Below are 144,179 nucleotides of genomic sequence, written 5' to 3' on the forward strand. Positions count from 1 at the left end.
CGTAGCTATCAATTGTCTCTTATAGCTTAGGAGATATTCGCATTTGAAAATTCAATTTTCAAAATTTTTACCCAACCTACTCCAGTTTTTTGATAACAACGTATCCAAATATTTCCCGATTTTCTCCAATGTGTCAAATAAGAAAAGAACTGTTTAAAAATAATGACTGAGTCCAAAGTTATATGCATTTGAATTTAAAAAATTTGAAAAGCCGATTTTTCGCTAATTTTTTGGGAAAAAATAACTTTTTTTCTTTTTAAGTTATCTCAAAAAATTTCTAAGAGGATGTATAAGGAATTTATATTTTCTGAAAGCTAAGTTTTCATTAAATATTTTGAATGAAAAATAAATTAAAACTTTTTGTTACCGAGGGGACCAGGTCCATTCAAAAAACACCTATTTTTATGTAAAATTAAACTTTAGGCCAACAATTCTCAAATCACATATTCGATATCAAAATATAATAACCGATGTTACATGGCCCAATATGCTTTTAATTATTTTGTAAAGAATTCCGATAACCCCGACCATGGTATGGATAATGTAGCCAAAAAAACTAAAAATTACCATTTTTGGAATTTTTCACTTTTTTGTGAATTGCGGGATTGCTGATAATAAATTTCAAATTTCGTTTTTATTTTTCCATTTTAAATATAAAAATCTACATAACTGTGAAATTTCATTAAAAACTATTTATAAATAAAAATTTAATTTCAATTCGAAAAATTTTTATCTATGCAAAAATTCAATAAAAAACATTTTTTGTCATATTTTTCTATAAAGTATTCCATGAATTTTTAAAAGTTATCAATATTTTTGAAAAATAGACAAATAGCTTGAACGAAATTATATTATATCGCATCATAACATTTTTAATTCTATGTATAAATTTCAAAATAATCAAATAAAACCTTCTCCTGTAAAATTTGTGTTTTGTCGCTTACGATAATTTGGCGCTAAGGGCTCGATATGCTGATTTTCCCGAATTTAAAAAGCAACAGAACCATGACTATAGCGGATATATTAATATATCAATCATGTATGCAAGTTATTTTGGGGCTTCGGAAAGTTGATTTCAACATACAGAGGATCAGAATATACATATGTACTTATATGAAAATATGGAAATTACAAATGGAATAACTCTTATATGGTGAAGGGTACAAAAATAGATACTACTTTACGTACTACTTTACAAGGAAAAAACTTAACATTTTACTTTATTTAAACAAATTTAAATTATTCGAATAATTGGATTAATTTTAAAGAAGTACTCGAATTATTCGAACAAAATAAAAAACTAATAATTTGCATACCATACAATTTAACGAATTATTTAAAAAACGTTTTACATATTTTGAAAATATTTTCAGAGTTTCATAATTTGCTCAACGTATTTTAACAGCATTGATTAATTACTTATGTTTCCAATTTCAAACTACAATATTGATGTACACAAAAATATTTGTATCAAAATGAAACAAATCATTTTTCAAATGCTAAAATATTTAAATCTAGGTACCAATAAATTAGTTATCCCTTTTCCAATGCTCGACATATAAAATAACTCCCTATAGATAATCAAACATTTCCACAAACTCCACTTTATAAAGTTTCTATGTTGATTTTAATTTTATTTTATATTTTATTTTTTCCCATAACTTTCCTTGATTTCCTTTTTAAAGTTTTAAGATCCCCCGTGTAAACTAGTTAAATTTGTAACATGTAGCCACAATGAATTTTTATATAATAGAGTTTTGAGATTTTACTGTCCAACTAGCAGATGACAACAAAATATAAATGTATATTCAGGTAATATATTATGGCATGTCCTTGTTATGTCTCCTGTGTGTAGACATTAGGTAGGTAGTCAATTTTATTATTGTATAGAAAGAAATAAGTTATTACAAGTGATTTTCACATGTTAATTAGAGATTTTACCCTAATAGATTTTGTCATTCTGTATCATTTGCACAAATATTTTGTTATTTACATAAATATGAGAAAATATTTGTAGATTTTTTATATTTGTTTGCAAAGTGACAAAGTAGAAATTTCAAAAGAAAGTTAAATCTGTATGAATGGAGTTTTTATATCCTACACTAAAAATCAGTTTCTGAGTCGATTTAACTTCCGTCCGGATGGCATAAAGTACAGGTAGCAATTTCAAAGATAATTCGATAAAAATGTATTATCAACACCCCAAAGAAGAAGCCTATTGAAATTGGTAAAAATGGGTCCATTATTTCCTCCCGAAACAAGACCTTTTGGACCATAATTTTCCCGGAATAAAGCACTTCTAAAAATAAGTTTAATAGCAAATCATGCAACCAAATTTCATGACGATCGGTCCATAATTGTTCACACTTTCACGACGACCGGTACATAATAGATCATAGCTCCTATATTAGGCTCACTTCCGGAAATTACTCATGAAAATGAATTACATATTGAAATTTTAAGAGAAAATAATTTTTGTTTATTTACTCAGACTAAGGTATCATATTGACCGATTTGCTTAGTTTACTTGTATTATACAAATTCTATGTGATGGTGGAGTAGGACAAAAGTTAATATTTGTAGTTATTTTTAATATATTCATAAGTACATAAATAATTACAATTTATTGTAAATTCATACATTTGTCCTTAAATTAGTATAAAAATTTATTTTTGCGAGAAAAGAATATTTTAGCATTAAACTAAAATATCGATTAAATAGTCGTAATTACATTTTTATGTGTATGCAAACCTTTACACTGAAAGCATTTGTGCCAAATATGTAATTTTGGTTTTCTTAGCCACTACAACTTGCCACAAATAATCAATTTAGTCTGCATATTATTATTAGTTGGCTGAAAGCCAACCAAATACCAAGCAGCAGCAACCCAGCAGTTCAGCAAGTAGTCACTGTTTCCCTTACAGACAGTAATTTTAACTAATGTCTGACCACTTCACTGACTCCAATTTTAATATTTTGTGCCATTTGATACGTATGTGCTCTTTGTAGTGCATAAGGAAGTCAATTGGTTACTTTATACAACCCAAATAATCTAGCATGAAGTCAATATTCACTTAAGTGTCTTCAAGTAATCTAGAGTGTAGTCACTTTAAAAGATTATTTTGAACTGCAATTTTTTTAAGTGATTCGTAAAAACTGTTTTTTTTACAAATTGTGTTGATATAATTCCCATAGAGTTTATTTTATTTTTGCTTAAGTATTTGGGATCCCATGTAACCTAGTCAATTGCCACTTAAGTGTCTCCAAGTAATCTAGAGTGTAGTCACTTTAAAAGTTTATTTTGAACTGAACTTTTCAGTGAGTAATTCGTGCAAACTGGTTTTTTACAAATTGTATTGATATAATTCTCATACAGTTTATTTTCATTTTGCTTAAGTATTTGAGATCCCATGTAACCTAGTCAATTGCCACTTTAGTGTCTCTAAGTAATCTAGATTGTAGTTATTTTAAACGTTTATATTGTTCTGATTTTTATAAAGAAGTTATTTTACACACCAGAAGTAATCTATTGGAGAATTGTTGGAGGAAGGTTTCTTTACAAGATGCACAATGTAGCTGATCAAGTAAACAGTTTGTTGGCTAGTAAGCTAACTCTATGTAACCGGTATATGAATCCAATGCGTTGACTACTTGGGACCATTTATCAGACAGTCTCATTGTAATCCCTGCTTAGGACATGCACATGCTAAAATAATTAGTTACATAGATAGTTAAGTAACTAGTTCTCACCCTAAATCAGGCGCGGATCCTGGTCAAGAATTTGGGGGGGGGGTGTGGTTTATTAAAATTAGTTCTACATTTTTCTTTTTATTCCTTTTTATATGAAAACTTTTCGGTTTTGGGGGGAGGGGAATTTCCTCTGGATCCGCGCCTGCCCTAAATGAGAGTTAAAATCACTAGTTCGCGACAGTCTCCTAGAACTACTGGGAATTCATAAAAAAAACTACAAATAAATATAGCCGCATTAAAAACACATTCATTTAAATGTCCATACTTCAGTTAAAGTGTGTGATTATCGTGGAAAAAAACCAAAAAAAAAATTTCTTATTTAATTATGGACAAGTATTACGACGATATGGATGGGTAGATGGTTGACTGACATTAAGTAGCTCTAGATACTTGTAGTAAGCCAAAGAAAATACTAGTACTAGTCCAAGTGTAGCGTTCCTATATGGCAATTGTTGGTGGCTTTGGAATGCATGAAGTAATTTGCCTTAGAAGGCAGCATAAGGTGTTATTTAACCAAAAATTCAAAGTTGTTCGTAGGAAATGCTTTTTGCCACTGTGGCCATAGTGTAAAGTAATGAATGTGTGTGTGGAAAATGCAGATTATGTAAATGTTACACTTTTAGCATGAACATGATGGACAGTGGGTGATAAGTTTGATTTGAATTTTGTTGTAGGCTGAAAACCATAAAAAATCGTTTATATTTCCAACTAAAAGGGTAATTTACATCAATTTAAGATACTGTTTCTTAAATGGTTTATTTCTAGAAGAACGCAAAATGCTAAACTAATTTAATATCCGAAAATTCAAACAAATTTTTAAAAATTTAAACATTTTTGGAACATTTTTTTTTGGCAATTTTGTGATTCTTTTTCCTTAAAATGATTTAATTTTTATCAATTAACTATTTATAATAATACAGTCAAATATCGATGTATCCAATAATAAATAACCTATTATAAGTATGACTTCACTTCTTTAATTGGTCAAAAAAAGTGCCGCTGAAGTAAAGCGGATGATCACCAAAGCTTATGGTGAATGTGTTCCTTCGGTTTCAGTGTGCGAGAGATGTTTCGTGCGTTTCCAAAGAGGTGATTTTTTCACGGAAGACAAAGATCGCCCAGGCCAGCCAAATATTCATGGAGTTTTACAACTCCATGAAAAACTAATTGTTTCGATCGATGCAGAATTTCGTGTGTCCATTAAGCGGTCAAACCAAGGCAAAGCCTGATAAATACTATAGGAACTCTGCACCATCAATTTCAATGGTTAAAAAGTGGTTTACTGAATTTCGTTGTGGCAGTAGAAGCACGGAAGATGGCGAATATGGGCGCCCCGATAGACCAGTCAATAGTGTGCTGGATTATTAATCTGAGGGTTGCAGGTTCGATTCCAGTCAGAGACTCTGGGTATATCTGCAGACAAGCAAAACGCTTCGCAGTTTGTGTTTTTTTGTGACCAGTTGATATCTCTAAATCCGAAACAATATGGAATTGGCCGATCGGAAATTGAAAGTGGGAGAGATTGTGGAAGCTATAGGCATCTAATGTGGTTCAGTGGTTTCAATTTTGAATGATCACTTGGAAATGAGAAAGCTTTCCACGTTTGCGCACAATCGAACACAAACGCAATCGTGTACACATGTGCAGTTTACATGGCAATAATTCATGAATTAGGCTACGAAATGATCCCACTTCCACACTATTCTCCGGATTTAGCCGCGAGTGATTATGAGACTCCAACAAATAAGTGAGTGAGATTTGACTCCAGTGAGATTTGATTCCAATAAATAAATCATCTTACAAAAAATACCTATTTTGATGACCTCGACAAATCTTTTTTTTTGGAAGGGATAAACAAAAGGCACGGACTTTTCGACATAGCCTTATTGTTTAATGTCACAGTGTATTACTTTCAATTAGGCTTTTCGACGATATATCGTGCTTAATTGCTTTGCCATAAATGTTATTTGCTGGCAACGGACATTTCTCAAACATCATTAAATTCGATGTATAAATTACTAACAGCTGTATAATTTGTTACATTTATTTCTGCTATCGTTCCACTGTACGTACATTTACCTTAAGCTTTAGTCCACAAAAAAATACAATGTGTTTTTGTATTTCTCATATAAAGCGTAAAATAAAAATAACTTTATAAAAAATTAAAGAAAAGTCTCTAGGGTGTTTAGCTTTCCTTAAACAATTGTTATGACAGAGTTTATTGTAGCTCTTTTTCACTCAATTTAGGATTTGAATAGGATTATGGCAAATTAATCACTAGTGTAAATTGAGAAGTTTAATATTATTTTGCACACTTTGCATTTTTTCTGAAGCAAAACAGCTACACTGCATTTTTCGTACAACCAACAGACCCCATATGGACTTCCTACTTGGGAAAAATGTAAAATATGTATATTCAAGCAGCAGCAGGGTTATTTGAAATTGAAAAATAAAAATAACTTGAACATTTTTACTTTTGCCAAATGTTTTTCTTATTTCTTGTTATTATTTTTAATATGTCAACAATAAATATCGACAACATATGTATGCTGATTGTTTTTTTTCGTTACTCCTTGGATTTTGTTTAAGTTTATGAAAATGTTGTCTTTTGTTGCGCCTAAATCGCTTTCCCTCCCTGGTTACCAAAAAAATATCTATATAAGTTATAAAGTTTTGTTACATTTTCAGCACTTTCTGGACCCATCATTAGTTTTATTGTTGCCCATTTCTTTTGTTTTTCATTTTCACATTTTCATCGAGTAACTAACTGATGATAAAGAGACGAAAAATTGTGGAAAACTATCAATATACCGACATTCTGTGTTAAATTTATCATATTTTTTATGTTCAACTTTTGACCTTTATTGATGGAAAAAATTAATACAGCTTTGTAAATGATTTATTATTATTATTTTTTACTATTTAGATTTTATTTCGTATAATCATTGACTGTGATTTTTATGTTTTTCTCTATTTGTAAAGTATGTAAAAAGAAGACAAACAAAAAATAAAAAATAGTAAAAAAAAATTCGACAAATTCCATGAGGAGAATAAAGTAGAATGTTGTTTAGTTACGTGAAATTGTTTGTTTGGTTTAATATTTTTTTATGGATCCTAGATAAAAAATATCATAAACAATTGTGGGTTGAATAATTAATGAGAAAACAGGAGCGTTCAGAAGGAGAGAGTGTTCGGGATATTTTACAATTTTCATTTGAGAAGAAAAGTTTCTGAAGGTCTCAAATATCAATTCAATATTTCGAATATATGTTATAGAATTTTGGTATTGAATATCAGCAAAGTCGGGATTACTAAGTCATTATGTATATCTTATGGATATCTAATGTTCTTTGTAACGACCTATATAATGCCATAGTAAGTTGGACTTACAATTGGTCAAAATCGGGAAATATATTTTTTAATCCGAATTTTTTTTCACAAAAAAAATTTTTTTTTGTCATAAATTTGTTTTCATTAATTAATTTAAAAAATTTTAAAAATAAAAAAAATAGCTTTAAAATTTTTTTTTTATAAAAATTACAAAAAAAAATAATTTTGTTTACCTCTCGTTTTACAAAATTTTTTGAAGACCACTCAAGGCCATTTTTCCATTGTGGCAAGCTGCCAAATCGAGCCAGAAATATGGAGGCTCTCTGTGCTGTTTTAAGAAAGATAAAAGTCTCATATATATTTCTGTGTTTATCGTACGTGGTGTCACAAATTATTGCAAATGCAAATGGCTTGCCACACAAGAAACTTCTTGGGGAATTTTGTTTTCCTTTTTATCCATCAGTCACATACAAATTTTGTCCCGGAAGTAGTGAAAAGTCTACCAGTACATAAGTTTCATCATCCATCACACATGTATGGGTTAAAAATAAAAAATCTGCAACAACATCAAGCAACAGAATGAAATATTTGTATTATTACGCTCTATTGTTTACAACTAAATGAGTTATTTGTATTTTTTACGCTCTTACTGTGTGTTTTGCTTACTTTCGGGTTGTATACGTGTAAATACACGAAAATGTTCGTAATATCAACAATATGAACGCCTACCAATGATTTATACTTTACAGTACCATAGTGGGGAGGGTATTATGCGTTTGTGCAGAGGTTTGTAACGCCCAAAAATATTAGTCTAACACCCAACATAAAGTATACCGATCGACTTAGAATCACTTTCTGAGTCGATTAAACGATGTCCGTCAGTCTGGTTGGCAAGGTCCATGTAAACCTTGTGCGCAGAGTACAGGTCGCAATTTTGAAGATATTTCACCTAGTCCCCATACAAATGTCCTTCCGAAATTGGACTTTATCGGTCATAAATGTTTAATTTATATATGTATCTACGCAAATTCCGCTCCAAATTAGTCTTATATATACAAAATTCATGTCACCAAATTTTTTACGACCCGCTTCCGAAAATCACTTTATCGTGCATAAGTCTCTTAAAAATGTTGGTATACACACAAAATTCAACATAAATAACTTTCATATAGACATAAATCACACGACCTAATTTCATGGTGATCGGTCCATAATTGGTCATAGCTCCCATATAAGCCCCACTTCCGAAAAGCACTCAAAAATATAAATTATTGAAATTTTAAAAGAAAAATGTTTTTGCTCTTTTACTTAGTGTAGGGTATTATATGGTCGGGCTTGACCGACCATACTTTCTTACTTGTTTTTTTATATATTTGATTCTAAGTTATATACCGCACTACGATTTGGAACCATCTGAACTTTATACGACTTTGGATATGAGCACAAAATAATCATAGCATTTAATTTTTCGACCGAATTATTCGACTTCTTTTGTCTTACCAATATCTGTTAGACCTTTTTTTCTTCCTGATCCAGGTTTTCTTTAAATATTCAAGTCTTTCTTATACTGTTTGCCGAATTATAGCCAGGTTTAAGTTTCAGTTCATTTTACATTTTACTACTATTCGGTGGAGAAGAGCACTGCATTAGCCAGTTCTTAATTTAAATTTTGAAAAAAATTCAAATCATAGCTCAAAATTTTTTAGCAACTTTAAATCTTGTATGGACATAAAGAACCTGTGTACAAATTTGGAATTGTCGCAAATTTTTTGTCCTCCCTAAAACATTTTTTTCCTTGGCCAAATATTAAAAACATAAAACATTTGTCTGCACTTGAGACTAATCAAAAGCACAATTTGGTTTAACCTTAAATGCAAGTACAAATAAAATATTTTCTGTGAAAATTTTGAATATTTTTGCTAAAATTTATCGCTATAACAATTCAACTGAACAGCAGTAAACTGATCTAGTGGAGGCTGTATACTAGGGTATTCAATTAATCGGGTTTCTTGTTAAATCGGTTAATCGAAAAATTAATTAATCAGGATTTTGATTTAATCGGTTAATAGTCGGTTAATTTTAAATTATTCGATTAACCGAAAAATTTCTATTTTAATTTTAAATTTAAAAGAAAATCACGAATTTTGTGTATGTACTAGGGTATTCAATTAATCGGGTTTCTGGTTTAATCGGTTAATCGAGCAAATAATTAATCGGGGTTTAGATTTATTCGGTTAATAATCGGTTAATTTAAAATTATTCGATTAACCGAATAATTTCTATTTTAATTTTAAATTGAAAATGCAACAACGAATTTTGTGTACAAAAACATAAAAAACAGCAAATAAGGTTTTTGAGATCATTTTTGTAAACATTTGCTGCAACAACGTCATAACTCAAAATCCATGTTTTTTGAACTGAGTAATATAAACTTTCATATACATATTTTTATCAGTTTTCAAAAAAGTCAATTTTTTTTTGTGTGAGAGTGTTTTTTGTTGTAAACATCAAAATGAAAATTCATGTTTTCTCGTATATTTGATAAGTAAAAATTTGGGTTAAATACAGATTAGAAAGATATTAACATATACTATTTATATTTCTGAAATCGCATGGTTTGTTGAAAATTTATTTAAGAAATAGTCATAAAACATTCAAAGACGTTTTTCTCGAAACGACTTTTTTTGAATTATGAAGTTGTTGCAGCAAATGAGCGAATGAGTTATTTAGGATTTAGTGAGATCTTCTGAAATAATTTTTTTATAAAAAGAATATAATTTAAACGATCTTTTTCTTTAGATTTAATAAAACTTTTCTTGGAAAAAAAACTCTTTCGCTGATTGTACATATATGTTGGAGAAATCAAAAGCATGATAAAGCATATTCCTTTTCGGATTGTTTTAGATTTTGATTAATTTAATAGTTTCGTTTAGTTATGATAAAATACTCATTTCAAAAAAAAGTTTCGTCTATACATGTAAATATAAACAAAGTTTCAAATACATGTAAATTAAATATGTCAGTTGTTGTACATACTCACTAATCATGTTTATTGGATGTTCAAAAAATATCTAATTTTAATTTGAAATTTGTATTTGAATTTAAAGGGAAAAATAAATACAAAACAATTTTTAAAGTCCAAAAAAAAAGAATTTCGGTTAATCGACACAAATTAATCGGTTCATTTGTTATTTGAAAATCGGCAATTTTAAATTATTCGAACAGTTAACCGTACAAAATTAATCGGTTAACCGATTAACGGATTAGTATGTAATTATTTAACAATTTTATTAATAAAAATAATATACATAATTTAAATATTTTCCGTTTAAAATTTTTTTTATGATGTTGGAGAAATCGAATATAATCGAATTCTTTTTTTAATTTTTTATAAGCTACTAGCTGTCCCGGCAAACTTTGTTCTGCTATAGCTCACACAAAGTTTGAAGACTCCCAATATACTAGTACTCCAGATATGCAATAATACATTTTTACTTTGTATGGGAGGTACCATGCCCATTGTACATATATAGGTCAATTGTGAATCTAAACCATTCAGGGACCCACTCAAACACACACAAAAAATTTCATCGGCCCAGCCGTTAAGGAGGAGTTCAGTTACTAACACACGTACAGAAGAATTATATACATATATAAAGAAGATAAAATCCTCCATTGGAGTCCTTTTTAGATTGTTTTTAGATTGTGAATACTTTAAATAATTTCGTTAAGTTCTGACAAAAGACTCGTTTTAGTATGTCTTCAGTTTCAGCATGTCGTCCTCCGACTCATTAGGACAAAGGACATCATAGAAAATTTTAGAAAAAAGGTCATTTCCAAATTCCTTAACTTTAGTTTTCGTGCTATACTTCAAAAAGCTATTGCTAGAAGGGAATGTTCATGAGTTATGAATTAAAATTTGTGTGTTTAAAACTATATTTCTATATAGAGTTCAAAAATATAAGAAATTGCAGTTAATCGGTTAATTTTGTTATTTGAAAATCGGCAATTTTAAATTATTCGAACAGTTAACCGACCAAAATTAATCGGTTAACCGATTAACGGTTAATCGATTGAATACACTACTGTATACTCTACTTTTATTTGGTTTCTCCGGAAGTTATTTTGTTTTTGCTAGATAGCTTATTATAATGTTACAATTCCACAAAACAATCTATCTCATCTGTTATTATAACTTCTGTTCATAAAATGTTTAACAAACTTTTAATTAGATTTCTATATTTAATTTTAAATATTCAACATATTTGTTTATATCATTTTTTTTATTAATTTGCATAAAACAAAATTAAATTACCATATAAATTGTGTTTGTGTCGTATGATGAGTATTATTATAAATAATTATTTAATTTTATTGTGCATAAAAATGATTTATTGCAATTTATTTAATTGGGATTGTTTATAATTCTAGATAAATTTGGCATTAAAAATAGTATGTAATCATTAAATCAAATTTATTTTATGTTATCAATATGTAATTAAATCAATAATAAAGTGAGATAAAACAAATGCAAGGAAAATTATATGTGGTTTTAATTAAATAGAAAATATTTCTGATGTTTTTCTAAAGAACATTTGAATTTTAAAATAGTAATTATTGCCTAATTTACTTGAATACATTTTTTGTAGAATTTATTTAAAAATATCAGGGTTTCATTAATTGACTTATTTCTGTTACTACTTTCAAAACTAATAAATTTTATCTAAGACTACAAAATGTTTGTTAAATTTCCACTAATCATTGTTACAATACAAAAGTGTACAATATTGTTGGGTCAATTTCCTTTAATGCCGGCTATCTTTAGAATTAATCTCCATTTCCTGCTTTAGCATCTGTGACTAATTTTGTTTAATGCTCGTGTATAAAATAAATAGTTGTTACTTTTACGACTCAAGACTGCTTGAAAATATGTTAAAGATGGTTATTTAAGATTGGGCCATCAAATATTTCTGCCATAAACATGAAATGTTTAATCATAAACTTCCTGGTTGTTTATGGCCAGCTGGTTGTAGCTGTCCGTCCATCCATCCGCCTGTCTGTCTATCTAGCTATCTGTCAAAATGAATCTCTTGTAAAAGTGTTACAATGAAGTATTAAAATCCTTCATTTACCATTAACCAGGCATCCTGTCGTTATTTTGTTTGTTTTAAACATAATTGGACTATAAAACTTGTTTCTTATTTTTTGCCTTCTTTACAGATTTAACATTTTCTTTGGAAGATGTTTTTTCTTGTTAAATGGGGGTATTATTAAGTAAACGGGATAAGAGTTATAACTTGGGTTAAAATCCTAATAAAAAAGTACATGCTGCTTTACGTTTTTCATCCTAAATTATAAAATATATGTAAATTATATTTACACGAGAATTTGAGTGTATAGCTTATTTATTTTGAAATTATGGCTTTAAATTAAAAAAAAAATGGGTAATTTGATTTACCAGGAAAATGTTTTATAATATACTTAATTGTGTAGTCTAAATAAAGGGTATTTATTTAAGCGCTTAAGAAAACCCCAGAATAAAATGTCTAACGGGGTCAAATCCCACCATATCGATGGCCAGTTCTCATCAAATGCACGTGAGATTACCATGCCATCAAATTGCTAGTGAAGAATGTATAATGTGGAGGGGTGTGTCATGTAGCGCCGCCACATGTCGTTGGAACATAATCAAATTGAGGCGAAAAGAAGTTGGAAATCATTGACCTATAATGCTCGCTGTTGACGGTAACATCGTTCTCCAAGCAATATGAGCCGATGACAACAGCCAAATTACAAGCAATTCTACAACATGGTCGCTAAAAACTGTCAAAGTTCGGAAGCTCCTATTGAAAGACGCTTTATAATTAATTTCTAAGTTTCCATGTTTTTTATTACCTATGTATATGTTTTTTAAGGAGCATTCTATGCTTTCAGGTTGTTGTTTTAATTTTAATAAATATTTTATTTTTCAAATAATTACAAGTATTCAAAAGATCGTTTTATAGATTATATTCTCCCTGTCACAGGTTTTCATTCCGATCGAAAGTTGAGTTAATTCCGTAATATGTTCTTCAGAAAAAGTATAACGAAATTTTTGTTTGAATTGATAATTGCTTATTTTATTAAATTTTTAACCCATTTCTTTCTTAAAAACTTTATTACAGTCTATGATTTATACAGCCCAATTATAAACAAAAATTCCCCGGGAGTTTTTTGCCTTTTCTAATTTTTTCCTATTCATTTTCAATGGAAAAAAGCTCCCGGGGAACAAACTCCCGGGGAATTTGTTATTCATAATTGGGATGATAGACTCGAACACACCCTTATCTATAGGCTCATCCACAATCTCGCCTATTGTCTCTTCCACAATTTGGCTTATAGTGTCTTCCACAATCTCGTCTATAGACTCTACTATTACTTCACAGTCTATTACTTCACAGTCTTGTCTATTAGTTCACACTCTCGTCTGTAGACTAGTCCAAAATCTCGTCTATAGCTTTTGTCCAGAATCCCGTCTATAGACTCGTCCACAATCTGATTTATAGACTTCTCCATAATCTGGTCTATAGGCTCGTCCATAATCAGGTCTATAGACTCGTCCACAATCAGGTCTATAGACTCGTCCACAATCTCGTCTATAGACTCGTCCACAATCTCGTCTATAGACTCGTCCACAATCACGACTATAGACTCGATATCAGTGTCATTTATAGATTAGTCCACACAGTCTCCATTATATACTGTCTACGTAGCCGCTAGGTAAATCAAAAACACACGACATTATATTTATAATTCTTTTTAATAAACTACTGAATTGTAAGAATATTATGTGCTGCAAAAATATATTATTATCAACATTTTATCATAAGTATTATTTCTTATTAATGTTTGTACAAGAAGTAGAATATAAACATCTTTTATCAGTTGGAAACACACATTTAGACACGTGAAAATCCCAGCAATAAATATTGGTGAATTGGATCTCAAAAATGAGTTAACATTTTGTAAATGTTTGCTCTTTTAAAATATCTGTTATAGATAAATTAGAAACCTTTGTTGTATTTGCACCTACTTCTGCTATATACTTCCAAACCATAATTTTTGCTGGGTTGTATTCAGTGAGAAAATTTATAATTTTCATATAATACTTTAGCCCGTAATGTATGTTTATTTTCCTAGATTAAATTAATTTGTTTTCATATTTTCTGTAATGATTACTAATGTGTTTACAGCCTAAATCCTAAATTTATTTTTTTTATTTCTGTTTATTACTCATATGAGAGTCGAATGAGAGTTTACAACCCATGAATGTTCCATGACTCTACAATGTTTTCTCATTGTTTAGATAGTTGAAGCTAACACTGGCACTTCTAATTTGTGGATTTTGGCTAATGTTTAGTTTGTGTAATCTAGTAATATTTTTCAAATTTCTTTTAAGTAAAAATAGTTGAATTATTTTTGAAAACAATTAGCAGTAAGTGAATTATGAGTTTAAAGCCAGCTTCATTACTATTGTATTTGTGATCGCCCACTGCCACGCCTACTTTATGAATATTTCTTATGTTTAGCTTAGACATTTTTAGTTTCTGGATTTGTGGAAGAAGTTAGATTCTTGTTTTCCAATATTATTGCCTATCCTATTCTCTATCATCTGATTAAGTTCCATTAAAATCATTGATTTGCCAACTAAGAAATTCTCTGGCTTGCGAAAGTGTTTCATAGCTAATTTCCATACGAAATTTGTTTTATAAACCTTTGATAAATTTAAAAACATTTTATGACATTTTCTCTTTCTGGCAACATGTGGATTCCTAGCCAAAAAAAACTTATCATCTTTTGAGGCCAAGAATGAATCAAGCCAATATCGCATATTCTGTTCCAAAGTGAAGCATATCCCCAGAGAGCGTTCTGCATCGATCAAAGAAAATAGTATTTGAGCGGGGCAAGGTCTACTACTACATTCTAAATAGTTTTTGACAGGTATTGCATAATGTGAACGAGTGTTGTCATGCTGGAATATTACGGTTTCATGTCAGAGTATTACCTCAGCGCCATAGATATTTGGCTTTGGTGTCGATTCGGATGGTTCCGGGCTTCACATAGGATGTCTTTCCCTTCGAGTTATCATAAAGGATCCATTTTTCATTGCAAGAAAAGATTCAGCATCATTTCGGACATGCAAAATCGTCTTTCAAGGTCTCTCGGCTTCAATTCGTATGGCAGCCAATTTCCCTCCTTTTGAATGAATCCTGCTACACGCAAACGTTTTGAAATTGCTGCTTGAGTAGCTCCCAATGATTTTGCAAGCTCTTGTTGAGTTTGGCAACAATCTTCATAGAGTAATGCCTCCAATTCTTGGTCTTCAAACTTTTTTGGCTGACCTGGGCGATATTTGTCTTCCGTGTAAAAATCACCACTTCTGAACCGCACGTTGAAACCGTAAACACATTCACCATAAGCTTCGGTGTGTTTCAGCGGCACTTTTTCTCAAATTAAACAGAGTTTTACTAATTTTGTTATAATGTCGAGACGATAAGAGATAACGAAGATATTAAATATTAAAATAATAACGTTAAAAAAAACAAGTAAGAGAGCTATATTCGGCTGTGCCGAATCTTATATACCCTTCACCAAATTATACTTAAAAATATATATTTTTTTAAATATTTTTTTAAACAAAATCAAAATTTTTTTTAATGTTTTAAAATTTTTAAAAAAAATTTTTTTTTTCCACATTGTTTTTCAATATTTTAAAAAAAAGTTTTTTCAAAATTTTTTGTTTTAAATTTCTTTAATTAATTTTTTTGGAAAAAGAATTTATGACAAAAAAAAATTTTTGATGAAAAAAAAATCGGGTTAAAAAATATTTTTTTCTTCTTATATACGTCGTTGCAAAGGTCTTTGAAATATCTATCGTTAGATATTCATATTGTCTATATTAATGACTTAGTAATCCAGATATAGGTTAAAAATAGGTCAAAAATCGAGGTTGACCTAGTTTTTTCCTTATATCTCAGCCATTTGTGGACCGATTTTCTCGATTTTAAATAGCGACCGAGCCGGAAGAATTTCGGAGATATGGATGTATGAATCGTGTATGTAAGTTATTTGGGGGCTTTGGAAAGTTGATTTCAACACACAGACGGACAGACGGACATGGCTATATCGATTCCGCTATCTATAACGATCCAGAATATATATACTTTATGGGGTCGCAAATGAAAAATGTGGAAATTACAAACGGAATGACAAACTTATATATACCCTTGCCACTCATGGTGGACGGTATAATTAAGCAGTAGATGTGAGATTGTACTTTTTAATTTGCAATTGCAGGAAATTAATGTTCTCACTCTACAATATTCCTTAAATAATTTATTGCAATATTTTTTAATATTTCTGAGATATAGTGATTAAAAATAGTTTTTCCAAAAATATTTTATTTTATTTATCTCAAATTTTCATATTATTACTGTTAAATAAAATCAATAATTTGTATTTCTTTTTATTTTTATTATTATTTATTCAACATTTAATAAATTTTTTTGTTATTCATTTTATACAGATTTATTTAAATAGTTATACAATATATATATATATAGAGTTATTAATAAATTACATACAATATTTACTTAATTTCTTTATTTACACTATTTACAACTCATACACAATGGCTTTAACTATGAATTTCACAAAAACATTTAACAATTTTAAAAATAGCAAAAATAATAATGAAATATACAAAATATAAAGTAATTTCAGCAACATGTTCTTTTTAATTATATAAAAAAAATCAACGAAATATTTATGCTGAGGAAATGAAATTCTTTAGCATGAAATTTATTGCTGTTGCAATAAACTTGACTTTAATTACATTTCTTTATTTATTTCATGTTATTTGATTTGTGGATTAAAAGTGGTTTGCAATTTTAAACATAAAATCATACCGAGAACTGAGTTGAATCACAATTAATCACAATTATTTATTTTTTGAATTTGTTAGTTGTTACTTATTAAATAATGTTTAAATTTCATTAACTTTGTTTAGTATTTGGGTGTTCTTTTTAAGCACATTTCTTTAAAAAAAAAACAAATTATTATCTAAGAAATAGAATAACGATTTTTTAAAATTTTTAATAATTTATAATTTTAGTATGATTTACTTGACATTTAAAAATGCCTTCAAAATGAGCAGCATAATATTAAGAATTTTATTTGCTATTAAATTTGTATACCCTACCCTAACAATGATTACACGGTGCTACGATGGAAAAAAACTTGGAAAACGACCTAGCGTAGGTTATAGGGCTTGCTGAGTACATTAGAATTTGTGTCAAAAAATGTCCGAAACACCCTCAAATTCAGAAGTTATTCTGAAGAAACCGTTTTCAGTGATGTCCGTGGGGTTGGAAAGAAAACTTATTACACTTTAAAATGCGTGCAGTAATGTGTTACCACCAAAAAAAAACAACAGTTTAGCAGCTGAACAAAAGCGGAAGTAAATCTGTACATTCTAATCGGAAAGTCCGATTTTAATACAAATTTCTCATGGCTATAGATGAGGTGTAGTTGAGCTTAAGTTTTGAGGTTGGACTTTAAAAAATTGAAATCTCTTTCGTATGCTCCAATATGTTCTTAAATATTCTGCAGAGAGAATTGTTCGCCACGACCTTTGTACCGTCAATAGAGATAAAAATCAAAAAAATCCCTAAATTGCCATACAGCCCATGAAACTAAGCTGCCCTCCCAAGATCGACAGATTTAACATCAAATGATTTTTTTTTAGGGGGTTATTTATAGTCAAAGGTGTAAGCCAACAAGACGACAATCATTAATGGAGACAACTGGACTTTGGATTAATGAAATTCAGCCAAATTTATGTCATGAAAACTTTCGAGAAAAGAGGGCGCATGAGCCAGCAAAAAAATGAGGAAATTTGTCCAATGATATTTTTTATATATAACCCTATCCTGTATAGTTTATGCTTCAATAAAAAATCACAATTGGGGTATTCAAACGGTCTGCTATTAGGTCGTATTGTCATAATGTCCAATAATATTACATTAGTTTAAAACATTGTTAACCAAACTCTTACAACAATAGATTTGCTTTGTATTCTAGTGTTACGATGTGTGTACACTGAACCAAATTTCTTATGAAAATATCCTTCACTGGCAACACTTGTAAAATAACTCATGTTCGTTTTTTAATTTCGGTTTCACATATATAAGAAACTCACACATAAACGGTGCCCGCGGGCGTACTGCTGGAGACAATGATTTAAACTAATTTTTGTTGTGTTTCAAACAAAAAAGTTCTAAACTAATAAGACTTTTTGAACTATATATAGTTTGTTTGCAACACAACAACAATTTATTTAAACTAAAATAATATTTTAGGACATTATGACAATATGACCTAGAACACCATTATCTGGTAAGGAATGTTTTTTTTTTTTTGTTTTTTTTTACAGGGTATACAAAGAATTCGAACCAGCCGAATATTGTTAAGTTTTTTTCTTGTCAAACATTGTTTTTTTTTGTAATAAATCTCATTTATTTTTTCTACAAAAATATCTATAATTCTTTTATTTTAAATAAAAAGTAAAATATATTGTAATAAACCTAAAAATTATATATAAATATATTTATAAACAGACTTTTTCATTGTGTTTCATTATTTCTTTATATTATTATGGGCAAGAGACACACCTTTGTTTTCCAAAATAATATTAAAAAATAATAATTTTCCATAAACTTTGGGGATTTTTTTTTGTCTAACTTGTATAAAAAAAGTAACAAAAGCAAAACTTTACCTTAAAAATTAAAGTCTTTTTGTGTTTTCTAAGAGTTATTTTTGTTTTCTTTTGTTTGGTTTGTTCGTTGTTTAGTTTAGGTTTGTTTGTTTGTGTTTCACCATTTCAAATAATGAGTCTCTTAAGCACCTTAACTCAGGTTGCTCCTAGCAAACCAGCCTAAATGCAGGTTTCGTTATTTTTGCTTAATAATGTTTCTTGGGCTTCATTTTCGGTGAAAACTTTTGTGCGGCCATTAACACCATTATCGACACAAACCACTACGGCATTTGTGCCACTTAAATTTGTTGAATGGTTTTCCGGTATGTCCTGCAACGAAGAAAAAAGAAATCGAAAAGAAATTTTAATAATGGAATAAGATGAAAAATAAATGTTTTTAAAAATGTATGAGTGTTATTTTATGTTGTAAGAAAACAATTTAGAAAATCTGCAAAAAGGAACAAATTCTAATAATAACAAAACTCATTCAAACATTAAATACAATGCCTACATACATATGTATATGGGGAAAATCAAAAATTTTGCGGAATTTTAATAAAAGCTTTAAAAAAAGAATTATAAATAAAGCTGTTCGAGTTAACAATTTTTCTCATTACGCTAAAAAGTTTTTAAATCACCATAACTGTAAGAAGTGAAAGTTCAGTAACTTACAATTTCGGATTCATAGATTCTACCAATATGTGTCACTGATTTTTTTCATTTGGAAACCTAAAAGTAATACAAGTAATACAATTTTTTTGATTTTCCTCATATGCATACATATGTATGTAAAGAATGTGTGTGTGTATGTATTTAATATTATTTGAGGTTAGGTTAACTTCCATATATAACAACAAATACCAGACATGTTCTGTTTGTGCACGTTCCTTATAAAATGATAAATGTATTTGATATGTAATCAAAATCTATTTATGATATGAACATAATAATATCTACTCTATAGCATTTTAGTGTTGATGGTAGGAGAACAATAGTCCATGGAGATTTTTAATATTGTAAATAATGTTAATGGTTGTTGTTATTCAAAGATTTTGCAATATCATCATGTATTTTAGGCCTCTATTCTTTTTTTTTTTTTTGGCATATAAAGTATTTTTGGGTGTGTTTAAAAAACTTATAGCAAAGGAATGAAAATTATAAAATAATTTTGAAATCATTAATCAGGGGTGTAGGTATTTTCAATTTTTATGATTCACTACATATGAACATTGATTTATATTTGTTAAATAATATACGATTATCATGTAAACTAAAGTTTTGCATTATGTATTTAGAATTTAAAACATTTTTTTTAGCCCCCACCATGAGTGGCAAGGGTATATAAAAGTTTGTCATTCCGTTTGTAATTTCTACATTTTTCATTTGCGACCCCACAAAGTTACGTTTTAACCTTTTCAAAACGTTTGGTTTATTTCCTTTAAATAAACCGGATACACATTTGTAAATTCGCAGAAATACAGACACAATTTATAATGTACACGAATTTACTTGAAAAACACAACACACTTTAAGGCACTCAGTTGATATTTATTCGAAAAGCGTCCCTGATAAACTGACTAACGACTGCAACCTCTGCCACTATTTATAACACTGCACTCTAGATTGCTCTTTAACTGTCAAAGTTCGAATATTCTAGATCTTACTAATACATACGCCATCTGTGGTGTACTTTCTACAATGTTCTTTAACTGAATATTCGAATTCAAACAGCGTTGCCAACTTACGATCAATGGTCAACTGAAAGCTTTTATTTAATAATGCCCACAGATATGTTACAGTTTGCTATTACAGCACTGTTATTTGAAAGCATTATGCTACTTTTAAATCAGCCCTTAAAATCGTTATATTTGAATTCAAGTACAATTTCGTAACAATATTCTGAATCGTTATAGATAGCGCAGTCGATATAGCCATGTCCGTCTGTCCGTCTGTGTGTTGAAATCAACTTTCTGAAGCCCCCAAATAACTTACATACACGAATGATACATCAATATATCCGAAATTCTTCCGGCTCGGTTGCTATTTAAAATCGAGAAAATCGGTCCACAAATGGCTGAGATATAAGGAAAAAACCAAGACAACCTCGATTTTTGACCTATTTTTGACCCATATCTGAATTACTAAATCATTATTATAGACAATATGGATATCTAATGATAGATATTTCAAAGACCTGTGCAACGACGTATATAAGACCATAGTAAGTTGGACCTACAATGGGTCAAAATCGGAAAAAAAAATTTTTAACCCGAATTTTTTTTTCTCACCAAAATTTTTTTTCACTAAATATTAAAAAAAAAATTTAAAAACTAAAAAAAAAAATGTTTTAAAATTAAAAAAAAAAATTATAAAATTTAGAAAAAAATATTGAAAAATAATTTCGAAAAAACAACTAAAAAAAAATTTAAATTTTGTTTACCTAAAAATATTTTAAATTTTTATTTTAAAGTATAATTTGGTGATGGGTATATAAGATTCGGCACAGCCGAATATAGCTCTTTTACTTGTTTTAAATAATGTCAAGGCAGCACTGTTTAAACTGTTAATTGTTATTTTTTTAAAAAAATACTGTTTTTGAAATTCGTTTGTGTTAATGAATATCTTTTATATTTATACCCTACACCAACATAGTGTGGATGGTATTATGCGCTTGTGCTGATGTTTGTAACGCCCAAGACTCAGAATCACTTTATGAGTCGATTAAACGATGCCCTTCCGTCCTTGTGAGCTGACTCAAACAATTGCCCGTACTTTAAACAGTTGAAAATATAACTGATTGTAATTTTAAAAATATTAAACTTGCTTTCGTCAGTAAATATAACATATTTCCAGAAGTCTTCCGCTTTATTTACATACATAGTTTTTGGCATACTCCTAACGTTACTTCCAATTATTTTTTGAAGTAAACGGTTTCTTATGTGGAACACATTGGTTGAGATAAAGAAAATTCCGAATGGTTTGTGCGTTAACAACCATCTTTTCTCCTTCTGAAATATTTTTAGAATCAACTTTGACCATTCTTTCAATTTTCCGTCCCAACAGTGAGTGAATCAATAATCTTCCTTAAGAAATTGCTATTGTTTCAGTTTTTTTGAACTTTTCATCAACATATTGAACTGAAGAACGAGGTCAATTCTTCAAATCCGTCTCATTTTAGAGGCATTTCTTTGCTTTGACTTCTGGGGGAAATTTGTAGCTCTTGTCATAATGAACAAAATCGGGAAATATATTTTTAACCCGAATTTTTTCTTTTACCAAACAATATATAAATATAAATTTTTTCTCACTAAAAAATTTAAAAATCAAAAAAAAAAAAAATTTTGTAAAAATTTAAAAAAAAAAAAATTCTAGAATGTTGTTTATTGAGATCTTAGGTACATTTTAGTAGTTGATTGTATGCTAACCAGTGTTTAAAAAGCTACGATACTAACAAATTTTTAACTGTTGCTACAACTACTGCTTCAAAAAAATGTATGTAGCGGTAGCAGTAGCATTTGTCTTTTTTCGTTTTCTTGTTTTTTTAAAACTACTGCTACCTTCAAAATATAAAACTCTTAACAGAGCAGTAGTAATAAAACATGAATTGTAAATGGAGTAGTAGCATAAAAATACAAATCATTGCTACTGCTCTATATCGAGTTTTAATTTTTAAGGTAGCAGTTGATGCAGCAGTTAAGGTAGCAATAAAAGTAGTCAAAAAAGAAAATCTTCAGTCATAACACCAAAATTGACAGAATTAAACACTGTGTGTTGTTTTTGTTTTGAGAGAGTTTGAAAGAATTATTCGTTTTTATTCGTCTCAGATGTTCGTGTTGCTAACAGAAAGATCGTGTTTTCTGTATGTATAACAAAAAAGCCGAACTTTTGTTTACAACACGACCAACTTACACAAATATACATTCACAACAACAACACATAATATACTTTTTTGGCTGAAGATTTTTATTTTTGACTTATTTTATTGCTACCTCAACTGCTACTTAGCTGCTACTTCTTCTACTACCTCAACTGCTACTTCTATTACTACTAAATTTTAAAAGTAGCAGAATTAATAAAAAACTAATGACTGCTACATCAAAACTTTTTCTTTTTTAAGGTAGCAATAGAAAATAAATTACTCTACTACTTTTAATTTTTTCTTTTATTAATACTACTACAACTACTGCTACCAAAATGTGAAGGTAGCAGTAGTAGTAGTAATTATTGACTCCGAGTTTTTATTAATTTTTTAACTAGACTACTTGTGTTTTTTCGTTGCTACTGCTACTTGTAGTCTAGTTTTTTAAACACTGATTCTAACTAGTTTTTGCGATTTTGATTTTGATCTTGAAGATGAAGTTTTTTTGAATTTATGTATATGTTCACAATTTTTGTTCTTTATGATAAGAAAGCAAAGCTAAACTCCGAAAAGTTTGCAATATATGAACCTGAGAATATGATCACTTTTTTTACAAAAATGACACCGAGGCCCCAAATTAAAAATAATGTATGACTTTTGGCAAAACTGGGAGACACGGGCCTTTTTTTTGGTATTTTATCAGGGGTCCTATTACGGACCCCTTTCCGAAAATCACTCACGAAAATAAATTATGAAATTTTAAAAGACCATACTTTTTTAATTGTTTTTGATTAAAAGTATTAAAATGGAAGCAACATTCAGTGTTTTAAAATATCTAGAAGCTACATAAAAGAAAATTGCATAAATGGCAATGATTCTTGTTCTTCTGTGATCGTTAAAAATGTAACACATTATGAGGGTATGAAAATTGTATACATGTAGAAAAATACATATGTATGTCAAAAATATAATTTTGTACCATAAAATATTCATTAAACATTTGGAATGTCTATAGGGAATTTTACACATATTTTTCATTCCACATATTTTTCGCTCTTTAAAAATGTAAAATATTCTTAATTTGTTACTTTCTTTAGTTTGTATTAACCATCATCTTTAAGTCATAATAACTGTAAGTAAAGTAAAGTAAAACAAAACTAAATTTAATCATTACTTGGTAAATATATAGTTGGTTAAAATAATAACTCATTAAAATAACACCAAACAAACAAACCCATCCTCTTTAAGTTTTATTGTCTCTCAAATACAGATAGACGAAATACAAAACATTTCATTAAAAAAATCTATCAATCTAAATATGTAAACAGATAAACTTCTTTCCAACAAAACTTATTCGTTTTCTTTTCGAAACCACCAAATAATGAGAACGGTGTTTAAGATTTAAGAACAAGGAAGAAAACTTCTGCTACAATAGTAAAGAAAACACAGTGAGAAATGACAAACATTGAAAAAGTTATTTGACAGATTCAGCAAACAATTACTACAAACTTTGGGTTTGTCAACACAACCAAAAAATTGCTCAGAATATTTGGTGGATTTTTATCTTTATTTAGATAAAAGATTACATAAATATCTACAACTGATGATGAAAGAATAAAGAAAAAAACCTAAATCTTACAAAACTTTGTCTTTGATATTCCGTTAAATATAAATACTTTTTAAGGATAATCTTGACAAGAGCATTGTTGATGTTTGTTCCTGTAACAACTCGTTACAAAAAGTTGGAATTTTTTGTTGCTTTATTTAATTTCACTTTTCATTCATTTCTATTTTGGGTGGCATGAAGGAATGTGTGACAAATTAAAATCTCTACAATACAATAATAAATATGACTACATAAATAAATATTTGTATAGAAATTTTCTAGTTGAACTAAATCCCTGGTAGTTACTTTAACAGCATTAAATTAACTGAATTTGTAATGGTTGAAAATAGAAGGAAGTATTAAATTAGTATACAAAAGAAATATCTTTAATCTGGGATTTTTTATGCAAACGGAAAAAGTACTCTAATGAAGCATGAAATAATTAATTTATTTAGTTGAGGAAATGCCAAGGAACTGTAGTAGCTTCATATAAATTCCATATAAATTCCATTAGAATTGTTTTATTTAATAGAAATGCCAGAGATTAAAGTCAATGACTGGATTTTGATTAAAGTGATTTTTATTTTTATTAAATTTAAAGCAGTTTTACTTTAGCTCATTTGAAAAAGAAGATTTTTGTTTGATATTTAACTACATTTTTTAATGTGAAGTGAAAAGTTGATCTGCCCCTAATTTCTGAACCAAAACTATTAATCGATCTTATTAAATTTTAAAAATTTGAATTCTTATTCCTGGTAAGCTACCAAAAATTCATGTAATATATTGGGTGTATGGCTTAAAAATGCGTGATTTGCAATAGATGTTTTTAATAACTTCTATGTAATTTTGAAGAGTACATATCTGTCATTTATTCCCACTTAGTTATTGAACATTACACAGTGGTTTGGAAATAATTGAGTATCTCGGGAACTATAGGAGATATTGTATTTTTTAAGTTTTTTCCCAAAAATACCATATATTTTTTCTTTTATTTTTGGAAACAAATTTTTCCCGAGTTACCGAATTATTTCCAAAAAAAAAGTTACGAGAGATAGTTTGTCCGGTTCAGATGTGATGATTTGGACACGGAAGACAAATATCGCCCAGGCCACTTGCAAAATCATTGGGAGCTACTCAAGAAGCAATTGCAAAACATTTACAAGCTGCAGGATTCACCCAAAACCATTACATATATGTGCCCATTTCCAATTTTTGCGGCAAAAATTCAAATGTTCAACTTTCTCTTTTTAAAAAAAAAAATTCTATTGAGATCTTTTTTGAAAATGTTTGTGAGTTGGTGGGGGGGGGGGGGGGTTTATCAGAAAAGAGGGAAGGGGGTATTGCCAATTTTTTGAAAATACTTACTTTAGCAGCAGGGGTCTCTGCACAAAGTTTTATGATGCTAGATCCCTTGGAAATAATTTTTGCCGCAATTTTGGCTTTTGGACACATAGTGCATTATGACGACGCACAGTGGCGCCTGTAGAACAAGTGAGGTTGCACAAATCAAAAATGTCATATGCCCCTAAAAAAATATTGTTTAAACCTATTTTACAGGAAATTGTTCAACGATTTCAGATTTCTACTTCTGAAGATATAGCGCTTCAAAGTTGACTGATTTTCAGTTTTCAAAAAAACAGACCATTTTTAGGGAACTTGGTCCGCTTTCGGATATAGTATCTCGAAAACTAGATAACGGATAGTCATTCTTTTTGATTGTATTGATAGATCTAATTATTAAGAAACGAATGAAATGAAATGTACTGTTTGCTTTGTGTTTGCCTAGGTAAATCGATAAATTTTTGCAATAATTCTCAACTTTGATGGAAAATAAAAAAAACTATAAATTTCTATATTATATTTTCAAAATAAGTTCTCTGATTATTCCTTTATCTAGTGCAAAAATTTCCACCAGCCAAACCATGCCCCGTTTTTAGCTAGAGGTAAAAAAGACATGGTTCCAAAAATGTGTTGCATACCCTCTTTTATGGATTGTGAGCAATATTTTACAAAAATTTAAAAAAAACATATTTTTTTTAAATCAAACAAAAAAATTAAAAAAATAAAATCTTTTCTGGAATAATTTTAAATCATAAAAGCCTTTAAAAAGAAACATAAAAAATCAAAAATTAAAAAAAAATATATTTTATTTTACTCCCATAAAATCAATTTTTCCACAAATTTCAATTTGGCTAACCCATAAGTAGGAACCTAAAAGGCGTAGATGCCTTTTCAAACACTCATTTCATAGGTTGATCAATTACACAGGTCAACAGCAAAAAAGGCTTCAACTAACCACCATATAGATTTGATGCATCATGGTAACAAAAATGGTAAGATTTTTGAATTCTATGGATAGATTTTTAAATAATTTTTTTTTCCAAAATTGTGAATTTTTTTACATGTTTCTCCACATTTATGATAACTCAAAAAGGGTTAGTCAGGTAATATTGAAGTAAACTTAGAAAAGTTCAAATTTACATAACCTTTAATCTGTTTATATAATGCATTTTATTCGGCTCAGTAGTTTCGGAATTATAATAACAAATTTAAGCAAAACATATAATTTTTTCGTGAAATTAGCAAATTTTTGTGTTTTAAAAAATTCATGAAAAATCGAAAGCGGCAGAAATTGTTCAGATTTATTACTTTGTCGCAAAGCCGCTCATAATAGCAACAAAATAAGATTTTGAACATAAGAATACACTGATTTTTTTTCGAATTTATTCACAATTAAGCGAATTCGCTAATTTTCAGAAAATTTTCCTTTTTTGTTTAATATACATTAAATTGAGTAATTAATGTTTTTCTTTCGATTGATTGAATTTTGAAAACATTTTGCCCATGCTATGTACAAATTTTCACATATATATTGCGTTTCAATCGGCTCAGTAGTTTCCGAGTTATAAAACAAATTGAAGCAAAAAATATATTTTTTACGTGAAAATAGCTAATTTTTTTGTTTTAAAAAAATCATGAAAAATCGAAAACGGCAGAAATTGTTCAGGTTTATTGCTTTATCGCAAAGCCACATGTATAAGGAACAAAATGAGATATCGATCATAAAAATCGATGGATTCTATTTTGCTGCCCTGTGTTATCTATTATATGCCTTTTACATTTTTTGATTATATGGTTTGCTTTTAAAGTTATGATTTTTGCAACGAAAAAACTCAAATTTCGCCAAGATAATCTTATAGCCACGTTCGACTACTATTTGTTTTAGAATGATGGGAGAAGTTCATAGCTAACAATTGCCAAGACTTTGAATAAATTTATATTGTACAAATAATTAAAATAAAAGCTGACAATTTTAAAAAAAAATCCGCATTTCTAAGTTATACAACCAATAGAATTCCTAAGCCGAGTTGGTCAACTTTGACACTCAGTATTTCACATTGTATTCTAACAAGAATTTCATATTATTAAGGGACATGTCCTTCTCTACGATTCGTTAATACATCGTTTTGCAAACGGACTAACTAAGTAGTAGTTTAGAAGATCTAGATTTATTAGCTCTTTACCCATATATGTTACGTACACCTTGAGTAGTTACTATGCCCAAAATTCAAGGATTCTGCCCCAGATTAAATTCTTTTGAGTAAGAAGAAATGCTAGATCATTGCTGTTGTTCTAAAAGTTCCATAGTTTATATAAATTCTAGGCTAAAATATACGTATGTTTAAAGTCATATTTTAGTTATAAAAATATGTCACCAATCTATAACGCTTCCAACATCCCCGTACAACACTCTCATGAAAATCAAAGTTTTCCCTCAAGTATTCCATACGAAATTAGTCCACTAAAGCTATTTTATTATTGTGTATGCAAAATAACAGCTCATAAATCTTTTACTGCAAGTGACAACATAGAGACAGAACAACAACAAAACTACATAAAATTACTACGAGCGACTATGACAAGAACTATGACTGGAAAGTTACAGAAATACTCTAAAGAATAAAAAAAAGACAAGTTGTATAAAAAAACATGTGTCTAAGTATTCCAATGTCTACAACATGATAAAGTTTTTGGCATAAATCAACATTGTTCTGAATCTTTATTCACTAACACTCCTCATACTATCAAGTCTCCTCCATTTATAACTACTACTCACTCCTTTTACTACAAATCTCCTCTGCCCAATGTTTTGTATGTTTTTTATAGTGTTGTTCAGAATTTTATAACATTTTCCAAACAAATATTTAAATTTTCTTTAGCAAACGAACAAAGTAAATACATGAAAAGGATGAGTTTTAGAAAATCATAGAATAAAAAATAAAACTGGAGAAGTAGCAACCAAAAAACCCTAGAGTAAGAGTATCGCTTAGCAATGATGACGACGCTGGTGTTGCAAATGGCAATGGCAATGATGATGCGGATGACTTAGATGGTGGCAATGTTAGAAAAATACTTAAAGATCAAGAGATGTGCTTAAAAAAACTCTCACACAAACACAATTCACATTGTTTGTTTATGAATGCTACAAAAAGATTTATACGAATAATAAAAAATTTCAACAAAAAAAAAAAACAACAGCATACAATATAAATATCTACATATTGTATTAGTATGTGGTAGTACATATATACTTTTCGTATGTGTGTGTGTATGCTTTCATTTTTTCTTATGTTAATTTGCATAAAATTTACTAAACAATTTAATCTGTTGTTGACTTTTCTTTCCTCTTTTTTATTTGTTTCCACTGTTCCTGTTGTTGTTTCGTTTAAAGTTGCATACTTTTAGGCATTTGGCGTTTTCTACTTAACTGCCATTATTATAGCATGTTTATGGCATTTAAATAAGAAATTAAAAGAAGACGTCCTTTGTTTTTTGAACAGAAACAAAAAAACAGTATACAAGAAAAATGTTTTATTTGCACTTATTATTAAAAACAAAAATGTTAAAGAGATTCCTTAAGACATGCAAAAAATTGGATTAAATTAAAATAAATACAAGAAATTAACATTACAGCCAAAGCATATTAGGTTTAAAAGAAATTAGAAAGTAAAGTTGATTATGACTGACTATACGATACCCTACACCAGTCTCATAGGAGCTAAGTGCTGGTTCTTGAGTTTATAGAATATAGAGGAAGAAAAAGAGGAAAATCTTGCGCAAGTAAACTTGATCTGTGTGAACCAGCACTAAAAATGGATCAGTTTGCTTCAAAATTTACACTTTGTTCCACACACTTCAAGTTTACTTGACCAAGTCTTGAGTTTGTTGATGAGAGAGGAGTGGAGATTGGAAATATTTTAATATATTACTTTCTCTATCTTCTATTAACTTGACGAGTGTGAACCACCACAAATTTGCTTCAAAATTTATACTTTGGTTTATGCTTGCCGGAAACTTATTTCAGTTGATTTTTTTATATCATGAATTCCACTAAACAGCACAGAAAAAACTCTTAAAAGTAGGTATTTACTGAATATTGTTAAAATCGGAAAAGCCAAGGTCAATTTGTTTGTGATGTTTTATGGAATTCATGACATGAAGACGTTTCAATGGTGTCACGATGTCACAGAGAGACATCGTTGAATCGCCTCAGTTATTTTGAGTCGAGCGGTAAACAGAGGTGTATGTGGGACCATTATTTTTGGACGTTACAAACATCAGCTAAAACATATAATGGTGATGATGGTGTAGAGTACAAACGCACATTAATGAAAAGAAAAATTGTTTATGTTTACCTAAGAATTGTCAAATTTAATTAAAGATACAGTCATAGGGTAACATAGAGACGAGACGTGATTGTCAAAAATCTAACTCTTGCAACAACAAAATACATGCTATTCAATGTATGAATATTGTTGTTGTATCAGATATATGATTTGTTGTTTTTTTTTGTTTGACAAAACGGATGATGTCGTCTCTACACGCAGAGAAAAAATATAGTTGGGCATGTTTTTTAACTATATTATAGTCACAGTAACCATTTACATGATTGTGGTAACCATAATATGGTTAATTTACGATTCACATGATTGTATCAACCACATATATGGTTACAGTAAACATATATATGTTTGTGACAACCATTCATATGATGAAGGACTTATCATAATTTGTTGCTCTCGGCTTAAGGCTTATCATAATCTGAGAACAACATATTATGATAAAATTAATCATCATAAATATGGTTGCCACAAACATATATTTGTTTACTGTAACCATATATATGGTTGATACAATCATGTGAATCATAAATTAACCATATTATGGTTACCACAATCATGTAAATAGTTACTGTGACTATAATATTGTTAAAAATCTTGTAACACTATTTAAATGGTTACAGTAACCATGCCCAATTATATTTTATCTCTGCGTGTATGTATAATTCTCTATGGCTACTATCTCTATTATTCTTCTGTATTACAAAGTACAAATTTTAAAGCCCCAAGGTTTTGTTGGTTGAGAATTCTGCAACAATCTGCAAGATAGGCAACACAGTTTATGAATTATATCGTTTATGTATTAAATGCTAACATACGTAACTACACTTATTTTCTTTTCCATGAGAAGCAAACAACTTTATAAAAAAAAGTATTCTTGGCAATTTTTTGCATTTGAATTTCTTTAATAAAATTTATCGCAGGGGTCTAAAAATGAGCATGAGCATGACAAAAAGAACGTCTGTTTGCATTTAAGGTGACGATATGTAGGTAACAATAACACAGTCTAACTAAGTGTTGCTCTAGCTCTTGAGCAAAAGAGCTGGAGCATTGAAATATTTCAGTAAATCATTTTCGTTTTATAGTCATGAATTTAAAAATACTATCAATCTTTAGCTGGATAAATGGTGGGACAATAAAGCATAAAATGTCTACAAGTAATAATTCTTTTTTTTTTTAAAAATGAGTACTTTATTAAATATAAATATTGTTGGCGAAAAAAACATTTTTATTTATATATCGTCATATAGAAGTTTATTCGTGAATGCAAGTATAATTTAAGAAAAAATTATTAAGGGCAAATCCACCCCAAAAATAATATTTGTATTAAAACCATTAAATTTTTCCATCGGACAGAAAGATCATAGTGACGATGCATTAGAGGATCCTCAAAAGCCTTACTAATGAAATCCCACAGTTCGGATGTAGCTGCTACGGGCGTTTCAGCAGTTGCAGTGAAAATTTCATTATAAAATATTTAAACAATTCTAAATTCAATCAATAATTGAGGAGATTTCCACTTCAAATCTGCACTATTTTGTCGATGTCTTAAAGAAAACGGATAAACACAATTGATTATATTAAAAAACAAGTAAGAGAGCTATATTCGGCTATGCCGAATCTTATATACCCTTCACCAAAATATACTTTAAAATAAAAATTTTAAATATTTTTAAGTAAACAAAATTAAATTTTTTTTCCAGTTGTTTTTTCGAAATTGTTTTTTAAATTTTAAAATTTTTTTTTTAAATTTAATAATTTTTTTTTAATTTTAAATTTTTTTTTAATTTAAATTTTTTTTTTTTAATATTTAGTGAAAAAAAATTTTGGTGAAAAAAAAAATTCGGGTTAAAAAATATTTTTTCCGATTTTGACCCATTGTAGGTCCAACTTACTATGGTTTTATATACGTCGTTGCACAGGTCTTTGAAATATCTATCATTAGATATCCATATTGTCTATATTAATGATTTAGTAATCCAGATATGGGTCAAAAATAGGTCAAAATTCGAGGTTGTCCTGGTTTTTTCTTTATATCTCAGCCATTTGTGGACCAACCGAGCCGGAAGAATTTCGGAGATATTGATGTATCATTCGTGTATGTAAGTATTTGGGGGCTTCAGAAAGTTGATTTCAACACACAGACGGACAGACGGACATGGCTATATTTTATTTATTTTTTATTTATTTATTTAATAATTCAATATCGACTCCGCTATCTATAACGATTCAGAATATATGTATATACTTTGTGGGGTCGCAAATGAAAAATGTAGATATTACAAACGGAATGACAAACTTATATATACCCTTGCCACTCATGGTGAAGGGTATAAAAATAAAAAAATGGTGTTTGAAGAACAAATGAAAAGTAATTTAAGTGGATATATTTGACTAGAGAAATCTAATGGAATAAACGATAATCATTCAGACACTCCGCAAGTACACAAGGTGGTTTGATTTAAAATTTTGAATGATTTGAAATCAAATTTCATCTTAAATCTCAATCGTTTGATAACGATTTGAAAATAATTTGAGAATAATAGTTTTCTATACAATTAGGGTAATTTATTCTCAATTTGAGAAATATCTGTGTTCTTTGCCTTTTCAACCTTATTCTCAATTTATTTTAAATATCGATTATAACTTAGCGTGGAACATTATTTTAATATGAAAATATTTCCTTAGATTTTACAGTACTCAAAATCAAATATATTCGGTGTTTATGATGTAAAATATCGATATGTAGAGAAAAACACATAGAGCGGAAACTCGAAAATAACTCAAACAAAAAAGTCACTACAAATAATCACACATACGAGTGTTGTTTTTTATTTTCACATAGTTTTTTTTTAATAATACATTCTTATCACTTAGGTTTTTGACAACTGAGTTAGGTAATTGACAGGAGAGTTTCCGATCTAATGAAAGAATCTTAATATTTTATTGAGAAAACATTATTTTTTAAACATCATCCCATGCACTATACAGGTAAACCTCCATTTACGCGGTACTTTATTTACACGAATTCGATATAACGCGAACTCAAATTAGCAACAATTTTTTTAAATACGCGACTGGTTTTGCACGATTTTATATAACGCGGCAACCAAATATTGGCAACATTATTTGGAAGAGAAGTTTAACAGACTTATGGACAGAATTTTCAATTTTACATTGTGTTGAAATTGTTTCGCAATCCATGAACAATCTAAAAACGTCCACACTAAACGGCTGTTGGAAAAAGCTACGGCCGGAAGTTGTTGATAAAAATAATTATCTTAAAAATAATGATTTATATTAGAAGTAGCTACCTCATCAGAATTATATGAAAATTTCGACGAGACTGATATTCTTAAAATGATTAACGATACGACAGATCCAACAGAGCAAGATTTTATCAAAATAGCCCAAGAATCTGATGAGTCTACCGAAGATGCACAAATGCCACAGCCGACACTTTTGATTCTGCTAAATTAAGACAACTTCTTTAAATGGCTCAAGTTGACTTCATTTTCTGCTGAAAATTATCCTTTGTACAATCGTTTAAACTCATTAGAATATTTTTTTTAAAAAAAGCATTGCATCGTATGAAACGTTTTTCAAACAACAAGAAACGGAAAAAATCCAGAAGCGAATTTGACGCGATTTTTAGGTCAAAATTTATTTTTTGTTATGTGACTGATGTATTGTTTTACGAGAAATAAAAAATTATTGGTCCCACAAAAGCATTTCGTTCTAAATTAGAACCTCGTTCTACGCGAATTTGATTTACACGCAATTTTTTTGGGCGCAACAAACCGCGTAAGTGGAGGCTTACCTGTATTTAGCTTTTAGAGTGATTTGAAGAAAACTTCATATCAAGTCGAGCAAATGTCATTTATCAAAATCAAATTAAATTCGAGTTTGAAATTAACACACATAGGGTAGAACCATGGCAGAACCAACCAGGTACAATTATTAGAAAGTATGTACTCAATTATAATTTCCCTAAAATGTCAAACAAAAGAAAATGAAAAATTTTAAAATGGAATGTCTAAAAACAAAATAAATTAAATTCCAGTTTTGTTGAAAAAAATATATTTGAAAAGTTTTTGTGTTAAAAAAAAATAAATTTTAAGAAATAAAAGTGTAAAAAATTAAAGTTTAACGCAAAAAATTTCTGAAAATGTGCACAAATCAAATGAGAACATAAAGTGATAACATCCATAGTTTGACGTTGTAGGGGTAAATATTGAAAACTCTCCTTAATAATTTTACCTGGTTGATTCTGCCATGGGGTAGAACTAGAGGCACAACTGAGAGGAAAAATAATCACTTTCCCCCAAATTGTATGACTGACGCAACAACAAAATACATCGATTTGTTACATTTTTAAAATTTGTTTAACAAAATGTTAAAAGAATTCAAATTGGAGTTTTATAAATGCTATAAAGAATTGTAGAGTCTTGTATGACCTTTACAAGTTTCAAACCCCTCAATCGTATGGAAAATCACATGAGAATTAAAGTGTGTTTAGAAAAGTACTGCAGGCAGTATCTGATGACAAATAAAAACATCTCTGACATTGTTTAAAAAATATGAAATATAATTAAAAATGAAACTTTATTTGAATATGAAGTCAACATAGATGTTGCTATATTATGACCTTTTGCACAAAAATATGACGTCAACTATGGGAAAAGTAATACTGCTTTGTATTTCCTGTAGGTATATCTCTGACTCTATTATCGTTATGGTTGCTTTTAGTCTTACGATGAGATTATGTATGTGGTCACTTTCCCTGCAATTTCTGCCACCCACATAATAATAGTAGTAAAATCCTACAGCATTATTTATACATATTTTATAAGATTTTTACTCGTATTTTAAATGTCAAATGTGTGTAACTTTTTATATATGTGGTATTATTTGAAACCATATACATATTTGTATTTATTTATTTATGTACCCGGAATATGTAAACAACTTTGAATTAAACCTTAGAGATAAAGTTTTTAATTTTGTTTTACTAACAACACATTTTTAAAAGAGTTGGTAGGGTATTAGCCAGGTGTAAGGTAGAGATGGATAAAAAATTAGATGCTTTAAAATACACTTGGCTCAATCTATCTATATATATTGTTACGAAATTATTAATTTGAATTTAACGATTTTACGTGGGTTTCCACATCCAACAGCCTTTGTATACATTGTCATAAGTAGATACTAGCGTATTCGTTCGAGTAATGATCGTACGATTAATCGATTAATTTCTTACGAATAATTATTCGAACTATTTAAAAATTACCATTTTTGAATAACGAATAATTTGAAAAATTTTATGTAAAAACGAATAAATGTACATACATATTTAAATTTATTAAATTGCTTAAAATTTTTCAAATTCCAAATTTAAATAAGTAATAATGGATACAAAAATTGCATTGTTTCTGAAATTCAACAAATAACTAAAGAGCCTTTCTATCACTGTGGATGAGTGTTCCGATAGCTCCTTCTATAAATATGTAAATATTACTGCAAGATGTTACAAATCTAAAAACAAGTCTTTCAAAATGTTTCATTTAGGATTGAACCAATGAAAATAAAAGGTACGGAATAAAATATTTGTGATTTACTGAATGATTTTAGAACTGATTTCGAAACAGAAATTTTAGTGTCTAAACATGAAAATATGATGCCGAAATATTAGCAGAATCGCAATTAACAATTAAAATATTAACTAGATTAAAGTGGTGGCGAATGTGATTTTGAAACGGTCGTCGAAGGTTATATTGAGGATGAAATTTATAATGATTACGTTGAAATAGGCCAGTAAGTACTAAGCTGTTAAGGATCATTTAATTGGAAACGTTTCCGAATCTCAAGAGTCTAAACTTCGCAGACTTTTGAAAAGTCATCAACTTGGCGATCAGAAACCCTGGCATTTCCTTCAAATTATGAGAAATCTTGCTTCTGGTCAGCTTTATGATTACTTAATCAAAACCTTATTTTTGGAACAATTACCTGAAGGTGTCAGATCGATTTTCGTTATTAGTCAAGTAAGTGATGTTAGTGTGGTACTAATTATGAGTTTACGTTCACCACAACTTTATGAGATGAAATCAATTAATGAAATTAATTTTGTCGTTCATTACTACGACTAACTACGAGTAAAGTTATTAACTTTCATCTCTAATGCATCGATCTTTTGACATAATATATTTCAATGTTATGTCAAAAGATCGATGCATTAGAGATGAAAGTTAATAACTTTACTCGTAGTTAGTCGTAGTACTGAACGACAAAATAGAAACTCTTCAGCATCTGGTAAGTCAAGAAATCGAAGCAAATCTCGAAATAAAGATTGGTGCTGGGAAAGCTGCCAAATGCATCAAACCCTGTATGATAGTATAATACAATTTGTTATAAATAATTTAGAAAAACTGAATAATTAATTTCCTAAAAAATTAGTTACTCATTTAAAACCCAAATTAATGAACGACATTAAAAAATATTGTACTTGAATTCAGGATCATATCCAACTAGGTCACATTTTGTAAAGCATAGCTTTAAAAACGGAAACTAAGGGGTTTGCTAGTCAATTATTTTGAAGATTGTTTGGGAGTAAATCTGATAAGAATATTTCTGTTGAAAATTTAAGGATGGATTTTGTTTTCGAATGTTTTTTAACGTTATTTTTTGTTTTTCTTTAACAATAAAATATTAAAAAACCTACATCAAAACTTCATTCATTACATTTTTAAAAAAATTTAAATTATTCGAATAATTCGATTAATTTTAAACGTCTTATCGAATTATTCGAACAAGTTAAAATCTCTTATTCGAATTATTCGTTTTATTCGAACAAGAGAAAAATCGAATAATTTGAATACCCTACTAGATACTTGGCAACATTAACTGTCAAAGCTGCTAACATGAAAATTAAGACTGCCGAAATCTTTGAAAATGGAACCTTTTAGTTTGACCGTTAGATAATTCATGATGCTTCCAGAATATGGCAGTGTGTAAATAGGTGCAGCAAGTTGAAGTGAGTCAGGGTGTAATATAAGTGTGTATTAAAATAGTGACTATTTAAATTATTGTGTAAATTTAAATAAATAAAGAGTTGTTACAAATTTTAAACTACTAAACTGCAATTTATTTAAATAATATTTATATCGTCTCAATGAAGAAAAAAGTACCAAAAAGGGATAAAAGCGGGAAAATACATTTTATTCAAAATTATACAGACAAATTGGATAAAATGTTCGGTCATATAAAAATTAACCATAAGACAGTTAGTTGGAATTCGTGTTGGAAGGTGTAGAGTTCAAAATTAATGAGTTAAAAAGCTGTTGTGTAAGTAGTGATTAGTAGGTATTATTTTGTATATTTTATATTTGACACAAAAAGTTTCGCCAGAATCGCATATTTTGAAATTTAAAAATTGACGGGTGTTTGAAAGGGAACTTGGTACTATTTCTTCTAATGGTATTTTTTTTTTAAATTTTATATTATTTATGGACATACAAGTTAGCCAATATGCTTCTTAATGAGCTAAGAATCAATGATAAGGGGCTTATTTATATTAAGGTTCCAAAAACGTACAACTAATGGTACTTTTTGGTTCGTCTAATGGTACTTTTTTCATGTTCTATAATAATGAAATTAAGCTTACACGGTTCTGACTGAATGAGAATACGAAGGTACTTATAATGGAATTTGCAAATATTTTATAACTAGTTGATCGCCCCGGCTTCGCCCGGTAGCATTTACTAATGTTAGTTCTTCAAGTTTCTCCAACACAAATAAACCTGAGTGTTCTTATTTATTTGCAAATAAAATATCTAAATTTGTACTGCATACTTTAGGGAGCTTTTTTATTACAGTTGACTGTACTCCAAAAATCCCAGTTTTACCCAGATTTTTTTAATTTTTTTCCTTTATAAACCATCAAATCGCGTCAAAATTTCGAATAGCATAAAAAAAAATCAGCCAAATCGCTTCAGCCGTTCTCATGTGATGTCACTACATACATGGACCATTTCATTTTTATACCCTACACCAACATAGTGGGGAGGGTATTATGCGTTCGTGCAGATGTGTGTAACGCCCAAAAATATTGTTCTAACACCCACCTTAAAGTATACCGACATAGAATCACTTTCTGAGTCGATTAAACCATGTCCGTCCCTCCGTCCGTCCGTCTGGCTGGCTGGTTAGCTGTCCATGTAAAACTTGTGCGCAGAGTACAGGTCGCAATTGTGAAGATATTTCGATAAAATTTGGTACATATAATTTTTTCGGCCCAAGGACGAAACCTATTGAAACTGGCTGAAATCGGTCCATTATTTCACCAAGCTCCCATACAAATGTCCTCTCGAAATTGGACTTTATCGGTCATAAATGTTTAACTTATATATGTATCTACACAAATTTCGCTCCAAATAAGTTTTATATATACAAAAATCATGTCACAAAATTTTGTTACGATCGGTCCATAATTAGTCATAGCTCCCTTATAGTACCGCTTCCGAAAATCACTTTAACGTGCTTAAATCACTTAAAAATGTTGGTATATACACAAAATTCAACATAAATAACTTTCATATAGACATAAATCACACGACCTAATTTTATGGTGATCGGACCATAATTGGTCATAGCCCCCATATAAGGCCCACATCCGAAAATCACTCACGAATATAAATTATTGATATTTTAAAAGAAAAATATTTTTATTCACTTGGTGTAGGGTATTATATGGTCGGGCTTGACCGACCATACTTTCTTACTTGTTATATATATAGATTAGGTAATCCACGTAGCGGACTAAATGGTACCTTTTCTCTTTTCTAGTGGTACTTTTTAAATTTTCAAAGCTAGCGGTGTTATATATATATTAATTTATTATATATTTTTTAAATTTATTAAAATTTAAATAATACTTTAATATTTTAGTAGCTGTAACGAGAATTGCCAAAGGTCACTGTTAAAAGTATGCCAATTATTTTTGATTATAATTTCATTTTTACACATTTGAAACAGGAGGCATTTAATTATATTGTGGCCACACAATGGCCTCCATTACTTCATTTAACTGATTCCCACATAAAAAATTGCTAATCCCTCAAGTACACAATTTTTTCTTATTTATTACATTTTTTTTATTTTGTTATGTACTTGTGATTTTTATCTTAAAAGATGAGCTGAGAAAATTGACCAGTGTCTTGTCGTTACATTAATTGTGTCTGGCAGTCATGTCTCTTGAAACTTTTTCTTCTTTAATCCTACTTTTATAATTTAAATATACAAAAAATGAAAAGAAAAAAATGGTAAGGGTAATTGTTGTACGAGTATAAAAGAATATTTTTTCATTTGCTTTTTTTATTTTATCATTAAAATAAATGATTTTGGTTTAAAGCAAATATATAATTTCGCAACCAAATAAGCGTCCAGGCGTTAAATTAATAATTTTTGTGTGTGTTTTTTTTTTCATTCTTTGGTTCATTGTGTAATTTTGTTTCTTTTGAAAAGATCACAGTGAAATTTTGTAAAAATTGTATTTTTGAATAACGGCTGAAAATGAAATTTTGTAGAAAATGCAATTGTATTGTATTATTAAGGAGGAAGAGAGTGGTAGAATTTGTTTGAAAACTCATTATTTTAGTTAAACCAAAAAACTGCCAATGTAGATGCCAATGTAAATTTACAATTAGTTATCATGGTTATCTGAGTTTGGTTGTCCATTCTATTATGTATTGCTTGCTATAAAGTGCTGCTATTAAAAATAGCAGTTGTACCTTAATAAATGTAGTACCTGATTTATTTTTTCCGCTACAATTCCTTAAGAAGTTTATTAAACACTCTTAATTATTTCATTTTATCTAGACAATTTCTTAATTTGTTTTTGCAAAGTTGTTTGGAAAACTTGTTAACAATTAAAACAAATTACTTGTTAAAATTTTAAACAAGAAAGGAAAATAGGAAAATTATTTTGTATATTTTTAAAACAATTAATGTTGACTGTTGCACCCTACATTAAGGCAATGTGATGCAGCCTAATGAAAAATTACTAGAAATTACTAGCGACAGATATAAAAGGGTTAAGAATGTCCTAGAAATTTAAAATTACAAAATCGTAATTTAGTAATTCATTGAAGCGATCTGCTACAAAACGAAACTTGAAATAAAATGCCACAACCTCTAAATGTTATTTGATTTTGCGTAAATTTTAAAGAATTTGATTTTTAGATGACGGAGTAACATTTTAGATCTTGGGAGCATCGAAAATCACACAAGTGCAGTTTGGAAACGCAGACTGAAATTTTTTGGCAAATTTTTAACTCTTTGTGGTTGAGTGGTCAGTTTACTAACCACCTTTTCTATAGTCGTCAAAACAAAGTTTATTGCTAGACAATTATATTTTTAGAAGTCACCGTTTATGATTTTTTGCACAACTTTGCCGTCAGGCTGCTCTGTTTTTTTTAAGAGACTTTCACGCATTCAACAAAAAAAAGCACATAGTGTTTATTGTTCATAGAATTCAGTGTTACTTTGCTATTGTTTGGTCAGAAAATTTAGTCAAAAATATTCGATTTCCAAAAAATTTATAGTTCTTTTTAATGCCAACCGCCACGGTGGTTAGTAAACTAACCACTTCACTCCACAAAAAACCTTGGAATGGGTTGGTTTTTTATGTTTTGATTTATTTTTTCTTAGTTTTTATAATAAACTAATCTTGATTAAAGTAAAAATGCAATTGTTTTGATTTTAAACTTATACACAAAAAAAGCGTGGCTGAAAGAGTTAACTGACTGACCCGATTTACGTAAAAATTCACAGATTTGTAGCAGTGAAGTATTATAGTTTAATGTCTCAAAGTAGGGCACCTCAGTCATGCGACACTGTTATTAGGTCTATAAAAACAGTATTGCGTGTGTTATTAATCTCCTTAAGATAGCGAGTTATATGAATTTGAAAATTCAACATTTTAACTTGATTCGGGTTTTGAAAAATATCGGAAACAATTTATGATCAATTTCATTAAAATTTGTCCTGTTAAAATACGTTTATATTGATCAAATATTTGACAGAAAACGTAACCGCTATTTTCCACAATTGTTTATTTCATTTCATATAAGTTTTATAAGAGAAAACAATATAAAAATGAGTTAATTTTGGGTATATGACTTAAAAATGCGAGATTTACAATAGATGGGGTATTTTTATTTTATATGTAATTTTGAAGGGTACATATCTGTCATTTGTTCTCACTTGGTTACTGAATATTAAGTGTAAGCACCAACGTTTTTTAGCTTCAAAAATGTCGAATTTTTTACAACAAAGCGTCATATGCGGGAAGTTTTGCTTTACTTCTTTAAATGATTGCTCACCAAAGCTTATGGTGAATGTGTTTCATCGTGCGAGAGATGGTTTGTTCGGTTCAGAAGTGGTGATTTTGATACCGAAGACAAAGATCGCTTAAGCCAGCCAAACAAGTTTGGGGCTAAGGTAATGCTCTGTATTTTGTGGGAACAAAAGGGTCCTATCTATTATGAGCTGCTGCAATCTGACCACACCATCACAAGGAACCTGTAGTGAATTCAGAAAATGCGGGAAGGCATGAAACCGTAATATTCCATCATGACAACGGATAGGTCACATGTTGCAATACCTGTTAAAACTATTTATAATGAAGTGGTTGTGAAGTTTCGCCTTTGCCCCGTTCGATGCAGGACGCTCTCTCTGGAATACGTTTCATTTGGAACAGAGTATCCAAAATTGGCTTGATTCGTTCTTGGCCTCAAAAGATGAGCAGTTCTTTTGGCTCGAAATCCATATGTTGCCAGAACGATGGGAAAAGGTCATAGCTCACAATGGCTAATACTTTGAATAAATTTGTCTTGCACAAATGTTTCAAAATAAAAGCTAAAAATTTAAAAAAAAAATCCGCATTTTTAAAAACTTTGTTGATTTTTTTTTCAAAATGGACCCTTTTTATTTTTTTTTTTGCTCCTAAGGAAGCTTAGGTCTTTTCCTTGAAGACCTTTTGAGCAAAAAAAAATTGAAAAAGGGTCCATTTTGAAAAAAAGTCAACATAGTTTTTGATTTTGCAAAAAAAGTCAAACATTTTATGTTTTGAGTTACAAAACATTTATTTTGATAGATTTCGAACTCGCAAGGAAAAGCTTTCTATTGAGAAAAAGGGCGAATTTTGAAAAAAGTCAAAAATGTATTTGATTTCGAAAAAAATGTTAATTTTTTTTTTTGGGACACATTTGAGACACATTTTGCTAAGAACAATAGGTAATAAGTTAGGTAATCGGAAGACATAGATTTCAAAAGTTGGTTAACTTGACATGTCCCATATATTTTATGGGGTCGCAAATTAAAAATGAAGAAATTAATTACAATCGAAATTACAAACATATCTGTACCCTTAGAAACATAAAAGCAAGTACTTAAACTTTTGCTGGTCACCTTAGAGTAAGTAGCATGCTCAATTTCCTTCTCGCCGACTAGCATGACCAATTTTAGTCCCTACTATATTAAGGGTTTAATGTTTTTTGGCTTAACAGGAATTTAAATGTTTATTTTTTCATTTTTGTTGGCTGTTTATCCTCCAGCTCACTTAAATAAATATTTAGTCATTGTCTTTTGTTGCTTTATCTTTATTGTGTTATGGGTTGTTATTGTTTGCTGGTACCTTTTTGTTTCTTCTTGTAAACTGTTTTTGTTGAAAACAACAATTGTTCTTAAGGATAAAGTTGTCCACTTTTACAATGTTTAAAAAATTAACTGTGAAATTACACGGAAACAAAAATAAAAACAAAATCAAGTTGCCAAAGAGTTTTAAAACAGACCCATATTCAGGGAAGCAGCTAAAATACTAACATTTAAAACTTAGAATAAAACAACAATGTTACAAAAAAAAAAAAAAACACATTGTTTAGTAATAGAATTCTTGCAAATGATTAAATTTTCCTAAAAAAAAGTGGACGATTTTCTTCTTTAAACTCTCTTTACTTGTTTCAAAAAAAAAAAAACATGTCTTTTACAGGAATTTTAAAGTGTTATTTTCTTTGTTTAAACAAAACTTTTAGGATTAAGCAAAAAACAAACATAAAAATTACTACAAAAGAAATTTGTTATAGAGTTGGAAAAAAAAGTAGTATTATTTTTACATTGTCTTTTAATGAAATTTTAATGTCAATAAATGTCATTAAGTTTACATTAAAATGCTGCAAAAGGTGTAAACAATTCGTTCGAAATTTTTGCATGAATAATTCATTTATTTGTTTCTGTGTTTTATTTTTGCAACATTTCATTTCAAAAATATTGTAAAGGTTGAATGAAATAGTTTAAATATTTATGTATATTCGGTTAAGGAAATTTAATTAAATTAAGTGTTTTAAAAACAGATTGGTGGTCTTTTTTTGTGTGGACCACACAGCGTATAATTGATATTTAATGGCAGTGGACCACAGGGCGTATTATTTATATTTTATTAAATAATTGAAATAACTGTTTGAAAGAAAAATTATTGATAAATTATTAATATTTATAAATTCATAAAAAAATTTGCGTTAAAGCAAATTACACTATTTTTATTAAATATTAAGGTATTTTTTTAATTATTATGTTGAAATTTTTTACGATTTGCTCAAAATTTATTTATTATATTATAATAAAAAACAAGTAAGAGTGCTATTTTCGACTGTGGTGATATACCCTTCACCTAGTTTAGTTTAAGATAAATATTAAAATTAATTTTTGGGAAAACAAAATTGGTGAAAAAAATTTTTTGGTGAACAAAATTTTGGTTTTTGCTACGACACACAGTGGGTTGAATGGTACCAAAAGTGACGATTAATTCATAGAAGCCGTAGTTTTAAAATATTATATTTTTTTATTGATGAGTTATTATAAGCACATAAAAACGCAGCATTTTAGAAAAAAAGGTTAAAAAAAATGTTTAAGCCTTTAAGCGCATTATTGTTTTTTGGAAAAAAAATACCTTTTTCCACAATTTATGCTGTAACTTTGGAATGGAAAGCGATAAATTGTTGAATAAAATTGGAAATTAAAGCATACTTAATGTGCTATTAAAAAATTCAAAATATAAATTTATTGTATGTATTTATATTAGTATAAATTTAAATTAAAATCCAATTTTTGTTTTACACAAAATTTTACAAATGTACAAATTTTTTTAAAAAAGTCACAAAAGAGAATATTATAATTTTTTCGTAATAAATAATCATAAATACATAAAAACACAGCATTTAAAATAAAAAAAAATTAAAAAAAAAAATGTTAACCCATTAAGCGCATTATTGTTTTTTTTTTGGAAAAAAAAGACCTTAGTTCACAATTTATGCTGTAACTTTGGAATGGAAAGCGATAAATTAATGAATTAAATTGGAAATAAAAGCATACTTAATATGCTATTAAAAAATTCAAAACATAAATTTATTATATTTATTTACATTAGTATAAATTTAATTTAAAATCTAATTTTTGTTTTTCACAAAATTTTATAAATGTACAATTTTTTTTTAAAAAAAGCCACAAAAGACAATATTATACATTTTTTTACATAAAACCCCAATAATGGAGAACTTTAAAAAAAATCTTAAAAAATATTTTCAAAACATTTATCTAAATAAAAATTATTTATTTATGTTCTCAAATACCTGAAGTTGGTGGTTCCATTTTAATATTTCTACTTTTAACAGATTTAACAAATCGAAATATCACTTGTATCATTTGTAAAAATTATTTGACTTTGACCGCTCACTGCCAATAAAGTAAGTTACTCACAACTGTAATTTTAGCAGTTTGTGATGTATTATTTAATGCACTTTAACCCAATACCAAACATGACTGAAACAGATAAATTTCAGCTTTTGAATTAATCGCCACTTTTGGTACATTTCAACCCTCTGTGCGACTGTCGGAATGGCTAAATCGACTCCGCTATCTATAACGATCCGGAATATATATACTTTATGAGGTCGCAAATGAAAAATGTCGAGAGTACAAACGGTATTGCAAACCTTGTCACTTATGTTGATGGTTATAAAAAGCAATGAAAATTCATGCATATCTGAAACTTCATATTTTACATTTTAAGAATTTCTTTTAAACGAAATTTCAAAATAATTATAATTTCGAATCTAATAAGTGAAACTACAAGTTTTAACGGTTGTATCTATCATGCGTTAGCATGGGGGCCGATTTGAAATTGGCGGATTTCGAGGAAATTTAGATTTTGGTCACAAATATGTTAAAATTTTTCTTAAAAAAACATTTCAAATATTTAGTCAGAGCTATATTCGGCTGTGCCGAATCTTATATACCTTTCACCAAATTATACTTTAAAATAAAAATTTTAAATATATAAAAAAAAAATTATTTTTTTTCAATTTTTTTTTTTTAATTTATTAATTAAAAAAATTTATTTATTTTTTTCAAAATTAATTTTTTTAAAAAAAATTTTTTGCTTAAAAAAAAATTCGGGTTAAAAAAATTTTTCCCGTTGTTCGACTTACTATGGCGTTGTTTGGCAAAGGTCTTTTAAATATCTATCATTATACATATATCCATATTGTTTATATTAATGATATAGATCAAAAATAGTTCAAAAAGGTTGTCCTGGTTTTTTCCTTATATCTCAGCTTTTTGATTTTCTCGGTTTAAAATAGCTGTATGAATCATGTATGTAAGTAAAGGGGCTATGGAAAGTTGATTTCAACATGCAGACGGGCATGGCTATATCTATAACGATCAGTATCCGGGGTCGCAAATGAAAAATGTAGAAATTATAAACGGAATGAAAAACTTAACTCATGGTGAAGGGTATAATAAATCCATGCCAAAATGATGCTCATGAGAAACGATGGAAAAACAACCAAAAACTATTTTGATTTTGACGAGATTAAATTTGATACACATCAGTGTTCATGTATTTAAATTTAAAATCTAAGTTAAACTTGGGTATTGTACGCAGATAATGCGAAAAGTTTTACTTCATGTACAATAGATCGAAACCAATATTAAAGAAAATTATGAAATAGAGTATTTAAAACTTACCTTTTCTTTGAAATCTGACTTCTTCCATGAAATATTGTTCGATTTTATCGAACTTCGATCCTTAACATTATTTACAATTCTAACCGAACGAACACGAACCTGAAAAGATCAAAAAACAAATTGTTCATTAATATGATAACTATTTTTAAGAAAATTTAGCATCGATTCGAAACGGTTACGCTAATTTGTATTATTGCGGTAACATTTTTTTGAACGGAAATATTATTTGCTGTTACTTTCATGATTTCTTTCTGTCCTAAATTATTTACAAAATTTACAAAAATATTATGAAAATGTGGTAATGTTATATTAGAGGATACGCTATTTCGATTATTACGGTAACAGTTATTTCGGTAAAGATATTATAGAGTTGACGTAGTTGCACTATGGTTCCAAATAAAAATCTAGGTGGACAAAATTATGAAAATCGGTATCTTCAGAATATGGAAAAACTATGTTTTTTCGGAAGCTGACAATCTGCTCTCCTCCAATACAAATGGGTTTTTCATTTGGACATTTCATTTTCTCGACAGAAGCGCCAGAAGTTCAACAAATTTTGAATCATATTTTCGTTAATTTTTTTTTTAATATTTTACTGCTTTACTATATTAGATATATTTCAATTGTTTTACCATATAGAAATTCATACTTCAAAACGTAGATAAACATTCATATAGGCTTTTATTAAGTGAATATCTTATATTTATGGGCCTCTCCATTTTCCTGTTATAGTCCTTTAAACTTGGGTCTCAAATATACTGATATTTTTTTTTCTTCTAAGAATGTTATATATATAGCTTGCCAAAAAAAAGACAGTTGAAGCCCGTCCAATGACTATATACATCATTTAAAGAAACTTCTGTGGAATGTCTTTGTAAAAAAATTGTAGCAGTAAGCACCCGCCGAAATACTTTTTTTTAAATTTTTACGGAATGGAATTTTTAGAAATATTTCTTTATTTATTATTGAATTTTATATATCTAGACCCTACTGTAACTTTAAATATAGTAAAATTTTGTTTCAGAAACACATGAAGGCGTATTTTTTTTGTAATTTTTTATTAATGATTTTGATATGTATATCTAGATCCTAGTGTTACTTGAAAAAAAGTTTATATTGATCTTTTAAACATTTTTTTTTTGGAATCGGAGATACCAATTCTATATAAAAAGAGCGCCAACTAATTTTGTCCACCTAGATTTTGATTTGGAACAGTAATGCGCAGCCCATAGCACAATTGTGCAGAATCAAATCACACGTATTCTTATGCTCTTACATTTCAGTAGTCGTTGTCCACTCAACGAGATAACTAGGAATACGTATGAGCACTGGTGTATGACTTTTCTTTATTCTTTTCGTTTTTTGTATTTGTTTGTTTGTAGGTGCACTGAATAAAATAAAGAATTGAATGTCTTGGTGAGAGTAAGTGTATTGGTGAGAGAATTTATTTTGCACACCTCTGATTTGGAACCACAGTGAGTCACTCTTAAAGGGTATTATGGGAGCTTAGAGGAACGCTATCCAACCTTAATTATGAATTTAAAGTGCGTTGTATTTTGAATATATAGAAAACAGAAGGCATTTCTTCATAGCTTGGATTAATATTTAACATAGTCGGCGTTTTGAAAATGCAAAATTTTGAGTTTCAATAAAATGTTATTCATTTTCCTCTCGAATCGAAATTGATTTTCATATTACCGTATAATTTATGGAAAGAGAGCTATATTCAGATGTGCCGAATCTTATATAACCTCCACCAAAGTACTTTAAGATAGAGATTGAAACTATTTGTGTTGAAAAATTTTTTTGGTGACAAAAATATTTTGTAAAAATAAAGTTTGAAATAAAAATTTTAGTTTTCCAGATTTTGACCCGTTGTCGATCCAAATTTAAATAACGTTATATAAGGCGTTGGAATGTACGTAATGATTTAGTAATCCAGATATGGATACAAAATAGGTAAAAATCGAGGGAGTCGTTGTTTGTGGGCCGATTTTCCCGAATTTATTGAGGTATCAATCATATGTTATTTGGGGGCATCGGATTTATTGAGGTATCAATCATATGTTATTTGGGAGCTTCGGAAAGTTGATTTCAACATATTTTTAATTTTGAAAAACTCGATATTTAAATTAACGACATCTAAAGATATAAATTAAATTTTTGGGTGATGTACATTGGAATGAATGACACTTTATGGGAACTCAAATGAATCTAGAAATAAAAAGAGACTTAAAGCTGCCCACATACTTACCGAATGTACCCGATCATACGTGCTGTTATTGCATAAACTGGAGGCAATTGTTGTCTCACGAAAACTCGATTGATCCCGGGCAAAACCATTATTGTAATAGACATTTTTACGTTTGCGACATAAAATATCCTTAAATGCGACACGATAACGATGTGACATCACATTATACAAAATGGGATTAATTGTGCTGCAATAAAATAAATAAAACAAACATAAACCCCAGATTAACATCAGTGTATCACAGTTATTTAAAAAATTAACAGAAAACAGCCACACAAAAACCACAAAAAGAACAGAAATTAATGACAAAATAAGTAGAATTTTGTTTAGACAAATTAAGCATTAAGACAAACAAACACTTACCAAGTGACATAGTAAGCAAAGCCAGTTATTGAAAACAGCCATTCATTAACCTCTTGATAATATTTGTGGGTCTTGCCATGGACGTACCACAAACGTTGTATATGAAATGGCAGCCAACAGATAAAGAATGTCACCACCACAGCGGCTGTAAATTTAAAGACAAAAAAAAAAAAAACATTGAAGTTAAAAAAAGTTAAAAAGAAAATCATATAAACACATCTTTAAAATACCTAGAATAATACCAAGATGTTTAAACTCACATACATATTAAGGTGGCTCTTATTTTGGAGATTTGCGATTTTTTTCAACATTTAATTTTGAATATTTTTTTTTAAAATATATCAATTTTGACCCAAAACTCGAAACTTCAAATAACGTCTTTAAGCTGTAAACGTTATACGAGTTTGCTCAAATTATCAATATTTGATTTTTAGATGACGAAGCACAAATTGGGAACATCGAAAATCGGAAAATTTAAAAGTAAAGGCGTCCCTAATACACATGTATGTATGTATGTATATTTAAATAAACATGTATGTGCATCTTTTTCTTCGGATGTTTGTAAATATTTACTTGAATAAATATTTGTTTTAAAAACAAAGATTTACATCTAAATAACCTTAATTTGTGATGGAAGTTTGTTTTGTACTTATGTTTATTTATTTTTTTTTTCATCTATTATTTTTTGCTTCCCAACAAAAGATAAGACTAAAGATGAAAATTTGTATATTATGTCTGTATAAATATTTGTATATTTTTATGTATAGTAAATGTATAGGTGTTTATTTAAATGTATGTATTTGTGTTATTCTGTTTCTGTAGTAAGTAGTTTTTAAGGAAACAGAAAACTTATTGAAATATGTAAATACGTGTATCATTTGTAGTTGAAAATCATCGAGCCAAGAAGGGGAGAAAGTAATTTTAGAAAATTTAAATTTTAAGATAAAATAACTGGAAAAATGTTTGGCTACACACAGTGCAGAGCAGAATAGTTGAGAAAAGTACAAAAAATATAATGTTTTTGAAATAATTTTATTTACTCGCAATATACTACGTTTATACGTAGCCTATTCGCAAATAAAAATTATTTGCAATTAACTAACTCACAGTTTATAAGTCGGAAAATTCATGTTTTTATGTGATGCCGGATGGTAAACTTTAATAAATTGGTAGTAATGCTTTTTAACAAAATATGATAATTTTTTTATTTTTTAAATGCAAAAATGATAGAATCTAAAATTCATATTTGTCTCGCAATCCAATTAATGTAAAAACACAATGAAATATTTAAAAAAAAAGTCTTAATAAACTAAAAATGTTAAAACATATGGCAATGCTTAAAATCTTATTTGCAAATAGTGTCGTTAATCAGGAATTGTTTTCGTGAGTTAGCTATTCGCAAATAAAAAATTAATTCACTGTTTATGCGGCAAATTTTTCTAAATGCAATATTTTTATTTGCGAATAAGCCGTGCGTATAAACGTAGTAATAGACTATATCATCACACTCTCAACTTGTTTTTATTGTGTCTCATTCGCTCTCATTTTGTCGTAAATAGCCGATCAAGCTTGTTGCTGTTACAAGCTGAACATTACCCCATTTGAGTCAAATTTAAATGTATTTATAAGAAAAGTTATTTTCATTTAAACTAAACAAATGTAAAGGAGTAGTTTTTAGCCATTTTTATACCCTTCACCATGAGTGGCAAGGGTATATATAAGTTTGTCATTCCGTTTGTAATTTCCACATTTTTCATTTGCGACCCCATAAAGTATATATATTCTGGATCGTTATAGATAGCGGAATCGATATAGCCATGTCCGTCTGTCCGTCTGTGTGTTGAAATCAACTTTCCGAAGCCCCCAAATAACTTACATACACGATTCATACATCAATATCTTCGAAATCGGTCCACAAATGGCTGAGATATAAGGAAAAAACTAGGACAAATTCGATTTTTGACCTATTTTTTACCTACATATATCTGGATTACTAAGCCATTAATATAGACAATATGGATATCTAATGATAGATATTTCAAAGACCTTCCGTATATAAGACGGAAAAAAATATTTTTTAACCCGAATTTTTTTTTCATCAAAAATCTTTTTTTGTCATAAATTCTTTTTCCAAAAAAATTAATTAGAAATATATAAAAAAAAAAAATTAAAATACTTTTTTAAAAAAAAATTAAAAAAAAATTTTAAAACAAATTTTTTTTAAGTATAATTTGGTGAAGGGTATATAAGATTCGGCACAGCCGAATATAGCTCTGTTACTTGTTTTATGTAAATTTAAAATTTTGTCCAAATTTTCACAAATCTTTCAAAAAATTAAACCCGGTTTTGTATGTTCCAATATGTTCGTAAATATTACACAGTGCAACACAAAAAAAAAAATAACCATATACCGACACCACTACGTGATAAAAGGCCAAAAAAAAAGACCTGTGTCTCTCAGATTTGCCCAAAGTAATTTTTTATGAGCCCTCAAAGATTTGGACCTCGGTGTCATTTTTGCAAAAAAAGTGATAATTTTCTCAGGCTCATATCTTGCAAACAGTTCGGAATTTTTATTTACTCTCTAAGGCAAAGTTGTAGCCCTTGTCACAAAGAACCAAAAAACTTCATCTTCAAGATCAAAATCCCCTATTCAGGTAGCAAAACGTTAAAAATTCAAGGAAACAATCAACTACAAAAATGTACCTAAGATCTCTATAGACAACTTTCTAAAACATATCGCTCATTTGCTGCAACAACGTCATAATTCAAAAAAGTCGTTTCAAGAAACACGACTTTCAATGTTTTATGATATTTTACTATTTCTTAAAAAAATTTTCAACAAATCATGCCATTTCCTGATTTAAGTAGTAGATACTAATATCTTTCTAATCTGTATTTAACACAAATTTGTACTTGTCAAATATACGAGAAAACATGGATTTTCATTTTGACGTTTACAACAAAAAAAAAAAACACTCTCATACAAAACAAGTAAGAGTGCTATATTCGGCTATGCCGAATCTTATATACCCTTCACCATTGTTGTGGATGCATTATTATTTTTTATAATTAGTATATACATATGTATGTACATTGCCCACTTTCAGCGTACAGCATCCTAAATTTATCAAGAACACAAAAAACAACAACAACGCCAAACGAAACAAAACACCAAAAGAAAAAACAAAATACGCAAGCCAATGAAACCAACACACGTCCAAACATACGTTTAATTGTATAAAAAACAACAACGCCAAAAGAAACAAAACACACATACGATTTGTTGCTTTTTTGTCCAAACATACGATTTGTTGCTTTTTTGTCAAAAAAACCAACACACAACCAAACAAACGTTTAGTTGTATAAAAAACAACAACAACGCCAAAAGAAACAAAACACAAAAAAAAACAAAATAAGAAAAGCATGCACAACCAAGCATACGCTTTGTTGCTTTTTTGTAAAAAAAGCCAACACACAACCAAACAAACGTTTAGTTGTATAAAAAACAACAACAATGCCAAAAGAAACAAAACACAAAAAAAAAACAAAATACACAAAACTTGCACATCCAAACATACGTTTTGTTGTTTTTTTGTCAAAGCATGCAATACATTGTGTTTTTTGATGAAATTTTCAGAGGTTGTCTCGGATTTTTGCTCATATCTCCGTTATTTATGGACGGATTTTGCTGATTTTAAATAGCAAAATTCTCGAAAGTATGTCTGACAGAATTGTTGAAGATTTGGATCCCGGAGATATCTGGGGCCTTCAGAAAACTGATTTCAACAGACAGACAGACAGACGGACAGACAGACAGACAGACAGACAGACAGACAGACAGACAGACAGACAGACAGACAGACAGACAGACAGACAGACAGACAGACAGACAGACAGACAGACAGACAGACAGACAGACAGACAGACAGACAGACAGACAGACAGACAGACAGACAGACAGACAGACAGACAGACAGACAGACAGACAGACAGACAGACAGACAGACAGACAGACAGACAGACAGACAGACAGACAGACAGACAGACAGACAGACAGACAGACAGACAGACAGACAGACAGACAGACAGACAGACAGACAGACAGACAGACAGACAGACAGACAGACAGACAGACAGACAGACAGACAGACAGACAGACAGACAGACAGACAGACAGACAGACAGACAGACAGACAGACAGACAGACAGACAGACAGACAGACAGACAGACAGACAGACAGACGGACATGGCTTAATCGACTCCGCTATCTATAAGGATCCAGAATATATATACTTTATAGGGTCGGAAATGAAAAATGTAGAAATTACAAACGGAATGACAAACTTATATATACCCTTCTCACGAAGCTGAAGGGTATAAAAAAAATTACTTTTTATAAAACTGATAAAACTATATGAAAGACTAAAGAACGGCGCATATTTTGTATTACTCAGTTAAAAACACCCGGATTTTGAGTTATGACGTTGTTGCAGCAAATGAGCGATATGAACTTCCTAGGAATGATTCTTAACACCATTTAGGTAGGTTGGTAGGAAAAAACTAAAGGAATTAAGTGTTTTAGGCCATAAACTATTAAATTATTATAAACTAAAGAATACTTCGAAATCAACAACATACAGAATCTTTTCGTTTTGAAATATATTTTTGGTCACTGCATTGCCGACTACTGCATTACCAAATATCGGAGAAAATTTAATTACTGCGAAATGGGAAATTATATTAGAAGTTACAGATTAATTTGCACTTTCTCTTAAATACTCCCACTGGACATCATCCGATTTGAATAAAATTTTTTGAGTTGGACTATATCAAGTGTCACAATAATTCACAACAAAACTAATATAAATTTTAAAAAAAATAAAAAAACAGGTATGAAAGTATGGTCGGTCAAGCCTACACCAAGTAAATGAGCAAAAACATTTTTCTTTTAAAATATCAATAATTTATATTCGTGAGTGATTTTCGAAATGGGCCTTATATGGGAGCTATGACCAATTATGGACCGATCACCATGAAATTAGGTCGTGTGATTTATGTCTATATGAAGGTTATTTATGTTGAATTTTGTGTATGTACCAACATTTTTAAGAGATTTATGCACGTTAAAGTGATTTTCGGAAGCGGGTCTATATGGGAGCTATGACTAATTATGGACCGATCGTAACAAAATTTGGTGACATGAATTTTGTATATATAAAACTTATTTAGAGCGAAATTTGTGTAGATACATTTATAAATTAAACTTTTATGACCGATAAAGTCCAATTTCGGAAGGACATTTGTATGGGGGCTTGGGCCTTGGGCCGAAAAAATTATATGCGACCTGTACTCTGCGCACAAGGCTTAGTTGACTCAGAAAGTGATTCTAAGTCGATCGGTATACTTTAGGTGGGTGTTAGACTAATATTTTTGGGCATTACAAACATCTGCCACTATGGTGGTGTAGGGTATAAATATATAAAAAAAACAAGTAACAGAGCTATATTCGGCTTATATACCCTTCTCCAAATTATACTTTAAAATACAAATTTTAAATATTTTTAGGAAAACAAAATTTAAAAAAAAAGAATTTGAAATTGTTTTTCAAAAATTTATTGTTTTTTTTAATTTATTAGTGAACAAAAAATTATATCAAACAAAATTTTTTGGTAAAAAAAAATTCTGGTTAAAAAATATTTTTCCCGATTTTGACCCATTATAGGTTTAACTTACCTATATACATCGTTGCAATGGACTTTGAAATATCTATCAATAGATATCCATATTATCTATATCAATGACTTAGTAATCCAGATATAGATAAAAAATAGGCCAAAAATCGAGGTTGTCCCGGTTTTTTCCTTATATCTCAGTCATTTCTGGGCCGATTTTCTCGATTTTAAATACAACCGAGCCGGGACAATTCGCGATATATTGATGTATGAATCATGTTTGTAAGTTATTTGGGGGCTACGGAAAGTTGATTTCAACATATAGACGTACAGACAGACTTGGCTATATCGACTTCGATATCTATAACGATCCACTATATATATACTTTGTGTGGTCGTAAAAAAGACACACAAAACGGGAATATATAAAAAATTCAACTCTTCCGAAAGGAATAAGTTAATCAGTGGTATAGAATTTCCAATTAAGAGCTAGATATTAAACGAACAATTAACAGTCAGAAAAACTTCAAGTCTAACTAGAAGAATTAAAACATCTCGCTAAAGCATTAAAGAAAATTATACCCAAAAAAATAGCAGTGTTATATTTTTGGTCGTCATTGTATAGGATATCATCTATATACCAACATATTTATGTATATAAAAATGTGTGTCAGTATATAAATGTTTTTAGAACTATAAGTTGGTTGGCTAGAATTTCCAGTGTCATAGGTAAAGTTTATTATTATCTAGTTGTTATGGAAATGAGCAAAATATCATTATTATTTGTCTGATGAACACAGAAGATACGCACTTTAAAGTGGACATAAATAAACACTGAATAGGCAAACATTAATTTTTATGTCTCTAGTTTGCAGGAAGCACAACATTCTGTTGCTACTGATAGATTTAATAAGATTTTAACAATAAGGAGAGCATTTAATTCAAAAGAAGATAAGAGTGACTGCAAAAAATCATGATTTTTTTTAAGATTTTAATTATTCTCTGGAACTAGAATCATAACACATTTTAAAGTGTTCTTTCAGTTTCAATAAATAAAATTATTTACTACTCAATAATTAACTACTGCAATGTAAATACCTATATGTATTTATAATTACATTTTTTCTATTGTTTTTAATTTTGCTTTATTTGAAATCGAAATTCAAGGAAATAATTTAGTTTTGTTTATATTTGCATAACCTGAGGGCTTGTTGTAATGTTGCAACAATTTGCTAAATTGTATTTTTAATTTATCTCTCTCTATGTATTGTGTATTTAAAGCAAATATTATTTAAATTGAATTTGTATATTGTTAGACAATATTGTGAAAGTATTGTATTTTGAAGACTAATAAAAAAATTTCCCTCAAAAGAGAGAAATATATTGGAATTAGACTGGCTCAAAAGAAATGTTACTTCAGATTAGGGTTTCAAATATTCGAGTTAAATTTTGTTTGAATAAAAGTTTGCCATATTTTTTATTATTCGAGTGATTGATTCATTTTTTAAATTTTCTCTATTATAAACAATTTTTTAAAATTTTAACTTGAAAATAAATTGATTTTATTATTCGATTATTCGACAATTACTGATGAAATAATTTTTTATACTAAACTGAAAAATTTTATTCATTCGAATAATTTTTATTCAGAGCCAGCCCCTGAAATTTGGCCAAAATTTCGAGTTTAAATCCATAAATGGACCATTATTTTAAATTTTGTACCATTAAACAAATTTCATACAGACTTTAAAATTTTGTTTTTTATTTTCTTTAAATTTATTTTCTTCACTATTTGCCTTCATTGAAAAATATTTTCAATTATTTGAATGCGTTTGTTTCGAAAGGTTCAAAAGCCTTGTTTAAATAGTTCTTATAGTACAGAAAAAACAAAGTTCTATTTTAAAATAAAGTCGACTTTAAAAAAAGTAAGTTTAAGTTTCTTTTGTGGTTAGGCTGTAAATATTAATTTATATTTTTACTGTTTATCCTCCAGCTCACTTAAACAAATATTTAGTCATTGTCCTTTGTATTTTAATATTTATTTTCTTATACGTTGTTATTGTTAGCTGGTACCTTTTTTCCTATTTTAAACTGTTTTTATTATAAATAAAAATTGCTCTTAAGTATAAAGATGTCCACTTTAACAATATTTAAAAAATTAACTAAATAAAAGGAAACAAAAAAAATCAAATTGACAAAAAATTTGAAATCTTACTCAAATTCCGGAAAAAGAAAAAGCTAAAATACTGAAATTTCATACTTAAAATATAGAATAAAGCAACATAATGCATTGTAGAAAAAACAATCTACATTCTTTAATGATTTTATTGCTTAAAATGTTTAAATTTTCCAAACAAAAATGGATGCTTTTTTTCACTATGGTTAGGTTGTTAAATAGTCTTTGTCTTGTACTGAAATTTGAAGGTGTAGTTTTCTATTTTTTTTTTTTAGAAATCATACAAAAGAAATTTTTACAGAGTTGCAAAAAAATACCATTATTTTGACTTTGTTTTTTAATGTCAATAAATGTCATTACGTTTACATTAAAACGATGCAATTGTGGAATAAAATAGTTAATTATTTAAATTTATATTCGGTTAAATTATAGGAATACTAAAGGAATTTTATTTAAATCAAGTGAATTGAAAACAGCTTTAGTTGCTTGTTCCACAGATCGTATAATTGATATTTTTAATGGCTGTATAGCACAGAGCGTATGATTTATATTTTATTACGTTTTCAATGAAATATGTCTGCAAATAAAGCTTTCTTCTCTGTTAAAAAATTATTCTGGACAAAAAATAATTAAAGAACTTATATTTTGGAAATGAATGGTATAAAGAGATAAACTTTAGTTTCAATGGCACATCAGGGATATTGTGTTATTCATTGGAAAAGAAAATCATTCAAATGTGTATGCTCTATAATGGAATTTCCTTCGAATCGAATTATGAGAGACGGTCGGATTGTCATTCTATGTTGGGTTTAAATTTTACATTTAAATCAATTGGAGATTAATACTCATCACTCATACATATGTATATTATTATCAAATATTTTCCAGACCAAAAAATGTAACGTTTGAAAAAGAAAAAAATTTCAAGAATTCGATATCAAATACGTAATATTCGCAACTCAAGGCTTGTTTCACGATGTCGAAAGAATACAGATTCGAACAGATTTGTATGAAAACTATTCGAAAGAATTTTAAAAACTGAATGTTTTTCATAAACATTTTTTCGACTTATTTTTCTTTCGACATCGTGGAACAGGCAGTCATTCTCAAACTTAAACATAAGTCTGAAGACTAGAGTTCCAGTCTATTGTATGTTCCAGTTCTTGTATTCTATTCGGTATACGATGTAAAAATGCGAGATTTTTTTTAAATTTTTAGCTTTTATTTTGAAACCTTTGTACAATATAAATTTATTCAAAGTATTGGCCATTGTTGGCTATGACCTTTTCCTATCTTTCTGGCAACATATGGTTTCCATGCCAAAATAACTGCTCATCTTTAGACGGCAAGAACAAATCAAGTCAATTTCGAATAATCTGTTCTGAAGTGAAGCGTATCCCAGAGAGAGTGTTCTGTGTGTTCAGCGATCGAAACAAATAGTAGTCGGGTGAGCGAAACTTTCCAACCACTTTATTCTAAATTAATTTGTATAGGTATTGCAACATGTGACCAAGAGTTGTCATGTTGGAATATTACTGTTTCATGTCTGGCCGCATATTCAGGTCCTTTTTTCGGCCAATGCTCGCTTCAAATGAATCAGCAGCTCCTAATAGATAGGACCCTTTTCTATAGCGTCATGGATATTTGGCTTTGGTTTCGATTCGGCTGGTTGGCCGGACTTCACATACGATATCTTACGATTCGGATTGTCGTAATAGATCCAATTTTAAAAGCAAGCAATGACAAAAATTATTTTCTTTTATAGCGTTGAAGCATCATTTCGGACATGTAAAATCGTATTTCAAGGTCTCTCGGCTTCAATTAGTATGGATGAATCATGCTGCTCGGAAACGTTTTGAAATTTGCCAGCTCTTGTTCTGTTTTACAACAATCGTCATGAAGTAATGCCTCCAAAAATTTGTTTGGCTGGCCTGGGCGATCTTTATCTTCCGTGTCAAAATCACCACTTCTGAACCGAACAAACCATACATATGTCGCACGTTGAAACCTATGGAACATATTCACCATAAGCTTTCTTGAGCAATCGGTAGGCATCAGCTGCACTTTTTTCAAATTAAAAATGTAAAGCAAAATTTCCCGCATATGACGCTTTATTCACGCAGAGAAAAAATATAATTGGGCATGGTTACTGTAACCATTTATATAGTGTTACAAGTTTTTTAACTATATTATAGTCACAGTAACCATTTACATGATTGTGGTAACCATAATATGGTTAACTTACGATTCACATGATTGTCTCAACCATATATATGGTTACAGTAAACATATATATGTTTTTTTGCAACCATATTTATGATGAATAATTTTATCATAATATGTTGTTCCCAGATTGTGATAAGCCTTAAGCCAAGAGCACCATAATATGATAAGTCCTTCATCATATAAATGGTTGTCACAAACATATATATGTTTACTGTAACCATATATATGGTTGAGACAATCATGTGAATCGTAAATTAACCATATTATGGTTACCACAATCATGTAAATGGTTACTGTGACTATAATATAGTTAAAAAACTTGTAACACTATATAAATGGTTACAGTAACCATGCCCAACTATATTTTTTCTCTGCGTGTTGATACAAAATTCGACAAATTCTAAACCTCGCATTTTTAAGTCATACATCCAACAACTTTCATTTTCATAAAGCCTATGTCCTTCTGTACGATTCGTTCATACATAATTTTGCTGTCGGACCAGTAGTTTAGAAGATTCACTGGGTGACATTTGTAAAGGATTTGATTTCAACTAATTTTTAATTTGAATGAAACCTGAATGGTTATAGACATACGGGCATCAATAAAACTTTAAGTAGAAATATATACATATTTAAAATATATTCGCTTGAGAATAGTTAGGTTGCTAGTCTCCACTTGAAATTAATTAGTAAGTTTTATTTGTAGATAAACCTAAAGGAAACCCTTTATTCGGCTTACTGTTCTCTATTTAAAAACAAAATTAGTTTAAATATTTCTATTTTGCTTAACATTAATACATTTATCTCTTACGTTCCATAAATTTATTCATTTAAGCCGCTTGAAAATATTTAAAAAAATAACTACTTCAAAAGCTCTTGAGTTATTTGAGAATTACACAGGCTTGAAATTTGTGTACGTTGCTATAGAATTCTATACATTTTAAAGTAGTTTAAATTTCATCCATCATGTATTTTCCAAGCAGTCAATGAAAATGTTTCCTCAATTTGCAACAATCAAATTAGCATGAAAATGAGGGACAGCGTGTAGAATTTATTGCCGTAGCTTAAATAATTTCATGGCAATTGTATCAAATTTAGAAGCACTAACAGATATGAAATCAAATAAGTACTACATTTGTTTTTGCCCTGCTAATCTTGTCTAGAGGTACATTATTGAATTCTTATTTCTGTATTAAAATTTACTACACTATAGCATATATACTAGAGTAAATATAAGCCATGTGAGATTACAAGTGTCTAGAGTTGGTAACTTAGCAACCTTACTCCATCTACTTAATAATACATTTAATATTATTTAAACATCTACTTTATTACAAATCTAATAGTCCGTTATTCTATTTTTTCTTATTTTTTTGCTTGCATTTTTTACATGAATTTCTTTTGTATTTTCACAATAAATTCCTGAATCTAACAGTGTTGAAATGGTTGTGAAAGTTTATGCCAGAAAATGTTTTACCATGATCTTAATATCCTCCTCCATTGTAACTTATATATTAATGTCTAGTAATCATTTTTATATTATAAAATTGTGTTATAGAATAGAATAATAAAATATAATGGAATGGAATGGCTAGAAAAAAATAATAGAAAAATCTCAAGTATGCATAAATCATAAAATCATGTTTAGTGTAACAACTTGTGTTCATATTTATCTTCTTGGAATATAGTTTTTATATTCATACATACGTTACATTCATTCATTGGTGTATTTATTTACTATTATTTATCTATTATATATCTGTGACATGTGGCTTGTTATAAATCTCTGGCTGAACTGTGAAAAGTGTGAAAGTGGGTAATATTAGTTTATGATAAGATTTGTGTCATGTTTAAATTTTGATAAATTATGGTGAATATACATTTTATAATATTCCTAGTAAAACCAAAGTTAAAAAACATTTTTAACTTAAATATTATTTAGAAATGTTTTAAAGCTAATAATAATGATGGTTTCAATTCGAAAAAAGAACTTGCATACATTAATTGTTAGTTATATAAAAATAAAGAAAAATTAATATGTATATTTATTATAAAGAAAAAAAATGTTTCTTCTTGGACCAACTCATGCAAAGCATTGTGTTTGATCTAGGAAAATAGGTTGTGGGAGGCAGGAAAGAAGGAGTAGTGTTGTGGACATTTGATTTGAACTTTCTTACATTAAAAATGACATGAAACCCTTCATCGGGAAGTTTGTTCCACAAGTTTGTTCCACGACTAAAGAACGAATTTTGCCTGTAGTGTGTAGTGGGCTCTACTGGCCAATCGACCATAAAGGGATGTGGTCTTGATGAAAAACGTGTATTACGTAAAAATCTGCGGTTATCAGGAATGAGTTCCCAAATTTCATCAGAATACATTCCATTGTAGTACCGATAGAAGAGTGAAAAGCAGCACACATAGCGAAGAGTAAGGAATCAGTAGAGTTGGATACCCTACTGTCACCAATAATCACCTTCGCCTTCTCATGTAAACTTTGAAGCACCGGCACATACATAGGAGTTCTATTCCATTTTCGGTCAGATAAAGGTGGTGTAAATAGTGAGGAGATCAGATGGAGCAAAGTATTTCCTTCACAGTTTCAGAAATCCGAGAAACTTAAGCTTCTTTCCACACTTGAAAAATGTGTTTAGACCAGCGGACATCACATTGTATTCTCATGGCCAGAACATCAAGAGCGTCTGATTCTACAATATTTACACCACCCATAAATATAGATGAAACGACATGGTTTGTCGTTCGTTTTTGTCTCAACATGCAACACTGGATCTTGCGAGAGTTGAAAGCTGCCATATTCGCAAGACCCCATTCAGAGATTGTCTGAAGGTACCGATTAAGGAAATCATTCATGTTTTGCCTCATTGCCCAAATCTCAGCGTCCTCTACGGAAGCCATACTGGAGATCGTTAAGTAAATTGCTAGACTCCAAATATTTAATCAGATGGTAGTTTACCATACTTTCCATGAACAAATTGGTTATTTTCAGCGTTATTAGACTCTCCCTTTTTAGGAATTGGCGTGACATTAGCAACCCTCCAACATACAGGAAATACGCCGACACGGTATGAAATGCTGAAATGGTTAGCTAATGGACGAGCTAACGTTGAAGAGCACTGCTCTTTCGAGTTCGAGCAGTGATTGATCACTTTCCGGCAAGTGAGAATTAAAAGAACTAAATGGTTAGTTTATCATTTAAAAGAGTCAGAATAGAGGAACTAGCATTTACTCTTTTAACAAATGACCAAAAACTTTTATTACCCCGGGGAGTAGTAAAAACTTTAGTAAGAAGGCGCTGCTCGCATAGAGCTTTTTCGCGCCTAAGTACTTTGACACATGAAAATCTTTCCTTTTCAGTTTCTGCGTTTCGGTTATTGTGCCAAGTTCTGAATGCTTCCTCTCTGCATCTGATTACTATTTTGCACATCTGATTAAACCAAGATTTTTGTCTAGGTATAATCGAAGATTTCTTTGATGGAATGAAAGTCTTCATTCCCAACATGATAATTTTCTCAACCATTCTCGTCATGGTATTGACGTTATTTTCCAGGAAACAAAGCTTCCAAATTCGTTTAAAGGGAGAATTGACCAAAAAAACCCAGAATATAATATTGTTTCTGATATGAAACCGTAATATTCCATCATGACAACGCTCGGCCACATCTTGCAATACCTGTTAAAAAGTGTTTAGAATGAAGAGGTTGGGAAGTTTTGCTTAGCCCGCTTTATTTTCCAGACCTTTCCCCGTCCGACTACAATTTGTTTCGATCGATGCAGAAAGTTCTCTCCGACATACGCTTTACTTTGGAACAGAGTATCCGAAATTGATTCGTTCTTGCCCTGAAAAGATGAGCTTTTTTTTTTGGCTCGATATCCATATGTTGCCAGAAAGATGGGAAAAGGTAAATTTATATTACAGAAATGTTTCAAAATAAGTCATACACCGCTGATCTGAAAATGAAGAAATAGTTATACAATGACTCACTAATATATATACAGCGTGTATCAGATGGACCTATATTCCTACATGGTGGACGTGGTGTAGATAAGTCTTTATTCCAAAAGGAGGTAAGACGACTCCTACTAAACCGAAGGATTACGGACCAATTAGTCTTGCATCCTTTTTGCAGAATGACCATTCCCAACATGCCTACACCAAGGGCAGATATATGGAAACAGCTCTACATTCGTTAGTTGGCTCAATTGAAGAGTCGCTGTCACATAAGGAGTATTCACTTGTTGACTTCCTAGATATTGAAGGAGCTTTTAATAATGTCGGGCCCGATGCTATCCTATCTGCGATGGATGTACTTGGGATTGATCTATATGTACGCCGAATAGTCGGAAAGATACTCGGTTATAGAGTCATATGAGCTACATTAGGCGGCATCAGTGTTTCAAAAGTGGCCAATCGTGGAACCCCGCAGGGAGGTGTACTATCACCACTTCTGTGGAATATGGCTATGAATACCCTGTTGCACATGATGGACAGCAGAAGAATCATAACAGTCGCGTATGCTGTTTCGGTTTTGTTATCTCTGGTAAATTTCTGGATACAATATCTAGTTGTATGGAATCAGCATTAAGTACACTGAGTGAGTTGAGTTTTTCAAGTGGACTTTGTGTGAATCCCCAAAAGACGGAATTGGTTCTTTTCACTAGAAGCTACATCGACTACTTTAGACCACCTAGACTAAATAGAATCAGTCTTGAGATCAGGGATACCTTGGCATAATTCTATATAAAAGATTATTTTGGAATCTAAACATTTAGAACAGGATTAATAAGGCTTATGTGGTCATCTATTCCGAAGGGTATCAATTGGATCTTCAAAACAGTTGTTAAACCCATCTTGTTTTATGGAGTACTGGTATGGAGGCCTTGGAGAATGCTACTCACCGGACGGCCATTGAACGAGTTCTAAGGACTATCGCGATACTGATTGCAGACGCTATAAGGTCTACCTCTTCTAAGGAACAAAATATCAATCTTTATGATGCGGAGTTATTGCATTTCTTTCGTCATATCTTCGAATATTAGCAGCAACAAAAGCAATAGAGTATCACATGGTTGGATTTGATCCATAAAAATGTATTTAAACTTAAGTTCTCAGCATATTTGCAGTATTTTTCAAAGTAGCAGCAAGCAACACTTTAACATTAAAATTTTATTTATTACTGATTAGCTTTAAGCCTTTTTTTGCCTTTGGAGTGGCAACCAAGCATATTCGTTTTTATTAAAGTATAATGTTATTTTGGCGTTGAATTATTTTCTTTGGTGTTCATTAACCCATGTAAGGCGTATAAATTTTTTAACATGCTGGCATTTAGAGATAAAGGGAAACACAAAAGAAAAATATTAAGCACAAAAAGAGGAAATTTCTAAAGCACTCTTAAAGAATTGTAATAAAATTAAAATTTTCTATGGCTTTTGAATTTTAAAGTCTACTTCAGTTCAACATTTTCCTGTAAACAAATTTAACCCTTTTAAATTTGTCTGAGGTTTTTGCTCACATGTTTTTTTTATTTTTTGAATTACATCCATTGATTATTGGTTTTGCTTGGGTTAATTCACCATATTGTTTTTGGCTGTATTTTATCGGTTGGTTGATGGTTGTCTTTCTCCCTGTAGTATGACGGTTGTCGTTGTTGTTATTGTTGTTGTCAATTACGTTGTCGTTGTTGTTGCTGTGGTTGCCGGTTTTCTGGTACTTTTATTTGTCGTTTACATTTTCCATGGTGTTTTTCCTTATTTTTCTTGTTATTCATGTTTTTTTTTTTTGTTTATTATTTTTTATTATTAGTGCGGCACATGTTTTCGATTGCTGTGTGACACTTCATGACTTGCTACGGAATGTTGGCATGTGATGCTTTTAAGTGTCATTCTTAGACATAAAGCTACATACATAGGATACGCAAATATTTGTTTGTTTAAGTCATGAATGTGTTATGTTTTGTTTAAAATTTAAGTTGAAAATTATGTTTTTAAAGGTCATTAATGTTTGGAAATGGCAATGTACTTTTTTTTCTTTTTTGTTGGGGAATAAATTTTTATAAGAATTTAAGCAGAAGTGCTTTAAATTACATACCTACTTCCAGAATGAGCTAAATTTGTTAAGATTTCCTAAAAATAAACAATAAACTCCTAAAAGTATGCCCTAAAGCTGGCTATTTTGATAGAGAAGATTATTATTTTTTTACGAAAATATTCTTATAAGAAGTTATATCCTTGTTGGTAATAAAAATCTAGCTAGTGTCATCATTTCTTTTTTTATATATAAAATATTTTTGATTTAAACAGGAAACTTAAGGTTTTAAATGTGTATTTTTTCTTAGAAAAAGTGTTTAGAGCGAAATAAGTTGTTCAATTAGGGGCGCTTGTTTAAAATATTTTATATGAGTTAGAAACGCCTTTAATTATGCCATAAATAATGACACTTTATTAAAGTTGTTTACAATGTTATATAACAAAAAGTATTTATATTTGCTTATATTTCAAACTAGATTTACACAAATAACACACAGGAGGGGAATTAAGAAAAGTGGAACATTTATCATGGCTATAGAGAAGGTGTAGTTGAGTTTTGATTTGATTTTTGATTTTAAACACCACTTGAAATACCCCAAAGTGTGGGTACATACCCAAGGTAATATAAAAAATTATGACACATTTTTGTTATCGATGCAATTTCAAAGATTTTTACATTTTTGAAAATAATATACAATAGATATTTAATATCCTACACTTTGATATATAATAATATTATATATTATATTATTATGATTATCTATTCAAGTAGTCTTATTGATGCCTTCAAAATACATAACTCGAAGTAATTAGCTTCATTTCATAGTTTTTCGATAATTTGGTAATGCAGTAGTCGGCAATTCAGGGACCAAAAATATATTAGAAAACGTCAAGATTTTGTAAATATTCTGTATGTTGATTCTCAATCCATGAATTTGACTAGTGGAAAAGATAAGTTACATATAATCTTGGATGTATGACTTAAAAATGCGGGATTCACAAGGTATGGTGTATCTTTTGAACGCCGCACGGTGGCTCATATCTCAATTTCATCGGCCAAAAGTCCAACTTTTTGTTAACTCCGATTTCAAAAATTTTAATGCCATTCTATAGTAGCCAAAAAATTAGATAAAAATATTTTCAATTGTGTGCGTGGCATGCTGTTAAAGTCAAATATTTTATATCAGTTTATAAAAAATGTGATTTTTGTAAATTTGATCAGAAGTAAATTATCATTACTCGCAAACTATTATCGATAATTGGATGATTTTTTTTGTTGTGTTGCTAGGATAATAGTCTTTACGAACTGGTATGACTTGTCACTGTACCGTTTATACCTGATGTGTTATTAATTTTTTTCACAGGGACTGTATTTTAGTCAAATTTTAATTTCAGTGGAATAAAAGTGCTTAGGGTCAAAAGGGGTTAAACAAATTTTACTACCAGGAGAAAGGCCAAAGTGTCCTATTTAAGCCTGTATATACTTGTTGACCTGTTTTGACCTCTTTGTTGAACAGTTTTTTCATTTGAATGAAATTACTCCCAAATTTTTTTCAATTTTCTTTTACCTGTTCATATGACTGGCGCAAAGTACAAGTCGCAGTTTTGAAGATATTGCGATAAAATTTGGTACATACATTTTTTTCGGCGCGAGGACAATGACTGTTGAAAATGACTGAAATCGGTCCATTATTTCATATAGCACCCATACAAATGTTCTCCCGAAATTATACTTTATCGGTCGTAAATGTTTAATTTATATTGGTATCTACACAAATTTTGCTCCAAATAAGGTTTATATACACTGAATTAATGTCACCTAATTTTATGATGATCGGTCCATAATTAGTCATAGCTCCCATATAAGACCCGCTTCCAAAAATCATTTTAACGAGCATAAATCTCTTAAAAATTTTGGTATAAACACAAAATTCAACAGAAATAACTACCACATATACATAAATCACATGACCTAATTTCATGGCGATCGGCCCATAATTAGTCATAGCTCCCATATAAGACCCACTTCCGAACGAGCATAAATCTCTTAAAAATTTTGGTATAAACACAAAATTCAACATAAATAACTTCCACATAGACATAAATCACACGACCTAATTTCATGCCAATCGGTCCATATAATTAGTCATAGCTCCCATATAATGCCCTCTTCCGAAAATCTTTTTAACGAGCATAAATCTCTTAAAAATGTTGGTATAAACACAAAATTCAACACAAATAACTTCTATATAAACATAAATCGGCGATATGTCCATAATTAGTCATAGCTCCCATATAATTCCCTCTTCCGAAAATCATTCACGGAAATAAATTATAGTGTTGGGTATTATATGGACGAGCTTGGCCGAACACGCTTCCTTACTTGTTTTTATCTGCTTACAACTTTTTATAAGTAAAGCTGATATAAAAAATAAAAAAATTTCATACTAAATGCTATAAAAAATTAAAAGTTCAACTTTAACCTTAAATTGCTCAACAACTGTTAAATCGATTTTAATGAAATTAAAACTGGAGAAAAATTCATGAAGTTATCTGTCCATAAAACAAAAATTTCTAAAATATCTCTATCGGTTCAAAAGTTACAGAATTTTGGCTGATGAAAATTGATAATGAGCCACTGTGCGCCGTTATTGTTTTAATAACTTATATGTCATTTTGAAGGGTACATATCTGTCATATATTCTCTCTTAGTTATTTAACATTATAGTGTAAACAACAACGTTTTTTTTTGCTTTAAAAATGTCGAATTTTGTGCCAACAAAGCGTCATATGCTTTTAATTTGTAAAAAATTAAGCACACCGATTGCTCATAGAAGGTTATAATGAATGTGTTTCATCGGTTTCAACATGCGAGAGATAGTTTTCACAGTTCAGAAGTGCTGATTTTAACACGGAATACAAATATCGCCCAGGCCAGCGAAAAATGTTTGAAGATCAAGATTTGGAGAATATTATTGTCAAACTCAATCATTAGTAGCTACTCAATCAGCAACTTGAAAACTTTTGCGGCAGGATTCATCCAAAAGTAGGGATGGAGAATTTTGTATGTCAGAAATGCTGCTTGAACGCTATAAAAGAAAATAATTTTTGCTCCGAATCATTACTTGCGATGAAATATGGAATCCATAAAATCCATTAAACATATACACTGTATATGTTTAATTTTATAATAATTTCAATAAACCATGTGGTCGGCTAATGTGGTATAGCTAACGAATTTCAAACAACTAATATGCCAAAGAAATGTGAAGTATGAAAATGGGCAGCGGAAGATTTGAAGAAAGCTATCTAAGCAATTAGAAACAACAAATGGAATTTTTTTTCTCATCAGTCATTCAATGTCTCCTACGAAGCGAAGAATGTATTGAGGAGCTTCTGGTAAGCTTGGTCAGCCGCCAACTTTTAACCGCATCCATTGAAGATGATTTAAATAAATCGAAACTCATTTACAAATTAAAATACTATGCATCGGTTATGTGGTTTAGCATACAATATTAACCGAACATGGTATACCACATTACCACGCCAATTTTTTCAATGGCTTGTTTATAGGTTTTTTCTCTTTCTCCAAATTTCTTATAAGACTTTTTAACTTTCACGAATGTAAACCTAACACTTGTAGTTGAACACCAGCTGAGAACGGTTCCAATCGAATTAAGATTCTAAAAATTATAGTCAAATAAAAAATAGGTATACCACATTACCCGAACTTACTCTATTTAGAATAAAGTGGTTGGGAAGTACGATTACTATTTGTTCCGATCGATGCAGAAGGCTCTCTCTGGGACACTTTTCATTTTGGAACAGTGTAGCCGATAATGTCATGATTCGTTCTTGGCCTCAAAAGATGAGCAGTTCATTTGGCTCGGAATCCTTATTTATTTCCACTATTTTTTTAATTGACCCACTGTGTGACACTCGTTTTACACACAGTGTAAAACCTGCACCGCTTCTAACATTTATAAAATAATAAATGGTGTTAATTTAATGTAAGCTAAAAATGGATCACATCCTTGAACTTTTGTGTCAGTTTTGAAGGATTTTATTTACAGGAGTTTAAAATATCGATGTTCGTACTTTTTGAGCATTTCTTTGAGTTCGATAGTAGTATTTTTCTCGGTTTATAATTAAAAATAATCTACAAACTCTCTTTTAGTTAAATATGTAAGTCCAAAGTAAATGAAAAAGTAAAGAAATTCCGGTTTCTACCAACAAGTTATCTCTTATAGTTTAAAAGATATTTAAGGTTACCTTTTAAAAGTTTCGTTTATTACCTTGACTTTTTGAATCCAGTTCTTAACAAATATGTAAAAATATTAAAAAAATTTTGAGCTAAATTCTTGTCAAAATTTTCCAATTTTTCAAAATCATTTCAGAATTTTGACTTTGATTGAGATATTTTCGAGAAACTTTTAACGTATTATTTTGGAATTTATTAGAATTTGAGTGTTTTAAACTATAAGAATTAACTTAGTGAAATAAACCGGAATTCTTGCTTTATAACAAATGTTTCATTCATTGAAATCTGTCCATATTTGTACACAGTTTTCCTAACCAGAGGTGGTTGACTTTGACAACCTGTATCTTATCTTTTATTCTAGCAGATTGATCACAAATTAAATTTTCATAAAGCCCATGTAATAATTTTATTGTAAAGACTTCAAATGAACTGTTTGTTAAATAAAAATTAGTCAATGGATACAAATTTGACAGATTTAGAATTTAAAGTTGATAAAATTTCAGTTTACTTTAAGATTTAAATGTAAAATAAAGAAAATAATTGAATGGAAGTATTTTGAACAGCCTATGTTATGTATAGAAAATAGTGTTTTTTTATTTCAACGACAAATTGATGATTTTTTAAAGATATTTTCACGATTTCTCCCCCAAATTTTTTTCTTTTTAAAGTGTGTCTACAAATTTCAAATATAACAAAAGAAACACCTTAAATCTAACTGTAAATATTCTTATATGTTTACCCCCCAAAGTATGCAGCACATAATATTTTAAAATTCATAAGAAAACTCACCCAACATTCTAATGACGGCTCTACGTGACTTTTGAATTGTGGATTCTCTATGCATGGAACCTTGTTGGACACCTGTAAAAAGTTCACGCATACACGCGAAAAATAAAAATTCAATTATTTCATTGCCTGAGACATGTAGCCATGTATTACATGCTAAAGCAAAATAACACATTTCATTTTTCTTTGTTTTTAATTTTAAAACTCACCCAATTGCTGTGTGGTTCTAGAGCGTATTTTGGCACCCATACGACCATAAAAATAAAATATTAAAAACATGGGTATAAAAAATGAGACTAAAGATGAAACCTCAAATAGGGGTATGTTTTCGGGCGTATCAAAACCACAATATCCAGAGTCCTTAATTTGGGATTGATCTTGTTTGGTGGAGAGGGGTAGTAAATATTAACAAATGAATGAAAATTCCCTTCGTTTTGTTTGCACTTACCTGGGGGATAGTACCAATAATTAATTTTCGTCCATATGCCAAATGGTATGGCTCCTATAAAACTCAGTAGCCATAGCAGAACAATTATACGGGACGCTCTTTTGAAGCCTCTCATGGCACTCAAATGTAAGGGATGACAAATGGCTATATAACGTTCCACCGAAAACGCCACTATTGTTAAAACTGATACATACGTAGATCTAGTTGTTTTTGTTGGGGTTTCAAATATAATAATAATAAAAGGGAAAAAAAAATAGAAAAAAGTGGAAGAGAATTTTGTAAAATAAATAATATGCCAACAAATGGTTTCTTTTCATAATTTATGAGGGGTGAAAGATAACAAAAACCAAATAAAACAAATAAAAAAGAAACATGCGATGTTGTTAAACAAATTATAAATGCACAGTGGAGCTGAGGAAAGAATGGCTTAAATTTAAAATACTGAATATAGAACTTCATTTTAATGTTGAGACTTGCAATAATTTGTGTCCCAAAATTCAAGGCAGATTTGAATTTGTTTTTGAAAGTTTTGCCAAGCTTAACATTTGACAGATGACAGCTGACAATGCGTTTTTATTGTTGAAAAATATTTAAAAAAAAGTTTGGTGGCCACAGTTCGAAAACTGATTTTACAATAGTTTTACAGGCAATTATTATTAAATTTTGGGGTTGCTGTCAAATTATGGGCTAATTGACTGATTTAAAGCAATTTGTCATTGGACACATACAAGCTCAATTGGCAAATTTCATTCGATTTCAAAGATATAATGAAACTTTGACCAATTTTTTAAGTAATTATTACTAAAAAAAACTATCAGCTATATAAAACTTTCACCCCACTGTCACTACTCTCCATTTATATCTTTTTAATAACTTACGCTTCCGATATATAGGCTCTGGCTTTACAAAACGTCAGACCAAATAAATACGGATATTGATGCCAATACAAAATCACTTCCATAGGCAGGCCTGCAAAAGAAAAAAGGAAAACAAAAATATATTTTTTTTTATAAGTAATAATAACAAAAATATAATTATTTTAAAAAATCAAGCACGCCAAGCAAATAAATCATCATTGTTTAGCCAAAAAAAAACCTTATTTTGTTAGGTTTGCGAAAGAATAGCATTTGATTGATTTTTAAGCTGCTCTAATACAATAATTTACGATCTCTTTATTAAAAAGAACAATAATTTTTATTTAAGACATGCATAAATTTCACACAAAATTTACATGTCTTCTTTTTGTTGCTTGCTTTCATTGTTAATGGAGAGGTCTGTCTGTCTGTCTGGCGGCCTGTCTTTCATGGTGTAACATACAAAGAAAATACGCAAATAACAGAAAATGTTAAATAGAAATATTGATGGTTTGCCAAAGAAAAATATAACAGAAAAAGGGAATAAAAAAACAAGCTAAAGTAGCTACTCTAGGGCATTAAAATACACCACCTTCAAATAAATCTCACTCCAAAAATACAAAAAAAAGAAACAAATTGAAAATAAAGAAAAGATAAAAAATGCCAACATTTTCAAATTAAAGTTGTACAATAGGGTGGCGCTTGTTTTGCACTTTTGCTATGCTGAATTCTACCAAGGACTAAATCAATCAATCTCTAAACATTATTTGATTTTGCTGGGACGCTATCAGATTTTTGTTTTAAATTTTGTGATTTAGTTCAATGTAGCAATGTAGAAAATTAAATATTTCTATGACATATTAGTACTTGACATTGAAATATTTTATTAAAAAGAAATTTAAAAAAATTAAATTGATTTTTAAAGCTACGTTGCCGCATACACCTTAATCGGCACCGAAAACGAAATTCCATACATTTGCACCGAAAAAAAGTTCGTTTCAGAAATCGGCAACGAAAATTGGGAACGAAACGGCACCGATCAGTAACGAAAAACTTGTCATTTGGGGCCGCAACGAAAACAACTTCAAGTAGGTTGTTTTCGGTGCAGTAGGAACGAAATTATTTTAATTACTTTTTTATTTCAAATTTAATGAAAATCAAAATGAATAAAAAACAAGTAAGAGAGATATATTCGGCTGTGCCGAATCTTATATACCTTTCACCCAATTATACTTTAAGATAAATTTTTTTAAATATTTTTAGGTAAACAAAATTTAATTTTTTTTTTAAAAAAAGTTTTTTCCAAATTTTTTTTTTAATTTTTTAGTTTTTAATTTTTTTTGGAAAAAAAATGTATGAAAAAAAATTCGGGTTTAAAAATATTTTTCCCGATTTTGACCCATTGTAGGTCCAACTTACTATAGCCTTATCTACATCGTTGCAATGGACTTTGAAATATCTATCATTAGATATCCATATTGTCTATATTAATGACTTAGTAATCCAAATACAGATCAAAAATAGGTCAAAAATCGAGGTTGTCCGGGTTTCTTGCTCATATCTCCGTTATTTATGGACCGGTTTTGCTGATTTTAACTAGCAAACTTCTCGAAAGCATGTCTGACAGAATTATTGAAGATTTGGATCCCGAAGATATCTGGGGTCTTCAGAAAATTGATTTCAACAGACAGACGGACATACAGAAGGACATCTATCTATAAGGATGCAGAATATATATACTTTATAGGGTCGGAAATGAAAAATGTAGAAATTACAAACGGAATGACAAACTTATATATACCCTTCTCACGAAGGTGAAGGGTATAAAAAAAAATTTCTTTATTGGAAGAGGAAAAAATAATAGATTTTGTTAAAAATAATGAAATTCTATTTAATGTGCGACATCCAAAATTAAAAAAAAAAAAAATCGTTTCTGTTTATTCCGCAACGCACAGTGCTTTATTCAATGGACAAAAATCAAAAACAAGATCATGTCTTTGATGTTAATGAAATTTATATTTTTCAATAGACAACTAAATAACTCATTCGTGTAAAAAAGACTTTTTTATAATTATCCCTTTTTGTCGTCACTAGAGGTCGCTAAAGTTAGTATATTTTCAACATAAATTTGATGGAGAAAAATATATTTTTTTATGGTTAACTAAAATCATTGTTAAAAGTTCGTTTTAAAAGATATAAACTCGCGATTGGCTGCAAATGAAAGAATATGCATGTGGAATTATGAAAAATTACTGTTTTTGTTCAACAGTTTAATCTGCGCAATTTTTAATAATTAAAATTTTTTTGTTGTAAGCCTGAAATTCTAAAACTTTGTTGGAATATTAGTAAAATATATGTTAATCTATTTTGATTATGTTTTACTATAGAATAGCCTTAAGTATTGTCTATAAGAAAATGTAATCATTAGTTGTCCTTTTGTATGAAAACTATTAAAATTTTGTTTTCGTTTAAATGTATAAATTACCATTTCGTAAATCAATTTGATGGTTCCAGATTTTTGGTTTTTTATAAAATAATACCGTTTTTTCTTTTAAATAACTAAGAAATGTTTCATTATTTAACAAAAGTAGTTTAATAGCATAAAGTGTATTAATAGGTCTTTATTTGGTTCTTGATGTTGAGTGTTTTTTTGCTGAAATCAAAAAAAAAACCTATTTTAATTTTTCTTTAATTTTATCTAATGCCTATCTCTTATTTATTATAATGTGAAATCATTATTTGTCCGTTTTGACTAGAACTTTAAAAAAACTTTTAAAAAAATTGTTGTTTAAGTAACTCAATAATTGAATATAACCTACATATCCTTAGGTTGAGATAGTAATATGAGCTTCTGCTGATATTAGGAACACTTAAAGTATAATCTAAAATCCAGTTTCTAATATTACAGCTGAACCATAAGGCTATCAACATTTGAAAATGTCCGTCCATCCGTCCTTCCGAATTTAGAAAATATATACAATATTTCAATATTTTTTTAAAAAAAGGATATATGGCAGTTATGTAAATCCTTGCTAGAATTGAAATGTTAATAACTAAATTAATCTGATATTATAAGAGAACAATAATTTCTGATTTCATTTTATTCAGGTTTATAGGTTTTTTAAGGAAAATGATGTATGGCATCCACCCGAATCCTTGCTGCGATTGTAATAAAAATTTTCACAAACAACAATAACTTTATTAAAATGATTATAACCAAATTGGTTCCAAAATAAGAAACGATTTTTACGATTTTTTTAAAAAAAATTAGATGTTATACAGGATATTTAAATCTAGATGTCTTGGAATTATGAATATCCTTCCTATAAAATTTTCATAATTTTGCATCTAATATTATAAGAGAACAATAATTTCTGAAAATTAATAGTTTTATACAGGTTTACAAATTTTCACAAACAACAATAACTTTATTAAAATGATTATAACTAAATTTTAAAATGTTAGGAATATAACTGTGAATTTTATTCAAAATTATATGTCCAGGATATATGGGAGGTACCCATGTCCTTGCACGGATTTTTTCAAGAATTATATTTTTTCTTAATCTTAGCAAAAGGTAATATTCTACTAATTTTTATTCGTCTAAAATAACTCCTTCTATTTTTGTCCATTGCCTATATGAAAACAAAGCACTGTGAAACGCACCCAACTGAAACGAAAACAATTCAGAAACGAGAGAGTTTGTTTTTAAAAAAAATCACATAATTTTACAATATTTGCAGTCTAATGTACATATATAATAGCAATCCAAGGAATCAATTCAAAGATAAATATTAGTAAATAAGCTAAGAAATAATTTTGTATGAAAAAATTTGTGACCTAAAACCTCGAAAATCCTCAAAATTTTCCAATTTCAAATCAATCCCCACGCTAACCCATGATAGGTATAACCGTTAAAATTTGCATTTTTAAACCTCATGTAGTTTTTATTAGAAATGAAAACCGTTAAAAGGTTGAAAAATCATTTTTTAATTTTTTAAAATTTTGTTCAAAAATTAATGTTTAAATTTAAAATTTTGTATTTGAGATATACTTGAAATTTTATGACATTTTCTGGTATGAAGTAGTAATGCGTAATCGATGTAAAAATTTAAAATGAAATGAAAAATTAAAATTTTTATACTCTTCACCTTAGTGAGAAGGGTTATATAAGTTTGTCATTCCGTTTGTAATTTCTACATTTTTCATTTCCGACCCTATGAAGTATATATATTCTGGATCCTTATAAATAGCGGAGTCGATTAAGCCATGTCCGTCTGTCTGTCTGTTGAAATCAATTTTCTGAAGACCCAGATATCTTCGGAATCCAAATCTTCAATAATTCTGTCAGACATGCTTTCGAGAAGTTTGCTATTTAAAATCAGCAAAATCGGTCCATAAATAACGGAGATATGAGCAAAAAACCAGGACAACCTCGATTTTTGACCTAGACAATATGGATATCTAATGATAGATATTTCAAAGTCCATTGCAACGATGTAGATAAGGCTAAGGATAAATTGGACCTACAATGGGTCAAAATCGGGAAAAATATTTTTTAACCCGAATTTTTTTTTTATCAAAAAATTTTTTTGCCATACATTTCTTTTTCCAAAAAAAAAAAAATTAAAAAATTTAAAAAAAATTTTTTTTAAAAAATTTGGAAAAAACTTTTTTTAAAAAAACTTAAAAAAAAATTTTTTTTAAAAACAATTAAAATAATATAATCAATTTTGTTTACCTAAAAAAATTTATTTAAGTATAATTTGGTGAAGGGTATATAAGATTCGGCACAGCCTAATATAGCTCTCTTACTTGTTTTAATTCATTTTTGAAAATGTTGCTACTTTGACTCTAAACACCAAATTTCAAATTAAATGTTTAACCTCTAATTTTTAGACTTTGAGAGCATTAAAAATCTCAAAAGAGTAAAATAAGTACCACCCTAGCGTTTCTGTGCGAGTGAATGAGTATGTGTATATTGCATAAATATTTATGTCCATTGTATAAATGTTTGTGGTTTCTTGCGCCTAAAAGTATGCTACAAATATAACAATATACAGTGAAAGCTAAAATATAAAAGAAACATTTAAGAAAATAGGAGTATCAAATTTGCCATATTTCTTAAATATTTTGTTATTAGCAGATGGAATTGTTATGTGTGTGTTTTTTGTGAGTTTCCTCTAAGAGTATAAAATAAATTCTCACCTTGCTATGTATTTGACGAACACTGTAAAAACATTTTTATTGATACAATTTTTTTTTATCATTTTCATTCCTCCATAAGCATTTTTCAATTTTATAATAAATTTCCTTTTATTGTTATTGATACATTGTTGTTCTTGTTTTTTGCAATTTTTGCAATAGTAATTCTATATTGTTTTCTTATGTGAGTGAGTGTGTGTGTGTTTTTGTTTATGTCAGCCATGCATACATGCATGTCTCTCTAAGTGTTTATGATGATGATGGTGTGTTTTCTTTTTATGCTGGAAAATATGCTACACATAGCACTTAAACTGTAATATGTGGCGAAAGGGAGAAAAGGAGTGTTACTTTATACCACTTTTTTTAGGAAAACAATTTTCCATAGAAATTTAACTGTATCATTTTATATCAAGTGGTTTACAAATGAAACAAATGTGTAAAAAAGGAGAATAGAAAAAAAATAAATAAAAAAAGACTTGAATTGTGTTGCTTTTATTTTAAAAAATTTAAGCCCTTTGGTAAGAAGAAATGAAATATAATGAAAGAAAGGAAATTAAATTTGATTTTTAAGAAAATCTACGGAAATTATATGATTTCATTTCATGTTGGCATTTGGCTTCAGGTGTAAAATGAAATGGGTTTTATGGTTTTCTCCCTTTTTTTTAAATTAGAAAATGGAAAAACAACGATTATTGTTTTGCATATTGTGCAGGGTGGAAAGTTATATGATTTAAAAAGGGTTCTGTAGAGATTTATTGTATTTGTTTGGATATAAAATTGCCAATAAGTTTTATTACAAAATATTGCAGGAATTTGAAATTATAAATAACAACATAATAAATATTCAAAAGTTATCTTAAATAATAGTTAAAAAAATATGTTTGTTAATGATTTAAACTTTAAGTGGACGTCCGTATGTAGACAATAGGCATTCTGTGATGCACAGCCTACACTTCAGATACCAAAGGGACACTAAGTGACAATTGTTTATCCAATAGGTTACTTCCAATCTGCTTCAAACTACTTATAGACACTTAAGTGACAAATGTGTTCACTCTAGATTACCTGGGATGTATAAAGTAACCAATGAACTACTATTTGCATTTAAAATAGCACAATGACTACTACGACAATTGCTTTTATTCGGAGTAGAGAAAATGCCTCGAAATTGGCTCCAACATAAGTTTAAAATCATTTAAAAAAGTAGTTAGTTAGATGGTGCGAAGGACCAGCAATCAAAGTTTGTGTTTTTTAACACACCATTTTTATTAAATTATTTTAATACAATAATTTTAAACATGACATACCCAGCCACTAAAAACAAACAAATTAATTTAATTTTAAAAAGTTTTTGGCAAAAAAAATCTCAAAACCAAAAAACCTCAAGCAGCTTAAAGTCTAAACAAACACTCAAGGTTAATAATAATTGAAAATTGTTGCTAAAAGCAGAAAAAAACACAAAAAACAAACCATTTTTTAATATTGTTTTCTCCAACCAAAAATGTTTTGAAAATATTAAACTAAACCAAGCTGACAAAAATGAAATACAGTCCAAAGATATAAGATAAAAGATACAGATACGCACTGCAAGCAACAGTGACAGCAACAACAAAATTTATAATAATAATAATAATGATAATAATAATAGTAGTAGTAATAACGATAACAATTTATTTTACTTACCTAATGTTAAATAAATAAGATCCGACACAGCAAGACTGAATAGATAATAATTTGTTGCCGTATGCATGGTTGAATGTTTAAAAATCACCATACAAACCAAAACGTTACCAAAAAAGCCCGTTATAAATATGCCACCATATAGAATTGTTATCTGCAAAATGAAATGAGAAAATACATATTTATATTTTGCAAAATAATGTTATTTTTTATTTAGTAAAAAAAAGGAAAACTTTTAACATAAATAAATAAATAATATTTTGTTTCATCAAAATGAGACATGAAATGAATGCTCTTTGTTAAATGACTTAAGAAAAAGGGACAAATATTTGAATATTTTATTAAAAAAAAAGAAAACAATTAAATTCTTTAGAAAATTTTTTTAATTTATTTAACAAACACAAACTCAAAAGCCTTTTGGCCTGTCCGCACCCAGAGTCATTGGTGAGAATCGAATCCCCATAATAAAATGTTTTATATTATAAAACATTTTATTCTCGATCCGAGTTGATAGAAGAATTTGAAAATTAAACTTTTTACCTATCGTAGTCTAGGTTTTTCCTAATAACATTTAATGAAATAATTTCATTAATTTTGTGAAATAATTTCATTAACTTAATGAAGTTGTTTCATTAAATTAATGAAATTGTTTCATTAAATTAATGAAATTGTTTCATTAAATTAATGAATTTGTTTCATTAAATTAATGAAATTGTTTCATTAAATTAATTAAATTGTTTCATTAAATTAGTGAAATAATTTCATTAATTTAATGAAATTACTTCATTAAGTTAATGAAATTATTTCACTAAATTACTAAAATTATTTCACTAAATTAATGAAATTATTTCATTAAATTAATGAAATTATTATTAATGAAATTATTTCATTAAATTAATGAAATTATTATTAATGAAATGAACAAATATATATTTTTATATATTGCTAGATGTATTTTTTTATTTAGTAAAAAAAGGAAAACTTTTAACATGAATAAATAAATAAATAAATAATATTTTGTTTCATCAAAATGAGACATGAAATGAATGCTCTTTGTTAAATGGCTTAAGAAAAAGGGACAAATATTTGAATATTTTATTAAAAAAAAAGAAAACAATTAAATAAAAAGAAATAATTTCATAAATTTAATGAAATTACTTCATTAAGTTAATGAAATTATTTCACTAAATTACTGAAATTATTTCACTAAATTAATGAAATTATTTCACTAAATTAATGAAATTATTTCATTAAATTAATGAAATTATTTCATTGAATTAATGAAATTATTTCATTGAATTAATGAAATTATTTCACTAAATTAATGAAATTATTTCATTAAATTAATTAAATTGTTCATTAAATTAATGAATTTATTCCATCAAATTTATAAAATTATTATATCGAATTTATGAAATTATTTCGTAAAATTTATGACATTGTTCCGATGAAATCGTTCATTAGACGAACAATTTCAAATCATATTTATAAAGAAATAAATTCATTAAAATTACGAATTTTTTCATTAAAATACTTAAATAATTTCATTTAAAATTTGACATTTCATATTTCCAGTGAATTATATGTATTTTATTTAGCCAATGTTAAATATTCATTGATTTCATGCACCATTTCATTGATATAGGTTTAATGAAACATGTTTCAATAATCCAATGAAGCGTTACGTTGGTTGAATTTTAATGTAAATTTTCATTGCATCAAAATTCATTGGATTATGCAGAAAATTATTTCAACACTTTAGAAAATATTATAAAAGACAAATAACTTCAAAATTTTTTGAAAATTCCTCAAGGTCTTTTTGAAAATTCTTCAAGGTCTTTTAAAATGAGCAACAAACAGTTTAAAACCAATCAAAATGGTGTTCAAGTGAGATTGTGTAAAAAATTAAATTTTACAACTCAAATAACTTCTCTCACTTAGTATAAAAAAACACAAAAGGATTTTTGTGTAATTCCTGCCACACAAAAGGATTTTAATATTCTAACAATTTTAACCAAAAAGAACAAAAAAAAAAGAAACAATACAAAACATAATTTAATGAAAGGTAAATGAAATGAGTGAAGAAGAAGTTACCATTGTATTGAGAATTTAGGCTATTTTTGTATAAGTGTGGTTTTTCATTTTTATTGTTATTTGGAAAATATTTAAACAATAAAGTTAAATAAACCTCATGTTGTTTTATTTTTATTTTTTCTCATTTTTTCATAATTTTTATCATAATGAAAATGAAATGTAATAAAGTAAAGGAAAATTTTCCAAAAATAATTCTTTTGAACAGCAAATTTGTATGATAATTGCCACAAAGTTGCCAAAAATAAAAGGTTATAAAACACATATTCTAATAAATAATATCCTCATAATATCAAATAAACTTCAACAAAATATAAGAAATAACCAGACAAAATTAAAACAATTATTATTAGCTTTGTCAGTGGCCTTTTCCTGCCCCTTTCTGAGTTACAAACCTTCACATAATACGCGCGACACTGCCACCTCTTTGAGTATTAAAAGCATTAAAATACATTTGTTTCCCTTTATTTGTTTTGCTGCTTCTTTTTTTTATCGTTTTCTTTTTTTTAAGAAAACAATAAAATAAACAACGATTTCATTTTTTGTATTTTTTACCAAAAAAAAAAATACGAATAAAAATTGCATATTCATTTTCTAAACAAAAGAAGCATTTAATAATACAAACAGAACTTTAAGGGCATAAAAAAGTGCCTAACAAAGGCTGCCAAAATAAAACCCTAAAATACATAAATAAACAAACAATTCATATTGAAAACGCTCCTTTTTTTGGGGATTTCATTTTTTATTTTGTTATTTGTTCAACTTTGCATCATCCAGTCATACATGAAAGGACAGCTGTTCTTAAAGTGGTTTGATAGTGGCAATGGAGGGTGGTTAGTTCGAAGGAAGCAGGGACAGATCAAAGTATTTTCTTAAAAAAGTAAACTCTTAAGATAGCGAGAGGTTCATTAGAAGGAAACAGGGATCGAATGTACCTTCTTAACAAAGATTAGTTTTACAGATATCAAAATTATTAAAAACAAAAAACGCGTTCAAAAGATCTGTCATCTATGCCAATATGTCATTTTGAAGGGTACATATCTGTCATTTATTCTAACTTTGTTATTGAACATTCTAGTGTTTTGCTTCTAAAATGACGAATTTTGTACCAACGAATAGTCATATGCGGGAAGTATTGCTTTACTTCTTTAATTTGAAAAAAGTGGCGTAAAATTTTTGAAGGACGGAGTCGATTAAGCCATGTCCGGCTGTCTGCCCGTCTGTTGAAATCAACAGACGGGCAGACAGATTTGGCACAGCCGAAAAAACTTTATTTTTAAAATGTACCTTTTTAATAGAACATTTTTAAAAAATGCGATCTTGAGAAAGTTTATTTTTTAGTAAATGTACCTTTTAAAAAACTTTATTTTAATATAAACCTCATAATATAATAGCTACAAAAACAAGCATTACATTTTAAATGCCCCCCCCCCCTATTTGGGCACCTCTGACCTAACTACATCCACAAGCATCACGTAAAATTGCCTGTGAGTCAATATAAAGCGAGTAAATTTTAATTTATATTGTTTTGTTTTTTTCGAAATGTCATGAATTTGTAATTTGTTTTCAATTCAAAATTAATTTACAACTGTTTGCTAAACAATTTCAATTGTAAAGTATTTAAAAACAATAAATGCCATTAAAAGTGAATTATTACCAAAGAAACAAATGGGTACTACATTTAAAAAAAAAAAAACAAGAAAATAAATAAGATGACAGTGAACTAAAAATGTGCAAAATTATTTATAATAACTGCATGATTAATTACAATTCATTTAGATAAACAAAACAATTTTACTGCTTTAAGGTTTGCAGATCATTATGGGTCAGTGTAGGGATAAGAAGAAATTTAAAGGTATTCATTTATTAATGGGCTAATAATTTTAAACAATTTGTTAAATATTTTTAATTGTGACATGTTCGTTGCTGAAAGAAAAGTGCTGAACTTTTCCTGCCCCTGGAAAAGGGGTGAAGAAAACGGTATTAAATTAGCGGCTCATACATATATGTATGAGTTAAATTGTGTTTCATTCATTCCTTACAATGAAAACATCATTTAAAGTTTAAATAAAAAGACAAAATACGCTTTTCAAACAAACAATTTCAATATTTTTGTTTTCCTTGAAAAAACTAAAAGTATTTTCAAGCATTGTGTTACACTGTCATTTTAATATATATATATTAGGGTGATATCTAGATTCGAACAAGATTTAAATCAGAATTACTTTTGAAAAATTATTTAACGCATTTACATTTGTATATTCAAAATCAAAATAGTATATTAAGATTTGTTATCAACATGAAGATGCAATCATACAACTCAGTCCAACAAGAACTACCCTAATTAGTTTGATTATTTGAACGAATATATTAAAGACTAGGAATGCAATTATACATTGTATGTTTTTGTGTTACACTCACAGAAAGAAAACCTAATTTCTTAAAAAAAAGAAAGAAAATTGCATTGTTTTTATATCAGAATAGAAAAAAAATCATTTTAATTAAGAAATTTGTTTTCTATAATAGAAAAAATATTGCGACTTTTTTGAAAAAAAAAACTTGATAATACGGCATGTTCCAATTTTGGATTTTATTCGGAATATCAGAAATATTGCTGATATTTAAAAAAAAAATTAATAAATAAACCTAAATATCTCATGAACTAAAAGATAACTTGAATATGGGCAATTTCACGAGAATGACAACCACGACTGATAAAAGCAAAAACCATTAAAACTTTTTTCAAGATGATCTGAACAGGAGAAAACACTAAAATTGTAATATGTGAAGGTATTTAGAGCTTATTAAGGACAAACATAATAGTTTAAACCCATGGTAGGCGTTCATATTGTTCAGGTTACGATGATTTTCGTCAAACAACCCAAATGTGAACAAAAGAGCGTAATAGAGCGTAAAAATACACACAATTCATTCAGTTTCTTGATGTTGATGTGGATATTTTATTTTTTACCCAAAAAAGCACACAAATTAAATGCCTCTTTTTGCCTACCAATGGTTTAAACTGACAAATATTTAATTTCTTAATTTAATTTGACTCTGATTGTTTTTTGCTATTATCAACTTTTTATTTGAAACCGAATATATATTTTTCTATTTATTTTTTAGTTTTTGCATACATATATTTACAGAAAATATATTGTTTTAATATAATAGAAAAATCTGCCGCGTACGATACTAAATTGTATTTATTATAAAATCATCCAAAGATTATTTTTATTTTAATATGACGGATTGTAATGTGAAAATATTTGGTTTAGTCTAAGAAATTAAAAGAAAACAGAACGCCTCTCACGATTCGTGTACCTCAAAATTACTTTCGTTTTATGTCACGTACGATATACCCTTATTTCGCTCGATATTTTGGATAACAATGTTTCGAAAGAACTTATTATTTTTTTTTTAAATATAGTACCCTCTGAATGGATCCTAAAGACCAAATTATTTCGGTCGTACAAATGTCACGTACGATGCCCATATGTATGCATGTTTATTATCGACCATCTTAAAGACTACTTATATTTTAAATTTCAGCTGATTCAGATTATATGGATTTTTTCAAAAAATGTGAGACTCAAGGTGGCTTGCTAATTAAGCGTAAAGTGCTTTATTTATAACTTTGGTGTCTTTGGTGACCCCCACTAAAATTTTCCGGCAATATTTTTCGTAGCACATTTTAATTCTTACCTTTTTTAAAGGATCTTTTTTTTTTTTTGATTTTCTCGAAAAATTGACTCCTAAAGAGAGGAGAGGAGAAATTCCATCATTTAACTCTGGCAATAAGAATTTATTTACACATTAATTTAAAACATTTTTTTTATTTAGTATAATACTCCCTTCGACCAACAAATTAAAACTTTGAGCCTCTGTAAAAAAAAACTCAGACCAGCTTATTCTACAAAAATGATCTAATTTTTTTTTGTTGGCCAGTGTTATTTAAATTGTTAAACCTATAAAATTTATTTCAAATTGTCTTACTGCTGGTTTCAGTGTTTGTCACCGAATTCAGTATTTCTAATCGAATTCGATCGATAATATAAGGACTGAGATCAAAAAAATCGTACATATCCATATAAATATATAAATGTCTTTGTAAGTTTGTTTGTTTGTTGGTTTGTTTGAGCTTCACGCCTAAACGGCTGAAATTATTGAAATTTGGAACATAGATACTTCCTTACTTGGAAGCGTCAATAGTCTATATCTTTTTTTAATACTTGGACCAGAAAGGGATTTATAGGGGGAAAACCGGTAAAATTAGTACCTTTAGTTCTTAAACAATCAAGAGTAAACGGCAACACCGATTTGATTGAAATTTGGAACATAGATATTCCTTTACTTGGAGGCAATAATAGACTATATAGTTTTTCTTAACTTGGATCACAAAGGGACAAAAGAGGGCAAAATTTGTACCACCCATACGAAGTAAATAGTTATTTTCGAATATCTGCAGAACTTTATACGAATCAATTTTGTATCACTGTTTGAAGTTTAACCAAAAATGGGACGGATCGGAACAGGGGGTGTGACACCTCCCATACAAAGTAAATAGTTATTTTCAATTATATGGTGACAATTATAGTTGAAGTCTTGAAATTTAGTCCGAATAGCACCCTTAACATTTTACATGGTTTGGCTGAAAATGGGCGGTATTAAATTAGTGGGCGTGGGACCTACCATACGAAGTAAATAGTTATTTTCGAATATCTGGAGATCTGTAAATGTGAAAGGCTTCAAACTTCATATGAGTTAATTTCTTATCAGTGCAAGTTAATAAAAAAAATGGGAAGGATCGGAACTCGGGGTGAGTCACCTCCCATACAAAGTAATTAGTTATTTCTAAATATCTTGAGATCTATAATTACTAGATTCTTCCAACTTTGCCCGAATAGCTCTCTTATCATTTTACATAGAATAGCTGAATGGGAGGGAGTGGATAAGTGGAACTTCCCATGCAAAATAGTATTTTCGAATATCTGCAGAACTATTTCTTATCAGTACATGAAGTTTATCCAAAAATGTGACGGATGGGAACATGGGGTGTGGCACCCCTTCTTAATTTCTGGCATAACAGGACACTGGCATCAACGTAATTTACAAAAAGTTTAAAGACTCTTACAATTAGATTCACTTGATATTCGAATATTTATATATTTTATCTACAATGGTAACAAAATAACTAATTTGAAGCATTACTTTAACTATTATAATAAACAGCTTTCATATCATTATAAGGAGTCTAACTAAAAATAGGCGAATGTTTTAAAAAAAGCTTCAAGATTTTTTAAAATCACAGGATATTTTTTATACCTTCAACGGCATAGTATGCAATTAATCACAAACAAGAAATTCCGATATTAACTATATTCATTTATTAGCTTATAAAATCTTTTCACATTTTTTTTATTTTACTTCGACAGGGGTAGCGAAGCGCACCGGGTCAAGCTAGTATGTTAATAAAAATGAAACCACTAAACTTCCAGTTTTGATTTTTTTATTTGATTGAAATTGTTACTACAATTTAAATTTACATTATTATTTTTATAGTTCTAATCAATATTGATGAATATATGAACCTTTTGCGGAAACCCTTCCATTAAGATTTTTATAGTGCTTTCTGTTACATTGTTCGAACAGGTAGTCCATCTCCGTTTAAAATCTGACACACTTTTGGACACCTTTTTGTGCTCTTCACTTCTTTTTAACAAGATTCCAATATCTCTTCATTGGCCTTAGCTCCAGGCAGTTTGAGGAGTTGCCTCTCTTGGTAAAAATACGACATTATTGTTCCTGTACCACTCAAGACCTTGATTACCATAGTGACAGATTGCCAAATTAGGCCAAAAATAAGTGGACACATTAAAAAGTCTTATCTTGATGTAAATTTCGGTATTTATAGAGCCTTTGTAATAAATGTTTGGCTTCTTTTACCGCAAATCCATATTGCTTGCCATGCCAAGAACTTTTTGGGAAAATTTTCTGCTTTTGGGTCCTAAACTGTTTACAACATTTCCTCGAGCGCATCCGCAAAATAAAAATATTGACCCGAAAGCTGCGAAAAGTTTTCCATACGTCAAATTTTTGTATACTTCATTTCCGAGCTCTGTCTTTGGCCTCTAAATTTTTAGCAGAGTTCCTGTCAGAAACTTTTTGAGCTTTGTATGTTTTTAAACCTATATAAATAGTCAGAGTACTGAGCTAACCGGGTTGCTTTCCTACCTTATGTGTTGGCAGCTCTATTGAAAATGCTTTCTATTTATACATGAACCAGGTTTCCTATCAACGGACAAGTTCTCTCGATAATGTTTAATAACATTGGAATCAGTTTGACGGCAGACCTTTGATTGTTTGGCCAACTTATTGTAGCACCGAATTGGGTTTTGTTGAAAATATTTAATAATTTTGGAGCGCAGTTTTTTCTCATCACTCATTTTAATCAGATTAACAACAAATGAACATAATTGGCATTAAACATAATAACTGACAAAGGTAACTTAATCCAAAAAAAAAGAAATCAAATAATACTTGGGTTAAAAGTTTTAATGAAAAACGTGTGTTTTTTCGATCTCAGTCCTTAAATTCAACCGAAGAAATTCGATTGTGACAACAACGAATCTGTTTTCTCTGTGTATTTATTTAAAAAAAAACCTCCGGCAACAACTTTTCATACCTACATGATACAGAATAATGATAGTGAAAGAAAATACATGATGCACCACTATATAATTTAAACATCGCAATTATTTCTAGCATACAATTTTCATTTTGTAATAAAATATAGGAATGAAATAATAATTTTATAAAAAAAAATATATAGAATTCTTTAGTTTTATTTAAAACAATACATGAATGAAATAATAACCAAAAAAGGTATTTCTTTGAAATAAAACAAAACAATGAATGAAATTAAAACTGAAAATAAAAGAAAAATAGGTTTGTTAAGGTTTCTGGTCCATAATAAGTACCATAATTTGAGCAAATATATAATATTTCCGAAAAGAAAAACAATTAGTTTTCTATACCAAAGAAATAATGACAAAGAAATATTCATAAGCTTGATAAAAACAACTAAACGATAGGACCTTGTTGTTTGCAATTTTAAATAGACAAGATTGAAGGATAATGGAAGGAAGTTAAACATAAAAGGACTAAACAAATTTCAAATGTTTAAATTTAAGATCTATACAATGATACAATATATACCAAAATTTCTATAATAATTTGTATAATTTAAATATTTCTTTAAAAATCTTTGTATTACAGTTTTAAATGTAATACAGATAATGATCAAAAATAACTTATTTTCTCGCTTAAGAAAAAACAGAAAAAAATACAATCAAATGTTTGGTATTTTCTTTAACTAAACTAAAATAAGAATATTTGATTGATGTTTTGCTCATCAATGCCTAAATAATTGAAGACCATTAAAAACTTGCTTAAGGACTTACTGGCGTTAATGTTTTTTTTTTTTACTTTCGTTGCCATATTTCTTAACAAACAATGCGTCAAAGTGAATGTCTATAATTAGCATAAATTTGTTAAAAATAGAAAGAAAACAAAAACAACTTTTGCCGACATGGTCTATTATACTTATGTTATTTATTTGGAATATTGAAAAAATATAACAGCACAACTAAATTGCCAACAATATTAAATTCTACGCTCGAATTACTAAAATATTTAAGTTTGAAGGCAACAAAACCAAAAATATAATATGATAGGAAGGAAAAGAAGGAGGGCCAGAAAGGAGGTAGAAAAATCCCATAAAGGAAGTTGGCCATTTTAGTGCTGTTCTTGTTGTTGTTTATTACCAGCAGCATTTGGGGTAAAAGAAAATTATATTCTTGTTAAGAGCTTTTTACAGCTGTTTTGTTTGTTTCTTTTATTTCACTTTTTTTTAAGACATTAATATCCGACATGCAAATATTTAGCTAAAATTGATATTGTATGTATATTAAGGTGGCCTTAATAAACGAAAATTGGATTTTCAAAAATCATCTTGAAAAAATGTTAGGCAAATCTGCATTTTGTTAAAATTTGAGTGTCATTTTAACCCCAAGTGCCATTAAGGGTTAATTTCCATTATTGACCTGTTGTTATAAATACTAGACCTCATATTATATTTTTCATAACGTTCATCAAAATCGGATCAAAAATAAATAATATTTCGCTATCTTTAAATTAGAAGTTCCAAATATTGAAAAATTTTACGTTTCCTAATTTTAGTAAAACTTTCATAGTATATTTAGAATTATCTGGACTATAATATTCTGAATAGGTTCTACTTAAAATTCATAACAGTAAGGAAATTGAGCTAATTCCAAAATAAGGCGAATTTTTCTCGAAAATTTCAAAATTTAAATCGCAGGTATGGAAAAACTATAGGAGATATTTTCATAACTTTATCATATTTTTATTCCCTATTATATTCTCAATAAATCTCAATGAGATGATCAAAAAATACTGAAATTTGATTAACAAAATTTTTATATTTTTAGTAATACCTGGGAATAGGTTAACAGTATCCTACGAAGACAAAAATATGGATATATTTTAACTGAAAAGGCCACACTGCTCCTGTCAACAGGCATCTGTCAGTTGACTCCTGTTAAAATTGGAACTCTGATAGCAGACTACCTACTTGAGGAGAAAAAGCTCTCAAATAAAGGCTAAGCTTGATAAATACTATGGGAACTCTGACCCATCAGTTTCAATGGTAAAGAAATGGTTTACTGAATTTCGTTAAGGCTGTACAAGCACGGAAGGTGCCGCTTTTATTTTAATATTTCTCAAAATATGTTAATTTTGTTCCTACATTTCTTGTTCTAGTAGCCTGAGACACTTTTTGACCACTTTCAGTTTTTTATGTCTCATTAAAACGAAAATTACGTACACATTTCTATTATATTAAATTAAATTGCAAAAATAACTTTTTAATGGCAAAATTTTTACAAAAACTGAATGAATTGCATTTTTTCCCCTTGTAAATGCATTTTAAAGCTTCAGAGGGCTTGAGGCACGTCTTAACCCCAACTGATTTACCTCACATTTTTCTCAGTATGATTTTTTACCAATGTTCACCAAACTGGGGTGTGAGACTGGCAAAAATCCAACTTTCGTTTATTAAGGGCCACTCTAATGTATATGTCTGTATATTGTTTTGTAGCCTTAAGTTTATTTTTTATGGGACTGCCCCCACCAATGCCAATTAGGGTGGCATTTACGATTTATCGATGCTCCCAATATCTAAAATTAAAAAAAAAATGTTCGATTCTAATAAGCATGACAATTAACAAGTAAGAACGTTATATTCCGCCGTAACGAATCTTATATATCCACCACAGATTTTTGTACATTTGTTATAAAATTATTTATGTTTTCAATACCAATACGGATAATAACTACTATTCTATATTCATACGCCGGGAAGAAATGTATTTAGTTGCTAGTAGAAATCATTGACCGATTATTACGAATTTCAACAGAAATTGTTTTTTATAATATTTAAAGAAATAGGAGACCGCGACTTTTTGAATTTCCCGGCTCTTAACTGAAAAGGCCTCACTACTCCTGTCAACAGGCATCTGTCAGTTGACTCCTGTTAAAATTTGAACTTTGATAGCAGACTACCTCCTTGAGGATAAAAAGCACTCAAATAAAGGCTAAGCTTGATAAATACTATGGGAACTCTGACCCATCAGTTTCAATGGTAAAAAAATGAATTACTGAATTGAAGTCAAATTTTATACAAAACATATACCTTCGAAGATTCCGGGTCAATATCTTTATGTTGCTGATGCTCGAGGAAATGTTGTAGAAAAGTTTAGGACCCAAAAGCATTAAATTTTCCCAAAAAGTTCTTGGTATGGCAAGCAATATGCAGTTGTGGCAAAAAAGCCAAACATTTGTTACAAAGGGCTCTATAAATACCGAAATTTACATCAAGGAATGTTTACAAAAAAGGATCTTTCCATTCATAAGACTTCTTAATGAGTCCACTTATTTCTAGTTTGGTGGTTTGGAAAACTGGAAAGAGTTAAATATTACTCAAAGGTTTTCAAATTGATCTTTGATATTAATCGCAGTGGTCGGTATAAAGGGGATTTGAATATGGATTATAATAACATTATATGAACTATCTTTCTCTGCTGCAATCTGACCGGTTTTTATACCCTTCACCTACGTGAGAAGGGTATACATAAGTTTGTCATTCCGTTTGTAATTTCTACATTTTTCATTTCCGACCCTATAAATTATATATATTCTGGATCCTTATACACGCAGAGAAAAAATATAGTTGGGCATGGTTACTGTAACCATTACAATATTGTTACAAGTTTTTTAACTATATTATGGTCACAGTAACCATTTACATGATCGTGGTAACCATAATATGGTTAATTTACGATTCACATGATTGTATCAACCATATATATGGTTACAGTAATCAAATATATGTTTGTGGCAACCATATTTATGATGAATAATTTTATCATAATAAGTTGTTCTCAGATTATGATAAGCCTTAAGCCGAGAGCAACATAATATGATAAGTCCTTCATCATATGAATGGTTGTCACAAACATATATATGTTTACTGTAACCATATATATGGTTGATACAATCATGTGAATCGTAAATTAACCATATTATGGTTACCACAATCATGTAAATGGTTACTGTGACTATAATATTGTTAAAAAACTTGTAACAATATTGAAATGGTTACAGTAACAATGATCAACTATATTTTTTCTCTGCGTGTAGATAGCGGAGTCGATTAAGCCATGTCTGTCTGTTGAAATCAATTTTCTGAAGACCCCAGATATCTTCGGGATCCAAATCTTCAATAATTCTGTCAGACATGCTTTCGAGAATTTTGCTATTTAAAATCAGCAAAATCGGTCCACAAATGGCTGAGATATGAGGAAAAAACCAAGACAACCTCGATGTTTGACCTATATCTGGATTACTAAGACATTAATATAGACAATATGGATATCTAATGATAGATATTTCAAAGACATTTGCAACGACGTATATATGACCATAGTAAGATGGACCTACAATGGGTCAAAATCGGAAAAAAAAATTTTAACACGATTTATTTTTACAAAAAAAAATTTTAAAATTTAAAAAAAAAAATTTTAAATAACAATCGAAAACATTTTTTTTTACAAAAAATGAAAAAAAATTAAATTTTGTTTACCTAAAAATATTTAAAATTTTGAAGTATAATTTGGTGAAGGGTATATAAGATTAGGCACAGCCGAATATAGCACTCTTACTTGTTTTATTGTGAGTTTTTGAGTAAATAACATATCATGTTCTGACCATGGTGGCTATGACTGCCGACCACTGATAATAGCTAGTCTCCTCAACAATTGAGAATTACGTTTATTCTCAAAATGCTTTAAACGAAAATAAATCATTTTCGGTGAATACGATTACATCAGGCTCAGTTAAAAGCTCGGAAAACATAACCAGACCCGCGCTATACTTTATTTTAAGTCTACTAAATTAAACTAAGTTACACACTTTAATAAAAAATTACTAAAAATTTTTACTCAATCTTTTAAAGATTTCCTTTGTTAAGCTCTTTTAAATTAAGTTGAGAAAAAAATGCCTTAATCAAATTTAAAATTTTCTGTCTACTTATCCAGCCAGCCAGTTTTTTTTCAAGCATTTGGTTGCTAACAAGTTGTTTTCGTTTCAGGCTGTATAGAAATGAGTACGAGTAAGTAGAATTAAAAAAAAAAAACAGAAAAAACTCTCAATTTGGAATAAACTTTTGTTAAATAAACTACGTGATATGAATATAATGTGTGTCATGTTGGTAGTTTGTGTTCCTTTTTTTGTACAATATATTCCAATGAAAATAATGCTGGTCTGGTGGCCACTGCTTTTCGTTTTATATTTTTCCCTACCAAATTAAATAGACAATAACAATCATCTCAAGGATAATGCAATAAGGGTCAAAAAATAACACATTCATAAGTGTCTATTTGCAGACAGTAAAATAATTTCAAATTATCTAGCAATTTCGGTTGTGTTTGTCTAACACTTGCTCTGGTTTTTAAATAACTTAAGAAATGGAATAGAGATGATTTCGAAAGGGAAAATGTTAAATTTATTTGGTGTTTTAAATATGTAAATAATGGAAATATTTAAAAGTCTATAATCTTGTTATATATATTTAAAAATATGCTATCATTGTGTATTTAAATTAAATGAGTCTCATTTTCTTTGTTTTTTTTTCCTCATTTAACTTTAAACCTTTCCAGTTTCATTGCGAATTTGTCTTTTGTATCCAAAATCTTTTAAATTATGAAAACAAAGAAAAAGATTTCATCTTATAATGCTTTTAAACTATTTTGTTTTGCTTCATCAACCTTAATGTTTACTTTTGTTACGTTTGATATATTTTTAGCTTAAAGATATTTTCATATTTTCTATTAAATAAATTTTGTACAGTTCGTGGTAAACATAAGTGCCTTAAGAATTTAAAGAGAACTGACCATTCACATACTTAAAGATATGAAAGATTAACCAAACAATTCTTAGGAATTCGAAATAATTTTAGAAATACATTTTTTTGAAGCTGCCTAAAAGTATGCAGCTTTAAAAATAGTTTATGGCCCAAAACACTTAATTCCTTAGTTTTTTCTTACTAACCTAAATGGTGTTAAGAATCATTCCTAGGAAGTTCATATGTTCTCGAAAGTTGTTTATTGAGATTTTAGGTACATTTTTGTAGTTGATTGTTTCCTTGAATTTTGAATGGTTTGCTACCTATGGACCTGATCAGGGGGGAAAAGGTAAAAAATCGAATTTGTTAAAGTTTTTTGCGATTTTGATCTTGAAGATGAAATTGTTTTGATTTTATATATTCACAATTTTTGTTCTTTATGACAAGGGCTACAACTTTGCCTCAGAGAGTAAAACAAAATTTCGAACTCTTTGCAAGATATGAGCCTGAGAAAATTATCTTTTTTTTGCAAAAATAACACCGAGGGCCCAAATCTTTCGGGGCCCATAAAAAAGTGCATGACTTGGGGCAAAACTGGGAGACACGGTGGTTTTATCACGTAGTGGTGTCCGTATATGGTTATTTTTTTCGTGTTGTACTGTGTTATTGAAAATTATAGTGTAAATACTAGGGTATTCAATCGATTAACCGTTAATCCGATAAAACCGATTAATTTTGGAATGTTAACTGTTCGAATAATTTAAAATTGCCGATTTTCAAATAACAAATAAACCGATTAATTTGTGTCGATTAACCGATTAACCGTAATTCCTTTTTTTTGCACTTTAAAATTTGTTTTTATTATTTATGTTTCCCTTTCAATTCAAATACAAATTTCGAATTAAAATTAGATATTTTTTGAACATCCAATAAACATGATTAGTGAGTATGTATAACAACTGACATATTTAATTTACATCAGAACTAAACGAAACTATTAAATTAATCAAAATTTAAAACAATCCAAAAAGGAATATTCTTTATCATGCTTTTGATTTCTCCAACATATACAATCAGCGAAAGAGTTTTTTTTTCAAGAAAAGTTTTATTAAATCTAAAGAAAAAAATCGTTTAAATTATATTCTTTTTATAAAAGATTATGTCAGAAGATCTCACTAAAACCCTAAAAATCTCACACATCGCTCATTTGCTGCAAAAGTCAAAAAAAGTCGTTTCGAGAAAAACGTCTTTGAATGTTTTATGACATTTTTCTATTTCTTAAATAAATTTTCAACAAATTATGCGATTTCAGAAATATAAATAGTAGATGTTAATATTTTTCTAATCTGTATTTAACCCAAATTTTTACTTATCAAATATCGAGAAAACATGAATTTTAATTTTGATGTTTACAACAAAAAACAAGTAAGAAAGTATGGTCGGTCAAGCCCGACCACATAATACCCTACACTAAGTAAAAGAGCAAACGAAATGTTTCTTTTAAAATTTCAATAATTTATATTTTTGAGTGATTTTCGGAAGTGGGCCTTATATGGGAGCTATGACCAATTATGGACCGATCACCATGAAATTGGGTCGTGTGATTTATGTCTATATTAAAGTTAACTATGTTGAATTTTGTGTGTATACCAACATTTTTAAGCGATTTATGCACGTTAAAGTGATTTTCGGAAGCGGGCCTATATGGGAGATATGACTATGGACCGATCGTAACAAAATTTGGTGACATGAATTGTGTATATATAAAACTTATTTGGAGCGCAATTTGTGGAGATACATTTATAAATTAAACATTTATGACCGATAAAGTCCAATTTCGGAAGAACATTTGTATGGGGGCTAGGTGAAATAATGGACCGATTTCAGCCAGTTTCAATAGGATTGGTCCTTGGGCCGAAAAAATAATATGTACCAAATTTGAGCGAAATATCTTCAAAATTGTGACCTGTACTCTGCGCACAAGGTTTACATGGACAGCCAGCCAGCCGACCAGACGGACGGACGGACATCGTTTATTCGACTCAGAAAGTGATTCTAAGTCGATCGGTATACTTTAAGGTGGGTGTTAGACTAATATTTTTGGGCGTTACAAACATCTGCACAAACGCATAATACCCTCCCCACTATGATGGTGTAGGGTATAAACACTCTCCCACAAAAAATAAACTTTTTTGAAAACTGATAAAATATATGAAAGAACGGCGCATATTTTGCAATACTCAGTTCAAAAAACACGGAGTTTGAGTTATGACGTTGTTGCAGCAAATAGGCGATATGTTTACCAAAATGATCTCAAATACCTTATTTGCTGTTTTTTATGTTTTTGTACACAAAATTCGTTGTTGTATTTTCAATTTAAAATTAAAATAGAAATTATTCGGTTAATCGAATAATTTTAAATTAACCGATTAATATCCGAATAAATCTAAACCTCGATTAATTATTTGCTCGATTAACCGATTAAACCAGAAAACCGATTAATTGAATACCCTAGTAAATACCAATGATTTTTTTGCTTCGAAAATGTCGGATTTTGTACCAACAAATCGTCATATGCGGGAAGTTTTGCTTACTTCTTTAATTTGATAAAAAAAAAGTACAATATTTTTTAAGGGCGGAGTTTTAAATCTAACTGAGGCGTTGGCTTGAAATTCCTTTTGTAAGACTAAAAATGAACTTATCTAAACAAAAAAAAATTAGTTCTGAATAAATGTGGATCAAAATGTTCCTAATATTTGCAATCCTATAGTTACAGTACAAAAGAGTTATCGCCCAAAAAACAGCAAAAATCGAAAAATTTTTGAATTTTTAAATTGAAAATCGTTTATTTTTGGATCCATAACAGATATTGATCTAAAATCTTTTGTATACTATTGGTAATTTAGTTGTCAAACTAGCAAAAGTACGTCCTATATTTTTACAAAAGGGGACTGCAAAATTTTAAAATTTCAATTTGTAAATGCCTATAACTCGGAAATTATGAATGTTTTTTCAAGGCCTATCCGAGCGCTTTGCAAAAATATAAAAATCTTTGAAATCGGATGGGAAATAATGGCACGTGTTTATAAATGTTACATGTCGAAGGTACCCTACTTTGAGTCCCCATAGCGCCGCCCCTGGAGTATTAGTAGCGTCCATTTTAATAACTTATACTCTAATACTTCTTGTCTACGCCCACGTCAAATTTTATACCGGACTATAGCCGTTTAGAACTGCCAGATTTATCATCAAACAATTTTGATTCTGCCCCAAAATACCGAATTTTTTAAGTCAGACACTCAATATATGAAACTTATTTTTGTTAAATTTTATTTGGATACCAAAATTTTCCAGGAAAATGCTTATTTGTCACACAATAATTTGGCTAGACCTGGAATAATCTTTAAAAACGCAAAAAAAATCTAAATAATTTAATGTTCCTTAAGATGTCCTTTTCATAAACAACGAAGTGTATGCAGTAAATAAGTTACATAAATTCCAGTAGTTGAAGAAGTCACGCATCATTTAGCAACAATAAGTAAAAATAAATTTTCCCTAACAAAAAAAAAATGTCCTTTTTTTAATAGAAAATAAAAAGCAAACAACGACAACAAGAACTACTAAATAATGCGACGTGTTATACAAAGAAACGAAATTTAAACAATAGACAAAACGGAAATTTAACAAAATTATTTTCAAAATTATTTCTGTTTAATAGCAAACTTCAAACACAACTTACCAACAGAGATTTGTAGAGCGGCAGCTTCTGAGGTCCTAAAATGAACTGAATATAATCCTCGCGTGAACAATTAAACTTTGGATTATCTGGATGACATTCATTCAAGTCATCATAGTTATTGCCATCATCAGCTAATTTTGGATTTTCCCCAATGAGATCAGCATTTAGCATGAATGTGGCGGAGGAGGACAAGGAGGTGGTGTTGATGATGTTGTCGGTGGCAGGATTTGTAAAATTTGTATAACTGCCAGCACCAATTGATGGGGTGGTGTTAAAATTTAAAATACTATCGGTGGGCGAATGCGCTGGAAATGTGTAGAAGGAGGAGGTGTTGGTTTCATTGCCGATACTGCTTAAATTTGCGGCTGTTGTTGCTATTGTTGTTGTCAGCCATTGTGCGGCATAATCAACCACAGCCGCTGTGGCATTCACCACCAAGTCCGTAAGCAGCATTGAGGAGTTGTTGTCATTTTGTGTCGCGTAGGCTGACGATGTAATGGGGGCGGACAATAGCAGATTATCATTATTAGTATTATTTTGATTACTTTGATTAACATTTTCTATTAGATTTGTTAGTGTGGCTGTTGTATTCAAATTGTTCACATCAAACATTTTCACAATATTTTGCTTTCAGTTGGTTTGTTAGTTTCTTCTTTTGTGGGTTATTTGTTTTTATTTCTTTGTATTATTTTTTTCTTAAGTAAATTATCTGATGTTTCTCTGTGTTCACTTTAACATTTTAGCTTTGTTTTCATTGTTTTTTATTAAAAACTTTATCTATTTATTAGTTGTGACAAGTTTACTGAAAAGAGAGATAGAAAAGATTAAATTATATTTAAATGTAGAAATATTTGTTTTATTAAAGCAGTTAGTTTTTTAAAAAATTAAAAAGAATATAGTTCAAAATCTAAGGAATTTAATACAAGTTTTTATAGATATTATTATAAAGCAAATATATATATGTTGATATCAATAATATAAGATTCCAGTTCAAGATGTAAAATAATTTGTTTAACCTTTGTCGAACCTATGTTAGATGTCAGAATTTAAATTTTAAGAATTTCAGCAAAATCGCAATTTTTGGTATTTGCTCAGTTTTATTTGGTATTGTTGCTCAGTTTTATGAAAACAATCTTTGAATACTAACACTAAATCCATAGGAAATATATACTATTTTACCGAATTCAAGAGACTTTAACCTCTTCACCACTGGGGTAAAAATTTTGAATATTTCAGATTTCTCATTAAAATACAGCAAAATCTTATGTAATTATTGGTGGATTTTAATAAAAAAATTATATTTAACTCTTTTAGCCGCCAAACTTTTTTGTGTATAATTTTAAAATCAAAACAATTGCATTTTTACTTTAATCAAAGTTAGTTTATTATAAAAAGCAGTGTTTAAAAAACTAGACTACAAGTAGCAGTAGCAACGAAAAAACACAAGTAGTCTAGTTAAAAAATTAATAAAAACTCGGAGTCAATAATTACTACTACTACAGCTACCTTCACATTTTGGTAGCAGTAGTTGTAGTAGTACTAATAAAAGAAAAATTTAAAAGTAGCACAGTAATTTATTTTCTATTGCTACCTTAAAAAAGAAAATGTTTTGATGTAGCAGTCATTAGTTTTTTATTAATTCTGCTACTTTTAAAATTTAGTAGTAATAGAAGTAGCAGTTGAGGTAGTAGAAGAAGTAGCAGTTAAGTAGCAGTTGAAGTAGCAGCTAAGTAGCAGTTGAGGTAGCAATAAAATAAGTCAAAAATAAAAATCTTCAGCCAAAAAATTATATTATGTGTTGTTGTTGTGAATGTATATTTGTGTATGTTGGTCGTGTTGTAAACAAAAGTTCGGCTTTTTTGTTATACACACAGAAAACACGATATTTCTGTTAGCAACACGAACATCTGAGACGAATAAAATCGAATAATTCTTTCAAACTCTCTCAAAACAAAAACAACACACAGTGTTTAATTCTGTAAATTTTGGTGTTATGACTGAAGATTTTCTTTTTTGACTACTTTTATTGCTACCTTAACTGCTGCATCAACTGCTACTTTACTGCTACCTTAAAAATAAAAACTCTATATAGAGCAGTAGCAATGATTTGTATTTTTATGCTACTACTCCATTTACAATTCATGTTTTATTACTACTGCTCTGTTAAGAGTTTTATATTTTGAAGGTAGCAATAGTTTTAAAAAACAAGAAAACGAAAAAGGACAAATGCTACTGCTACCGCTACATACGCTTTTTTGAAGCAGTAGTTGTAGCAACAGTTAAAAATTTGTTAGTTATCGTAGCTTTTTAAACACTGATAAAAAGTAAGAAGAAATAAATTAAAACATAAAAAATCACCCAATTTCAAGATTTTTTGTGGAATGATTCTGCTAAAAAATCAAAAAAAATCATTGCCTTTATATTATGTTTTACCTTCGAACCTGGTGTTAAAATGGCTAACGTCTCGATTTCACAAAAATCCTCAATTATAACATATTTCCTATAAATTAAGTAATATTGGCTGTATGACTTAATATTACTTAGCTTTTATTTTGAAACAATTGTACTATAAAAATTTATTCAAAGTATTGTCTATTGCTAGCTTGTTCTTTTACCATCTTTTTGGCAACATATGGATTCTGAGCCAAAATAACTGCTGAAAGAATCAAGCCAATTTTGGATACTCTCTTCCAAAGTGAAGCGTATCCCAGAGGGAGTGTTCTGCATCGATTGAAAAACTTCCAACCACTTCATTCTAAATATTTTGTAGCAGGTATTGCAACATGTGGCCGAGCGTTGTCATGAAGGAATATTACGGTTTCATGTGTGGCCGAATATTCTGGGCGTTTATAGGGAATTACCCTAGCGCCATGGATATTTGGGTTTGGTGTCGATTCGTCTAGTTGGCCGCGCTTCACATACGATCTCTTACGCTTCCGGTTAACGTAATGGATCCATTTTTCATGGCAAATAATGACTTGGTTCAAAAATTATTTTCTTTTATAGCGTTCAAGCATTATTTCTTACATGTGAAATCATCATTCTAGGTCTTTCAGCTTGAATTGGTCAGGTGAATATGGTACCCAATTTCCATGCTTTTAGATGAATCCTGGAAATCGTAAACGTTTCGAAATTGATGCTTGAGTAGCTTCGACTGATTTTGCAAGATCTTGTTGTGTTTGACAACAATCTTCATGGAGTAATGTCTTCAATTCTTGGTCTTCAAATTTTTTGGATGGCCTGGGCGATCTTTGTCTTCCATGTCAAAACCAGTACTTCTGAACCGCACATTGAAACCGATGGAACACATTCACCATAAGCTTCAGCGGCACTATTTTCAAATTTAAAAAGTAAAGCAAAACTTCCCGCTTTGTTGATACAAAATTCGACATTTTCGAAGCAAAAAAAAACATTGTTGTTTACTCTATAATGTTCAATCACTAAGTGAGAATAAGTGACAGATATGACCCTTCAAAATACTATATAAGTTGTTAAGACAAAAGCCTTATTCAAAAGATAAGTCATCTGTTGTGATTACCGCATTTTTAAGTACAGTCTGATTTGCATTTCTTCTAAAATACTTAATTTTTTACTGGTTTTTTGTCTTAATTTAGTATTACAAAAATCCCGATATTGATACATTTTTTTAATATTTCTCTGGAACGGAAGATGTCCTGGAAATTAGGAACCTTATTATTTAACTCACAAAAATCATTGCCATTTATGGGATTTTCTGTAACTTCTAAATATTCTATTTTACTATTCTTTTTTATACTTCTAATCAAAAAATACAAATAATCTATTTCGTTAACACAAACAAACTTCAAAAACAAGTAAGAGGGCAAATTATACTTAAAAAACTTTTTCTTTTTTTCGAAATACAATTTTTTTTTTAATTTTTTAATGAAAAAAATTTATGACAAACAAAATTTGTCGGTAAAAAAAAAATCGGGTTAAAAAATATTTTTCCGATTTTCCCAAATTACTATAGCCTTATATACATCGTTGTAATGGACTTTGAAATATCTATCATTAGATATCCATATTGTCTATATTAATGACTTAGTAATCCAGATCAAAAATAGGCCAAATATCGAGGTTGTCCCGGTTTTTTCCTTATATATCAGCCATTTGTGGGCCGATTTCCTCGATTTTATTGATGCATCATACATACGGACATGGCTATATCGACTTCGCTATCTATGACGAACCAGAATATATATATGTACTTTGTGGGGTCGCAAATGAAAAATGTAGAAATTACAAACGGAATGACAAACATACATATATAATATATCTATATACCCACTTTGTGGGGTCGCATATGAAAAATGTAGAAATTACAAACTTATATATACCGTTGCCACTCATGGTGAAGGGTATAACAAGAACAGCTGTTTAAAAAATGCTGCCTTTCTAACCCTTTTATAAAATTGTACAAAAAAGGCAGAACAAAGGCATCATTTATTCCTGAAAAGAAAACGGCATAAATTCTATTCTATCTCTGACTCTATCGACTATAAAAACATCCTTTTATTTTGTAGTTATTTCCTTTTATCTATCAACAAATGTATTTCCAGGGGAATTATGTGGATTGGACCAGTGTTTAAAAAGCTACGATAACTAACAAATTTTTAACTGTTGCTACAACTACTGCTTCAAAAAAGTGTATGTAGCGGTAGCAGTAGCATTTGTCTTTTTTCGTTTTCTTGTTTTTTTAAAACTATTGCTACCTTCAAAATATAAAACTCTTAACAGAGCAGTAGTAATAAAACATGAATTGTAAATGGAGTAGTAGCATAAAAATACAAATCATTGCTACTGCTCTATATAGAGTTTTTATTTTTAAGGTAGCAGTAAAGTAGCAGTTGATGCAGCAGTTAAGGTAGCAATAAAAGTAGTCAAAAAAGAAAATCTTCAGTCATAACACCAAAATTGACAGAATTCAACACTGTGTGTTGTTTTTGTTTTGAGAGAGTTTGAAAGAATTATTCGATTTTATTCGTCTCAGATGTTCGTGTTGCTAACAGAAAGATCGTGTTTTCTGTGTGTATAACAAAAAAGCCGAACTTTTGTTTACAACACGACCAACATACACAAATATACATTCACAACAACAACACATAATATAATTTTTTGGCTGAAGATTTTTATTTTTGACTTATTTTATTGCTACCTCAACTGCTACTTAGCTGCTACTTCAACTGCTACTTAACTGCTACTTCTTCTACTACCTCAACTGCTACTTCTATTACTACTAAATTTTAAAAGTAGCAGAATTAATAAAAAACTAATGACTGCTACATCAAAACTTTTTCTTTTTTAAGGTAGCAATAGAAAATAAATTACTACTGCTACTTGTAGTCTAGTTTTTTAAACACTGGATTGGACCCAATATATCAAAGTTCAAATTAAAACATAAACTCCAGGTAATGTAGTAAGTAGCTAGTAAGGCTACCAACAAAAACACACATAAAGCTATTGCAATTAAAATTTAAACTAATGGTTTTGCTAACTACGTTTGTAATTTTGAATGACTTCAAATGGGTTAATAAATTAGCATTTTGTTGATTTAAAACTTACATTTCAATGCATTGACATTTGCATATGACAAATTGGACACAAATAATTTTTTTCAACACGCTTTTAATTTATTATTATTAATGTTTTTAAATTAGTTAATTAAAATATTTGCAAATTATCATAAAAATAATTTCAAAATTCCAAGCACTTTGTTGACACTAAATAAATCTAAGTAAACTTGAATTAATATTTAATTTATAAAAACATTTGTTGTATTATTGCAGGCACTTTTCAAAACATATCTTTTTTATTATGGAATATTTTCAACATCAAGTATATTTTTACACAAAATTTTTAAAAAATTTTCCTTATTTTGTGTAAATATCAAGATGTTATTTATTTCTTTAATTAAATTTGTTGAAAACCAAATAATATTCACTTCAGAGTAACACACAATTTACGCGATTAATTTCATACACAAAATACTGTTAAATGTTCATTGGTTTTACTACAATTGCCGAACGTATTAAGAAAAAAAGTGCAAAATTAAATTATAATAAAAAATAACGATAAATTAAAAACGAAATTGGGTAAAAATGGCTCAAATTGTAAAAAAAAAAAAAAAAAGCGAACGAACGAACGACCGTATGGACGAACGGCTGCTGGTTATAGCTGAATCAGAATCTGAATCTGCAAGACGGACGGAACGTTTGTTTGCATGTAAGATTGTGTGATTGTATTAACGAACGAACGAACAATAATTAAACAAATGAATGTTTAAATAATAAAATGATGTTTAATACTGCAGTAATTTCACTTTATCTCTCACTATCTCTAACGCTACACTGGCATTGGTGATGATGATGTAGTATCTACGAGTCTGTAGTTGTTTCGGTGTTTGGTTTGGTAGGTTGATGATGATGATGAGATGAAAAATAGAATTAAAAATAAAAAAAAATTAAACAAAAAACGAAGTGCAAAATAATTTAAAGCGTAATTTAAACTCGTGTATGTAGCTCTTACGTACATACATTGAAAATGATTAAAATTATAAAAAAGTGTAATAAAAATTAATAAAAATAATGTATCAGAAATACCGCAATAAGAAACTACAAATTATTTTGTTTTCCCCCTCCTTTCTTTATATGGCTTTAAAGCACTGTTCCACTCACTCATGATACAGATAAAATTGGAATACTAAGAAATGATAACAAGTGCCAAATTAAATGGCACGATATGAAAAGATTTTTCTCGTCAGCTGTAATGAATTTTACTATGTATTTTAATTTGTAATGAATGCGTTCAAATAGATTATTAAGTACATACTCTTGCATATATAAAGAAATCTTAATTACAGCTCCTAGTATTTACCCACACCAAAATGTTAACTTAACCTTGTAGATGTAAAATTAATTTCTTATACACGAGGGTCACATATAACATTTTGAATTGAGAACATAAGGACGAAGCGAACAATTTTGATAAAAAAAAAATATTTTTGAATCTTTAAGCTACGTCACTCCAAAATTGTTAACTGTTCAAAATTCAGAGTGATATTTTGACAAAATTATTTGTCAAATTAATGAGATCAATTAATGAGATTGTCAATAATCACTTGAAAATGCGGAACTGCGGGACGCAAATATGACATATCTTTTGAATGCGATTTTTGTTTTTAATAACTTATATGTAATTTTAAACTATAGAGTCAAAAACAATGTTTTTTTTTTTTGCTCCGAAAATATCGAATTTTGTTTCAACATAGCGTCATATGCGGGAAGTTTTTCCTTTCGTTTTTAATTAAAAAAAACGAAGCACACCGAATGCTCACCAAAGCTTATGGTGAATTTGTTCCAGCGGTTTCAACGAGCGAAAAAAGGTTTGTTCGGTTCAGAAGAGATGATTTTTACAAGGAAGACAAGAATTAGGGGCATTACTCCATGTAGATTGTTGCCAACTCAACAAAAGCATGCAAATTCATTGGGAGCTGCTCAAGTAGCAATTTCAAAACGTTTACGAGTTGCAGGATTCATCTAAAGGTAGGGAAATTGGGTACCATACAAATTGAAAGTCGATTTCATTTGCCGAAAAACACGCAGAATATGCGGCCAGACATTAATCCGTAATATTCCATCATGACACCGACATGGCCACATGTTGCAATACCTGTTAAAAAGTATTTAGAATGAGGTAATGGGAAGTTTTGCCTCACTCGCTTTTAAGTTCAGACTGTGCCCCGCCCGACTACTTTTCACTACGCTTCACTTTGGAACAGAGTATCCAATAGTGGCTTGATTCGTTCATGGCCTCAAAATATTAGCAGTTCTTTTGGCACGAAATCCAAATGTTGCCAGAAAGGTGGGAAAAGATCATAGCTAACAATGACAAATGTGCCAAAATTAAAGCTAAAAGTATGAAAAAATCCCTAAAGTCATAGGGTAACGTAGAGACTAGACGTAATTGTCAAAAACCTGTTGTCTGTTGTCAAAAACTCAATGTATTTTGTTGTTGTATCAGACATATGATTTGTTGTATTTTTGTTTGACAATTCAGAGTGTCTCGTCTCTATATATAATTCTCTAAGGTATAAGTCTTACACCCTGTAAGAAAAGCATGAACAAAGCAAACAAGAATCGAAGTCCCGATCAAGTTATACAATGCATAATAAGACGAGGCCAACATTCTTACTTCGTTCTAATACTGTATCTAAAATCCGTCGTTAGTCTCCTCGGATTGCAGTCATTAACTAATCTAGCTAATAAGTTGTAGTTAGCAGACGAGAGCTTTAGATTGCATCCTTAGATTGCAACCATAATTATATTTATCCATAATTAGTCGTTTAACTGTCGGGTTGTATTAATAAGCTAGCCTTAGCATATAGAGCCAACAAATTAATCTCCTCAGATTTCATCCGTTGATTTTACTTTCCCATAATAAGTTGTTTGCCGACCGAGAGTCGAAGGGGTTTATCTCGTCGAATCCTATATTAGACGCATCGTTCATTAACAATCAAGATACAAGACCGCTATATAGTAAAGAAAATTTGAAGAACCTGGACTGACTAGGCATAACCCAGATGGAAACAACAACATCATCACAACATGTTACAAGTTGTATCGTTACTTGTGGTGTCTTACTCTACGATTCGCTCAAACAACGGAGTCGATATAGCCATGTCCGTCTGTATGTTGAAATCAACTTTCCGTAGCCCCAAAATAACTTACATACTGTTATGAAACTGGCCTTTGTTGATGTGGTGGATTAGATGGAAAAGTGACGTTCTGTAACTGTGTGCACCTAGTTGGCTACCGGCTGTGTCAGTCAGACGAGGGTTCGTTTATTTACAGTCAGTCAATCCTAAACCAGATATAACAAAAAAAAATTTAAGTGCACACTAGAATAAAGATTTAATTCAATGCTAAGGAAATAGATAGATTTTGAGGGGGGTTTAGAAATTAGTTAGCAGTACCAATTTTATGTCTGCTCTGGACCCTACCCTAACCATGTCTTGTAAGCTGTTATAACAAGACCCAAACAAATCAGAACAACTTTTCAAATAGTTTCAACCAAACTTAAATTTATTTACAAATTCATTGCTAATACTTTGATTCGATTAGAATTTTATATATAAATATATAAACATAATTTTTACTTATAATTATTATTTTGCAAGAAATATTAACAATAGGTCGTTAAAAGGGAGGTAAGTGTACTACACCTAGTAGTAAAAAGAGTTCATTGAGAATTTCTTAAATTAAGATTATTGGTAATCAAAACAAAAATAAGAAACAAAAAGTTTCAATGCAAATAAACAAAGTATATATATATATAAAACTATAAGCTAAGAATAATTGATATAATATATACAAATAAATAACAATGTGATTTATCAAATAGTGATAAATTTAAATAATTAAAACAAGAGATTAAACTAAATCAATTATAAGAAAACCAAATAAAGAACTACAAAGAATAAAAATAAACAAAACAAACTTACATACTCTCTTATATCATATTCCTCTGATCGATGCTCTTTTTATATTCGTCGTTGGATTGAAGGCCTTCTGCTCCGTAGATGAATTGCTTAAGAGACAATGATTATTAGTTATTAATTGTTGTAGGTATTGAAAAAAATATTTTTTTTTGCTTTCTCTTAGTATATATATTTTTGTTCAACGCTTTTTTTCTGTTCTTTGTTTACATTATTTTTTATTTGTTTTCTTGGATTTAATAAAAAAAAGCAAAATACTAATGAATAATTTAACTAGAGCAAATAAATTTCAATGAAGGAATTGTAAATCAGAGATGGGACTTTTATTACATGTAAACTATCTTATTTTTTTAACTTATAAAAATATAGAACTAGTCTATGTGATTAAAGTTTAAATATTATCTTAAATTAACAATAAGCGCTTTCAGGACACACAAACAAGAATTGAACACTAATATATTTTTAAATATTTTCTTTTAAATAACCTTAGGGATTTATTGTAAATAATATTTAATCATCAATGATTAAGCTAATTGACCTATTATCAATAGTGCAGCAAAAAAAAATTGTATTTATCAAAATAACTATACTTATCAATTACTATATGTATATTAGAGTGACAATCAGTTGTATGGAAAAAAATTTTTGTTAAAATTTTGAAGAGTGCCGGGTGGAATATTGTGACACTAGGCCTAAATGTTAAGTGCTAAAAATTTGAGCCAAATCGGGCAACGATTTCTGGACGCGCATCGAGGTCAAAGTTCAGATATATGCAAAATTTTACTGTTAATATGGAATAAATAGGTGAAACTCGTTAACTTTCTGCATTGTTTTCTAGAAATGTGTAGATTTATTTATATTAATGAATATTACATTAAAAAAAAAATTTTGGAAATTAACCCTGTATCTCCTTTGGTTCAAAATGACCCAAAAACTGTATTATCGCCAAAATTAGAGAAAAATGCAAATTTTTCAGTTTTTGAAAAAAATTTGCTACTAAATAAATACTTTTGCAATTGAATGCAAAAGAATCGAAATATGTACGTAATTATCGTTGTAATGAGATATAAATGACAAAATTTGATTAAAAAATTTTAAAGTTATTACAAATTCGCCAGCCCATTAACGTGTTTCAGGCCACTTGAACAAAAAATTTAGGAAAAAAATTAAGATATTTCGAGAAAAATTAAAATAAAAGCTCTTTTTTACTTAAAATATGTCCATATTTACTTGTATATGAGTTTTTGTCTTCGTAGGATACCGTTAACCTATTCGAAGGTATGACCAAAAAAAATAATTTTGTTTAACGGCTGTTTCAAAACTCCATTTTCAAATTTTTAAAAATTTTGTTAAACAAATTTCAGATTTTTTCGATCATCACATTGGGGTTTATTTAGATCAAAATAGGGAATAAAAATATGAAAAAATTATGTCAATACCTCTTACAGTTTTTCCGTACCTGCGATTTAAATTTTGCGTTTTTCAAGAAAAACTAATTTTTTGTCCATATTTAGGCGAATGAGTCCAATTTCCTTAATGTTATAAATTTTAAGTAAAACTTATTCACAATATTATAGTCCTTGTAATTTTAAATACGATCTGAAAGTTTTACTAAAATCGGAAAACGATTACCTTTGAATCGTGAAGGTCAAAGGTCAAATTTTTCAATATTTGGAATTTCTAATGAAAATATACTGAAATGTTATATACTTTTGGGCCGATTTTCATGAAACTTAAGGAAAATATAACATGAAGTCCAGAATTTAAAATAACAGCACAAAAATGGAAATTAACCCTTAGCAGCACTTGGGGTCCAAATTACCCTCAACTTTTAAAATCACGAAAAACACAACCATTTTGACCCCAAGTCTTCTTAAAGGTTAAAATCCATTTTTGCACTGTTGTTGTAAATGTTAGATACCAATATATATTTTACTCAAGTTTCATGAAAATCGGCCCAAAAATATATAACATTTCAGTATATTTTCATTAGAAATTCCAAATATTGAAAAATTTGACCTTTGACCTTCACGATTCAAAGGTTATCGTTTTCCGATTTTAGTAAAACTTTCAGAACATATTTAAAATTACAAGGACTATAATATTGTGAATAGGTTTTACTTAAAAATTATAACATTAAGGAAATTGGACTCATTCGCCTAAATATGGATAAAAAATTAGTTTTTCTTGAAAAACGCAAAATTTAAATCACAGGTACGAAAAAACTGTAAGAGGTATTGACATAATTTTTTCATAGTTTTATTCCCTATTTTGATCTCAATAAACCCCAATGTGATGATCGAAAAAATCTGAAATTTGTTTAACAAAATTTTTAAAAATTTGAAAATGGAGTTTTGAAACAGCCGTTAAAAAAAAATATTTTTTTTGGCCATACCTTCGAATAGGTTAACGGTATCCTACGAAGACAAAAACTCATATACAAGTAAATATGGACATATTTTAAGTAAAAAAGAGCTTTTATTTTAATTTTTCTCGAAATATCTTAATTTTTTTCCTAAATTTTTTGTTCAAGTGGCCTGAAACACGTTAATGGGCTGGCGAATTTGTAATAACTTTAAAATTTTTTAATCAAATTTTGTCATTTATATCTCATTACAACGATAATTACGTACATATTTCGATTCTTTTGCATTCAATTGCAAAAGTATTTATTTAGTAGCAAAATTTTTTCAAAAACTGAAAAATTTGCATTTTTCTCTAATTTTGGCGATAATACAGTTTTTGGGTCATTTTGAACCAAAGGAGATACAGGGTTAATTTCCAAAATTTTTTTTTTAATGTAATATTCATTAATATAAATAAATCTACACATTTCTAGAAAACAATGCAGAAAGTTAACGAGTTTCACCTATTTATTCCATATTAACAGTAAAATTTTGCATATATCTGAACTTTGACCTCGATGCGCGTCCAGAAATCGTTGCCCGATTTGGCTCAAATTTTCAGCACTTAACATTTAGGCCTAGTGTCACAATATTCCACCCGGCACTCTTTGAAATCTAAAAAAAAAAAATCGGCTGTCACTCTAATGTATATACTTATCAATTAAATTAACAACTCCAACAATCAGGAGGCCACTTTAATCTGTGGGAAGAACAGATGGAATACAGCCTTTTCCTGGAGAAGCCAAACGTGATTCCAAGTGGTCATCAATGGGCACAATTAGAATTATAGGGTTGATTTTTTTGTAGTACGTAAATATCAGTATCGGATTTAAATATTATTTATATTGATCACGATATAGTATGTGTATATGCAAAAAAAATTATTTAATTTTATTTTATTTTCAAAATTTTAGGAGATAGCCAGTAATGGTTGTCAAGATCAAAGCTTCTTTTCAGACTGCCGGAAATAACCAAAAAAAAACTGACCAATGGCACATGTGATACTTATGTATTAAAAATTTATCAATGAAATAGGGATGGTTCTGAATGAATTTTTTCCAGGCGAGTTTACACCTTACTACAGGGTTCGGAATTCTGTTTTAAATAAATGGTTACTTGAATCATGGAAATATAAATCAACTAAACCGTTAGGAGTTTATAAATAAGTTTATACAAAAAAAATAAAGAAAGGTTGTAATTAAATAAAACAAAATCTGTTAAACCAAAAAAAAATAATTTTGAAGATTTCTCAACACAGCACAAAACATGTTTTGCGGCTATAACGTCTAAACATGAAAAGTGTTGAGTCATGAAATTTTGCTACGAATGTCTTTACCGTGGTAGAACTCGGTTTTTCCAGTTTCTTTGTCTTTTAGTTGATATATATTATTACCCTTTGTGCCAACAACAATAGATGGTACGAACTTTGGTGCAAATTTAGAACAAAATTTCTTTCCAGCATTACTGGCTACAAAATTTCTCCGGAACACCGTATCACCAATATCAAAGTTTTTAGTACCACTTCGCAAGTTATACCTTCTAGATGCGTTCCTAAATGCAAAGTTAATATTTCGTAAAATATTGTGCCTGACCAATTTCAACCTATCATTTCTGTCCAAAATCTCACAGTCAAACGAGTGTAAATTTTTCAAGAGCTCATAGTCTTTTGCATGGCATATCATATGCTGTCCAAATAAAGCATAATAAGGACTATAGCCGGTGGTCTGGTGAAATGAACTGCGTATTGCTTCAGCTATTGATTGCAAATGTATATCCCAAGTTGAGTGATCCTTGGTTATATACGATCTTATACCAGCGATAATTGAGCGGTTAACTCTCTCGCTCGCATTGGCCTGAGGGCTGTATAAGGCCGTTAATATGTGACGTATACCACGATCCTTTAGAAAACTAGCAAATTGTTTACTTTTAAATTGTTTTCCGTTGTCGCTCAAAATGCTCTCAGGGGTCCCGAAAACTGGAAATATTTCGTCTTTTAAGAAGTCAATAACACATGACGAACAGAATTTTCTAACAGGTTTAATAAAAGGGAATTTTGTAAAGCTATCTAATAAAACTATTGCACCAATGTGTCCTCTTTTGGACCTGGGATAAGGGCCTATGAAATCTATATATATATTTTGAAATGGGCGGCTAACTGGAAAACTACCGGACATGGGAGGTCTCAGCGAAACATTTGGGGATTTTGTTTGATAGCAAATATCGCAGTTGGAAATAAAATCTTTGACATCATGAGCCATATGTGGCCAATAAAAATTCCTTCGCAATCGCTCTAAGGTTTTACTAATACCTCCGTGACACTTGTTTGGTGGTGAATGGGCGGTATCGATTAGCGAATTAACTAACATTTTCGGCACCCACAACTTCCATACAAACATTTCATCATCTTCGTTCCCATTTGAAAATTCACATCTTTTATAAATTTTATTTCCCAGAATACGTAAATCAGGTAATTTTGTTGTGTTTTCATCTATATGTCTGCGCATTTCCGCATACTCCGTTGATTCAAATTCTGGGGACTCTAGATTAACAATAGGTTCAATCTCTATTTCGGAAATTTCCTCAAAATTTTGTCTTGATAAACAATCGGGAACAATATTTTGGCATCCTCGACGATGTTCTACTTGAAACCGGTATCCTTGCAGTTTTAATGACCAACGCGCAAGACGACCCGAGAGATCAGACTGTCTCATCAGCCATTGAAGACTTGCGTGGTCAGTAACAACCGTAAAGTCTTGACCTTCCACGTATGATCTGAATTTTTTAAGGGCCATAATTACCGCCAAGCATTCTAACTCAGTAACGCTGTAATTGGACTGAGCCTTATTTAACTTTTTTGAAAAATATGCCACAGGCATTTCTTGATTATCGTCACTGACTTGAGTAAGCACTGCCCCAACTCCAAATTTGCTCGCATCACATTGCAGTCCAAAGGTTTTGAATAATTTGGGCTGGTCAAAATAGGGGCGGAAGATAATTTTTGTTTCAGAAGTTTAAACGCGGATTCTGCTTCATCTGTCCAATGGAAGCCTTTATTCTTTTTGAGTAAATTAGTGAGGGGCACGGTTATCAACGCAAAGTTTTCCACAAATCGGCGGTACCACCCAGCCATACCTAGGAATCTTCTTAGCTGTTTCACTGATGTAGGCGACGGGTAGTCGGTTACTGCCGAAACCTTTTCGGGGTCAGTTTGGAGGGTACCATTACCGACAATATAACCCAAGTACTTCACCTCTTTTATGCAAAATTTACTTTTTTGAACGTTAATCGTAAGACCTGCATTCCTCAATGCAAAAGCGACCTTGGATAATACAGACATATGTTTATCAAAACTTTCTGAAATGATTAATAAATCATCCAAATAGACGAAAACTTGATCTTTTAAATTTGGAGGAATCACTCGATCCATCAAACGACAGAGAGCTTGAGGAGCATTACATAAACCGAATGGCATTACGCAATATCTATAAAGCGGACGGTTGGGAACAGTAAAACAAGTTAAATCTCTAGAATTTTCTGATAATGGAATTTGCCAAAATGCTCTACGAAGATCTAATGAACTAATGTATTGAGCTTTGGGCAATCTGCTTAGAATACCTTCTATATGGGGCAAGGGGTATGCATCTTTGATTGTAACACTATTAACTTTTCTTGAATCCAAACACAGACGGACTTTGTTAGGTTTTCGGACTAAGACAACCGGACTGGACCACGGACTATTGGGAGCTTCTTCGATTACTCGAAGTCTTAACATCTCATCTATTTCTGAATGGACTAATTTTTCTATTGCGGGTGAAATGGGAAAATACCTCTGCTTAATCGGACGGACGTTAGGTTCTAACTGTATGACGTGCTCCATCAGCGAAGTTCTGCCTAAACCTTCTTTCTCATATGAGGGGAAAAGTGTTTTTACTTTATTTAATTGAGACTCCTGCAAGTTGGACAAATAAACCATTTCATAGTCAACCTTTGGTGATACGTTTATTTCAATTTCAGAAATTATATTTGGTGCTATTTGAAAAACTTTCCAAAAATCTATTCCCAAGATGATATCTTGAGCTAATGAGGGAACAACATAAAAATTAATCTGCTCATTTTTATCTCTGAATGAAACATAACTATTAAAATGTCCATAAACAATATGTTGTCGAGCATCAGCTGTTTTTATGCAAGTCTTATAATTTTTAAAATCTTTCATTCCACAAATTTCTTTAGCAAGAGATCCCCCTATACATGAAACTTGTGCCCCACTATCTAATAACCCTAAAAAGTTTCTACCTAACATTTTTAATTGCGCATACGGTCTTAAGTCATTGGTTCGGTTGGTTATTGAACATATCAGTGAGCTTATTGTCTTTTTGCTTGATTTCACCCTATTCCAATATTCTTTTTGTCTAATAGAAGAACGGTTGCTTTTACTGAAGTTTTTAAATATTTCATTTCTTTTCTCATTATATAGTTTTAGACGCAACTCATATGGTATGATTTCCTTCAGTTTTGGAATATAAGATGAATGTTTATTCTGTGATTTTATTGGTCTTTTATCTTCGGGTCCTTGCGAAGGTTTGATGTGATGCCTTCGCTCTTCTTCAAGTTTCCCGAATTACAATTTTTACATGTGGGCTTATAGACTCCAATGGCACCACAGCCATAGCAAAACGTGGACCTAATTTCCATACAGTCTATGTAACGATGACCATCTTGGCGACAGTTCCAACAAGTGAGTCTATCATTACTACGTTTTGTTAATTCCTCGACCTTTACTTCGGCCATGAATTCACTGTTATTATCAACCTGTGAGTCATCTTGCAACTCACTAATGATTCTACGTTGGCCAACATTTCTATTATAGTTTTGTATGGGAGTAGACATTTTTGATACCTCATTAAGTAAACTTTCACCCTTAAGACACAATTTACGCAGTTGAGCCACAGAATTAATGGGAACGTACAGCAACTGTTGTCTAATTTTTGATCTAAGACCGCGTTGAAGAATTTCTACCATTTCTTCTTCTCTTAACGGTATATGCAAACTTTCTGCCATTTTAAAAATTACGTTTTTATAATCGCTGAATGATTCATTAGGACCTTGTTTCCGGTTACGGATGTCCTCTTTAATTTCGGTGTCAGATCGATATTCTTCAAAATTGGTTCGAAGTGCTTCACAAAGTGTAGGCCAGGTTATTCTCTCCACAGACCGTCGAAAACTCCAATACCAATCCTTAGCTTCTTTTACAAATAAGCATTGAGCATTGTCACATAAAATATTGAAATTACCACCTAAAGTATCTAAAACTAGAGATTCAATTCTGTATATAAAGTTCTCAACCGACAGTCTTGGCGAACCATCAAACTTTATATCCCAATTATTGATTAAGCTGGAGATTTTTCCTGCATTGGTTATATTTAATGGGTCATTTATTCGTATTTCAGAATGATTCTGAGAAGATCTTCTTTGGTGAGAATTCGATAGCCTAGGCACATCCTGAGGCCACTCATAATTGGAATGATGATTAGTCGAAGCATTATTATCTGTGGAAGTTTGATTTGGAACATTCAGGTTTAGCCTATTTAAAGAATTTGTTAGAACAGACTCAATACGCTCTTCAATTGTTCGAGTCACACGTTCTTCAATATCGTTAAAAATTGAAGCTTGTCGAGCAGATATAACTGCTGATATAATGTGTCTAATTCTAGTATCGTCTCCTCCAACGGCACCTTCCAACTCATTCGACTCGGGCACAGTTGCCGCATTGGAATTATTAAGGGAAGTAGGCAGAGTTAGAGCTGGAGCTTGGGTTGCAGTTTCGCCTGCAATTTGGCTTTGAGTATGACTGTTACCAGATGCTGGCTGAATTGTAATGTTATTGGCAGATGTATTTGCTCGAGATCTAGTTCGAGCTCCCCTACTAGGTGTTTGCGTTATCCCAAATTCCCTACCACTACAGTGAGCTCTACATTGAGGACATGTTGAATTCCTCTTAAGCCATGTTATCAAACAATTTTTATGAAATTTGTGACTACAAGCTGTTCTCAAAGCGTTACAGTCAGAATTAATGTTTTCCCTACAAATCGTACAGACGCATAGGTCTTCGGTACTATGACGAAGTGACATATTGTATATATAATTGTATTTAATTTAGAATAAATTAATAGCAATTTAATTTGAATCACTAAATTATTTATAATTTTTATAGACAATCAGTTAATAACATTGGTTTTACTCCTATTTGAAAATTTGTAGTTCTGAAATTAATACTAAAATCTATCCCCCAAAATATTTATTGAGATTAATTCATAAATATTACCATTGGAGTATAATACTGATCTACACCAAATCTAAAGTATTAAATACTACAGGAAATATAAAAAAATCTGTGAAATATTTTCTTTATTCTCTATCAGAATTTGGTGTATTTAAGACTTTACGATAATCTTGTAAATAAATCTCCAAATCTTGATCAATCAGACGGACATATTACAGACAAAAATAGGTAGTGTTATAACTGGGTCAGCAAATCTAGCGTATAGCAAACTCACTGCATTCCAAAAGTTATTTATACCCATAGACAAATTTAAAAAGATATAGCACTGAAATCAATCTTATATACTCTAAATGTCTAAAATTTAGGACCCACGAATCCGACGGGCCCCACGTTGGGCGCCATTTTGTTATGAAACTGGCCTTTGTTGATGTGGTGGATTAGATGGAAAAGTGACGTTCTGTAACTGTGTGCACCTAGTTGGCTACCGGCTGTGTCAGTCAGACGAGGGTTCGTTTATTTACAGTCAGTCAATCCTAAACCAGATATAACAAAAAAAAATTTAAGTGCACACTAGAATAAAGATTTAATTCAATGCTAAGGAAATAGATAGATTTTGAGGGGGGTTTAGAAATTAGTTAGCAGTACCAATTTTATGTCTGCTCTGGACCCTACCCTAACCATGTCTTGTAAGCTGTTATAACAAGACCCAAACAAATCAGAACAACTTTTCAAATAGTTTCAACCAAACTTAAATTTATTTACAAATTCATTGCTAATACTTTGATTCGATTAGAATTTTATATATAAATATATAAACATAATTTTTACTTATAATTATTATTTTGCAAGAAATATTAACAATAGGTCGTTAAAAGGGAGGTAAGTGTACTACACCTAGTAGTAAAAAGAGTTCATTGAGAATTTCTTAAATTAAGATTATTGGTAATCAAAACAAAAATAAGAAACAAAAAGTTTCAATGCAAATAAACAAAGTATATATATATATAAAACTATAAGCTAAGAATAATTGATATAATATATACAAATAAATAACAATGTGATTTATCAAATAGTGATAAATTTAAATAATTAAAACAAGAGATTAAACTAAATCAATTATAAGAAAACCAAATAAAGAACTACAAAGAATAAAAATAAACAAAACAAACTTACATACTCTCTTATATCATATTCCTCTGATCGATGCTCTTTTTATATTCGTCGTTGGATTGAAGGCCTTCTGCTCCGTAGATGAATTGCTTAAGAGACAATGATTATTAGTTATTAATTGTTGTAGGTATTGAAAAAAATATTTTTTTTTGCTTTCTCTTAGTATATATATTTTTGTTCAACGCTTTTTTTCTGTTCTTTGTTTACATTATTTTTTATTTGTTTTCTTGGATTTAATAAAAAAAAGCAAAATACTAATGAATAATTTAACTAGAGCAAATAAATTTCAATGAAGGAATTGTAAATCAGAGATGGGACTTTTATTACATGTAAACTATCTTATTTTTTTAACTTATAAAAATATAGAACTAGTCTATGTGATTAAAGTTTAAATATTATCTTAAATTAACAATAAGCGCTTTCAGGACACACAAACAAGAATTGAACACTAATATATTTTTAAATATTTTCTTTTAAATAACCTTAGGGATTTATTGTAAATAATATTTAATCATCAATGATTAAGCTAATTGACCTATTATCAATAGTGCAGCAAAAAAAAATTGTATTTATCAAAATAACTATACTTATCAATTACTATATGTATATACTTATCAATTAAATTAACAACTCCAACAATCAGGAGGCCACTTTAATCTGTGGGAAGAACAGATGGAATACAGCCTTTTCCTGGAGAAGCCAAACGTGATTCCAAGTGGTCATCAATGGGCACAATTAGAATTATAGGGTTGATTTTTTTGTAGTACGTAAATATCAGTATCGGATTTAAATATTATTTATATTGATCACGATATAGTATGTGTATATGCAAAAAAAATTATTTAATTTTATTTTATTTTCAAAATTTTAGGAGATAGCCAGTAATGGTTGTCAAGATCAAAGCTTCTTTTCAGACTGCCGGAAATAACCAAAAAAAAACTGACCAATGGCACATGTGATACTTATGTATTAAAAATTTATCAATGAAATAGGGATGGTTCTGAATGAATTTTTTCCAGGCGAGTTTACACCTTACTACAGGGTTCGGAATTCTGTTTTAAATAAATGGTTACTTGAATCATGGAAATATAAATCAACTAAACCGTTAGGAGTTTATAAATAAGTTTATACAAAAAAAATAAAGAAAGGTTGTAATTAAATAAAACAAAATCTGTTAAACCAAAAAAAAATAATTTTGAAGATTTCTCAACACAGCACAATACATGATTCAAAAATGAATATATGCGCTATTGACCCGGTTCGGTTGCTAATAAAAATCGATAAAATTTTTATCTATATCTGGATTACTAAGTCATTAATATAGACAACATGGATATCTAATGATAGATATTTCAAAGTCCTTTGTAACGAAGCACAGTGGCGCCCGTAGAACAAGTGAGGTTGCAAAAATCAATATTTCATGTGCCCCTAAAAAATATTGAATAAACCTCTTTTACAGTAAATTGTCCAACGATTTCAAAAATGCTACACTTATTACAATCAGATTTTTGGTTCAGACGATATAGCCCTTCAAGGTTGACTGATTTTCAGTTTTCAAAAAAATAGACAATTTTTAGGTAATTTGGTCCGCTTTCAGATACAATATATCGAAAACTATGTAACTGATCGTCATTATTTTTGATTCTTTTGATAGAAATATTTATTAAGAAAAGAATAAACAAAAATTGTACTGTTTGCTTTGTATTTGCCCAGGTAAATCGATATTTACCAACTATCTATTTTTTCAATATTTCTCAACTTTGATGTAAAATAAAAAAAGCTAGCAAATTCTATATTGCCATATTTTCAAAATAAGTTCTTTGATTACTCCTTTACCTAATGCAAAAATTCAAAGCTGCCCCATTTTTTGCTAGAGGTAAAATTTTGAAAAAAGACATGGTTCCAAAATTTTTCAATATTTCTCAACTTTAATGGAAAATAACAAAAAACTATCAATCTCTATATTTGCCATATTTTCAAAATAAGTTCTTTGATTACTCCTTTACCCAATGCAAAAATTTCCAGCTGTCCGTTCTTGCCCCATTTTTGCTAGAGGTAAAATTTTGAAAATTATGACCGTGAAAAACCGACCAAAACATTTTTTTTTTCAAAAAAATTAATTTTTTTAATTTTTTCTGGAATAATTTTAAATCATAAAAAATTTAAAAAGAAACATTAAAAACTTTTAAAAAATATTTTATTTTACTTCCCAAAAAATTGATTTTTCCACAAATTTCAACTTTGCTAACCCATAAGTAGGCAACTGAAAGGCGTAGAACCATTTTCTCACTCATTTCATAGGCTGATCAATTATCTATCATATGCCTTTTAAATTTTTTCATTATCTCATTTGGTTCAAAAGTTATGATTTTTGCAACGAAAAACTCAAATGGTGCCACTGTGCGACGTATATAACTCTATTCGAACCTACAATGGGTCAAAATCGGCAAAAGTTTTTTTTAACTTTTGGTCATAAAATTTGTTGCACAAATAAAATTTAAAAAAAAAAGTTTTAAAAAATAAAATTTTTTGCCATAAAATTTGTTTCACTTAAAAATTTTAAATTAAAAAAAAAAAAAATTGCCTTTAAATTTGTTTCACTAAAATATTAAAAAAATTTTTAATTTTGATCACCTAATAATACTTCAAATTGTTATTGTAAAGTATAATTTCGTGATGGGTATATAAGATTCGGCACAACCTAATAAAGCTCTCTTACTTTTATATTTAATGAAAAATTCAAAAAAATATATAAATTAAAACAAATATATTTATTCGATTATTCTATAAAAATTTTCCGAATAAATAGTTATTTATTAAAATTCTTCGAATAATTTTTCGCAAGAAATTGTTCGATTATTGGAATGATCATTATTCGAATGGATACCTTTATATCTTCGCAACAGAAATGAACCACGTATTTTTAATACACGTATTTTTAATACTTCAAAAATGTATGTATGAGCAGTAGAATTCTTAATGTCTAATCTGTTAGCGCTTATCTTTAAAATCATCAGCTAAACAACATGCACTACTTCTACCCTAAAGTATAAATAGAAAATGTATTTTCCTATAACTTACATCTACATATTTAGGTAATAAAAATTTATTTATTATCTTTCTATTATAATACCTTTTAAATTAAAGTTTAGTTACTCAGTTTAATAACAATTATTCATAGACAACAACAAGTAAGTACCTAGTAACATTCATATACAATGTATAAAAATACAAAAATAATTTCGGTTGACATTTTCCAGTTGACATCATGCTTACTTTCAAATATACTCGTGCATTTATCTATGTCGACCTGCCTGTAGGATATCATTTTATTATTTTGTACATATTTTTTAAAGTCTTGACATAAATATTTACACACATGTCTGTCTAACTTACTGTTTGTCTCTCTGTCTTACCACAAGCCATAATAAAATATTAAACAAAAAATAAAACATGAACATAATACCTCAAGCTCAGTATTTTTACTTGCCTGTTGTTTTCTACTGACTTTTAGTGAATAAAACACAATTGGGACCGCTCTCGACAAGCGACAGTCGAAGGAAATTATTAATAATAAAATTATTATTTCTTTTTGACATCTTAATAAGGAAAATATGAGAAAAAAAAAGAGGATCTCCAGAGAGAGCAGCAGCAATAAAAGAAAATCTATTTTGGAAATATATTTTTGTTTTCCATACAAAATACCTGTATACCTCATTGTCGACAGTGGTTGTGGTCTCAATTGTAATCAAGCTGTTAAGTTGTTCTTTGTTCATTGGCTGCATAGATGGATAAATGTTTGTTTTTTATCTAGAGATTTTACTTTTCAGCTACTGATGACTTCTTTTTGAGATAAAAAAATTAAAAAATAATAAAAACAGCAACCACATCATCAACCTCAACAGCAGCAAATAAATTTATAATAATATTAGCAGCTGGAAAACTTAAAATGTAGTCGGTATGAATTATAATGTTTTCATTCTGTTGTTTTTTCTTTTCTTTTTTGTTGGTTTTGTTTATTATATTTTTATTTAAATTTATTCAAAATTTATTAAGATACGAACGAAATGTGTCTAACATGTTCAAATCCAAAGTGCTAGAAAAGTTAAATAAAAACAAAAACAATTTATAACATGTTATCTACTATCTACCTGTTATAATCTGTTCACACTAGAGTAATTTCATTTCAATGTTTTTGATTCTTTAATATTCAAGCAAGTTTTCAAAATATTCTAAATTCTTATAGATACGAAAGAAAATATATCGTTGTCTGTTCCATATGTGAGTTTCAATCAATTTTCTTAAAGCTCCAGCTAGCTTAAGGATCCAAATCTTATGACAATGTATTTGTTAGTGGTTCGATAATTTTGGCAAATCGCCCAAATCGGTTCAAAATTGGCAATTAATTAATTATACATACAAAATTCACAGGACACTGCATAATTGGAACATATGCTAGAAAAGAGGGGCTACGGTTTAACGATTACTATTTTCTTCGAAACGAAGAAAAGGACAGCTATTCCACCATTGCCCTGCTCTAACAATCTTGAGTGAAGGTATTCTTGGAACCCCTTCCTCTCGTGTTTAGGTGAGTTATCAAGGGTGAATCTGAGACGCATCCATTCCTTCATCAGAGAATATGCGTGGTTCATCTTGCAAACAACGGATGTTTTTGGGTATCACAATGATATCAGTTTTGAATGGACTCAAGTAGAACCTAACCTTATCTCGAAACTAAATCTGAGTATTTTTTCAAAATTTCTTTTAATATTTGACGAATAGTTTTAATCGATTAATTTTTATTCGTTATAAATTAAAAGTTTTGATACCAAATTTAAGCTTTTCTATGTCTACAGGTCTAATTATAGTATTTTTTTCAAAAAGTTTTTGAATATTTGACGAATAATTTTAATCGATTAAAGTCTATTCGCCGTAAATAAAAATTTTAAGACTCGATTTGTGTATATTGAAAAGTTTACATACATTTTGGTATGTATCTCAAAAGCTATTGAAGTTTTTTACGAATAATTTTAATTCATTTATTAATTTTAGACCACAGTTTTCCCTGTTTGAGAACGGATTTTAGATTTTCTGTATCTAGAAACAAAATTTTAGTTTTTTTTCTGAAAGGCTTTAAATATTTGTCGAATAATAGGGCCCATACACAACACCATCATTATTGAGCAATGAAGTGATTGTGCAATTAAGCTTGAAGCACACATTACTCCAGCATGCTGCTACAAAATTAATTTTTTAACAAAAATTGTGTGGAAAAGTTTGTAATGAATAATGATAAACAAAAACGAAAAATTATTAAAAAAACAAGTAAGAGTGCTATATTCGGCAGTGCCGAATCTTCACCAAATTATACTTCAAAATTTTAAATATTTTTAGGTAAAAAAAAATTTTTTTCCAGTTGTTTTTTTAATTTTTTGGAAAAAAAATTTTCGATTATTTAAATTTTTTTTTTTTAAATTTTAAAATTTTTTATTTTTTTTTGTGAAAAAAGAAATTCGGGTTAAATTTTTTTTCCGATTTTGACACATTGTAGGTCTAACTTACTATGGTCTTATATACGTCGTTGCAAATGTCTTTGAAATATCTATCATTAGATATCCATATTGTCTATATTAATGTCTTAGTAATCCAGATATAGGTCAAAAATCGAGGTTGTCTTGGTTTTTTCCTCATATCTCAGCCATTTGTGGACCGATTTTGCTGATTTTAAATAGCAAACTTCTTGAAAGCATGTCTGACAGAATTATTTAAGATTTGGATCCCGAAGATGTCTGGGGTCTTCAGAAAATTGATTTCAACAGACAGACGGACATGGCTTAATCGACTCCACTATCTATAAGGATCCAGAATATATATACTTTATAGGGTCGCAAATGAAAAATGTAGAAATTACAAACGGAATGACAAACTTATATATACCCTTCTCACGAAGATGAAGGGTACAAAAAAAAACGTGTTTGCATGAAGAAATGGTTAGAAAACAAAGGAGAACGAGGACACACTAAACTTCTAAAAGAAGATGGTACATTTTTCTTCTCTGGAACATTCCTGATCTTCCAAAAATGGATTTTATCGTAGTACCACAACGAAGACTCCAAAGCATCATCTGATTCTGCAGTATTCGAAAAACGTTGATTTTTTTTACCATTCTTGCTCTTGGCCCACCTCTTTCAATTGTTCTACCATTTTATTGTAGCATTGGTTTTTTAATTCATAGGCAAGGCATTGTTTTATAAACTTCGAAAAATTCTCCCCAAAATATTTTTTTCTTTGGCATTCATATTTATTTTTTTTTATTTTTTTGATGTTTATGTCTTGACGATTTAAATTTTATGATCTAATTTTACAACAGACGATTCAATCATGCTGGTTCAATCAAAAAAATATCAAACTATTTTTGATAAAGCACCAGCAGCTGGTACAATCACACCACAAGCTCATACATGATCAATCAGCTGGCACAATCATGGTGTTGTGTATGGGCCCTATAACTTTAATCAATTAATTATTATTTGTTATTCTATAATTTTTGATTTTGATTTTTCTTTGTCTAGACTTTAGAAACTAAATTTGAGTATTTTTTTAAATTTGTTTTCTAAATTTTTTAATCGATTATCTTTTATTTAAATTAATTTTTTTTTTACAAATTTAGGCCTTCCTATGGCTACATGTCTAATTGTAGTATTTTTTCGAAAAGTTTTATGAATATTTGACGAATAATTTTAATCGATTAAAGTATATGCGCTATAAATTAAAATTTCAAGACTTGATTTGTGTATCTTTAATATGATTCTTGAAAGCTATAGAAATTTTTTACAAATAATTTTAATCGAATATGAATAACTTATATTTGAGAACGGATTTTAGTTTTTCTTTGTCAAGAAACAAAATTTTAGTATTTTTTCTAAAATGTTTTAAATATTTGACGAATAATTTTAATCGATTAATGTTTATTCGCTATAATTTCATATTTTAAGACCTGATTAGTGTATTTTTAAAAATTAACTTAAAGCTTCGCAATCCACTCCAGTTTTTAACGAATAATTTTAATCGATTAATTTTTATTCTTTATAAATTAAAAATTTTGAAAACGGATTTTATTTTTTCTTTATCTAGAAATAAAATGTTTGTATTTTTTCCAAAAAAGATTTAAATATTTGACGAATAACTTTAATCGAATAATTTGATTTAATTTATGACAAATTCAAAATGTTGAGAACGGATTTTATTTTTTTTTTAGATACTAAATTTTTTTTTGTTTTTTCTAAAATCTAAATATTTGACGAATAATTTTTATTCGTTATTCTATGTGTTTATATATTTTTTTGAATCTAGTTTTTATTTGTCTAGAAACTAAATTTTAGTATTTTTTCTAAAAAATTTGAAATATTTGACGAATAGTTTTAATCGATTAAACTTTATTCGTTATTCTATGTGTTTATATATTTTTTTTGAATTTAGTTTTTCTTTGTTTAGGAACTAAATTTTAGTTTATAAAATTTTTTTTATAAAATGTTTCAAATGTTTGACGTATAATTTTAATCGATTAAAGTTTATTCGCAAAAAAATAACATTTTAGGAACTGATTTGTATATTTTTAAAAGCTAACATAAATCTTAGTTTGTTTTTCGAAAGCCGCTAAAGTTTTTTACAAATAATTTTAATCGATTAATTTGTATTCGCTATAAATTCAAAATTTTGATAATGGAATTTCTTTTTTTCTTTATAGAAACTAAATTTTTGTATTTTTTCTAAATTAAATTATTAAAATGTCTAAAATATTTTACGAATAATTTTAATCGATTAAATTCGAATTTTAATACCTGATTTGTGTGTTTTGAAAAGTTAAGCTAAATCTTATTATGTTTCTTGAAAGCCACTGGAGTTTTTTAACGAATCATTTTAATCGATTAATTTTTATTATTCCAAGGTTATATTTTTTCGAATTTAGTTTTTCTTTGTCTAGATACTAAATTTTAGAATTTTTGCTTAAAATATTTTACGAATAATTTTAATCGATTAAAGTTTATTCGCTATAAATTCAAATTTTAAGACCTGATTTGTATATTTTTAAAAATTAACTCAAATCTTAGAATGTTTTTCGGAAGCCACTGAAGTTTTTTACGAATAATTTTAATCGTTTTAAAACCTGATTTCAGTATTTCCATGTATAAGAGTTCGATTTCAGTATTATACCATTTTTTGCCCGCTACGGCTCTCATCTACATCATCAATTTAACTCGCCTTTTAAGAGAAAATTTAAGAAATTTTAAATTTCCTTCGAACGTGCAACTGTTTTGTAAAATCCATAATTTGGTTACTTTTTAATGCTCAACATTTGCTACAAAATTTGTCATTTCTTTATGGCCCTCATTAAAATGCTTGAAATTGTTCCCTTAAACTTTATTATCTAGTTAGTACAAGAAGTATTTAGGTGTTGGTTGGTGCAGTTTATTATGTGGTGTTATTTCCAAAAATATGCCCTTGATATTTAAGGCTTTTCTCGAGAGTTGTTATTTTAAAAGTAAAATGTAAAGAAACATTAACATGTGATTTAATAACAAGCAACATGTGTAGGACGATGTTGTCAAAGTTTCTAAAAATTCACGTACTAAAGAAATGAAAATAGGAAAAAAAAGAATACTTTATTATATTTTGAGGAGAGTTAAGATACGTTTTCAGTTATTTATGATTTTGTTAAGGTTAACTACAACTTGTAGTGTAAACTCTAAATGACTTGAAATTGCAAAAAGCCAAAGCAAAGTAAATGAAATTTAAAAAAATATTTAATTAAGAACAGCCTCCCACATGATTGCAGCTTTAAGGAATACAAGGCACATATTTGTTTTAACTAGAAATTACACATGTAACATTGTGACTCATTTAACATACGTTAAATGTCAAAGTTCATAGACTTTAACTCATGGCATCATTATCTTTGATATTATTATCTTTTTGAACACACAATTTCCAGCCGTGTAATATGGTTGAGAGTTTTGCAAATACGTCACCATCAGCTATAAATCTGACTACACATTCTTTGTATATCAAATATTTGCTGAAATGGTTTATTGTCTCTTAATTAAAAAGTCTTAATAAATATGTACAACAGTTGTTTGTTTGTAGTTATTATATGTTGCAAAAAAATAAAAAATAACAACTGCAGTTATCATAAAAACAGAGAGATATTTAAATAATCTAAAAATAAAAAATGGTAAATAATAGGAATAAAAAAAAATAATTTAAATTTAGCAAAACCTCAAAACAAAAATAATAAATGTTGGTCAGGAATAGATATTGAAAGATACTCTACAATATGTATTGCTTACACAGCCAATTGGATGGGCTTAGTCAAATAATTGTAATAGAAAATGCTTCAAATCCATTTAAAAATAATAACTAGCACTTAATAAACACGAAGGTTGAGGTTTCACATTTCTGAATTTGAGATAATAGTGGCTCTAATCCTCAACAATTATAAAACGTATACACTTGATACTTGATATTACTTTCAAACATAATTCTCAAAGGTTTCTCAAACCTAAAGATTTCACATTTGTATACAATCAGAGGTTGGTTTGAAAACCACAATTTTGAACATTTTCATCCTCAAAAAATTAATTTTTATTTTATATAGAAAACACAATATTTCAAATCTTCTTTCTTAAATTAAAATTTAATTTTGGGTTGGCGAATGAATTGAGAATAATATTTGATATAAATTTGAGAAAATTTAGGAATATTTGAGAATAGAAAAAATATTCTCAAATGGTGGGTATACAAGATTCGGCACAGCCGATTATAACACTCTTACTTGTTATCTCTCTTTTTATACCCTCCACCACCATAAGTGGTGAATGAGGGTATATATAAGTTTGTCATTCCGTGTGTAACATTGAGAAATATTCATCTGAGACCCAACAAAGTATATATATTATTGATCCTTATGAAATTCTAAGTCGATTGAGCCATGTCCGTCTGTCTGTCCGTCTGTCCGTCTGTCCGTCTGTGTAAAACACACTCACGTCCAAAATACGCAAACAAACTTAGTAGAGTTGCAAGAAAAATGTTTATTATTGTCCTAAGCAGTTTGGTATTGAAAATCAGCGAAATCGGTACAGTGGAACCAAAGTTATGAATGAAAATGTGGGACAACCTCAAAAAAAAATTGATAATTTTCACATATTTTTGGACATTTTTTGTAAATATATTGCAGCTAATATCATAAAATTTTGCACTCGTTACTTTTATGATAAAAGGAGTAACTCTGGTGAAAATTATAAGAATCGGTCCATGATTTCTCCTAGCCCCCATACAAATATCTTCCCGAAATAAGGTTCTATGGTCTATAAATGCCTACAAAATAGGAATATCCACATGAAATTCAGCAAAAATAAGTTTCGTGGTAAAAGAAATTATATTACAAAATCTTTCGTGGATCGGCCCATATTTGAACATAGCCCCCATATAAAGTACACTTCCGAAAATCTCATAAATAAGCATAAATGTCTTATAAATATCGCTATCAAGTTGAAATTCGACATGAATAATCCCCATATATACCAAAATCGCTGTACCTAATTCTACGAAGATCGGCCGATAATTGGTTATAGCTCCCATATAAGGACCACTTCCGAAAAACACAATAACCTACATAAATATCTAAAAAACATCAATATCAAAACAAAATTTCACACACATCCATAGTTTATATTTAGAAATCATACTACTGGATTTTGTGAATATCGGTCCATATTTGACCATAGCTCCCATATAAGGTCCACTTTCAAAAATCAGTTAAGTACTCATAAATCTCTTATAAATACATTTATCATGCTAAAATTCCACACAAATTATACTCATATACATATATAGATATCACTGTTCCAAACTTTATGCAGATTGGCCGATAATTGGTCATAGCTCCCCTATAAGGCCCATTTCCGAAAAAAGATATTAACCTTAAAAAGTATTAAAAACATATCGATATCAAAATGAAATTACGCACAGATCCAGTAATTTGAATCCAGTAATCATACTTCTGGATTTTGTGAATATCGGTCCATATTTAACCATAGCTCCCATATAAGGTCCACTCCCGGAAATCCCTAAAATCCTCATAAATTTCTTACAAATATAGTTATCAGGTTGAAATTTAAAACAAATTTATTCAATATATATAAAAGTCGATGTACCAAATTTTATGATGATAGGCCCATAATTGATCATAACCTCCATATAAGAACTACTTCAGGAAAACACATTACCGTGCACAAATATCCATAAAAATCTACACTCAACCAAAATTTTACACCGATCAGTAATTTGTATCCAAGAATCGTACTACAAGATTTTTTAAATATTGGTGCATAATTCGGCATAGCTCCCACATAAGGTCCACTCTTGTTAATAGCGTTGTTTATATGAAATTCTACAAAAAAAGCCCTTAAATACTTAGGATCATAATAGGTCATAGCATCCATATATTTAACCAAAATGGTACACAGATCAGTAATTTGTATTCAAAAATCATAATACTGAATTTTGTGAATATTGGTCCATAATTGGCCACAGCTCTCATATAAATACATAAAAATCACGTAAAAATATTTTATGACAATCGAATCATAATAGGTCATAGCTCCCGCAAAAGTCCCACAACCAAATATTTTGAAATTTGTCTAAATATATTTGTATACCCTTTTTATACCCTCCACCACCATAAGTGGTGAATGAGGGTATATATAAGTTTGTCATTCCGTGTGTAACATTGAGAAATATTCATCTGAGACCCAACAAAGTATATATATTATTGATCCTTATGAAATTCTAAGTCGATTGAGCCATGTCCGTCTGTCTGTCCGTCTGTCCGTCTGTCCGTCTGTGTAAAACACGCTCACGTCCAAAATACGCAAACAAACTTAGTAGAGTTGCAAGAAAAATGTTTATTATTGTCCTAAGCAGTTTGGTATTGAAAATCAGCGAAATCGGTACAGTGGAACCAAAGTTATGAATGAAAATGTGGGACAACCTCAAAAAAAAATTGATAATTTTCACATATTTTTGGACATTTTTTGTAAATATATTGCAGCTAATATCATAAAATTTTGCACTCGTTACTTTTATGATAAAAGGAGTAACTCTGGTGAAAATTATAAGAATCGGTCCATGATTTCTCCTAGCCCCCATACAAATATCTTCCCGAAATAAGGTTCTATGGTCTATAAATGCCTACAAAATAGGAATATCCACATGAAATTCAGCAAAAATAAGTTTCGTGGTAAAAGAAATTATATTACAAAATCTTTCGTGGATCGGCCCATATTTGACCATAGCCCCCATATAAAGTACACTTCCGAAAATCTCATAAATAAGCATAAATGTCTTATAAATATCGCTATCAAGTTGAAATTCGACATGAATAATCCCCATATATACCAAAATCGCTGTACCTAATTCTACGAAGATCGGCCGATAATTGGTTATAGCTCCCATATAAGGACCACTTCCGAAAAACACAATAACCTACATAAATATCTAAAAAACATCAATATCAAAACAAAATTTCACACACATCCATAGTTTATATTTAGAAATCATACTACTGGATTTTGTGAATATCGGTCCATATTTGACCATAGCTCCCATATAAGGTCCACTTTCAAAAATCAGTTAAGTACTCATAAATCTCTTATAAATACATTTATCATGCTAAAATTCCACACAAATTATACTCATATACATATATAGATATCACTGTTCCAAACTTTATGCAGATTGGCCGATAATTGGTCATAGCTCCCCTATAAGGCCCATTTCCGAAAAAAGATATTAACCTTAAAAAGTATTAAAAACATATCGATATCAAAATGAAATTACGCACAGATCCAGTAATTTGAATCCAGTAATCATACTTCTGGATTTTGTGAATATCGGTCCATATTTAACCATAGCTCCCATATAAGGTCCACTCCCGGAAATCCCTAAAATCCTCATAAATTTCTTACAAATATAGTTATCAGGTTGAAATTTAAAACAAATTTATTCAATATATATAAAAGTCGATGTACCAAATTTTATGATGATAGGCCCATAATTGATCATAACCTCCATATAAGAACTACTTCAGGAAAACACATTACCGTGCACAAATATCCATAAAAATCTACACTCAACCAAAATTTTACACCGATCAGTAATTTGTATCCAAGAATCGTACTACAAGATTTTTTAAATATTGGTGCATAATTCGGCATAGCTCCCACATAAGGTCCACTCTTGTTAATAGCGTTGTTTATATGAAATTCTACAAAAAAAGCCCTTAAATACTTAGGATCATAATAGGTCATAGCATCCATATATTTAACCAAAATGGTACACAGATCAGTAATTTGTATTCAAAAATCATAATACTGAATTTTGTGAATATTGGTCCATAATTGGCCACAGCTCTCATATAAATACATAAAAATCACGTAAAAATATTTTATGACAATCGAATCATAATAGGTCATAGCTCCCGCAAAAGTCCCACAACCAAATATTTTGAAATTTGTCTAAATATATTTGTATACCCTTTTTTTATACTCTGTTTCTTCACTTGAGGTTAAAAGGGAAAAATGTTGATCCAAACGTATTAACTAATTATTAAGTATATAAATTGTTAAATTTCATTTCATGAGGTCCTGACTTAAACTCGACAACACTTCCCCTTTGCGCATGTGAAATTTCATTAAAATCGGACTAAGGGTTTAGAAGTTACAGATTTATTTCCCTCTTTTTTTTCACATACCACTGTGCGCCACTTTGACACTCAGATATTGTAGATCGTTTAACCCAGTTCCAACAAACTGTTAACGGTTACCTATGTAAGAAAATAATAATTTACACGAAGATTTAGAAAAATTAAGTTTAGACGACAATTTCTCAATTAAAAGACAATAATTAACTGTGTCAAACGTTCTAATAGGAATTTGAGTTATAAATTGCTGAATTAGATACAATTTTTTGTACATTTGAAATAAAATATCTTCTGCATAAACTAGTCTTTCTAACAATTGTTATATTATTTCAGCTTTTATACCATCATATTTAGGTGGAGGGTATTTAAGATTCGGCACGGCCGAATATAGTACTCTTACTTGTTTTTACTATCAAAGGCAAATTTTTTACTACTTAATCATTGTGACTATAATTATCACAAAAAAAATTTGTTAACCAAAAAAAAAAACATTAACAAAATAAATGTTTCCGGCCACTTAATTGAGTAGGATTAACTTTTTAACAAGTAAGATAAAAATAATTTGTTTTTCATTTGAAATAACCAATTGTACATGTAATAAGTAGAATTTAATATATTAAAAATTTATCAGAAAGATAACTTTTTTCTTAGAATCTTTAGTTAATATAATGACAAACATACTCAACAAACACCAAGTCAAGTGTTTGAAAAACTATAGTATTTATATTCAAGGTAAATTCTTGAATGTTACTCTTAGATATAAAACATTTGTCTTAATTCGATATCAACTGCTATTACACTGTGTGTAATGGCAATATAACTATATACGGTCACCATTACGTTAAGACCAAAAAAAAGACCAGTATCTCTCAGTTTTGCCCGAAGTTATGCAATAGTTTTTTTATGGGCCCCCAAAGATTTGGGCCTTTGGGCAATTTTTGGAAAAAAATTATCATTTTCTCAGGCTCATATCTTGCAAACAGTTCGGAATTTTGATTTATTCTGTGAGGCAAGGTTGTAGTCCTTGTCATAAAGAAAAAAATCGTGAATAATAAAATCAAAAAAACATCATATTCAATATCAAAATCGCTTTTTTACCTTTTTTCCCCTGTTCAGATCCATAGGTAGCAAACCATTCAAAATTCAAGGAAACAATCAACTACAAAAATGTACCTAAGATCTCAATAAACAACTTCCTAGGAATGATTCTTAACATCATTTAGGTAGGTAAATGTAAGTTAGTAATAGAAAACTTAAGGAATTAAGTGCATACTTTCAGGCACCTTTAAAAAAATTTATTTCGAATTTTTGTGATAAAAGTCCAACAAAAATTGTTTAAAGTTTTTTGCGATTTTGATTTTGAATATGAAGTTTTTTTTTAATTTATATGTTCACAATTTTTGTTCTTTATGACAAGGGCTACAACTATGCCTCAGAGAGTAAATAAAAATTCCGGATTGTTTGCAAGATATGATCCTGAGAAAATTATAGCTTTTTAGCAAAAATCACACCGAGGCCCCAAATCTTTAGAGGCCCATAATAAAAAGTGCATGACCTTGGGCATAACTGGGAGACACGGGTCTTTTTAGATCTTCTATCACGTAGTGGTGTCCGTATATGGTTTTTTTTGTGTTGCACTGTGCTATCAAATCTTTCTCAAACCAAAATTGAAATGGTGTTTTCTCAGTTTGATAATGGAACTACAAAAATTGATAATGGGGGACAAAATACTATAGGTATTTAAACAAAAGTATTCAAATACCTATAGTATTTTGTTTCAAATATACAATTTTAATTGAGCTTTAAAACTACTTATTTAAAATCATTTTATTTGAAAATTGAAAACGACATTTGAAATACACCTGTGAATAAAGTTAGAGAATTGATAATAAACATTTTGGTTGAAAGCATTACTATTCTCAAAAATTTTCATCGATCCTTTCTGAAACATAATACATTTGCTAAAGTGTTACAGCCATATGCATAAACAGTTTATAAATTTATCAAAGGTTTATAAAACAAAATTTCCATACAAAATCTGTTTCATAAACCTTTGATAAATTTATAAACTGTTTATGCATATGGGGGTTAGACTTTAAAACATTTTGTATTCATACCTTAACATTCTTAGCACAATAAACAACTAAGAAAGTATGGTCGGTCAAGTCCGACCATATAATACCCTACACTAAGTAAAAGAGCAAAAACATTTTTCTTTTAAAATTTCAATAATTTATATTTTTGAGTGATTTTCGGTAGTGGGCCTTATATGGGGGCTATGACCAATTATGGGCCGATCACCATGAAATTAGGTAGTGTGATTTATGTCTATATGAATGTTTACTATGTTGAATTTTGTGTGTATACCAAGAGACTTATGCATGTTAGTGATTTTTGAAAGCGGGTCTATATGGGAGCTATGACTAATTATGGACCGATCGTAACAAAATTTGGTGACATGAATTTTGTATATATAAAACTTATTTGGAGTGAAATTTGTGGAGATACATATATAAATTAAACATTTATGACCGATAAAGTCCAATTTCGGGAGGACATTTGTATGGGGGCTAGGTGAAATAATAGACCGATTTCAGCCAGTTTCAATAGGCTTGGTCCTTGGGCCGAAAAAAATATATGTACCAAAGTTGATCGAAATATCTTCAAAATTGCGACCTGTACTCTGCGCACAAGGTTTACATGGACAGCCAGCCAGCCAGCCGGCCAGACGGACGGACGGACATCGTTTAATCGACTCAGAAAGTGATTCGAAGTCGATCGGTATACTTTAAGGTGGGTGTTAGACTAAAATTTTTTGGCGTTACAAACATCTGCACAAACGCATAATACCCTCCCCACTATGGTGGTGCAGGGTATAAATACCAAATGGAATTTTTTGAATATGAAATATTTTTCCATTTAAGTTTGAACATTTTGTAATTATAATTTTATGGTTTATAAATATTAATATGAATTTGTGCAATGAGTATTTTCGTACATACATACATACGTATCTATAAACTTCTTTGTTAAACAAAATATTATTTTTTATAATTTAATAATCATTAAAATATTATTTGGAAAAATTTTTCTGACATGTTCTTAATAAGGAAAATAAGAGATAAAGCAACAAAGAAAACTTTGCATTATTGTGATTTTCTGTTTTTCTAGTTACTTTTTTTTGTGTAAATATTTATATAATAAATCCTTGAAAGTAAACAGATTTTAAATCTAAACTTTATTTGTTATTATGGTTTTGCTAGTATTTGTTTTATATATTTTATTATTATTTGCTTTTGATATTTTACTTTAGTCAAATTTCTATTGTCTACTTGGCAACTTTTTACTCACAGGACCTTAAGGATTTACACAGCAGAGTGGGAGCGAGCCAGAGAAACAGAGTGACAAATTTTTAATTAATATCAAAAAACAAGATATACAAATAAGAAAAAAATAACAAGCACCTACACATACTGATGCAAAAGACAACAATAGAAATTGAATTTTCCAGTAAAAACTTTTAGATAAAACTCTAGAAGGAGGGTGATGAACAAAGACTGAATAAAAAAAAAACAATATACTATATAGAAAACTTCATGACTCAATTCAATAATAAAAAGTCATAAATCATGTTGCACAAGGATAATGACACCAACACACGCATACTTGGGAACAGATACATACGGATACATTCATGTATATAACCATTCAGACAGAGACACATACAAATTATTTTACAAATATTGACTTAACACATGCATGCCTGAATATTTATACTCCAAGGCATGTGCAGTGTGTTCAGCTGTATATTATTTATTTAAAGTTTGAATTTTACAAAATTATAAAAAATAATTAACTATGACAGTATTTAAAACAAAAATTCATACAGCTTATAATAAAAAAATATCTTTTTATGAAGATTTTATTATAAAACCAAAACTAAATTTGTTGAACAATAAAATGTTACCAAAATTCCATTAAATATTAAAAAGTAGCATACTTTAAGGAGCCATTTGGACATTTCCTTTATTACTCAGTGCAACACGAAATAACCATAAACGGACACCACTACGTGATAAAATACTAAAAAAAGACCCGTGTCTCGCAGTTTTGCCCAAAGTCATGGACTTATTTTTGCTTTTTTTTGACTTTTTCGGTGTCATTTTTGCAAAAAAGTTATAATTTTCTCAGGCTGATATCTTGCAAACAGTTCGAAATTTTGATTTACTCTCTGAGGCAAAGTTGTAGTCCTTGTCATAAAGAACAAAAGTTGTGAACATAGAAAATCAAAAAAACTTCATCTTCAAGATCAAAATCGCATAAAACTTTAAAAAAAATTTCTTGGACTTTTATCACGTAATATGACTCAAAAAATTACACACTTTATAAAACTTTATACCAACATATATAAGAAATTTAGTTCTTAATAAAACATGGTTTTAATTATTCAAATCGGATTAAAATTGTAAAAGTTATTCAACTTTTAATTAACACCATTTTTAGTATTTTCTCCCCAAGCACATATGAATAAAAAAAACAGAAAACTGTAGAAAAAAAAAATATTTGTAAAATTTTGAATTTACAAGGTAAATTTTTTCGAACCTTTTTCAAAAAAGTTTAATAACTTTTGCAAATATAAACCGATTTTAACAAGTAATATCTCATTTTTTCTCATGTAAAGTTGTCTTTAAAACACTGTGCAAAAAAGAATAGGTTTTTATAGAAAAAAATTAAAATAACTATTGTTGAATTTGAAAAATTATTAAAAAAAATAAAAAACTTTTTATAAAAACTTATGCAATTTTGGCGCTATGTATAAATAGTTGGCAGAGGTTGCAGTTGGAAGTTTAGTTTATGATAGTTTGGTTTATTTTATCAACTGTATTACCAATGTATACTTGCACATTATAAAGTGTGTGTATTAAAGAAAGTAACTATTTAAATTATTGATTTGTATGCCACATATGTTGTTTCAATATAGCCATCGGTATTTGTAATACATCCCAGCATAAGGTTGATTAAAATTTTGAGAAAAAAGTATTACTTGGATTGAAAATAAACTCGTTTAAAACTTTTCACATTTCAAAAAGGGATTTTGAATCATTCTTTATTTGTTTTAAAACCTAAATGTTTTCCGGGCTCAATAAACAGTAAAATCATTAAATTTTTATTCGACATCCATTGTAGTTCTCAAACATAATCAAATGTTTAAATTGTTTATCTTATAAAAACATCTAGACTTGAATGCAAATGTAATTATGCTTTAAACTTGAAATATTAAATATTTTTCAAACAAAAACTTATTACTGAAATAAAGTGTAATCAAATTCAAGGCTTGATTTACACATTTGAAATTAAGATTTACAAACAATTTGAAATTATAGGTAAACACTTCTTTATGTTCAGAAGTCTACTATTCATTGATATCAAAAAAAAAATGTAATATAGAAGCTTAAATTTCACATTTATTTCAATTTGTGGTTGATTTCAAATATGTTATTTTAACAATTTGATATCAAATTTTATTCTCAAATCTTACTCTAACCCAAAACTTAATATTGGTTTAGAAAGAAACATTTTGAAAACGGTATTTTCTCAATTTTATATAAAACAATTAAGAGTGCTATATTCGGCTGTGCCGAATCTTATATACCCTTCATTATATTATACTTCAAAATTTTAAATATTTTTAGGTAAACAAAATTTAATTTTTTTACCAGTTGTTTTTTAATTTTTTGGAAAAAAAAATTTTTGATTGTTATTTAAAATTTTTTAATTTTTTTTTTTAAATTTTAAAATTTTTTTTTTGTTTTTTCAATTTTTTTTGTGAGAAAAAAAATTCAGGTTAAAATTTTTTTTTCCGATTTTGACCCATTTTAGGTCCAACTTACTATGGTCTTTATACGTCGTTGCAAATGTCTTTGAAATATCTATCATTAGATATCCATATTGTCTATATTAATGTCTTAGTAATCCAGATATAGGTCAGAAATAGGTAAAAAATCGAGGTTGTCTTGATTTTTTTCTCATATCTCAGCCATTTGTGGACCGATTTTGCTGATTTTAAATAGCAAAATTCTCGAAAGCATGTCTGACAGAATTATTGAAAATTTGGATCCCGAAGATATCTGGGGTCTTCAGAAAATTGATTTCAACAGACAGACAGATGTAAAGGAGGTATTAAACCTCCTTTAAGAAATGTTTAAAGCCAAATCATTATTTGTTCTTATTAGCGCTTTATTTATAAACTCTTCCCAGTGATTCATTTTAAGGAAGTGAATCAAATAACTTAAATATTAGTTTTTTCAATTGTTTGTGCATCAAGATAATAATGCGAATATTTTTCTATTTAAATGCATTATCTACTAAATTGTATGACTATGTTTTCATAATAATGATAAAGTAAAAGATGTGTATAAAATTATTTTACTTCTTAAGAATATTGTTGGTATAAATTTACAAAATTTTTAAGGATTTCAGCTTTAATATTGTTGGTAATCTATTAAGCAAACATTTCATATTACAGATCCTAAGGCAGCAAGAGTCAATAAATGTTTTATAGAAAAGACACTGAGGCATTTGAGTTTATGACCACTTGGTAATAAACTAAAATATCCCTATAGAAAACCCTGCAGTTCATCGAACTAGTTCGGCTGCGTCGAATTAGTTAGCCACTAAGAACTACTACTAGTGAATTTTCAAAACACGAGCATTTAACATGGGGATGTCATTGCAGGATTGGCACGCTCTGTATAACCCTTCACTATTAAATTTGAGAAAAACAGAAAACATTATTATACCCTTCACCTTTGTGAGAAGGGTGTATAAAGTTGGTCATTCCGTTTGTAATTTCTACATTTTTCATTTCCGACCCTATAAAGTATATATATTCTGGATCCTTATAGATAGCGGAGTCGATTAAGCCATGTCCGTCTGTCTGTCTGTTGAAATCAATTTTCTAAAGACCCCAGATATCTTCGGGATCCAAATCTTCAATAATTCTGTCAGACATGCTTTCGAGAAGTTTGCTATTTAAAATCAGCAAAATCGGTCCATAAATAACGGAGATATGAGCATGAGCATAATAGGGACAACCTCGATGTTTAACCTATTTTTGATCTATATCTGGATTATTAAGTCATTAATATAGACAATATGGATATCTAATGATAGATATTTCAAAGTCCATTGCAACGATGTAGATAAGGCTATAGTAAGTTGGACCTACAATGGGTCAAAATCGGGAAATATAATTTCTAACCCGAATTTTTTTTTCATCAAACTATTTTTTTTTGTCATACATTTTTTTTCCAAAAAAAAAATTTAAAAAAAAATTTGGAAAAAACTTTTTTTAAAAAAAAGTAAAAAACAATTTCAAAAAAAAAAATTTAAAAACAATTAAAAAAAAAATTAAATTTTGTTTACCTAAAAATATTAAAAAAAATTTATTTTAAATTATAATTTGGTGAAGGGTATATATGATTCGGCACAACCGAATATAGCTCTCTTACTTGTTTTTCACTAAGCTTTGTTTGTAAAGATTTTAATTGTACTGCTCTCTATTTGTTAGTAAGAATTACGTGGGAATCTATACTCATTTTTAGAGAGAACGAAATATAGAGAGAACGAAAATACCAACGACCACATTCTGCATTACTAGTGGTCATCGAAGTGGTATATTTTTCCTTTACTTGAATTTATTTTTAAGACGAATATCTGACTATTGGTTATTAATGAATATGCTACAGAAATGCAGTACAAATGATGCGAACTAGTTTATTGTACTAGTAGTAATATAGCTGGTATAAGAATTCCAATTGGCACTTTTCAAACGCTGGGTTATTTAAAAACAGAAAAAAAAACTTACTGCCTCTTGACTTAAACAATGTAGTAAACCTAATTTCAAAAAGAATGATTGATTGTTTGAGTTTCCTTTATCTTTTATTAGAACAAGCTTCACGATTTAAATTGATAGTCAGGCAACAAATTATATTTGATAAACAAATATTTTTGAAATTTGTTTAAAGTAAACAAGAAACTTCAAACAATCAAATGAAGCACACAAATGGTTTAAAACATTTCGAAGCTAGAAAACCCCTAAAGCAAATTGTTAAACCAAACGTAAAAATATTAAATTTAGTTCGCAAAACTTGATTATTTTTATAAATAAAAAAAAAACTCCTAAACAAATTGAAACATTTCTAAAGCTTCTTAAAAAATTCTTAATCAAATACAAGTCATTTTACCATTTATAGACATGACAAACATCATTCCATTCAATTTTATTTCAATTCTAAACAGATGTTACACTGCAATGAAGCATGTTGATAATAATTATATTTAATTGCAATAAATAAATTTCAATATTTATTAAATTTACATTTACATGCATTATTCATGTAGTCATTTAGCATAACGAGTCACATCGACAACCCTTTAAAAAAAATCCTTTTGTAAATATAGACAACATTTATTAAATTCCCATTTTAAAGCAGTAACAACCAACACAAAGAATCCGACAACAAATCCTTGAACTTAAAAACTTTCAAGTATCTTTTTTTTTCCTAGATATTCTTGTTTAGTTGTTTGTTTAAGTTAAACCAGCTGTAAAATTTAACCCATTCTTCAGAATCGTAAATATTTACCTGGTAACCTGTTATACAAAAAAAAAATAATCCTTTACTAGAGACATTCACATATTTGCAATTTATAGGCGACAACAAAATAATAGAAAAGTAAACTTTTCTTTTGTTTTCCAAAGAGGTTTTTGTACTTATAGCTGTTTGGATTTTTCAAAGATATTTTGGCAGTTAAATGGGAATATTTGATTTTTAGGAATGTTCAACTTTAAACATATTTCAATGCATTAATTTAAGGCACTTAAATTTTAAATATTTCAACTTTTTCAATGGATAACCAGGGGACAGTACAGCGAGTGTTAATTGATGCCAACATAATGAATTTCGGTCAGTCATATGACAGATATCTGGCAAATAAGGATGAACTAGCGGTATATAATTACAAATAAAAAAAAAAGCTACAACAACATTATTGTTATGAAATTGTATTTGAATTCAAATATAACGGTTTCTAAAGGCTGGTTACAAGTTGCATCATGTTTCTCAACATTTCTATTTCTGGAGACTTCAAAGTGTGGACAAGGATTAACAGCAGTCAGCATAACTGTGGACATTATTAACATAACTGAGAAGCATACAACATTGATTAAAAGCTTTGATTTCATCATTGTAGAAATTGAACTGTGTATAAATAGTGCTGTGTATAAATAGTGGCAGCGGTTGCAGACGTTAGTTACTTTATCATAGGCGCTATTTGTGTTAACATCAACTGCATTCTTGTACATTATTCACACAAGAATCTGAGAATCACTGCAATATATCTTAAATATTTAGGACGTGAGCGTGATTTACACATACATAGCTAAAAGGTCTTAGAATTTCATAAGAACAAAGAACATAATATGTATTTACTTTGTTGGATCTTTAATTAATTTATTTCAGTGTAAGACAATGGCAAACTTGTTTGGGAAAAGTTTTTACCAATAAGGACTTCCGAACTTAGATAGCGGCCATTTTGTTGAAGTTACATCTATCGAAAGTACCTTTTGTAAATAAAAGTACACTTTCTAAATAAAAGTACCTTTTGTAAATAAAAGTAAATAAAGGTTTTTGTAAATAAAAGTACCTTTTTTAAATAAAAGTACCTTTTTTAAATAAAAGTACCTTTTTTAAATAAAAGTACCTTTTTTAAATAAAAGTACCTTTTTTAAATAAAAGTACCTTTTTTAAATAAAAGTACCTTTTTTAAATAAAAGTACCATTTTTAAATAAAAGTACCTTTTTTAAATAAAAGTACCTTTTTTAAATAAAAGTACCTTTTTTAAATAAAAGTACCTTTTTTAAATAAAAGTACCCTTTTTAAATAAAAGTACCTTTTTTAAATAAAAGTACCTTTTTTAAATAAAAGTACCTTTTGTAAATAAAAGTAAATAAAGGTACCTTTTGTAAATAAAAGTACCTTTTGTAAATAAAAGTACCTTTTGTAAATAAAAGTACCTTTTGTAAATAAAAGTACCTTTTGTAAATAAAAGTACCTTTTGTAAATAAAAGTACCTTTTGTAAATTAAAGTACATTCTTGTATGAATCACACGATATAAGTTGTGTCTTTTGAACGAGAGCATGATTTACACAGCCATAGATTGGAATTTTCTAAATTAACTCGTTTTATTCTTTTATAAAATAAAATTTAAACTTCCTTAAATAAAGCTTAATTTCCTTTTACGTTCCTATAATATACAATAAAAAAACATATCCTTTCTACATGCATCAAATTTATGATCCGAAACTTTTATTATTTTCATTATGCTGGCTGGTATTAAAGAAACTTTTATCGATTAGCCAAACAAATTCTTGACAAATTTTTATTGCACATACTTAAACTTTGTTGGTCTTTAGCCTTTAAATTTAGGGAAAAAGGTTTAATATTCGAGTTCCTTTCTCCTACCAAAGTTCCAAAAAAAACACATTTCTAGAAAAGTGTCACTAGCAAAGAGGAAAGAGTGATTTACATAAAGAGTGGCATTGGAAAAAGCATAAAATATGAACATAAAAATATGTTTATTTACTTTTTTTTATATATTTTTTGTTCAACATCTCTTAACACTTTGCCACCATAAAAATGTTATCATTTGAGCTCAAAAAATATATTTTTAAACATTTCATAGATTGTTTACACGTCTGGGGTGCAAGTGTTGTGTGTCTTTTCTATATTTTATTGGTTTTTAATGGCTTTTAGATTATCTAGGACTAAACAAACGAAGACCGTAGAAGCATTTTATATGCTCACCTTAGCAAGCATATCGTTTTTACACATTTCAAACATAAACATAGATGCCAACTCCTTCTCATACAAAATAAAAAACAAGCAATGATTTTTGAGGTTAAAGTGATTTGAAGTACTAATGAAGTATTTTTTTGGTTAAACCACAGCGACCTTACAACAACCATTAAGTGAAGATAAAATGCTGCAGGATAACAAAAAAAAATATAAAGGAAACTGAACATGAAATCTACCAAACATTTTCCAAAAACAAACAAGAGTAGGAGTACAATCAAATGATTACATAACCTCTTAACCCTAACTCGTTGGTTTGGTTAATGTCCAAAGGTGATGATGATGAACATCCCAGCAATAAAGAGTTGAAGTGATTGTTAGCGAAGCACATTTACATCATTTTAAAAGTTAAGGGAAATCCAAAAAAATCAATATCTATAAATATAGTAACAATTAAGGATATAACCTCTTAAAAAGCATTGATTTAAAGCAATAAAAATGTAAAATCAAAATAATGATTTATATTACAAAAATTTTTAACGTAAATTGATATCCAGATTATAAATAGAATTTAGGATAATAAAGGAAATAGATAATCAAATACTATTTTGGTTGAATAGTCTATTATTCTCAAACATTTTCCAAATCGTTCTCAAATGTTTAATAATTGAGACATGGTTTGATTTCAAGCCTAACCAAAATATTTGCTGAAGTGCAATATCCAGCATTTGAAAAGTTATTTCGATTTTCAAACCAAATTTTTGGTTTATTTGAATAATTATATTTTCCTAATTTGATATCGAATGTTATTCTAAAATCATTCTCAAACAGAAAATTTAATTTCTAACAAATTTATGTCAAACGTTTGAAAAATTATGTTATTTTCATTTTGATGTCAAGCATTGTTCTCAAAGGCTTCTAAACCTAAACAATTTTTTTAAAGAAGAAATTTCATTATAATTTAATTTTAGGTTTGAGAAATCTTTGAGAATTTCAAGGGATATTAAAAGTAATAAAGTACTTCTTGAAAACTGTAAAAAAAGTACCTTATCTAAATAAAAGCAACGTTTCTATATAAAAGTACATTTTTCTAAATAAAAGTACTTTTTGTAAATAAAAGTACCTTTTATAAATAAAAGTAGCTTTTGTAAATAAAAGTACCTTTTGTAAATAAAAGTACCTTTTGTAAATAAAAGTACCTTTTGTAAATAAAAGTACCTTTTGTAAATAAAAGTACCTTTTGTAAATAAAAGTACCTTTTGTAAATAAAAGTACCTTTTGTAAATAAAAGTACCTTTTGTAAATAAAAGTACCTTTTGTAAATAAAAGTACCTTTTGTAAATAAAAGTACCTTTTGTAAATAAAAGTACCTTTTGTAAATAAAAGTACCTTTTGTAAATAAAAGTACCTTTTGTAAATAAAAGTACCTTTTGTAAATAAAAGTACCTTTTGTAAATAAAAGTACCTTTTGTAAATAAAAGTACCTTTTGTAAATAAAAGTACCTTTTGTAAATAAAAGTACCTTTTGTAAATAAAAGTACCTTTTGTAAATAAAAGTACCTTTTGTAAATAAAAGTACCTTTTGTAAATAAAAGTACCTTTTGTAAATAAAAGTACCTTTTGTAAATAAAAGTACCTTTTGTAAATAAAAGTACCTTTTGTAAATAAAAGTACCTTTTGTAAATAAAAGTACCTTTTGTAAATAAAAGTACCTTTTGTAAATAAAAGTACCTTTTGTAAATAAAAGTACCTTTTGTAAATAAAAGTACCTTTTGTAAATAAAAGTACCTTTTGTAAATAAAAGTACCTTTTGTAAATAAAAGTACCTTTTGTAAATAAAAGTACCTTTTGTAAATAAAAGTACCTTTTGTAAATAAAAGTACCTTTTGTAAATAAAAGTACCTTTTGTAAATAAAAGTACCCTTTGTAAATAAAAGTACCTTTTGTAAATAAAAGTACCTTTTGTAAATAAAAGTACCTTTTGTAAATAAAAGTACCTTTTGTAAATAAAAGTACCTTTTGTAAATAAAAGTACCTTTAGTAAATAAAAGTACCTTTTGTAAATAAAAGTACCTTTTGTAAATAAAAGTACCTTTTGTAAATAAAAGTACCTTTTGTAAATAAAAGTACCTTTTGTAAATAAAAGTACCTTTTGTAAATAAAAGTACATTTTGTAAATAAAAGTACATTTTGAAAATAAAAGTACATTTTGTAAATAAAAGTACTTTTTGTAAATAAAAGTGCCTTTAATAAATGATAAATAAAAGTATCTTCTGCAAATAAAAGTATCTTTTGTAATTTTAAATACCTTTTCTGAATAAAAGTATTTTTTCTATATAAAAGTACCTTTTAAAATAAAAGTACATTTTTGAAAAAGTACTCCTTATCTATTAAAAATGTGCGTTTTTTTTGTGTGTATTTTTTAAAAAGGACAATTTTAAAAAAGTAAATTATTCAAAAAGTACCCTTATAAAAATCTTCTTTAAAAGTACCGTTTTAAAAAATTATCCTTTTAAAGAACATGTCTTATAAAGTGCCTTTTTGAAAAAGTACCAGTTTAAAAATTGCTTTTCAAAAAAGTATAGTTATAAAAATTACACTTTCTGTATTTTCCAAAAAAAATAGAGTTTTAAAGTACTTTTTAAAAAAGTACCTTTTCAAAAAGTAGCGTTTTAAAAAAGTACATTATCAAAAATGCATATTTTAAAACACTTTTAAAAAAGTATATTTTAAAATACTATTATTTATAATGAATTTTGTGAATTCGACAACTTTTGCATCTTTTGATGTTCTTTTGATGATGTAATAAAAAATAAAGAGACTCTTATCTCCTGATGATTTATTTGCAATATGACTGAAAACAACATTCCAGTTTTAAATTTCTTTTAAATTTTCAAGGAACAACATTTATTCTTTTGCCAGCTATCCTCTTCAGAAATTGTGAGTAAAATATTAATTTCAAGTATTTTGCCAGAATCTTTAACTTAAATGATTTCTGTTTCTTTTCGTATGTTGTCCTCTTGGAAGGTTGTTATTTATTTAACTGCATTTTCCCATTGAAGTTAATAATTTTTTAAATATTTTGTTTTTCCCCCTCGAAAATATTTTTTAATATTTTTCAGTTTCACTACTTTTTTTCTGCTATTATGTGGGTAGCATTTTGTGCGAGTAAGTATTTTTTATTGGTATTCGAAAAGCAATCATCAACCTCAATATTGCATTTTTTTCTGCTTTGAAGAGCTTGTATTTTGGTGTATGACTTTTATGGTTTTTAATGTGTTTTTATTTATGTTTGTTTTTAATAAGAAATTTAAATAAAGTGCATTTCCTTTTATATGTCGGGCGTAAAGGAAAACAAAGTGTTTTTCTTTATAAATAAGAAAAATGATTATTATTGAAGAATTTTAAAACAAAACATAGCAATATGTTTGAAAAAGAATAACCACTTTTTATTTATACTTTCCCTATTTTCTGAAAATATAATTTTTAGATTACTGTCCAAAACTTTAAAAAAGTTTTTATTTTGTACCATTAAAAGATGCATAAAATGAGCATATTTAACTTTTGACAACATGTGAGTTGTTAACAATATGACTTTATTTGCTAGGAATAAATAAAATATTAACTAGATTTCAAACAATGAAAAATATAAAAACAAAAACCAAATATTTGCATACACATGAGTCAAAACCCTCCTAAAAAAAACTAAAACTAAAAAGTTAATTTTTTATTTTAATTATTACTCAGTTGAGAATTCCGAAAACCAACTGTCAGTAGTGTCATTCATTTATTTATAATAGTTGTAAAA

The 144,179-nt window shown here is 29.0% G+C and overlaps 1 protein-coding gene across 1 annotated transcript; it reads right to left on the reverse strand.

Annotated features, from left to right (window-relative positions):
- Positions 1-18,609: 18,609 nt before the first annotated feature.
- Positions 18,610-102,235, reverse strand: CapaR (Capability receptor). Its single transcript, XM_065505397.1, has 11 exons — positions 101,969-102,235; positions 96,386-97,187; positions 78,075-78,225; positions 71,211-71,301; positions 70,333-70,532; positions 70,094-70,261; positions 69,888-69,959; positions 48,718-48,862; positions 48,355-48,541; positions 46,101-46,199; positions 18,610-19,204 (listed from the first exon to the last, which is right to left on the reverse strand). Exons 2-11 carry the CDS (start codon positions 96,995-96,997, stop codon positions 19,055-19,057), a joined length of 1,875 nt encoding a protein of 624 aa, XP_065361469.1. The 5' UTR covers positions 96,998-97,187; positions 101,969-102,235; the 3' UTR covers positions 18,610-19,054.
- Between the last annotated feature and the right edge of the window lie 41,944 nt (positions 102,236-144,179).

This window comes from Calliphora vicina, chromosome 3 (genome assembly GCF_958450345.1).
Source record: "Calliphora vicina chromosome 3, idCalVici1.1, whole genome shotgun sequence".
Taxonomy (NCBI): Eukaryota; Metazoa; Arthropoda; class Insecta; order Diptera; family Calliphoridae; genus Calliphora; species Calliphora vicina.

Coding starts and splice junctions, on each gene's coding strand:
- CapaR (XM_065505397.1), bottom strand. CDS start 96,997: ATGTTTGATGTGAACAATTTGAATACAACAGCCACACTAACAAATCTA. Junction 70,533..71,210: donor AGAGCCTATATATCGGAAGC/GTAAGTTATTAA, acceptor AAAAACAACTAG/ATCTACGTATGTATCAGTTT. Junction 19,205..46,100: donor AGTCAGATTTCAAAGAAAAG/GTAAGTTTTAAA, acceptor TCTTCGTTGCAG/GACATACCGGAAAACCATTC.